Raw genomic sequence first — 119,857 nt, forward strand, 5'->3', positions numbered from 1 at the left:
AAAGGTTCGACATGATCAACAGAAAAAAAACAGCTGATTCTGGACATGTTAGATATTCCAGACTCTAGAGTGCCCAGAATCTCATCCAATCCAGAAAGACTGCATAAGTTGGCAATGGTGGACGGAGTCGACTGAAAAGCCAAAACTGCCTCCCTACATGCACGTACGCATGTACGCACGCATGCATGCACACGCGCACACACATGTATGTATGTATATCTATGTGTGTGTGTGTGTGTGTGTGTGTGTCTCTCTCTCTCTCTCTCTCTCTCTCTCTCTCTCTATTATTCGGATTATTCTTGCGAGGCATGCGGGACACCCAGTCAGGGTGCTGACCACAGAGGATATTGAGGAGATCCGCCAGTGTTCGATGCGGCACATATTATGAGATGGAGGTACCTCCATAGTGTACCTTCCAGTTCCAGTTTCATTTTCTAGGTGCCAGTAGTATCATCTTTATTTTTCATTTTCTGGGTTTTTTTATCCAGACATTGTATCAGATCCACCATGATGTAACTTTTGGTCTCATAGGTCATTATGGCCTTTTGAAGACGTTAATATAACATTTCATTTCATTTCTATATATATATATATATATATATATATATATATATATATATATATATATATATATATATATATATATATATGTATGTATGTATGTATACACATATTTACATGTTTGTATATATATATATATATATATGTTTTTTGGTCATCAATGTGTGTTGAGTATAATATTTACTCGAATTTTAAAAAAATATTTTGGAATTTTGAAACTTCAAAACCTATCTGTTTTTTAATTACTGGATGAAATGTTTCTAGGCAAAACTTAAAAAACCTCGAAACTGAAAAGACCTCAACGTTTTGTGTTTCTTGTGACTATGACTGCTTAATAGATTGTGCATTGAGAGAGTGTGTTGACGTTAAGGCTGCATCATTTTGTGTCAAAACTTAATCGGCATCCAGAAGCCATGAATAGTTTTTTTTAACAGTGTGTTGGAATGGCATGAGCTGATCTCTTTTCTTCGATAGTGATTGGTCAACGCAGCGAGGGTTGGCCATTTTGCTTAATAGATTGTGCATTGAGAGAGTGTGTTGACGATAAGGCTGCATCACTCTGTGCGTCTGAACTTCATTGGCATCCTGAAGCCATGAATAGTGCTTTTTTAACAGTGTGTTGGAATGGCATGAGCTGATCTCATCTTTGATAGTGACTGGTCACTACAGGGAGGGTTGGTCATTTCGTTTGTTGGGAACATGGAAGGTTTTATTGCCGTGATGAGTTTAGACTTGCCCCATATTGGAATACATTTTATGTACTATGAAAGTACAGAACCATGGCATTTAACGTTTTTTGTTTTTATATGCAGGTTGAGTATGAAGCTCTTCCTGGATGGCAAGTGGATATTTCAAAGGTGAGAAGCTACAAAGACCTTCCGGCAGCCGCCAAGACTTATATTGACAGAGTAGAAAGCCTAGTGGGGGTACCTGTTCGGTTTATTGGTGTGGGTCCTGGCAGGGATGCAATGATTGTTAAAGAGTAGCAGTAAGGTGCAGTTTTGAGCGGATTATGTTGTTGACAATTTTTGCAGACTTCTACACTATTCTGAGAATCTATCTTTTATGCCTATTTGTGGCAGTACAACTGAACCCCTCCCTCCCTCCCTTAAGGAAATGTTAACATCGGAAATTCCTTATGTATGTGACACATTTTGTAATGTTTTCCTTGAATAAATTTTATCACCTGCATGTACCTATGGTTAATGTTTTTGAGTGTTTTCGGAATGAGAATGCTGTATTTAAACTTCCTGTGTCTTTGGTCCTGTTTGAATAGTGGCACGTGGGAAGGCGAATGGTTATCCTTTCAATTCTTTTTGTAGGTTGGTTTGTTGTATCTTATATCATGTATACAGGAGTGCTGGAGATGGCATGCAGCATTTTACTAGATGTGCCTTCACACAAAATCAAGCGTGTTTTAGGGTCAGTAACCTAAGCCCACGTATGATTTAAAGGATGGTACCTCAGCTGCCATTTGCAGCAATGATTTCTATGACGCCACTCCCCAAAAAAAGTGCTCCGAGTACATTGGAAGGAGTTGCTTTGAATGAGTAAACATATATTATTTTGTATCTTTGGATTTTTTGTTTCAAAAAAGCAAAGCAGAGGTCGACACAACCTACAGTCCCCTTACTAAAATCAGATGTGCTGCAAGCAACTGGAACACAGTTCACGATCCCTTTTAGAAAGTCTGCTTTGGTGATGGAAAGACTTAAATGCAACTCGCTGAATTGTCACCAGCGTAGTAGTTGACTATGGCCAGTAGGTGAAAGCTGTTTGAGCAAACTAGTATGTGGACTCGCAACACCAATGAGATGCACGGGTAGAGGTAGAAGTGGAGTTTTTTTAATACGCTTCGAGTTGCAATTCAAACTTGCAAGTTATGGATAATATTTCATAATCATATAGTTTCAACATTTGCACTACTGTGCATGCTGTTTTCTCTTTTATGGACTCACATGGTGATTGAATGTGTCAGGTACACCAACCTTAAAGATACTCGTGTTGATCAGCCAGTATGTTCCAATTGTGTGCATTACACAAGGAGGCAGCCAATGGGAGTGTAATCAATAGAGTTCGAGCCCCCCCCTGCAAGATAATGAGTCTCATGCGTGAGACATAATTAGCCATTATGTTTCAATTGTGTGCATGACACAAGGAGGCAGCCAATGGAGTGTAATCAATGGAGTTCAAGCCCCCCTGCAAGATAACGAGTTTCATGCGTGAAGCATGAATCCGGTGCACCCTTGAGTGCCCTACTCCTACCAGGCATTATATGTGTAACAAAATGATGATGGTGGTACTCAATATCAGGGTAATGCAGAGTATATGTTGTGAAATGACAGGCACAATGTGCAATGATGTTGGGGTGTATACAAGGTGATTGATTGTGTGCCAGTGTGTGCTGTGGCTGTTCCAAGAAAACCTATGGAATGTTTTGATTGTGTTAGCAACCATAGATATGTTTGACAAGACCAATTCTCTCTCTCTCTCTCTCTCTCTCTCTCTCTCTCTCACAACACACACGCACACACACACACACACACACATGAAGCATTCGTACACATCTATATACATACTTTTCTCTTATTAATTGAGCTTAGCTAGGCCTCTCCTTAATCTAAGTTTTAGGCCAAGATTTGTAACATGAGACTATGTACTCACTCTCTCCCTTCAACTAGTCAATTTTAATTGATATTAAGTTTTTTTTTGGACATTCTGCACCACATTGTTATATGAGTTGCATGGTTTGATGTTAATGATCAAACCATGATGTATTATTCTTAGTTATGTTATTATTAATACATAGCTCGTATTTCATAGTACTTTTATATTAACAATACCAAACATAAGATATATAATGTTAGAATATTAATTATCATATTGTACTATGTTTACAATTGAGCATTATAAAAATTTTGGAGGCCATTAATTAATGGTAGAGGATCAAATTTATAGCAAGAAAGAGGGAAGATACAGGGAGGTGAAAGTAGTAGCCATAGTGGTAAGGCAGAGGGAAGGGGATGTCGTTAGACATGGATAGTTGAGAATAACCAGCCCACCACAACATGTGCATGCACCCTCTAAAGGGTTGATTGAGGAGGAGGGCACTAAAAGGATGGAGAAAAGCCTTGTTTTTTGTTCAGTTCTTTAATCTCACCCCTTATTGTTGTGTCCCTTATTGTTGTGTGTGTGTGTGTGTGTGTGTGTGCGCGCGCGCTTTAATTCTTTAATTTCACTCCTTATTGTTGTGTGTGTGTGTGAAGAGAGAGAGAGAGAGAGAGAGAGAGGGCAAGAGTGATGAGTTTATTTCTTTAAGTTTTTTTGGTGTTTTAGAACCCAAGAATGATGGAGAAAAGTTAGGAGGCAAGGGTAAGTGGAATGAAACCGAGGGATCAAGGCGCTATAGAGGCAAGCCACTAAAGCACATTAAACCGTCATGTGGTCGAGACTCGATATATCCACCTTGGCCACGTTTGTGCATTTGCATTTGGCATTGGTGAGAGGCCCTTTGTCAAATAAAGTTCTTCATCTTTGGAGGACAAGAGGCTTTCCAAACTTAAGTGGCAATATAATCTTGTCTAAGAACAACTGTTGACCTCTATGAAGAACTTAAATACCCTTGTTAGATGGGTAGAAACACATTTGGATAAGGAGATATAGATGCACTTAACCACGGGTTGCACCAGTTGATGAGATACACATGTGCCAACTTTGCAATCATGGTTACCTATACAGCTACCTAAGGAAACTTAAGTTCTTTATTATCAAACATAAGAAGGAGGTTGCACCCAATCATAATTCCTACTATTGCTAGATCAATTTGCCTTCAATAATCCTACTCCAAGTGAATCCATCAACTATAATCAAGAGGAGAAACAAGAGAAGGAACTTGCAGTCCAATCAAAAATTGTCAACGGAACATCAAGAAACCATTCATGTCTAGACCATTTTGCTTGCCGAACTAAATCCTTTACTAAACGGACATGATGTTGGGAATAATACTAGACCTATAAAGGATGAGGTTTAAGGTAGGGATAAGCCACACCAAAACTAGCTAGACCCCAAGTGCCACTTGCTCCTAGAGTATCGTGGGGAGGAGCTTGAGTAGTAGTACCTCAAATATTGCCAATAGGTCCTAATGCAACAAGCCTCGGAATTCTTATCCTAGAAAATCCAACATGTTGGAAATAATACTAGACCTATAAAGGACGAGGTTTAAGGTAGGTGTGGGACCACTGCATGTATCTCAAACCACTTGACATCAAATAAAAATGTTATAAACTCTCTTAAATTCACCTAAATGCCTCAATGATATCTTGTATTTATTCCCACAATAGTCTAATTGAGACATCAGAAAGATTAGGATCTCTAATGCTAGCTCTTAAATCTTATACAAAGAAGCCATGACTGCATAATCAAAAGTGTATTTGGGATTTTCTATATGCTCCACACAGAAGTGCCACTATTGTGGCCGCATTGTCACCCTTGTGACCACATTGAGGAGTACTAAAATGTGAATAAAACAAATAAATTATTGCTATTTATGCATGCTTATTGAGGATAACCCATACATATATAGGCACTTACATGGAAATCACAACCCCTTGAGTACTCTCACTCCCTTTTGATTATATCCTCTCTTGATGACTCTACATATGTGAGAGCATTCGCTAAGCATCCCAGTGTCATATCCTTTGGTAGAAGACAAAGATTGGTTTCTATGCCGTCTCTAGAAATCTCTACGAACTTCACCCCTTTCTACCTTTGCTTGCTCGTATCCACCAATCCATTTTTACATTTCACCTAAGTCGTGAAGATGATTTGAAAACATTTACTCTTTGTCACATGCATCTTTTTGTTGGAAAAGAATTTATTCAATGCTCCACCCTCATGATGTTTCTGTGGATGTGACAAATGTGCTCCATTATGTAATGCCCCTTTTATAAGGAGTAGCCATTGTGGTGAGCACCCGAGCACTCGATAGTTCCTAGTGTTGTGAGCGCTTAGGAACCTAATAGTTCTCAATTTAGACACTGGATGGTGGCCAAGTGTGGTTAGATGTTTAGGAGACAGGTTATATAGACTTTTCACTCTACCAAAATTAGAATGCATGCTTGTGCGGACTAAGTGACCGTATTACTACAATGAGAGTTGGACAAACTAATCCGGACACACTATTATCGAGTTGTGAGGCCCATTTGAGAGTCTAGACTCTCACATGGTTGTGGGAGCTACACTAGGTCCCTGTGAGACTTAATTATAGTCTAATATGGTCCTAGTCAAAGTCAAATGATATGGTCAGGTTGTCATTTTGGACCAAGTCATGGGTTGGCCGACGCAGCTGACCTACATCCATGACATTGTCGACCTTGGGTACTATATATAGTCTAGTTTGGTAGCCTTAGTTTATTGTGTTCAAGCACTCTTATAAGCAAGAAATCCTCAAAAGCCTTTTTAGATCGCCATTAAAGATCCTTACTTGAAGCAACACGTGTGTGGGGATGCCATCAATTTGTAATCAAGTTTTATAAGTAGTAATATTATTGACTCTCCAGTTCTTTCTATAATTTAGTGCTTGGTATTGTGTTAATCCTACTTCCACTATTGTGTATTATTACATGGTATTAGAGCCCTGTTTCATGGTCTCAAACCACTTCCCTCTTTGCTCTAGGTAGTGAGGATTGCAATATGGGAAAAGGGATGCCAAGTAATCCCACATGCAAAGGCAGTGTGGAGGGTGAAAGGATAAATAGTCCAAAGGGACCCCTCATATCTTCAACTCCCCCAAGCTTATATTTTGTGGAAGACTAGAGGGCTGGTTGTCAAAGTGGGTACTTGATTTAGCATGCCAAAGCCTCCGTAGGGGCCCATGTAGATGTGAATGCCTCTAGAGGTGCAAACGGCCCTCTCATAGAAGGGGCATGCTCAGCATATATGTTATCCAACCATCATCTATATTATTTGTGGTGTGGTATCATGAAACATCATGGGCGGCCTAGCAACTCTTGGTTTCAAAGATGGTATCAGGACATCCTGACATATGACCAATCAAAAGGGCTAATATTCCTCCCTCAAGGCTATATGGGGAAATCCATCCTGGTAACAATCCCGAACGATGCCAACCAATGCCCAAGCATGGGTTTAGGTACCATTCTTAGCAACCAATGCCCAGCCATGGGTTTAGGTACCATTCTTAGCAATGGTGATGCTAAGAAGTTGTTTGATATATGCCACATATAAAGAGGAATGTACTATTGTGTTTTATGACAACTCCGTGACTTGAAGGTTCTCTTTGATAAGGTTGGCACAATCATCACAGATCCTAGTGGGAATGTCGTTGGGAGAGGAATCTAGAGTACCAACTTATATGAGCTGTCATTTTTTACAACTTGAGCAGATACCGAGACAAGCAAGCTATGGCATGAGAGATTTGGACTGAGCGTTGTAGTCTTAAAAGAGATACAAAGGTTTGGATTATGGCACATTATGGCACATCTACCACCACAAGAATTGCGATAAAATGCCAAACACTACATTGGGTGGTTCTTTCTACTTCTTGTTATACTAATCAATAACTTTAGTAGGAAGATGTGGGTGTATCTTTCGGAAAGTTCAAAATATGGCATAACTTGGTAGAGAATGAGACAGGAAAGATGCTAAAGAAGTTTTGAACAAAATTCACATCAATTGAGTTTAATGCCTACAACAAGGAACATGGGATCAAGAGAGATTTGAAATTTTTTTCTCATACTCTACAACATAATGTTGTTGCAAAGTGTAAGAATTGTACAGCCATAGAGATGGCCTAGAATATGCTCAGGCAAAGGATAACATAAATCTTTTTGGGCCAAGGCAGTAACACTCTAGTGCATATCCTTAACATGAGTTACACAAAGAGCATAACACCTCAGGAACCTTATTCAAGTAAGAATTTATGTAAGAGACCCTCAATTTCATATTTCATGATATTTGGACTATTTTGTACATGTTCCAAAATCATCCACAACAAAGTGGGATTCGAAGAGTAGGAAGTGTATCTTCTTAGGTATAGTATGGAGTCAAAGGGTTACCGACTATACAGACCAGAGGAAAAGAAGATAATTATCAAGTAGTGATGTGATGCTCGAAGGATAGCCACATTAATTTGAGGAGAAGGCTCCATCCACACTATCCTTCAACAAAGAAGCAGCTCAGTGGACACAACTAGTGATAGTACTAGATCCACAAGAGGTGGATTCATCAGATGATGAAGAAGAGAAGCCTGCAAAACTATAGAAGGGGCCATATCCTAAATGGTTGAAGGAGCTTTTGGATGGGAAAGTTCCACCAACAATCGCAGAAGAGCCAACAATTGTTCGTAGATCCAAGTGAATAGAGGAGCAGAGTAGGGCCTCCACTCACATTGTCAATATGGCCTTGATGGTGCCTGAAATAATGAAAATACCAGATCCCACCAACTTGGAGGAAGCATTAGCAGGTCCAAATTAGAGGGGGGCCATGGAGTTAAATTTTGACTTAATTTTGAGAAACCATAGTTGGGATCTTATGGATCGTCTTACAAAATGGAAGGTTATTGGCAAGTGGGTTTAGAAGGCCAAGTACAAGTCTAATGGTACATTGGATAAGTAGAAGGTAAGGCTCATGTGGTGAAGGGTTTTGCACAAGTTGAAGGGTTTGGCTTTCAGAGATATTTACCCCCACAACTAGAGTAACCACTATTCATGCAATACTAGCCTTGGCAACTCATGGGAAGTGGCCAGTATTGGGATGTGAAGTCAGCATTTCTAAATGGCCATCTCAAGGATGATGTTTATGTGGCTTAGGTCCCTAGGTTTGAGATACCTAATTCAAAAACCAAAGTACGAGCTAAAATAGGCCCCTCGGCATGGTACCGATAAGTAAATAGATGATTTCTTTATAAGTATTGGTCTTTCTAAAATCTCGTCAAATACAAGTTTATATATTTTCTCCGAGTAGGGCAAGTACATGATTGTTGTCCTTTAGGTGGATTGCCTCAGACTAATACTTATAAAGAAAGTTTGATATGATAGACCTTGGGCTTATGTATTTTTGTTTGGTGATTGAGGTCTAGCAAGAGTCGGATGGAATATTCATTTCTATTTTGGTGATTGAGGTCTAGCAAGAGTCGGATGGAATATTCATTTCTATTTTGGTGATTGAGGTCTAGCAAGAGTTAAATGGAATCTTCATTTCTCAGAAAAATTATGTAGAAGAAATTCTAAAAAACATTTGGCATAGCTGAGTGCAAGTTTGTGTGGTTACACCCATGGAGGCTGATCCAAAGCTTTATGTGGAAGTTGTTTCTCCACTTGTGGATATAAAGGAGTATTGGAAGTCTATGGGGAGTTGGATCTTTTTGTGTAATACACGGCCTGATATTAGCTTTGCATTGGTGTCCTTATTAGCAGGTTCTCAAATAAGCCCCGAGAGAACCATTGGAAAGAAAGGATACGGGTGTTGAAATACATCAAAGGTACCATTGGGTATGGTATCACTTACAAATCAAGCATTTCCTTGATGAGATTTTGTGACTCAAATTGGACAGGAGATTATGATAGCAAGAAATCTATTTTTGCTTATTGGGTTTGGAATGATATCATAGGAAGAAACCTAGAGTGGCACTTTCTTCTATAGAGACTGAGTACAAGAAGATAACATGCTTTACTTCATGTGAAGCTATCTAGTTGAGAAGGGTCTTAGGAGACATGGGTGTTGCTCAAAAGGAAGTGACAATGTTATTGTGCAACAATTAGAGTTGCGTGGCAATTGATTGCCAAGAACCCAATGTTTCATGCTCACACAAAGTACATTAAGATACAGTATCATTATGTGTGTAAGCTTACAGATGGAGATGTGAAGCTTGTCTATTGCCTAGTGGTGATAGAGAATTTTGTAAATATTTTCACAAAGGCTTTAGGGAAAGATCACAGGAGCGCCATCTTCATGGACTCGATGTTAGATTGAAGAGGTAGTTCACCTACGAGTGGACATTGAGGAGGGGTGTTGGATTTTCTCAATGATATCTGCGCGGGTGATGGATGTGCTCTATTTTGTAAGACTTCCTTGATAAGCAGTCATGTGGTGCACTAGGGCACTCATCACAACAGCTCCCAGTTTAGACACTAGGTGGTGGCCAAGTGTCGCCATATGGTTAGGAGACAACTTATGTAGGCTTGGCACTCTCCCAAGTAGGATGCATGCTTGTGCATACTAAGTGACTTCATTAGTGAGTGTGGATAGTACACCAAAGTCACAGGTTATTGGACCTGTTTGAGGTCTAAACAGTCGCATATGTGGCCATAGGAGGTGTGCTACGGGTTTTAGTTGTATTCTAATCACATAATATGGTCAGTTGGGTCATTTTGGACCAAATCGTAGATTGGTCGATGTGGCTAACCTGCGTCCATATGCCAACCGTGGGCACCATATATAGACTAGTTTGGCAACCATAGTTAATCATCGAGTTCATTATGTTCAAGCACTCTTGTAAGCAAGACATCCTCTATCTAGAGTCTTTAGATTTCCATCAAATCCTCCTTACCCCCGAAGCACACGTGTGGGTGGATGCCATTAGTTTGTAATCAAGTTTTGCAAGCAGAGTAACATTGTTTACTCTCCACTTCTTTATATAATTTAATGCTTTGTATTGTGTTGATCTTGATTCATTCTGCTTCTGCTATGTTATATTCTTACACTTTTTACTTTGCATGGAGGAAGGTTTCCCATCAAACGTGTACTTCATAATGAAGGCATTGTGAAGGATCCATTTGAGAAAGAAAATCCAATATGTAGACCAATGACTACTGAAGTAACCAGTTGTAGCTATACTCTGTTGAGATATCGAGCTCAACTAGTGCTACTATGGCGGACATTGATGACCTGCCTAGGTGATAGCTTTCGCACTTATGCCACTAGCATGGTTAGTGAGATTAGATGACAGGTTGTGTGACAGCCACTTTGGAGTACTAGAGTTATGACATAGTTATAGCACCAGCTCATATAGTCGGGTTCACACTATAGACCGACCATTGTATGTTGTTGTAGTAGGAAAGTACTTTACCTTTATGTATGTACTCTTATCTTTTAGTTATATGGTTGTAGAGAAGAGAAGAAGATAGAAGAAAAATTCAACTATCCATCTCTCTTGTGTCTTGCACTCTCTTGTGTGTGTGTGTGTGTGTGTGTGTGCTTGCAAGGAACTTAAGCTCTCTCTCTCTCTCTCTCTCTCTCTCTCTCTCTCTCTCTCTCTCTCTCTCTCTCTCTCCCCCCACATTCTCTTTATGGTATCAAAGCTCCGATTCGTGTGAGAGCAAAGGAGGCAAGCAAGAGGAAGAACAAGTAAGCAAGGAAGCGGTACACAGGTAAGAGCATCGTCATCTCTTTCCCTTCTTGGTTAAGGTACAACACCCCTCGGTAGCTCCGAAAGCCACACATCTCCGATTGAGGAGCTATCTTCACAGGTTTGGAGGTGCGTATGTGCTATGTATTGATATTTTACGGCTAGAATCACGTTTCAGACGCGTTTCTATCTTCGTTCTGTCACTATAAGGTATTTTTGATAGTTTCAGCACGAAGTTTTGGTGGAGAACTACCTTTGGTTGAAATCTGGTTATTGCAGTGCAACATTGCATTTTGGGAGTGCAAAGTGTTTGCACATGTATTGTTGATATTGGGTGTATGTACATGTACTTGGGTTAGATCTGGTGGCCTACAGGTTGTGTTGAAGTATCGTTGCTGCATGAGTCACAAGGATATTGCTCTGTTTTACACGTGGCATACAGAAATTGTCTGTTTGTAGGTTTTTGATTGTTGTGCAAGAAAACATGTCTAATAAAATTAATTAAATTATCAGTGAGAAGTTAGATAAGAACAACTTCCATGCCTGGATGTTCAAAATGAATAATTCCCTTATGGGGTAAAGGATATTGAGACTATGTGGAAGGAGACAATGAGGAGCCTCTTGAGTTGTCTGAAGAGAATGCCACTCAAGCAAATATAAAGGCGTCTAAGGATTGGAACCAGGGTGCAAGGAAAGTCATGTATTAGCTTTCAATCTCAGTGTTATACATACGATGATAGGACACATACAAGATGATGTGGCAGAATCTGGTGCAGATGTTCCAAACTAATACAAAGGCAAGAAAACTGTAGCTAAGAGCTACATACTGTTAGAAACAAAAGCATGTCTATCAATGATTATGCTTTAAAGATCAAGGGCATTGTTGAATCCCTTGGGTATATCAATGTATCAGTGGAAGATGATGATTTGGTGAGTGTTTGTTTGAATGGGCTTGGCAAAGAGTACAAGCCATTCAAGACCTCCATTGTAGTCAGAGAGAATATTTCCAACTTTCGGGACTTGGTGTCTATGTTGATCATAGAAGCCATTCAAGACCTCCATTGTAGTCAGAGAGAATATTCCCAAGAGTACAAGCCATTCAAGACCTCCATTGTAGTGAGAGAGAATATTCCCAAGAGTACAAGCCATTCAAGACCTCCATTGTAGTCAGAGAGAATATTCCCAACTTTCGGGACTTGGTGTCTATGTTGATCATAGAAGAAAAGTCTCTAGGTGAAGACTCTTCTTCACAAAGAAAGAACACATCAGAACAAGCCTTCTACTCTAATTCAAGTAGAGGATGCAGAGGTAGAGGTCGTGGTCGGGGCCAAGGTGGTGGTCGAAAAGGAAATCAAAATTTTGGACAATAATAGTCCAATGATTCACAAAAATCATATACAGGTGGAAGAGGCCAGTGTAGAGGCAGGGGGAGCCAAAGAGGCCAAAGTGGTTGGCAAAGAAATCAGAATGCAAATAGCATAGAGTGCTATTGTTGTGGAAAACCAGCACACATAGTAAAGGACTGTTATAAAAAGTAGAATGACATTAAAAGTGGAAAGCTGCAGCAAGGCAACTATGCATCATTAGTAAACAGGGAGGTGATGATAAAAGTGAGCAGCTGTTTGTGAAGCACATGCTCACTTCCACAACAGAAGATGTGTAAAGATCTCAAGATACATGGTATGTGGATTCTATGCCTCTAACTACATGACTAGTCATGGTGAGTGGTTTAGAGACGTAGAAAATAGAAAAACCAGGTTATGTAGAAACAGGTGCTGATATTGCGCATCCCATTGCGCATGTTGGTAAAGTGCCATTGTCTATGCAAGATGGAAAAATGAAGTACTTGGCAGATGTACATGTTCCAAATATTAGAAAGAACTTAGAATCTCTTAGACAGATGGTTAAGCAAGGTCTGCAAGTGAGCACTTTCTTGGTGGCCAAGTTTACTAAATCAGCCCAATCCGACCTGTTGATTCCACCTTGTCAGCTTGACCATTGACTAAGGTTCTATTTCAGATGTAGTGGCATTCTGCTTATTGTTGACTCAGCTGAGCTTGCTTTGGCTCTGAATCAGCTTTCTGTTGTTGCTGACAATTAGTCAATTCAGTAACCCAACTTTCCCATATTGCTCTAATGCAATGGGTGATGCATTAATTGAAGAGAATGTAGTCATCGTGATTTCCTGTTGACAGAGCAGATGGACACGCGCTGCCTCTGGATATGCATCTCATTTTGTTGATACAGCCCTTATTGCTTTTGCATTACATAAGGAGACACTTTCTCCTTTTGATGCATTGCAGGATGATAATTGAGTTACATTCATGCGTTTGGAGTTGGCCTCCATTGAACAATGCATCAGCTCTGCAGATCTTCTCGTGACTTTCAACTTTCAGCATGCATTTGATGTTGCAGACATTGGACTTTTGCATCACTATGTGAGTAATCTTGATGTCTTAGAAAAGCTTTTGATGTTGCCACTTATCAGCAAGCTATCGGATGCCTTATATATCTATGTAGTACCCGTCTGGATATTCAGTATGCAGTGTCACAGTTGAGCAGATTTATGCACTGCCTCGGCACTAACCCTTGGCATGCAACGTGTCTTTCGTTACCTTCAAGGCACTCATGACTTTGCATTGTTTTATAGCAATGCGTCTTCTTTATACCTGTCCACCTACACTGATAGTGATTGGGTAGGATGTTATGACACTAGGGTGTCCACGAGTGGTAACTGTTTCCTTCTTGGCAGTTCATGTATTTCATGGCTCAGCAAGAAGCAACCAATAGTGGCCACTTCAAGTTGTGAAGCTAAGTACAGGGTAGCATTCACTATATATGGCTCCGTCGTCTATTGGCAGATCTTGGTGTTAGACAATCGTCTTCTACCACCATTCTCACTGACAGTCAGAGTGCATTAGTAGTCACGCGAAATCCAATTTTTCATGCGTGGACAAAGCACATTGAGGTGCCTTATCATTATGTCAGGGAAAGGCTCCATGTAGGAGAGATTGCCTTGACTTCGTCGGTGCCTCGTCTACCAGGGTAGTCTGCTACATCCTATACACATTCACACCATTCACTTCAAGGGGGTTTGTTATAGCCTTGGAAGTCCCTAGTGTGAACAACCCTCCACACGGGCACTTTTTACCCTGGTGTGAACAGCCCTACACACAAGCACTTTTTACCTTGTGCTGGTAAGGGTTTTTTCTCCATATGAACACACTCTCGTGTGCTAGCCACATCAGCCCCTGCGGGCTAGGGCCACTAGTACTCTTGTAATCCACTCATTTCATATCATTATTATCTAGTACTTCCAGCTATCACTTTTGGTCTCCTTCTCGCTCTCTGAGCTCGATATACGAGTGTGTATGTGTGTGTGCAGAGCATCTACACCCTCATCTAACATGTTTTTCTTCCATACTTTAACAAGGCTCTTCCAACCTTGCAGGTCTCTAAATCATAATCAACCATCTAACATTACCCTTCAACCATTATAGCCCGCCAATGCATCAACTCTACCGTTAACTCCACCACATGAGGCACAAGAACTCCCATTCTTGTTCTGATGGTTAAGCCCTTGTTCCTCCATAATCTTCCTTGCCACTTGCTTTATTAACCTTATGTCCCCCCGAATTCACTATCACTGCTTATTAACTCTTTCAAACACTAACATGAGCATCAGTTATTATTTGTTTCAAATATTCAAATATATAATTCTCATAAGCCTTAGAAAGTAAAAAAGCATCAGAAAAGACAAAAAAGAAACAAAGGAAAAGAAAAGCAAACAAACAAAATGAGAAGGGAAAAAGAAAAAGAAAAATAAATAGTATTCTCAAAAACATTGAGTGTATCTAGGAGGGCATAGAGGTACATAATTTTTTCAAATAATGCCTTCCTTCAAGTATATTAATATTGAGAAATCTCTCACATATGCTTTGCTAACCCCTTGTTGCAATTATTTCTTTCATCATGAACAGCCCCACTCCACCTTTTCCGGAGGGACAAGGACCAACTCCACCTTTTTTGGAGGACAAAGACCAATTGTGCCACAACTTATCTTGCTACAACAGCTTTAACAACATCATCACTAACTGCCATGTGCCATTATTTTTAAATGATCATGAGGACGTGATCAAGTTTAGGAAGGGGTATATTAGCCACCTTGAAGTTCTTCACTAAGAATGACGTGGATATATAATATTGTACAATCATACTGTCCAGCAAGATTCAACCAAAGGTGTCTTTATCATAATGTCCAGCTTGATTCAACCAAAGGTGTCTTTATCATGTCACCATTACATTGTAAAAAATCTTTGCCATGTTGTGTCTAAAGGATGTCTACACATCTTGGGAGTGCTTTATTCAATGAAATGGATGTATAATATGTACAAGCATAATGTCTAGCTTGATTCAACCAAAGGTGTCTTTATCATGTCACCATTACATTGTAAAAAAGCTTTGCCATGTTGTGTCTAAAGGATATCTACACATCTTAGGCGCTAAGCTTGTTTCATGAGGAAAGCAACAATTAGGGCCAAGCCTATGTAAAAGACATAGAACTAGCAATGTGCACCCCACAAGTCTAGTGAGAGTATTTAAGTCAATTTTCTCTTGTTGGTAAAGGACTTCCCAATTGTGCAATAGATTGGGTGTATTCTCTCTACTCTCCCTTGCAACTCTATGCTAGTATGTGTGTGGATATGTATTCTCTCTACTCTATTATGTATGTGTGGCTATGCTAGTTTGTGTGGATATGTATCAGATTGAGTGTATTCTCTATACTCTCTGCCTATGCTAGTATGTGTGTGGATATGTGAATGCTTAGAGTTTGGAAAGGCAATGCCATCCATTAGGTCACATTTTCTCTCTTCCCTTCTCTCATCTTCTTCTTTGTTCTCTCTTCTTGCTAGTCTAGGAAATGTAAGGGAGTGGATTAGAGCTTCGAGCTTCCACACAAGCTTTGGCTTCACCAATCGCAATATGTACAATAAGAACTCATTTACGATATAAGGAACCACCTTGGTGTAGCAACAACTGCAAGAAGATCACTTGAGGAGCAAGCTCTCGCCACACCAATATGAGGGCTGACCTATAATGGTAAGTTTCCAAACAACTCTTGCTAAACATAGCTCTTCTCTTCTCTTCTCAACCAATTCTTTTATTGTAGCTCCTCTATTCTCACAAAAGAGAAGCTCAAAATGTCCTTTCCAACTTCTTCGAACTTTGAACCCAAGCCTAAGCCAACACTCACTATTGGATGAGCTCATGGATTTGAGCAACCTAGCACTCTAAGCATTTCCTCAAGGCTTGGGAAATTGAGCATCAATTGCACAAGTTGGTTGACCAACATGGCAACAACCTTCACACTCATTGGGAGATCGATAACCTTATTTTTATTCCAAGTTTAAAAACATGTACATCTTGTCTCATAATCAAATATTGCATGATCAAGCGAAGAAAGTCTTGTATTGCATCTTGTGCATTATCTTGATCAAGGATGTAGCCGAGCTCGACGCTAAACTCTTCCTTGTTTAGCTCACATTTGCTCTCAATGGCATGGCCAATAGAAAAGCACCACATAGAGGCCATGGTTGTGGAGTTCTTTCAATCCACCCACGATACAATCAAACTTGATCTCCTTGTTATGGCTAGGGAAATGTGGCAGAAGGGTGCCATGCACATCAACTTCATAACGCTCCTCCCTAAGAAGGAATGCCCTTATAATATTTACCATTGAGGTCTAATATCCTTCTCATTTCAAGTAATGGTTTATCTACTAAATTTGTATATCACCCAAAACATCAATCCTTCTCATTTCAAGTAATGGTTTTGTATTATAATATGCTACCAATTTAGAATTCAATATGAACTTCACCTTGCAAGCACTTTTGATGAGATTCATTGTTTCAAAGAATCAAGACCAAGTTCAAATCCATTCAATAAAGACTCCTTTAGATTGCCCATCGGCTCCTTAATGCCTCTTTTTCCACAAGGTGACTCTACTCTGGCTGGCGGTCTCTAGTTTCGTCTGGTAGCCGAGAGCTCTATTGTGAGTTCAAATAGAGCTCCCCCCATGCTTGATTTTTTATGGGCACTCGTGCCCTTCAAAAGGGATGGGTTTGGTGAGATATAGCAAGTTTTTATGTATTTTAATGTAATATTTGATGGGCATTTAAAAATTTTGTAAGTATTTTATGGCCAAAATGCTTGGGCATTCTTTTCTACTTCTTGACTACATACTACATTTCCATAAGCTCGCTTTATTATAATTTCCACACCTACAAAATTCGATTCAGACAAGCTGTGTATTTCACACCATTTCTGTGGACTTGACAACGTGACACCCACACATATGCAATCAGTATGGCAACTCATTCATGTTGGCTAGTTCTTTAACCAAAGGATCTTCATGGCAACCTGCAGCTCACCTGAAGATGATTACTATATTTGGACATGCAACGCCTATCTTTAGACGAGCATGGGCATACAAGCAGGGATGCATAGTCCATACATAGAGGCAGTGATGGGCATGGGCATGCATGCAAGGATAGATAGTCCATACACAGTCTTGAACACATCATCTATACATTTTCAGCTCTACATCGTTTCTCAATTATAGAATTAGCTTACGAGAATCTACACATTCCACAACTTATATCCTTAGGCTAGTCTCTCAAGCTATGAGATTATCACCCAAGGAAAAACATGAGATTGCATAAAAGGACACCATCCAAGAAGGAATCCTTAAGAAGGGTTCCGGGCTTGCGCCTAGTTGATCCTAGTCCTCGCAACAACGCTGGCACTGGATATTACAACTCCATCTTGAACAGCAACATTCCCATTTCTTGATAAATTTTAATGTTGGGGCGTTCTCATGTCACCAAACCTTGTAAGTAGCCAGTTACCAGTAAGAAAGAGCTAGTCTTGTGTAATTATTACTCATTTAACGACGGCCAAAAGGAACCACACCAACTCTCCACATATGTATGTAACCTCACACTGTCGTACTGGTTTTATGAGAGCACTACATTCTTTACTTTATAGCTCGTATCAACTTATATTGATCTTTTACGTTAATTAATCATGTTTATTTTTTGTGCATTTATTATGTGAAACCTTAAGATGTTAATAACCAACCCTGGCTGCACTGAGTAGCCAGCTGGATTTTGTTCACGTGCCCTTTCTTTTATCCTCGAGTGAGTCCTTCTATGGTAGCAACTTGAGTGCTCACTCACAAAGGCAGCTGGTCTCCTGCCCGAAGATTATGGCCACAAGTAGTCCGGATGTCGCTGGGGAGCCTCAGGACCTGCGCCTTCCTGTCACAAACCCATACCACTAGGCTACACACCTATCGGCTTTTGTTCACGTGCTTTATTTTCTTGTACATTGGCTAAAAATCAGTTACCAGCAGCAGCCCGCACTTCACCATTTCACCTTCAGTTGTAAAATGCAGTCTTGCCCTGAACTACGACATAACCCTGAACTGAAACGATCCGGTCTCAAAAGCAACTGCTCACTGGTGCCCAAGTGCTGCCAGCTATTTTTTCGGCAAGTCTGGCAAGGTTTGGGTCTTTCCGGTTCAGGGGTCTGTATGAACAGGTTCGCTGTAGTGCACTGCCTTTTACCGGACTCAGCTATGAGCAGGAGCCTTTCACCTGCTCTGGTCAAAAGATAACCTGTGCTAAAAACTTCCAGGGCTTCTCCAACACTCACGAAAAGAACAATTCTTGTTCGACGTTAAACAAAACATGCCTGTGCCCAACGAATCCTCATTCATACTGTGCCAACAAGAAAAAGCCCATGCCAGGCAATTGTGCTCACACACTGCAGGCAAGACTGTTGAGAGTGAAAGGAGGGTGGTGTATCCCAGAGCTTTGACCTGGCTTAGATTTCACTCTTCCTCCAAATGTGAAAGATCTCAACAATGCATTGATTCAACACATGCTTGATTCATTGCAATCAGGCTTGATTCAACACATGCTTGATTCATTGCAATCAGGCTTGATTCAACACATGCTTGCAGAACCCTCCACTCTTAAATACCAAAACTTTAAAAACGATTGTCCACAAAACCAGGCTTTTAAGGACAGCTGTAACAAACAATAATTTACAGTATAGAAATCCTGAGACATGAGACCATAAGATACGCCTGATGAAGGGATAATTTATTAGAAAAAAGCAAAAATTCTCTCATATTTGGTCTCTGTTGAATCGGTCATCCCTAATTTGAGCTGCGCTCATAGAACACCATGTTATTAAGTGGTCTCCTCCAGCTCTTTATTTTCTAAAGAAGACACATTTTTGCATTGTGCTGAAGTAGTTAGCCTTTGTATATGCTCTTTGAACTCATTTGGTGAGAGTAGAACTCGAGAGCCTATCTTAAATGACATCCAAGCAACAACTCCCCAAGCCCCATAGATTTGGTTTTCAGGGATGAGGGTAGCTGCTAAATATATACAATTCATGCATCTGCATGGCAAGCTAAGTTTACAGTGGATGTGATGACGTTTACCAAGTCCAAATAATTCAGGCTCATTGTTGTAATGTGTGTCTGCTCGCATGAGTTCTGCTGCTTGCTTCTCCTGTAACCTGAAACAAACAGAGCTCAAAATCTTACTGTCATACATGAGATATGGAAAAAAGCAGCATACACAAGTGAAGGTGGGACCTGTCAAGCTTCTTGAGTCATGCCGACGAACAGCTGTGAAATGGCCTCTTTGAATTCAGCACCCTAACATAAAATATAATTTTAGTATGGAAAACATATAGTAAGAAAACATGCTTCTTGAAATAGGTACAATAAAGTCGTTTCTACACAAAACAAATCGAGAGAACAGGGAAGAACCTGGAAGGTAACTATCATGCAGAGTGACGCTTCCGCTGGAACAAGGCATACCCAACAAATGCAGACATAAAGAAAGTCCATAAAGCCTGTAAAAGCACAAAAGATGACACTCCAAATGAGATCACAATTGCAGAGCTGATCTCTATTCTCAGAACATTATGACAAAATCTAATCGTTTTTATTGCGGGAAGTTTTTCCTGTAACAAAGACGTACACTGTTCAAAATGTGCCATCTGTTCCATCTTTCAAGCTTTTTCACTCGTATCTGCAGCTCTTCAATTAAGAACTCCATTGGAACAGTTGGACTTGCTATGTCATCAGACCCAGAGCTTCCTGCCTTTACAAGAGAATGTGAGGTTTATTTAGCCTTCAGATAATCCGAAACATTTCAAGACACCAGGAATTAGTCACTTCTCAAAAGAGCAGAAATTTGTCAAAATACAAGGCCGCTGCAAGGTCATGCTTGATTGATCTACCTGAGAATGTACAAAATCGACCCATTTTCTCAGTTCAGCAGTCTCTGGATCATGCAGGCCCACAAAGCCTTCCACACGTGCATATTTATTGCCAAGGACAATTTCAATGTAAGGCTGGAAAAGTAGGGTGAGATGGAATTGTTAGAAGTTGTTGAGTAAACTTTCCCAAAATTTTTGGCTGGGCCTTGAATCCCCTTGGCTTCAAATCAACTTGAAGCTATCTACTACACATGCTTTGCACCGTAAACACTAAAAGACATACCATGGTTGTGTAAGTTCCTTCCAGATTAAGGGCCAACCCTGCAGCAGCAACAGCCTCCTTGTTTGACCCTTTTATCTGTATAAAGGGTGTATCCATGTTCTTAAGATAATCCACCTCAATGAGAAGCTGCAGTCCACAAGAGAAGATAAGTTTACTCCCAGTTAAAGACACTGTCGTTCCTTGTAGCATCACAGTTTCTTTACTCTGCTCAACGGAAAAACAAAGATAAAGGCATTTGGGGAGAACCTTCTCATCATGATAGATTGTTGCTGTAGCCTCAAGGTATGCCATGGCTTGATACCTGAAACCCATGAAAGACAATAATCTTTAAAAAAAAAAAGCACAGTCCTCCCTGCAAATCCAAGCAATGAAGAGAGCAGTCCCCTGAAAAAGTTAGCAAAAGTTATATTCATTGTTGAGTGCAGTGCCTGACAAAATTTGATTATTCACTTCCATTCACTAAAACACATGAAATAATCCACAAGCAGATAGATCAAAGAATTAAAAGCAAATGCAAATAGTGCAGATAGATGCTATACAAAGCAAACGTACAGATATGCAAGCATACTTAACACCACTGTGGACAAGAAGTATCTTTTATTCTCAGATTGCATCCATTATAGTAGATAGGGAATCTGCATGAATACCGAGTCAAATACCAAGTCACAGAGATCACAAATCGAACATATAAATTACCAACCATTGGATACATCAAGCCCACTTTCTTGCCATGCTATTAGTCACTAGCATCTCCTCTAACATCAGTAGTAGAATTCTAGAACGTAGTTGTGTTATGATGGTTCAATTGCAAATTGCTATCTCTAGGAGATTCACAATTTGGCTCTAGCACATGTAGCCTTTCTTGTCTCCAGCCACTTCACCTTGCTGTGGACACAGCATGAGAGTATTGGTAGCCTTGTTTAGATATCTGGGTAGGTCATTGATGGCACCCATACACATCACACCTAGTCCCTGTGCATCAGGTCTTACATTATCCACACTTAGTTCCTATCAGAATTAGAACACAACACAGATCCAGGTAAGATAAGCTCATTTTGTCTGCAGTTCTGAAATTAAGGGACCAGGACCATTCTCCCCATCTCATTCTCAACTTTCCATCAGATTCCTGGCTGGTTGCACCAGTAATAGGCTATACAGAGCCTCTAAGTAAATTATGGAAGTAGAATGTATCGTTCAGTAGTTTTCGGTTTTGTGGGCTTGCCACCATACATAATAGCAAGGCTCTTTCTTTGAAGGGAAAAATGTAATTAAAACTTTATCACTCAACCATAAAACTTAACATGACGCTGAATGCTCTGATTAAGACACTTGGATAGAGTAGCCAGTTATACATATGTAAAATGATTAGCGTTCAAGATCTTCAGGCACTGCAAAAATATAAATGCTTGCCTCCTCCCTGGCTGCACATAGGCTAACAGACTAAGGACAAGCACTCTTGTGATGCCTGCAGGGCACAAGCACATGCAGAAAGCAAAAAAGTCACCAAATCTGCCTTGAAAAGCATTGTAGAAAGATAGAATTAGAAAACACTGGTAGAGAATATATTCTAAATATCTACTTCAAAACACAAAATACGAGGCAGTGACCATGAAGCTGACCAGTCACTTAGATGGTCTTCCAACCTACACTCAGAAAGTAAATCTCACCCAAGATTTAGAAGACCAGCTACCGTCCTGACACTTATATCAAAATCCACCTTGGGCTGTATAATAAAATTTCCTTCCCTGATTGGCTGCACAAAACCAGAAAGGCGGTTGCACTTATCTTCGTGAGTGTGAAAACACAGTAATGTGCAGCATCATTTCCCCTTCTTTAATTGAATGGTCTGCAGATCTATTTACCTCCCGTATCAAAAGAGCAAAGCGTCCCTCGCAGTTTCGAACACGTATACAGTTACTTTCTGTAAACAACCCATTGGATGGAGAACCTGGCAAATGTAAATATATATCGGTGAAGTGCTGCACTGTAGTAGTTACTCTTCCTGGATCGAGAACTTTTGCAATGTCCTTGACAGTGACCTATTCAAAAAAAAAAAGCATAGATAGTCATTAGCAAAACTATCCTAATGTGAGTGAACTACATTCACATCTCTAAAGTGATGTATTCAGAGGCAAAGACAAGGACAGCAGAAGGAAACATAAGTTTGGTGTTCAAATGCAACAGACATTATGAAAATCATTATTAAAATGTCATGAACAAGTCAGATTTATGAATGTATCACTCTAAATTTGATTTGACTCATCAGTTAGCCGCTCCTTAACCTGTTCTCTGCTCCCTCCCTCGCTCTTAGAATTTCAAACCCTCTATTTAATTTCTCTTCCCCCCTCTCTGATACCATGTTGGTATTAGAGCTATTATCCTATTCGGTGTTCACACACACCGAGCCCCTACTTCCTAACACTTCCCACACTGTTATGAAGGCTGAAATTATGTAACAAGACCAAAGACCAGGATTCACTCTAACAATGGCTCTCTTTTCCTTTTCTCCACACAGCATATTCTCTCCCTTCTCCATCTATTCTCCCATATGGCCTTGGTGTGTGCAGAACCTTTTTTCCCCAGAAAATATATTCTATCATTAAGGAAAAAACCTTTCCTAACAAGCGGATTATATCCCTCCAGAGGAGTACACTAACAATGTAGAACCAGAAAGAAGGTATCATTTTGAGATCCCGGTGCACACGAACCTCCAAAAGTTGGGGGCCTGGACAGCCAGTCAAGGTCAAGGTCAGAGCCTAGGATTAGGAGTTGGGTTATGTGTGAACCCATTTACTCCAACAGAACTAGCAATAACCTTATAAAGAGGGGCGATGGACATGTAGGCCAGCCAAGAGTGTGAAATCCTATTAAAAGGTTCCATCTTAAACACCTAAATGTGGGAAAAGGCCAGGCTAAAGAGGGTACCAAGAGTTGCACGACTTTTCATCCACGATCAGTCCCAAGTCAAATAGAGGGCAATCTACTGCAGCATAGCAAAACGCACAGATCAGTCCACTTCGTAAAGTCTAACGCAAGCATCTACTCAGCCCTTCCTAGGGCAGCATTAGTCAAGTCAAAAGCAGGAATCTCTCCTTGAGATTAAGACACAGATCGGGTCAGTTGTTTAGGAGCCTGCTCTTCACTTTTGAGCCCGCACACCCCCCCCCCCAAAAAAAAAAAAAAAAAAAAACAGCAGGAGCATTGTACAAGGTCCACAGAGGGGCACATCTCAGGCCTCACCATCGGCTCCACCATTCCTGTGAACTCATTTACTCCCTTTGCCTCTCCAGCCATCCCAGTGTGGGTAGCTTCTTTCTCGATGCATGATGTTCCCTTGTAGTCTTTGATCTGCAGGGAGGGTCGCTCAAATGGCCTTTTCATTTGGGAGCCAGGGCGGCTCATACCTACCTGCTCCACCTTCGATAAGGATTATCCCTCCTCCCGGTGAGGGTTCTCGATGCATGATGTTCCCTTGGTAGCCTTTGATCTGCAGGGAGGGTCCCTCCAACGGCCTTTTCATTTGGGAGCCAGGGCGTCTCATACCTACCTGCTCCACCTTCGATAAGGATTATCCCTCCTCCCCACAACGGGTGAGGGCAGTAGACTTCTGCAAGCGCTGGTGGAATGTAGATCCCTCGCCTCTCAAAGTGATGAATAATCCCACATGCTGTCTTTGGCTTTGGGAGAACTGCCCCTTAGCCCAACTTCAGTGGGATGTCTGGGAGTGGTCATGTCACAACCCCTCTAGTAGACCGGAGGTGCCCGGCATCCCCCTTTTCCAGTACACTGCCACTTTGAGACATCACATGTAAAGCCTCAAATAATTGACGCAACAAGAAACCTGTCTTGAATGCAAATAAATAAAAGAGGCTTCAAGTGTGAAATTTGGTAATAAATAAAGTGTTTATTTCATCAATGCAAAGTGTGCACAAGAGGAACCGAATTCTAGCCAGCCAAACAGATCCAGAATCAGAGCCTGCATGTGAGCAAAAAAGGCAAAAACAAGGTAGCAGAGTGAATAGACTCTTATATGAGAGAAAAAGCCCAATTAATTTAGTAAGATACACGTGAATTTCCTTTTTAGTATGATTAAGCTCACATCCTTATGGCAAGTGAACTGGAAAGAGGACAGGTATTGAAGATTGCCAAATTCAACCAAGAGCTCATTTAAGGCAACAATGGAGATCGTGCATAGTTTATATCCTTTTGGGAGGTAAGTGTTGGAAACCCTCATAATTGCCACTGTGTGGGTGACAGGTTGCTCTATTTTGGAAGGTCCCCATGTATAAGGAGTGCCGTTGTGTTTAGTACCTGGGCGCGCTCATTATCCTTCCGAGGGCAGAATTTGATGTTGAAGTCGTATTCTTGTAGGATTTCAACCCATCTTGCCTGCCTCATATTGAGGTTAGGCTAGGTGAAGATCCACTTTTTAGACTCTTGTGGTCGGTTACAAGCTAAAACTTGCACCCCGGGAGATAATGTCTCCATAACTTGAGGCAGTGAAAAAATGCTAAGAGTTCCAAATCATCGGTGGCATAGTTTGTCATGGGACCCTTTTCTACTTCTTGAAGAATTAATTAAAAATATCACAAATTACATCATAATTGAAAATAAAGACTTTGATAATTAAATAACTTAGCATAACACAAGGCAAAATAATTAGAATAACATTACCATCAAAATCAAAGGATAGAGAATACCACACAGTAAACCAGATTGGGTGCAATCTCCCCCCTCAAGTGTGTAGCTCCACTTCCACGACTTGAGTATTTTGATTTTTTTTTTTTTCATAAAAATAGCCCAAGGAGCTAAGAATAGATGAGCGTACAAAATTGGTCCTGCTTTTTTCACTGCTCCCACTTTAGATATTAGATGTTGGCTAGGTGTGGCTAGATGGTTAGGACATGACTTATGTAGACTTAATCAGATATCACATGGATATCTTGCTCATTGTGAGCACCTTGCCAGTGCATGACACGCTCCGTCTAGAGCCTACCTAGATCTTCATCAAAACTCCTTACTGTACCACACACCAATTTGTAACTTTGGTTTGTAACAGTAATTCAATGTTATTCTCCATATTTTTTGCTTCAAGTTATGTCTTGTGATCAAGTTCCGCTTGGTGTATTTTCTTACAAGGTATAGTGCACATGCTCTAGACACGCTTGGGGGCAAGTGGTTCTTTGGGAGCAGATTTGGAGAAATGGCACAACCTGTAGCCGCAAGGAATCGACCGCCACCATTCATCGATGGGAAGTTGGATGGAGTCAACTAAACATTCTGGAAGTTCAAGTGAAGATCTCGCATGCAGGTGTGTCAGGATCTTGCCCCAGAAGTATGATAGCTTAGTCACCTCATTTAACACTCATTTAACTTTTGAAGAGCTTACTGCCATGCTCGTGGAGAAGGAGATGCATTAGAAGAGTAGAGATGGTGGTGATTCCGCTTTCTCTACTAGCACAAAGAAAGTTACGAGAAAGGCCTCGAAGGAGTCAAGTAACATTGCTGAAGTAGAACTCGAGTGTGGCAATTGAAGAAATCTGTGCAAAGGCGGAGCATTCTACAACACCCGACGGTTTGTGGATCATAGACAATGGAGCATCCTGTCACATGACCAGTCTCAATGGACCGGTATAGAATAACAAAAAGGCAAGCAAGTTTTACCTGACTACATTGAAAAGCAAGCCATTTCCTCTCTGCATAACTCAGGAGGGAGTGGACCCCGGGGAAGGAAGGGCCATGGGGGGAACTTGTGAGGGAGTTTCCACCCTCCTTTCGGCCTCTGGGGTTAAACAAGACCCGGATAAAGTCAAGTTAGAGAGACGTGTAATGGGCGACTACTTTGCACGGTATAGCTCCCTAGAACCAGTAGGGGAGTCCATCTTGGAATGATGCCAAATGTCCACCAAAAGGCACACGTACTATCTCTTTTGTGTCAAGTAATGGTGATACTAAGAAGTTGCCACATGTCCTCTATGTACCAGATATCAAGAGGAACCTGCTCACTATTGTGGCCATAACGGATCGTGACCTTAGGGTTCACTTTGATCGGGTTGGTGCAACCATCTTTGATGCCAGTGGTGGCCATGTCGTTGGGAGAGGAACAAGGTGCAAAAATCTACACGAGTTATCAATTTCTTTTGCCAGGGCTGATGTAGGCACTAACAAGCAAGGTGCAAAAATCTGTACAAGTAATCAGCTTTTTTTGCCAAGACTGATGTGGCACGAGAAGTTTCGAAACCTAAGCTAATGATCTTAAAAGAGATGCAAAAGTTTGGAATTGTGGTGCATCTACTAGCTTTTTCAGAGATGTTAGATGCATGTGAAGCTTGTATGATAGGGAACCATGCAGAGTGAGTATGACTCCATCATGAGGAACTGCACTTGGGATTTGGTAGATTTTGTCTGGAGAGATGCAAAGTCATTGGAACCAAGTGGGTTTGGAAGGCTAAGTACAGATCAGATGGTGCATTGGAAAAGTACAAGGCACGGCTAGTTTGCAAAGGTTGAGGGATTCGACTTTTAGGAGACATTCGCCCCACATCTAGATTGACCACCATTCGCATTGACGATACTAGCTTTGGCTGCTTGTGAGAAGTGGCGAGTAATGCACATCGATGTGAAGTCCGCCTTTTTGAATGGACATCTCAAGGAGTTGTATGCTGAGCAGCCCCTAGGATTTGTGATGCTCAGATTTGTACACTAAACTGGTATGGGGCTTTTGTTAGGATTCGAGGCTCAGTGTGTGTAATCACCCTCTTAAGTTGTGAACACCCTCTTATGACAGGATGGGATAAGTGTGCCATGTGTCATTAGTAGAGTGTGTGTGTGTGTGTGCACGCGCGTGGCCTGTGTGTGGTTGTGGCCTGTTGTCTTCTTTGCTAGTGACCTGCCTATTGTTTTCACTAGTTCCCTTCTGCCGTTCTTCGCAGTCATCTTGTCTATCTTGCGCTCACGCTCGCGCACATGTGTGCGTGCGCACCACTCAGGCGCTCGACCTCCTATCTTCATTTCTTACAGCCGTTTGCACTTCCGTTAGGTTTTTCTCCTCCACTACCTTCTGTCTTCTCTGCTATTCGTTTCTGTCCTATTTATAATCTCAATTCAAAGTCTCAATTCCTCTCTTCCTTCAGTCTACAAGCTGCAAAGCCCGTACGTGTGTGTATGTCTGGTTTGTGTCTGTGTTTTTCTTTTCCTTCCTTCATGGCGCACTCTCTAGCTGCTTATCATAGAAGGGATACGTCTGTTGAGCCCAATTGCAATATGACTTGCAACTTCTTCGTTGTGACAGTCCGAAGCTGCAACAGTTTTGCAACACTCTTGAGGAAGGATTTCCGGACATTCGACAAGCATGGGATGTGCCTGTGCCTGATTTTCATTCGAAAATCCCGGGCCATATTCTCTTTGATCCTATAACGAAACTGTCACAAAAGGCAGTAATCCTATTTTTCCCTAGTAAAATGCCTGCTGCATAGGAGTTGTTGGTCAATGGATAAAAGCCATGCTTGGGGGATGCTTCGTGGAAGGGGTTTACTCTGTAGCGCGAGGTTTTTATGAGATTATTCTCAATGAATCGAAGTACAAACAAATGCTATTGGAAAAGTCGCCTTTGTTCTTTGGACAGCAAATGGTGCATGTTTACCCTTGGTCTCCCACCAAAGATTATCGGAATTTTATCAAGCAAAGATAAGTGGCTGGACAACTTATAATGCGTTCGCATTTGGTTGGACCAAAATTAATGAAGTCCGGACAGCTTATGGCCATTTCCCATTTGGTTGGACCTAAACTTATACAAACAGGACAAATGGAGCACTATGGGCTGGACACCTACCTGACCTGCAAACCAATAAACTTAAGTAGTAAATGAAATAAGCTGTAAATTGAGTGTGGACGCACTTACCACCTGCAAAACCCATAAGCCCACAGTTTTAGGCCCAAGCAGGAGTGCACACACGCGTCCACAAGGTGCCCGGGCGTCCCCGGTTCCTCGGACTTCACAAGCCAAAATAACAAGCATTGTCCAGGCAACAAGACAATGTCACACAAAGTAAAATAAAGTTATGGCATGCATCATTTATGCATTGTGCACATGTAAACTTGGAGAACCACCTATCATCATTCTTGTACTTGAAAATATTCCGCTTGCCATCATAACACACCATGTGTGCTATCATCTGTGAATACCATGATCTCCTATCTCCACTCTTTGCGAGTTGCCTGGACGCCTCAAAAGCTCTATGTGAGAGTGATCTTTTGGCAGTGTTAACACATTCTGTATCCCATGTATCCTATGGGATGCAGATAAACAAACCCCTGACAAGGTAGCAATGGATGTTGAAATGCAAGGAATCCTGACACAACTTAAATGGCAAAGTTTTGTTGGATCTTGTTTTACGTGTAAGAAGTTTGGACATATGCAATCGGAATGTCCTCGCTTTTATTGTGCCTGCCTGTTGCGGCCATGCCCCCTCCTCAAGCTCCTCCTACCCCTAATGTGCAGACTCAAAAGGGGAAGAATGTAACTCCCTCACAACATGCAGGCCTGGATAAAGGGAACGCAAAAGTTGCCACAACAAGCTTTCATACGGTAAATGCAAAAGACAAAGATAGACTTGATTCTGATGCATGGTAGACTCCCGAAAAAACAAGGACTCCTTAGACAGAGGCCTATGGCCTCTCGCAATTGGAGAGAGGGAGCTTCTACATTGGATCGACTACTTAGGCGGGAAGTAATATTACAGGAGACTTCCTTGATTGGACTAGATTCTGGGCATCGTGGACCATCTACCATGGCTGCTCGGACCTCCTCGTTACCTTCCGTCTATGACCCAGATGGACCTAGGGGGCAAGACACACGACGGTGCAATTTGTAAAAAATATGAAAGCAAGAGCAAAACTAGAAATGAAACAAAAACAAATGAAAGACAAAGAGTTACCTTGAGATGAGTGTAGACAAGACACAAGATTGATGCTTTCATTGATGTGACACCCACAATATATAGGTGAGAAGTACAAGATTGAGTAGACTGACTTATGGGATAAATGTAGAGGTGCCACGTGGCACTAGACTCAAGACATAAAGACTCAACTGAAACTAGACTAGAGAAATAGTACACCTAGTGTGCACTTATTTCCAACACCCTCCTTAAGTGGACACTAGGAGGAAGACAAAAGGACAAGACTAGAAGACAGACATAAAGACTGATAGACTGAGAGACAAGACATGAGAGACAAAAGATCCTGAGACACCCCTCCTCAAGTGATATCCTCATATGGGTCCACAAGGATAGGGACAAGATAGATCTAAAGCAAGACACAGTCAGATTGATAGACAGATAGATAGACAACAGATAGACAGACAGACAAGACTAGATAGACAGAAGACTGACTGTAGACAATCAGATGGACCTTGAAGACATCCCCTCCTCAAGGGCAATCTCTGCCTCTTGGTAGGGACAAGAGAGAGGTCAAAAAGCATAATGAGTAAGACACTAGAACCCCTTGACCTACATCATCGGTGGTCAAAGTGGTAGACAAGAAAGATGAAGTAATCAGAAAGCCCATTCCTCATCGTGTGAGGAATGAACAGCAAGATCTGCTGATGTAGATGCTGCAGCAACATGGGCTGAGGTAGATGCAGGGGCTGATGTAGAGGTTTTAGAGTAGCAGTCCTTCTCCCGGTGATTATCACGGCCACAAATGGTGCATGGATGAGCCTTGAAGCAATCCTTCTCCATATGATTAGTTTTCCCACAATGGGTGCAAGGCTTTCTTACCTTAGATTCTAGAACCTCCTTTCTTTGCTAAAAAAGCAGTGTCAGTTACCTTTTGTTGTTTTGTTCTTTCCTCTTCTTGGAGAGCATTGATGATACCTTCAAGAGTAGGATTATTGTGATACTTGAAGGTAGTGACAAGAGTAGCATAGGTTTCAGGTAAGCTTTTGAGAAGCACAGCAATAGCAATATCTTCGGAGATGGGGGACTTCACTGAAGCAAGCTGAACCATAAGACTGCGAAAATAATTGACATGAGAGGCTATAGTAGCTCCCTCCTGCATATATAGATCAAAGAATGAGATCATAAGTGCAATCTTAGAGTTTTTAGAACGAGGTCCAAAAAGGGTATCCAAAGTGATCCATGCTCGAGAAGCAGACTGTATGTCGGAGATGTGATGAATGTAATCATCGCCAAGACCGAGCAAGATGATAGCATAGGCTTTGTCATTCTTGGCAGTGGGAGCATAAGTGATAACTTGCTCAATGTCTGAATCTTCGGGAGCAGCATGGTGAACAACGTCCCAAAGACCTTCTTTCATAAGATGGCACTTGATTTTGATTTGCCAAGTATGAAAGTTGGAGCCATTGAATTTGTCGATAGACATGAGAGAATGAGTAGAAGAGGCCATGTGGGAAGGTCTTACCTCTTGATAAAATGCAAGGGCAGTGTCTATTCCCTTACAAGATTGCAGAAATGAATAAAAAGAGATCCAAACTGTTTTTAGAAACCGGCTCTCTCACCACTTGTCAAGGCCATAGCATGTGACAGCCCATCGAAGCATGAGGAACTAGCAGTTTGCAGATATGAGGAAAGGACTGACGAGCAAACTGAAGGAGACAATGTAGCATGTACCTTGTAGATTCTTCAAGAGGAAGCGATGGCAGAACTGAACTGCCTTTAGATGATGTGTAGCCTGTAGATGAAGAAACACCGCCTCCAGCAGATAGACGTAGGCTGCTGCAGAGGTGTAATACAGCTCCTGTGAATAAGCAATACAAGTGCTGCTCATCCAGAGAGGGAGGCCGACAGTAGCTGCAGGTATGGAGTGATGCGCAGCCTGTAGAGGGTGAAGCGCAGGCAGCAGCAACTGTAAACAGGCCAACGCAGGCAGCAAAAACTGGCGCAAAAAATGGCGGGCAGATTCCTGAGTGGAATGGCGCAGATCTGGGGCAGGAAATAGGCGGCCAGAACTTGAGCACGATGGAGAGGATAACGAGCGACGAGGCAAGGTAGAAGCGAATCAAGGCAGCATCAAGCTGGAAATGAACTAGGAAAGGCTGACTCTGATACCATGTAAAAAATATGAAAGCAAGAGCAAAACTAGAAATGAAACAAAAACAAATGAAAGACAAAGAGTTACCTTGAGATGAGTGTAGACAAGACACAAGATTGATGCTTTCATTGATGTGACACCCACAATATATAGGTGAGAAGTACAAGATTGAGTAGACTGACTTATGGGATAAATGTAGAGGTGCCACGTGGCACTAGACTCAAGACATAAAGACTCAACTGAAACTAGACTAGAGAAATAGTACACCTAGTGTGCACTTATTTCCAACACAATTCTCGTCTCGCCTCGTCGGGCCTTACCTATGATTCGTCAATTTCCGTCCCTTCTCACTTGCACCCTTACTGGTTTCCAATCTCACTTTACCGTCTTGGAATTAGCTGCTCTTCTCTGGTGATACTATTCAGCTCTTTGCTTACTTCTGAAAAGCTCTTTCACAATCCCTCCGAGATTCTCATGAAATCGCAAGGCTTTCCTTCTAGCAACTAGAAGAGTTTTCCCACTGTTTTTGAACCGAGTAGTAGTTGACCCACTTTGGGTCATCTATGAATGTACATTGTTTTAATGAGACAATGATTTCATTATTAAAACAAAAGTGTGTGTGTGTGTGTGATTTCTATGGGTCAAAAGATAAGGCTATTAGCCTACAAAATCATGTACTTTTTTTTAGGGTTTGAACATCAATTAATAAACCATATGCACACACCATTAATCTCTTTGATCCCCCATAGTTTGCCATGTACATGTGCAAACCCTAGACCTACAATTGGTATTAGAGCCTCATCTATGAGCACTGCCACTTTCACGGCTACTATTTAACAACCAACACACTCACCTATTGTCGATGACTATCACCAGTTCGCGCCCCCTACAACATTTCACCTAGTGTTGCGGATAGCTCGTGCTATTGCGTGCTACCACATTGCCACCACCATTGCTCAGCTCGCCACCTCGCGTCGTTGCTGCTCTACCCGTGCACCGCCCATATCTGCCACTTTTCCATCTCCGTTCCCGTCGCTTTCATCGCCGTCGTTCAACTACCATTTAGTGTATCACCGACGGTTGCCCGGTGTCGTTGCCTTCCGATGCCGCCCAATCCACAATCGCTACTATTGCCAGTCCACAACCGACTATCACCTTCATCGATGACACCTCAGTTCTACCTGTAGGCTACCACGCCATGGTTTTTCAAAAATCAGGTGAAAACGTCAAATTAATTTCACCCAGGTTTCCCATTGCAATGGTAAACCTATCTCACTCCACAGGTGGACTTCTGCAGAAGCATGGGATCTACCACAACGGAGCGCCCATTGGGGTCCAAACAAACATATTGACCCTATAGAGTCATCTTATTGTGCGACATCAGTGTTGGGTTTTGAGAAACCCTAATGTTCAACAAAAATACACAGAAAACAAGTAGGGAGCAATAGAGAGCTTGGTAGTGTGGATATACTAGAATGAGTGATAAGATGTGTACAACCACAAGTACCCTCAGTACACACCCGAAATATAAATGTATAGGTGTCTGGACACACCAAATGTCCAGGGGGAAAAAACCTCTATAATGTGTAGAGGGAAAAAGTGCCTTGGTAAGTTCCCATTCACATGGTCACTACCACATATGTATAATCTACAAATACCCCCTGTAGTGATAGTGTGAACATGTACAAGGTCGCATATCACTCTTCAAATGGGAGTAAGCCTAAAGCTTTGCAGAAAGGTATATACATGAGGTGCCAAGGAAAAAGCAATTCCCACTTGTGGACACTCTGGTGTCATAATCACCTCCCCAATTTAATCATTGTAAGCAAGTAAATGACAATCACCCCCCTTTGGATAAAACAATCCAAGATCTTGGATAGCTGTGTAAGTACCGAAACACTCACTTCATAGCTTGCCAATGCTTTGACCCTCGCTATGCACAAACTTACTCAACTAAGACCATAGTTGCATGGATGTAATCCAAACGTTGCAAACATTTGGAACGTTCACTAACGTTTGGAAACGTAGTGAACGTGCACTTTTGATTTTATAGGTTAAAAAACGGACGCAAGTCAACGTCATTTTTTTTCGCTTTTCCTTACATGCGTGTTGCAGCCTTTGTGCGGCGTCTCTGTGCGGCGCTCAAGTCTTCTCCTGCGAGCGTCTCTATGCGGCGCTCAAGCCTCTCTCTCTCTCTCTCTTCGCCTCTCTCCCAACCGTCGCTTCACCTGCTCACAGCTCTCACATGACAGGATTATATACATAGCCTTATGTTACTTTCCTCCATCAGGATCCTCCTATGTCATTACAGAGGACATGCCACAGGAGGAGGAGACAGGAGCCTCGCCATACACTTGTCTGTCAGAGGAGATTATGCATTATTCTACACTAGGGGAAGTATTTCTTACGGGTGACTTCAATGCCCACACACAGAGCAGACAGTGTGAGGTGTATGACTATGATGACATGGAGATCCTCCACCCTGTGGATCCAGAGGAGACAGGGGCTAGTCGGGCATCAGAGGGGTCCCCATAATGTCCTCTGTCTGGTCCAATGTACTTACTAGAGTTGGGAGCCAGGCATCGTCTCGTTATTTATAACGGGATGCTACAGTGGCCGGGATCAGGAGGGCTGACATGCTTCCCATATGGGGGTCATACACGGACCGGAGGCACGGTGGTGGACTACATTATGGGATCTTTGGAGGCATCATAGCTTGTCACCTCATTCTCCATCCCACCTCGTCTTATTGGGGCAGATCATACATACTTGGCATTTTCACTAGCCGGATCACCAGTATCACCATCCCCCCACATACCGACGCCACACACTACCATCTACTTCACACATGACATGGCAGACATATACACTGGCAAAGTAGAGGATGGGCTCCTACTCATGGATCCCCTGGCACCTATGGATACTATTACAGCCCAGCTGGCATCACTCCTACACACGGCTGCATTACAGAGCTTCCCACATCGTGTCCACTCAGGAGAGCCTGCGAGATCTGGGACTATGCCCCAGAACAGATGGTATGATGACGAGTGCAGAGCCCTATACTCACGGCTCTGCATACAGCGAGCCTTGGGAGCCATCACAGAGCAGGAGTTGAGGAGAGAGATGAGGAGACTTACTCGCCGCAAAAGGTGGGCCTTCGCAGAGATACAGGAGCTAGAGATCTTTCATTTCTTCATGAGTAGAGATAGCCCTATCTCATGGCGGCACTTCAGAGAGCCTCGGACACCGACACCCATTGCAGACCCACAGACATGGCACACATATGTAGAGGGTCTATACCACGCCCCACAGCAGCCACCTATACCTCAGCTACAGGAGCCTCGACCTACCACATCTAGCTTCTTTACCCACTCAATGGTAAAGGAAGCTATCCGCCGCCTACAGCATGGACGGGCCGCCGACCATATGGGCCTACAGGGTGAGCATCTCATATATGCAGTAGATTCTTTGGCTCCTTTTCTTGCACACCTGTTTAACAGAGCACTAGCAGAGGGTTTGCCTGTGTGGACGATGCACACCATTGTGCCGATCCACAAAACAGGGGATATGCTCGATCCGAGCAACTACAGGACGGTTATGGTTGGCCACGTGTTGGCCAAACTCTATGGTGCAGTGTTGGAGCAAGAGCTTAGCTTATACGCTGAGCGAGCAGGTTTACGCTCATCAGGGCAGGCAGGCTTCAGGAGAGCTTTCTCTACCACTGACCATGTATTCACTTTGAGATGTATGATTGATCAGGCCAGAGTGAGGAAGAGAAAGCTCTATTGCTGCTTAGTGGATTTCCACAAGGCATTTGACACAGTACCACGAGAGAGGCTCTTTCAGCGCCTGCAGTCTCTTGGCATACCAGCAGATATGACATGGGGCATCTATGCATTATATGAGCAGGTTTTTGGGCGAGTCAAATGCCCATGAGGTATGTCCGAGACTATTGCTAGCACCATTGGTGTGAAGCAAGGATGCCCACTTTCCCCCACGCTATTTGGGTTATGCATTGATGAGGTGGCTGACTTCATTACACGGGGAGGCGGAGATGGAGTTACTCTAGCAGGTACCTCAGTACATATTATGCTTTATGCTGATGATATTGTATTAGTGTCTGAGTTTCCACGAGGTCTACAGCAGTATCTACATGCACTCGATGATTTCTGCACACAGAGGGGTCTTACTGTGAACCTTGGGAAAACCAAGGTTATGGTCTCTCATACATCGAGACAGGGCAGGAGTCAGCTAACATTCACTCTCGCACGACGCCAGGTGGAGGTGGTGACATCATACGTGTACCTAGGGGTTACCTTCTCTGCAGCAGCCACGCGCTTCACCATGGGTTCAGCAGCCAGAGCCAGATTGACACAGGGATATGCAGCATTGGCTATGCTAGAGAGACAGTGCCACCAGGCGCATTTTCAGGAACCCCGGACGAAAGGGTGGCTATTTGACACATTAGTCACACCGGCACTGATGTATGGAGCAGCGGTATGGGCGCCAGGACTTGCTACCCATTGGTGGACACAGATAGAGAGACCACAGGCCCTCATGATGGCACGCATGATACGCAGCAAACTGTCAGTACCTCATGACATTATCCGAGCAGAGATTGCTGCGCCTCCTATGATGGTAGAGGCCATATTCCAGACTATATGCCTGCTAGACAGATTCAGAGAGATGCCACATGACAGATGAAACGAGACCCAAGCAGGGGTCACCCCTTGCTGGACTCACTTCTCCAATTAGCACTTTAATATACACTCTTAAAAGACAATAGCACAAGACAAAATAGCAAAAGAAAGTAATTAACAACCCTGAGCATAGATAGATGACACCACACTGAGGCCGGAACGGCCGCCCCCCCCCCCCCAAGGAATGATATTATTACTTGGGAGAATTTGTTACAAGTACACGGGCCCAAGGCCAGATTTCCAATAAGCAATGCACAATGAAAAACAAAGTATCAGAGCCAAATATGTTTGTTGATGCCGAGTCTGCAGTCACCAAGGGCTGCCCCGTCCATAGCACCTTCCAGAGTCACACTCCGCGTGCAATCCACCCGTCCCTGGCACTACGGATCACGCCGTGCCAGTCCTAGCGATGGGGCACCCTCACGGAGTTGACTCGGTGAATGGAAGAGGAGTCCAGACATAGGAGAGCAAGAGAATTCCTCATTCTACGCGATGAAAATCTTCTGGAGCCACCGTACAGCCAGTAGGAAGAGTGAAACAACCTGGGCCACTTGTAGGAAATGCGTATGACCTAAATCCACGCGGATAACCCCACTGGTCTGACCTGAATCACATGTGGGAGTGAAGAGGGCTCCTGCTAGCTGTTTTGAGTACACACATGAGAGAAAAAGAGTGCTGTCCAGACCTGAATCCACGTGTGGAAGTGAATAGAGAGAAAGCTGTACCATTCAGTCCATGGGAAAAGGGTTCCAAGGATGCTGTACGGCCAGAATCAACAGGTAATGATGGTATTGTACCTGCTGTACCTGCTGTACGACCAGAATCAGCAAGAAAATGAGGATAATATACCTGCTGTGTGGTTCAGTCCTCAAACAATAGTTGGAATAGGAGCTGTACGACCTGTTTCATGAGAATAATGAGTGCTCCAGGTGCTGTACAGCCTGTTTTCTCTAAATCCCAGCAAGCAGTTGTGTTTTCTTCCTCCAAAATGCAAGGGAGAGGGCTGGAAGTGAGGCGCCTTCTTCCCATGCAAAGGATTGGGTGTGGTAGGTGGGGTAGGTGGCCAACCCCCACCCCACATGCTATAAAAGGGTGCCCAGGCCAAAAGAGGGTGCCCACACTTATAAAGTGTCCACCTACTTTTAATGAAGTATGAAACCTGTAAGTTATAAGGCTTATAACTTAAAACTCTTATTAAAATAAGGATTTCCCACCTGTTCACACGCCACAAAACCTGTCAGAAGACAAGGCATTCCACGGCTTACGGGAGGGCGTCCCCGACCCCTGAGCTAGACACACATGTCAGGCATGCAAACGAAACCAGTTCACGCGAAAACATTTCAAAGGCAGGCAAACATGAGTGCACAATGCAACATTGTTAAAGGATAATCTCCGTTCATGTACTTGCACAATACTTGACATTTCCGGGCACAAGCAGGCCCACCGGAAAGTCAATTCCAGGTACACACACACTGTACAATCCACCCGTCCCTGGCACTACGGATCACGCCGTGCCAGTCCTAGCGGTGGTAATCCAGAAGCATACACCGTGTGCAATCCACCCGTCCCTGGCACTACGAATCACGCCGTGCCAGTCCTAGCGATGGAGCACCACTACAGAGTATGCTCATCCAGAGCCCAAAGCTCACACAAGAAGATAAGAGGACCATTAGATAGCTCAATGGTGACAACAGATTGTCATACAGAGCTTTTGAGGCATCTAGACAGCTGGCTGAGGCAGGAGACAGAGGATCATGGTATGCACAAGTCACACATTGGTTCTCACAGCATGGCCTAGACATGGATCATCTACCACCATTCCAGTATGACAGGGATGCACCACATATCCGTCTCTCATAGTGAGAGGAACAGAGTATTGAGACAGGATCTATGGCAGCTCTATACACGAGAGACATGGATATCACCTACACAGCCTGTTCCACCGAAGATGCTATACTACAGAGGTCACTTCATGCGTATCACTGATGATGGATTTATAGAGGCCTAGATACATGGAGGGCTTTTTACCACACAGCTCCCGAGCAGCTATTGGTCAGCTTAGAGTCTCATCACATCGATTGGAGATCGAGACTGGCAGAGCAGCACGGATCCCCCGAGAGGAGAGGGTATGCAGATTGTGCAGAGAGGAGGTGGAGAGTGAGGAGCATTATGTATGCAGATGCAGAGCATATACAGCCATCAGAGAGATTTATTCAGAGAGCCACATTTCCTACGCCAGATCTTTGAGGCAGCAGACCAGCGCATACTAGGGAGATTCATTCGAGACATACAGCGTCACAGAGAGACATCATTACAGGCTCAGACAGCTCCAGAGGGGGGACGACAGACACAGATTACTACATTTTTTCAAAGATCCACCCCACTCCCAGCCCCTACACAGCAGGGAATTACTCTCCAGAGAGCAGAGACACTCAGAGCCCGGAGGAGACAGAGGACACTTGGCTTTCGGACACCACGCCTATACCAGAGAGAGATGACAAAGATCAGAGCTGAGTTTCATAGAGAGGGTGCGGAGCGACTGGCTCGCTTCAGAGCAGACACAGGCATGTTCTTCAGGGAGCTGTGGACACCCCCTTCATTGATGTATACCATTCTATATCCCCAGTATGGTACAGGATGGAGCTAGCTAGGTTGCATATCATGATTGTATACTCCATGCATATAGCTTTGCATTCTCCTAGTAGTAGAGCTCCATCACCTCCCCTACTCATTGTACTTATTGCACACCCAGATTCAGCTTTTTTAGTTCAGTACTTTTTCATTTTGTTGGGATGACAAAGGATACCCCACACAGGTACACTGATTTGTCTCATAGGCCGAGTTCGGTCTTTTGGAAGACGTTAATAAAATCTTTCTTTCTTTCTTTCTTTCTCTCTTTCTTTCTCTCTCTCTCTCTCTCTCTCTCTCTCTCTCTCTCACTCCCGCACACGATCAAGTCTCTCTCTCTCCCCCTCCCGCAAAATTGAAACTAAAGGTTGTATAGTATTAGTAAGTGCTTTAATGTTCATTGATGAATCTTCAAAGTTCATATTTCAAAATTTTATAAGTAAACTAAAAATTTTGTATGTATGTATATATATATATATATGTATATATATATATATATATATCGGGGGTAGCGCTTACTACGTTTGGAATCTTTTCAGCACATTTTCGGAACGTTTTCCAAATGTACTAAACGTATCATTCACTACATTTGGAACCACCTTGACGGAGACACCCCATATTGTATGTCTGGCCTTGTATTACACAAATATATGAGGCAGCCTAGAACTTGGCTGTAATATGTGCTATCAAAAGGCTCTCCTACATCATACATACTCAGGCTAAGTCCAAGTTCTACCGGAGTAGAAATAGGCTTGCAATCCTGAAATTTAAACCTTTCCAACAGCACCTTTATGTACATGGACTGTTAGTAGCACAATGTCCTCATCTATTTGCATAAACTATATGCCCAAATAAAAGTGCAATAGGCCAAGATCTGACATTTCAAATAAGGCCTCCAAATCAACCTTGAATGCTGTGTTTTTATCCTCATTTGTCCCAGCGAGTATCATGTCATCCACATAGAGGATGGCCACAATCAAATCCTCTTCGTCCACCTTGAAATAGAGGGAACTTTCAGTCAGATTGTTTTGATAGGCCTTGGTTGGTCAAATAAGCATGTATCTTCTCATACCAAGCTCGGGGAGCTTGTTTAAGGCCATACAATGCCTTTTTCAATCTACATCCAATGCTCATGTTCTTGAGCTTCTTCAAATGAGCTTGGCTCATCAACATCACACAAGCTACTCAACCAAGCAACATCTGCATGATGTGGTTCATTCCTAGAACCAGCCCGTGTCCTACTACTAAGAGGAGTTGAGAGTCTACTCTCTTGCAAAATTCGGACCAGCCATCTAGGGACTGATTTGGCCTCCTATGGAGCTGTCCGCTCTCCTCTCCCAACCTCTTCTACATCATCATATATAAGAGGCTGTTCATTTTTCTGAATTTCAGCATCCACATGATGTCTATTTTGCTGCAACACATGTTCCACTACCGGTTGTACTGTTGTACCATCATTTGCAAGTGGAAGTAGCCCTTCAAACATGTCTTGTTGACCCCCCTACAGCTATCTACCGAATTCAGCCATAGACTGATTCACGTTTTCCACATCTCTACTCTCAAAAATCCTCTGGCTGATTATAAAGACAGTAGTATTTGCTACGACTGTTGTACCCCACAAAAATACATTATGTTGCCTTGTCATCCAGCTTGCTTCTCATCTGTTGAGGCACATGGGCATATGCAAGACAACCAAAAACCTTGAAGTAATCAACTTTAAGCTTTTTTATCATACCATGCCTCATATGGAGTGATGGTTTTTAATGCTTTTGTAGGATGTCTCTTCAAAACATATGTAGCACACATGATTGCCTCCATCTAGAATTTATGAGGCAAACCCTTTTGCCCTTGACCATACATCTGGCCATCTCCATCAAGGACCTATTCTTCCTTTGTGCAACACCATTCTGTTGTGGTGTGTGTGGCATGGTGCTTAATGCCTTTTTCAACCAAGTATGCTTTGAAAGCATCAGACAATACTCCCCCCCTTGATCTGAACGGAGGGTTTGCACTTTGCAACCTATTTCATTTTCAGCCCTTGCAACCCAAGAAAATCTAGAGTAATCATCTATTAAAACCTCTCTGATTTTGCTTTCAAAGGGGATACCCAAGAAAATCTAGAGTAATCATCTATGAATGTTACAAGGTACATATGCTCAGTGTCCTCATAGGACCACATACATCACTATGTATGAGCTCTACGATGCATTTTGCCAAGTATGCATCCCTCACATGCGTCTGGGAGGTAGTTCAACATCTCACATGCCATGCACCATTTGTTGCTTTTGCAAGAGCATCCGACTGCCATAATTCACATGCCCAAACCACAACTCCGCCTTTTGCATGGCAGGAGTAGATGTAGTAACCACACAAGCATCATGTACTCTCTTTTCAAAACTATTAAGATGATAAGAGTCCATGGTACATTGTCCTGAAGTGTGACTATGACATATTCCTTCTCTCAATCTCTCACTATGCATCTGCCATCCTCGAAATTGACATCAAACCCTCTTTGAGCAAAAGAGAAGACTGACAACAAATTCTTCTTAATCCTAGGCACATAAAGTATATCTGGCAACAAGCATAAATTTGCACCATCAGCTGCTTCTGCTGTGAGTACAATCTCACCAATGCCTTTCACAGGATAAGAATGATTATTTGCACATGAGACCTTACCTTCTGGGGTAGCCCCTAGCTTTGTGAAAAAATCTCTCCAGGAGGTGATGTGTCTAGAGGCCCTGCTATCAAAATACAATACAACTTGTTTCTCATCCACATTGAGAGACATATGCTCTTGAGAAGCATTGTAACTGCATACAAGAAAAGCTCAATCATCTTGCACATAGTTTGTTGATGCATCATCTTTACCTGCAAGAGTAGTAGAAGAGTCACCAACGACCATACCAGATTCTTTCCTCTCCTCTTTGGCTATCCTCTTTTTGCATTCATCAATATAATGCCATGGCTTCTTGTAGTAATGACCATTGCCCTTTTTCTTGAGCTTGCCTGCATCATCCTTCTCCTTGTTTGATGGCTGCCCGGAATTAGCCCTTGGCTGATAGCCACCTATTTTGCCTTTGCCTTTGTTATGTGCCATAAATGCCTGATCATGGCCACGCATACCACAGACATGTTCTTCCTTGTCTGCTCTTCCTACTACAAAAGCCCCACCAATTCCTGGAATGTCATGGGTTAGGGTTTCTCCTCATAGGACGTGGAAGCTCAAGTATCACTCAGGCAAAGAGTTCAGTGTCGTAGACACTCGCTGGCTGTCCAAAATCGCTTCATCAATGTTTAACAATTGCTCACAAAGATCCTAGATTTTCATCAAGTGATCCGACATGCTGTCCCCCTCATTCATATGCATACCATCAAGCTGTGTTTTCAAATACATAACACTGGCCTCATTCTTGGCTTGGTGCATGGCCTCCAAAGTATCCAAAGCATGCTTTGATGTCCAACAAGACTAGATATGAGGTATAATTGACCTCTTGACTGACAAAGCAATTAAGGACATTGCTTGTGCATCTCTCGCAATCCCATTTTCTTTGCTCTTCAGAGGGCACAACATGTGCTCCAGGTTGGGCTTGGGCCTGCTAACCTCCTCACCCATCACCTCTTTGAGGCGTGCCGAGGGCAATGTCTGCAGCACGGGTATTATCCCCGCTCACAAAACCCCATAGACCCTTGGCCACAAGCAAGTTTTTGATCATAAAGCTCCACACGGAGTAATTACTCCTATTAAGCTTGTCTTCCTGTCCCAATACTCCAAATACATCTCCAGCATTTTGTGCCATTTTTAACTGCAAATGCACGGGTAGCAATACTTGAAATGCTTTTTGTCAACTTTCCCTTAGGAAATGCAGGACACTGCAAACTGCCTTCTAGCAATCAACTGCAAAAACGTCCTATAGGGAGAGAAATTGACAGCTCAATGCAGAATTGACGAGAGATACAAGAAATTTTGTTACTTTGAAGGTTAAATGTGCTGTAACTGCAGAAAGCCCCAAATTTTGAAATTTGGGGTGTTGCAAATACAAATGCGAGCAAATATTGATAGTACGAATAGTATGGATTGCAAGTACAACGACTGTACGGGCGTTGCATGAGGATATATGAACAGGTTCATGACAACAAAAGGAGGTACAATCGGGTATGGGCTCGTGAAGGCGTATGCACAGGTACAAGGTGGCACGAGGATGTACGTCAAGCACGGGTCCGCATATGCGCATAGGCAGGTATGAGGCAACACGATGATGTACAGTTGGGTACAAGCTGTATGGACGCCAAAAAAACTTGGAGAATCAACATGGAGCTCTGATGCCACTATTGGGTTCTAAGAAACCCTAATGTTCAGCAGAAATACACAAAAAACAACAAGAACACAAAGTAGGGAGCAATAGAGAGCTTGGTAGTGTGGATATACTAGAATGAAGTGGTAAGATGTGTACAACCACAAGTACCCTAAGTACAACCCCGAAATGTAAAAGTATAGGTGTCCGGGCACACCAAATGTCCCAGGGGAAAAAGACTCTATAATGTGTAGAGGGAAAAAGTGCCCCTGGTAAGCCCCCGTTCACACGTCACTACCACATATGTATAATCCTACAATTAGATACATCATGCTTTACGAGGCTTTTCACACTATGCATAAGTCAAATGCACTATATACAAGAGCTGTGCAATCACTTTATTTACAAGGTCCTAAGAGGAGTCCGCATCTCCCCCTCCTATATCATGTTGTCCAAGAAATGTATGAATTTGTCGGACCATCCATAGTTCTTTCCAAATGCATATGACATGGTGCCCTCCTCCGGATGTACTCCCAGCTGCATCCTTTTCTTTATCTATAAATTCTGGAGGATTCCCCCATGAGCCTTGAGAGAGGCTGTAGGCATAAGGGGCGCCCTGGGAGTTTCCTTCCATAAGGACATTTCATACTTACACAATTTAGAACCATTAATCTCTCTTTCTTGTAAATAAGACAGCATTTGTGCATCATAATGCATTCACACTTGCACACATGATGATCAGTGCACCGCATCTTCTCTGGAAAGAAATGATAAATTAAAGAATAAAACTGGATATAACTCTCAAATTTGTAGTCGTAAGAAAGATCTAAATTAATCCCAAATGCTGCTTCTTAGTTTCTTTGAAAGCATGGATTAACTACGGATGGGATCTATGTCCTTATTCCTCCCAAGACTATACTTGAAACCTATCAATTTCAGTCCTTGAATTGGCTGATTTACCTGCAAGTTTCTGAGCCTTTAAGCCCCTCAAACCCCAAAAGACGGAATTCAAATGGTACATGTGTATCAAGAGTTATGACCTTTATAAGTTGACCTAGAACTAGTGTCTAAACACTTCAAATTTTTCCCCTTATAAAACCTGATTTTCCAAGCTAGTAACCATCAAGCTTTGGACGTTTAATCCATCCCACATGGCCTCTATAACGGACTTGATTCACCCCAAAAGACAATGTCTAAAAAGGTTGCATAAATTGAAAGTTATAGCCTTCCAAAGTTTTTCTAGGATTCCCCTTCTTCACAAGTTCTCGGATCCAGTGAAAGTTTTAAAGCAAGGCTCACAAGCTGCCATGTGGTGGGGGGAAGAATGGAAACACTAATTTAATTGTCCCACAAAGCAATTTAATAAGAGAACTGAGCAGCCAGCCAGAGGAGAAGAGCATCCTCCCCTTTTATACATCTTGCCTCTCGTTTCCCATTTGGGGACGAATTTGTACTTAGCAGTAACTAATAAAGGATATTTTTCCCAGAAAATAAATGAATAAAAAAATAATTTAAAAAATCCTCTCGCTTTTCTAGCAGAGTCGATCTTATTACAACTAAGCCACATGGTATTGTGCCCATCTGATCTTCATATCCATTGCAGACTAATGTCCACGAGAATTGATTTTAGTACACTATCATAAGTTAGTACACAAGGAAGCGCAACTTTATTGATAAACTCAAACCAATTTTACATCCTCTCCCTCAACTCAATTTATTTCAAAGCAAGGTTTGTTTTCCAAGTTTAAAAAAAATATGCTTTAGGAAAGTCCTTTACCTCTTTACTACTTTTCAGCACAAACATAGAGCTATCAGGTGAATGCACTGGATCAAAATCATTCCGGATTTTCAACTGCAACAGATACAAAAGCTCATGAGACAACATGAAATACTTCAGAAAATATTTTTCTTTCTTAATGCAAAAGTATCCGCTTCTCTGGTTAATAGAACTCAAAAATTGTAAAAGCACCTCTAGAAAAGGATGCTAAGTCTTATTTAGAACATGAAAAGATTACTAAATGCACAGCTTGTCAGAAATCAAACTGGAAGTACACAAGCATATGGAAAAGAGTGTGCATAGCTAGATATGCAAAAAATATGAGAGAGGATTGTACATGTGCGTGGACTAGGTGTGGTTCAATATGCTGCTGAAACATTGGAAAAACGGTTCTCATGATATCTTGTGATGATAAAGGCCTCGAACTCCTCTCCAAGTCCCGTTGGACTCTAGCAATGAGGTGAGGATGGACACCACCAACCTGTCAGTCGGCCAGAAAAAGGTTCAAGTCACTGTGTATCAAAAGGGACCCGTCAACATCTTGGGATAAGAAGATAGCTACACTTACAACAGCAATCCAAAAATCTAAAGAACTGCAAATGTTTGGATGCAGGGCATACACTCCTTCTATAATGACCTGCAGCCACAATCATGTGATGAATAGCTGGTCAATTGTCTTGCAACATCCAAATAAATTACAAATTGATGAGTACTCCGTGACAACTGACAAACTCTCCAAAAATTGTATCAGTTGCAAAAGCCAAAAAAATGTCTCCTTGAAACAACTCTTCAACAAGAGCAGCATAATACTTGAATTCAAGAGCCTCATAATACCCAATCAAAACTCAGGATTATCACAACATTCTCAGAGTGTTTTGAAGAACTAGGACTGCAGCCTAATCATAAATAGTTCAAGTTTCCCAAAAACCAGCTGGGCACATCTGCCACACGTCTCATCATGTCTGTCCACAAAGGGCCCCTGTAAATAGCTTATACATGCTCATAGGGCTATTCAGCGTTGAGTAGCCCCCCACACCCACACCCCCACCCCCGCCCACCCCCACAAAAAAGATGTGCCTCATTTTTCCAGTATACATGCCATCCCATCCCTTGATTACGTGCATGCCACAAACACATTTTGATACATGCTCAACCGGGTTACTTCACACCGGGTAACAGTGATGACAAGCTAAAAATGAGAGAGAGAAAGAAAGATATATTAACGTCTACGAGAGGCCAAAGTCGGCCTATGAGACAAAACATAATACAACTGTGTTCTTCCGGTCATCGGAAGATAAGAAAAAGAAAGAAAAGGAAAAGAAAGAGAAGAAAAAGTGTGCATGTGTCTGGATACAACTCTGAATCATCATGGATCGGTGGAGCCCATATACAAACAATATAAAGGGGGGTGGGGATGTGGATGGAGTGCTAAGGCAAGATGCATCTCTATATGCTGAAGGGGTAGTACAAGCATGCTATGCAGATCTATGTCTAACTCCATCCAGTGCCATAAGAGGGATATAAGATATCATACATCGCCGATGCTGAGGCTATGAGTGGCGTGAACATGTACCCTGAGTCTGAATGAAAGCGAGCTAGCCTCTCCCTGTGTCTCTATCTAGTGTCTCATCCGGATAGCTGCTATCTCTCGGTGACGGAGTCGGGGTGCTCTGTGTCCAGTTTGTCTAGGTCTCCTCCTCGCTCTCAATTCCTCTGCTCTCTGTACGGTCACCCCACGTGGTACATCAGCTGGCACTGGCATAGCTCTTTGGAAGAAATCTGTGAGCTGGGACTCTCCCACCCCTAGTGGGAGCGGGTGTCTGGAGGAGTCTCTCTCGAGAACTATGAAGCTCTAGTAGTAGTCTGCCAAGCTGTTGCGCTGGTCCGAGGCCTCCATCAACTGATGTAGTGAAGAGTGCTCCTCAAACAATCCTGCATATCTATCTCTGACCCCCTGGTGGGCTCTACATCTACATACAAAGTGATCCTCAGTCTCCACCTCCTCACGGCACAATCTGCATATCCGCTCGGCTCTGGGAACTCGTGCCGCTCTCCCAGCCTCTATCTCTAGCTGATGTGATGAGACTCGTAGCTGTCCAATAGCAACGCGAGAGCTGTGTGGCATGTATACATCCATATACCGCGGTCGCTGTATAAACCCATCCCCTGAGATGCTCATAAAGTGGTCTCTGTTATACACCATCTTCGGTGGTAGTGGGCTCTCTGGTGCTGTCCATGTCTCCTGTATGTAGCGTTGCCATATGTCCTGTCTCATCACTCTGTTCCTCTCATTGAGAGAGAGGTAACCCCGTGGAGCAGACTGATTATATTGAAAAGGTGGCAACCGCTCAATGTCTATCCCATGATGTGAGAACCACTGTAGCATCTGTGCATACCAAGATCTAGTGTGTCCAGCCTCGGCCAGCTGTTTGGATGCCTCAAAAGCTCGGCGGGCATCTCCCTCATCCTGTATATAAAGGAGATCGTTTGGAACAATGCCTCAACTGCCATAGGTGGTGCAGCAAACTCAGCTCGAACAATGTCGTGCGAGACGGATGGTTTGCTGCGTATCATCCTCGAGAGCATCAAGATCTGTGGTCTCTCTCCAGCTGTACCCATGTGGAGGCTGCAAGCCCTGGTGCCCAAACCGCTGCTGCATACATCAAGGCTGGTGTCACTAATGTATCAAAGAGCCACCCCTTCGTGCGGGGTTCCTGAAAATGTGCCTGATGACACTGACGCTCAAGGCCAACAAGGTAGAGAGAGGTGGCATAGGTGTGCCAGGTGCTGGGTGAAGTAATCGGAATTGGAAGGCGATGATCCTGGAAGATCCTCCAGGCCTCCTTACAGTCCCTTCCAAGAAATAGCTGGTATAGCTCCTGCTCAAGCCTTGCTAGGTAGGCTCTCTTCTTTCTCCATGCGAGACGTCGAAAGATCACTCGTGCCTGTGGTGAGTGGTGGATCCTAGTGCCATCTCCCGATGTAGACGGGCTCGGGTATCACGACATTCCTCGTTGTACCAACTATTCTGTGGGATAGTCCCTCCTGGTGATGTAGGGGTGGCTCTGGAGTGTGGGAAGGCGGCTGCAGCGGATGTATGGAGGGTGGCTGAGAGGTGCGTAGTAAGCTCATCAAGTGGGATGTGGGGGTCGTGGTCGGAGAGGATGCGGTAGACGTGATCAGAGTAGATGGAAGAGGTCTCTCTGGTGAAGTGGTATCTCGGACGGTGATGGGGCAAAGCAGGTGGTTGCATGGTGTATCGGCACGTGAGTGAGAAGGCCAGGTATGCATGGTTGGTTGCAACACCGATGGGACGAGGAGAGATGGTAAAGTCCGAAATGAGTGGGATCAAAGAGAGGGATCCCATTGGGTAGTCCACTGTACTAGCTCCGTGTCCGAAGGGGTAGGAGGTGAAGGAGTTGGATCTAGGCCATCTAGCCAGGCCATTATAAATGGCTAGCCTATGAGCCCCGCCAAGCGCTAAGAGATACTCTCCATAGTCTGTGCGGGCTACTGTATCCTGTGATGTCCGCTCCAGATCTGTACCCATCGTGTCAATCTCCTGGTACATGGGATCATCTGTCTCAAAGACGGGTACCTGTGCACCTGCGGTGCGGGCATTGAAGTCTCCAGCCAGGAGGATGTCCCCTAGACTGGAAAACTTCATAATGTCACCATAAAGGGGCAGGTACGGGGACTCTCCATGGGTGGCATATTTAGACTTGGAGGGTGCAAAGTAACACACTGCAAGGTAGATGTCTCGGGCCCTCTCTGTCTGGATCCTCACCCACAAAAACCGTGCGGCCTCATCCCCTATATCACATGTTGAAGCTCCTCCCTGTATAATAAAGCCACCCCTCCCGACCCCCGGGTACCCCCTACTATGCGTGGGTTTGGGCGGTGAACAGACTCCCATCTGTATCCTCTCACCTTTGGAAGCCGACTCCCCTGGCACTGATGAGTCTCTGTGTATAAGACCAAGTCTCTCCCTCTAAATGTCTCCTCGAACAGACCTAAATCTGTCCTCAAGGCGCCATTGCAGTTCCAAACCGCAATCTCTAGCTTGGTCTCATAGGTCTCGCACCGTCATTGGGCATGTCGCTCGGTGATGATCACCCTCCCATCTCGGTACACTGCCCATTTCCCTGCCTTCCGTGCATCCAAGATGCGTGGCATGCATTCCCTCCTGTGTGCCACCTATGCTAGTGTGAGATTGTCTTCGAGGTAAGTCTTTTCTCCTTTTAGTGCCCGCCTTTTGGTAAGGAATGCTTGCCTCGCCTCCAACCCCGCAAATTTGAGGATGAGTGCGCATTCCTTGGTGGAGTCTTTGCCCACCCTCCATGCCTCGACGAAGGGGGTATCAACGATTTCCAGCTTTTTGCATAGTGCTATGGCGTCCTCTTTCGGCGAGGCTCCTTCCTTCCATCCCACCACTCTCACATTCAATGCCCTAATCTTCCTTCTTTTCTCCTCTTCAAGTGTGTCATTGATGATGTTTGGGGATGATGGTGGGTTCCGTTGCTTCTTGGCAACCTCAATCCAGCTACCTGCTTCTTCCACTTGTTTCTGTGTCTTCTTAATCACCTCGGCCCATGTGGTTGCCTCGTTTGCCTTCTTCTCCTCTTGTTCCTGGAGGGCCTTCAATTGCACTCTAAGTGTATTCAGCTCATCATTGAGGGATAGTTGAATCTCTCTTTCTTCGAATTGAGTACGTGCCCTCAAGGTCTCGTTTTCCACTCTAAGGGTGGCGACTTGGGCCTCCAGCTCCATGATTAGTGAGGTGTGGTGGCTGGTTTTTGCGTCCAACATTTGGACCATTTCCTCCTGCATCTTGCTTAGCTGAGTTGTCATGTATGCCTGCATGTCTGCCTTCCACCTATCCATCTCCTCTTGCATGGAGACACGCAACTCATGCCCAGGGTCATCACTATCCTTGTTCTCCCCGAGCTTCTTTTGTAGGTGCTCAATGTCAGTATCCTGCATTTTGCATACTTCTCTCATGGTGGTCAGGCATGTTTTGATATGGGGGTCGCCGATCTTCTGTGAGCGCGCCCAAATCGAGCTGAATTTCCTCTCCTTCTCACCTCTAGTCCTTGTTGCCGGAACTTCTTGTTCTGGATGGGGTTTGGTGTAAAGGCGAGAGAAAGATATGGGGCATGCGGTGCACGCATGCGTGCGGGTGCTCTGTGGGTGCTTGCGGGGAGAACCATGGGTGCACCCCATGAGGTATTATGCCATGTGTATGTACAAAGTGCTGCTCAAGGAGGCATAGGATTTGTGGACATCTCACCTATTTCTCAAAGTGTTCATGATGTGTGTCTTGGCTCGTGTAAGCTTAGAGTGTTCATGATGCGTGTAACGTCTTCCAAAAGACCGAACTCGGCCTATGAGACAAATCGGAGTACCTGTATGGGGTATCCTCTGTCATCCCAACAAAATGAAAAAGTACTGAACAAAAAAAAGCTGAATCTGGGTGTGCGGGGGATGGAGCTCTACTACTAGGAGAAAAATGCAAAGCTATATGCATGGAGTATACAATCATGATATGCAACCTAGCTAGCTCCATCCTGTACCATACTGGGGGTATAGAATGGTATACATCAGTGAAGGGGGTGTCCACAGCTCCCTGAAGAACATGCCTGGGTGTGCTCTGAAGCGAGCCAGTCGCTCTGCACCCTCTCTGTGAAACTGAGCTCTGATCTCTGTCATCTCTCTCTGGTATAGGCGTGGTGTCCGAAAGCCAGGTGCCCTCTGTCTCCTGCGGGCTCTAAGTGTCTCTGCTCTCTGGAGAGTAATTCCCTGCCGTGTAGGGGCTGGGAGGGGGATGGATCTCTGAAAAAATGCAGTAATCTGTGTCTGTCTCCCCCCCTCTGGAGCTGTCTGAGCCTGTAATAATGTCTCTCTGTGGCGCTGTATGTCTAGAATGTATCTCCCCAGTATGCGCTGGTCTGCTGCCTCAAAGATCTGGCGTAGGGAACGTGGCTCTCTGAATAGAATGGGATATCTCTCTCTGATAGCTGTATATGCTCTGCATCTGCATACATAATGCTCCTCACTCTCCACCTCCTCTCTGCACAATCTGCATACCCTCTCCTCTCGGGGGATCCGTGCTGCTCTGCCAGTCTCAATCTCCAATCGGTGTGATGAAACTCTGAGTTGACCAATAGCCACTCGGGAGCCGTGTGATAAAAAGCCCTCCATGTATCTAGGCCTCTCTATAAATCCATCATCAGTGATACTCATGAAGTGATCTCTGTAGTATAGCATCTTCGGTGGAAGAGGCTGTGTAGGCGATATCCATGTCTCTCGTGTATAGAGCTGCCATAGATCCTGTCTCAATACTCTGTTCCTCTCACTATGAGAGAGACGGATATGTGGTGCATCCCTATCATACTGGAATGGTGGTAGATGATCCATGTCTAGGCCATGCTGTGAGAACCAATGTGTGACCTGTGCATACCATGATCCTCTGTCTCCTGCCTCAGCCAGCTGTCTAGATGCCTCAAAAGCTCTGTATGACAATCTGTCCTGTGGCATCTCTCTGAATCTGTCTAGCAGGCATATAGTCTGAAATATGGCCTCTACCATCATAGGAGGCGCAGCAAACTCTGCTCGGATAATGTCATGAGGTACTGACGGTTTGCTGCGTATCATGCGTGCCATCATGAGGGCCTGTGGTCTCTCTATCTGTGTCCACCAATGGGTAGCAAGGCCTGGCGCCCATACCGCTGCTCCATACATCAATGCCGGTGTGACTAATGTGTCAAATAGCCACCCCTTCGTCCGGGGCTCCTGAAAATGCGCCTGGTGGCATTGTCTCTCTAGCATAGCCAATGCTGCATATCCCCGTGTCAATCTAGCTCTGGCTGCTGAACCCATGGTGAAGCGTGTGGCTGCTGCAGAGAAGGTAACCCCTAGGTACACATATGATGTCACCACCTCCACCTGGCATCCTGCGAGAGTAAATGTCAGCTGACTCCTGCCCTGTCTCGATGTATGAAAGACCATAACCTTGGTTTTCCCAAGGTTCACAGTAAGACCCCTCTGTGTGCAAAAATCATGGAGTGCATGTAAATGCTGCTGTAGACCACCTGGAGACTCAGACACTAATACAATATCATCAGCATAGAGCATAATATGTACTGAGGTACCTGCTAAATCAACTCCATCTCCGCCTCCCCGTGTAATGAAGTCAGCCACCTCATCAATGTATAACCCAAATAGCGTGGGGGAAAGTGGGCATCCCTGCTTCACACCAATGGTGCTAGCAATAGTCTCGGACATACCTCCTGGACATCTGACTCGCCCAAAAACCTGCTCATATAATGCATAGATGCCCCATGTCATATCTGCTGGTATGCCAAGAGACTGCAGGCGCTGAAAGAGCCTCTCTCGTGGTACTGTGTCAAATGCCTTGCGGAAATCCACGAAGCAGCAATAGAGCTTTCTCTTCCTCACTCTGGCCTGATCAATCATACATCTCAAAGTGAATACATGGTCGGTGGTAGAGAAAGCTCTCCTGAAGCCTGCCTGCCCTGATGAACGTAAACCTGCTCGCTCAGCATATAAGCTAAGCTCCTGCTCCAGCACTGCACCATACAGTTTGGCCAGCACGTGGCCAACCATAACCGTCCTGTAGTTGCTCGGATCGAGCATATCCCCTGTTTTGTGAATCGGCACAATGGTATGCATCGTCCACTCTGCAGGCAAACCCTCTGCTAGTGCCCTGTTAAACAGGTGTGCAAGAAAAGGAGCTAGCAGAAGAGCTACAACAAGGGGGGAGGAGAGGACGGGGGTGCACAGCGGGCTGTGGGGGGGGGGGGGAGAGAGAGAGAGAGAGAGAGAGAGAGAGAGAGAGAGAGAGAGAGAGAGAGAGAGAGAGTCTTGGGGGGGGGGGGGAGGCAGCAGCAGCACTATGAAGGGGGGGTGGGGGTGGGATGGAAGAGCTACGACAAGGGGGGAGGAGAGGGCGGGGGTGCACAGCAGGCTTGGGGGGGGGGGGGGGAAGGCGCAGGCGACGCGAGCGAGGAGGGGGAACTCGGAGCGTGCACACAACTCAATGCGAAGAGAGAGAGAGAAATGAAATGTTATATTAACTTCTTCAAAAGGCCAAAGTGACCTATGAGACCAAAGTTACAACCATATGACATCTGATACACTATCTGGAAAAGAAAAGAAAGCACTGAAGGTAAGTATCTAGCCCTACAATACATCAATAGGGAGCATCCGGAAGCAGCAACTAGGGAGAGTGGGAAGCTAATGCTACTAGTCAAAATGGGGTACATGAGTACATGGATACATGGATACATGAATATGGGGGAGTACAAAAGTGACAGTGAGTACAATAGTATATGGCTGGAGTGGTAATCATCCTAGGAGCTCTAGCATGGGTCTCTACCGGATGGCCTGGATATCTGCCATAGTGTGATGCCTGGTCGGACGAGCCCGATGCCTCGCAATGATGCTCTGAATCCTCCGGTGTAGGCACCGTCTCTGATGTAAGGATCCGCGAACCCTCGAGCGTCTGGATCTGCCCAACTGGATAGCTCTCTCAACTAGAGTCCCACGGGGTGCCCACTGTTGGGCTGTCGGCTGTGTGTCCTCCCGGGTAGTCCCTCTAAAGAAGTCAGTAATCTGTCTCTGTGTGGACTCCCAGGTAGTCCCTCTAAAGAAGTCAGTAATCTGTCTCTGTGTGGACTCCCTGCCAGTCGGGCTTCTGCTCCTCATAATGGACTCTCTGAGCCTGCGGATCTCCAGGAGATAAAAACCCAAGCATCGCTGATCACAATAGTCCATGACTCTAGCCAGTGGTCCAAATCCCTCTCTGAAAAGGCAATGGTAGCACCCTCAAATCTCATAATATGCTGTGCACCGACAAATGTAGTGCTCCTCCGTCTCTGGCTCTATCCAACAAATCTGACATATCCTGTCCCCTGGAGGTATGCCTCTAAATATGCCTGTCTCTATCTCTAACTGATGTGAAGACGTGCGGATCTGCCCAATGGCGTACCTCAATCCATGAGACAGATGGGTATCCATGTAGCTCAGTCTAAGTATAAAGCTATCCTCAATGGTGCGGAGAAGATGGTCTCTATAGAAAGCCATCTTCGTCCCTAACTCCTGTGAGGGCTCTAGCCATGTCCTCCTAGTGTCCAACTGAATGAGGTCCTGTCTGATGACTCTACTAATCTCAGAATGTGTCAAGGTGAGAGAGGGTGCCTCTAGAGAGTACTGGAAGGGTGGAAGTTTGTCTAAGCTGAACCCGTGGAGCTCAAACCAGGATGCTATCTGCGCATACCAACATGAAGTGTCTCCCTCCATGGCTATCTGATGAGAGGACTCTAAAGCAAGTCGTGCATACCGGTGCCGGGGAAGCTCCCAGGTGCTATGAATGAAGGACACTGATCTGGCAAGAGCCTCTACTACGATTGGTGGTGCTCCCATCTCGGCTCGGATAATCTCATGGGGTTCCGAGGCCTTAGCCCGAATCATCCTGGAGATCATGGACACAAGTGGTCTCTCCATCGATCTCCATCCATCGTATGTGCGTCTTGATCAACTGTGACGATCTAGGCTAGGCCCCCAGATCTGTACTCCATATAGCATAGCCGATGTGACCAGCGTGTCAAAAAGCCATAGCTTAGTGCGTGGCTCCTGAAACTGTACCTGTGAGCACATCCTCTCTAGACCTCCTAGTGCTGCATATCCTCTAGTCAATCTGGCCTCGGTGAACACCACTCCAAGATACGTGTATGAGTCAACATACTCCACTGTCTCCTGCCCAGAGAGAGAGAGAGAGAGAGAGAGAGAGAGAGAGAGAGTTGACATCTACAAAAGACCCCTGAAAAGTGTTACAATAATTCCATGAAATGACAAAGCTCAAACAAAGTAGCTACCTATACAAATGAGAAGCAGAAAACTTTTTGGCAACCATAGTGAATTAATAGATAGAGCGCCTTTGAAGGAACACAAAACATACCACTCCGCACTCCTTGGAGACTTCAATAGCCTTGAAAGCACTGCGAACATTCTTCTCAAAATCGAAGAGAGGAACCATGGCCACAGAAAGTGTTCTTAATTCTTGGATGTTCTGCCAATACAACAAATACAGATTCAACTTGGCCTAATAAAAGCAGCTGCGTTTGAAACACGTGTAAGAATGACCAAAATCACCCTAAATCACCCTTACCTTCAGCAAAAGAGGCAAGTCAAGTGAGGTAAAATCATCATACTTAAATTCTCTCACTTGCTCTGACTTATAATAGTTCTCCAAAGATATAACTTCACAGCCAACGATGTTTGCCATTTTGTATGCCAGACTCGTCTTTCCAGATCCACTTGGTCCCCCTTTTTAAGGCTAAATGTTAACAGTATACAAAAAATGTTGTCCAAAAGTTTTCCACTTAAGTACAAACATAAAAAACAAGTGTAAATCATTGCCATCAAACTTGAACGAGGGTGGCATAACTTTACCAATGCCTACAATGACAGGGGGGCCTTTGGCATTAAGCAGCGTCTGAAAGAGAGAAGGCAGAATATCAACTTCTAGGAGATTGCTTTGGCATTTCTACAACATAAAGCTTTTAATCATAGGCCTTTGATCTCCTGACCTGGACACCTTGCACCGCAAGCAACAGTCCTCTATCAAAATCAAAAGCTTCTGGTATGGGCAGAAGATGCATTCTTGCCCTCAATGGGTCATCTGTGGGATCACCCATATTCATAGGTGTTGTCCCTCCTGCAACTCCCACTTGCATATGGTTGGAAGAGGGTGTGTGGGAAACATAAAAAATCATACCAAAGAGGCAAGGCGTCAAACCTGCAGGGGCCTTCCCTGTTGCAATTTCTGTTGGAGGAGCAAAACGCCAAAAAGCTGTTGACGATTCCATTTCTGATTTTGTGGGAGACCTTGTCCATGGTTCTGGTGCATCAGGTGTCTTTGATTGAACAAGGGGTTTCAGGCGAAGTGGCCTGGGTGAAACAATTCCATTATCTGCAGCATTCAAAAACCTTGGAGAAATGGGACCTTGAAATGCGGACATTGGAAGAGGTGGAGAACCAAGCCGTGGCAGACCTGTTGAAACCAAAGTAGAAAGTTTATCCATATGAATTCTACAGTACAGCCAATGTGCCACCACATAAAATGATATACCTTTCCTTTCCAGCACCATTTCCAGATATGACTTTGTAATCCATGGCCCTTCCATCCCCAGAGATGAAGCTTCTGTCGCAACAACCTGCACAGAAAAGATAATGCAAGTAAGGTCCAGAGGAATTAGCTTAAATAAGAGCTGATGGATGAGGTAATACAATGAAAAGAATCAGTAAAAACATCAGATCTAACCTTTCGGTCTTTTCCTTTCACAAGAACAAAGGTTTTCTCCAGATCATCAACTGTTTCTATGCATACGCATATACTTCCATCATCAAAGATATCGCTTTCTCGCTTATAACTCACAGCAACTTGGTAACCTAGAGCCAACAAACCCCCCAGCGTTTCCTTTCCCACCTGCATGAGAGAACCTAACGTTAGCTTTCCATCTTCCTGCATCAGAATCGCACTCATTCGAAGTACCATCATCAAAGTACTATGCAGAAAAAAACATCCATAGCATTGCAGCAAAAGCAGTTGACCACTTGAGTCAATGTCAAGCATGTCCTCTCTCAGCATAGTTGCCAGGAAATGTGTTTCATACCTCTCCCCAGGTATGAAACGTTTCCTAAATATTTCCTACAAAGGAAATCTCAAACTGACGCAATTTTTTTAAAACGTGTTTTGGGCCCTTATCTTGAAAGCGACCCACATAGCCCCCCCAAAAAAAAGTCTGCACAGAAGACTAGCGCAGCTACATATCTATCATGCAATTGGTCATTGAAATGAGCATGCAGGCTGGAGTCTGCAGTGTGCACACAGGGCCAGCATCCAAGGCCCACAGCCCTAGGCCTCAATGCCCGAGCCCCAACCCCCATACAAACATAACTTGGTATCTATTCATGTTTTAAATGTAGTTAATAAACAATTTGAATGTTCTACATTTTCTCAAGTTCTCTAGCAGTAAAAATGCAAGTACAGGTTTTTTTTGGTGCTCATAACCCCCCTAGGTATGAAACGTTTAAGGAAATGTCTGGAGAAGGTAGGAAACATCTCAGAAATGCGTATGCAACGCTTTAGCAAACACGTTTTAGGAAACGCCTAGCAATTATGCTCCCTCTACAAAAAAGGATCTTGTAACCACATCAAATAACCGTTTATCAGCAACTCATAATTAATTAGCAGAAAAACTGAAGAATGAAAACTGACAACTCCCATCATAATGACCCATTGTTCCAGCACCCAAAAAAATGGTCGATTGTTAAATGAACATAAATCATGATTAGCAACGGGTTAAAGCTGTGTATATTTAGAAAAGAGCACCTAACTTGCCATATATGTTTAACTACCAAAATGTAAAAAGCAACCTGAAATCACCTGTATAATCCGATCTTCCCGTGCAAATTCATAAAGTCACACTACCAGTCGCTTTACATCCGTCTCTCCTTACTTTCGTCAGCTATTTATAATCGTTCCTAGATCTATGCTTTGATTTCTGGTCCATTTCATCTCTCATCACTCTTGATTTTCTGAATCCCTTTCTTTACCACATTTTTAATGAAAGTTTAAGGTGAAAGCCAAGAGAGATTTGTATTTTTCTGATTTGATTCGAGCCCTTCAGTGCAAAGTAGTCTCAATACGGCCACAAGCCCAGCTCTGAGGAACTCTCCTTCAAACTGACTCAATAACTCACTTATAGGCCACCCATAAGATTTTTATTTTTTAAGTGAGTACTGAATTTAGATGCCAGTAGGGTAGATTCTAACCCAATACCTCCTTAGGAGGCATGGGCCACCCATAATTCAGATGCCTGATCCCATCCCTTGGTTAACCTAACCCAAGGTTAGTCATGTTAAACCTGCCGGGCCTTGGGATGTAACAGAGGAAATCATGGGGAAGCTGCACTGCACGAATCCACTTTAATCTCATGATGTAAAGAGACTGGGGGATTGGAATTTTGAAATCTTTAGGGCTGCCTAAACATCTCTTAGTCACACTTCTGATTTGCGTGTCTATAGTCAAAAGGAGGAAAATAAAGTGCTCTTCTCCCAAATAAGATGGTATGATTAAACAAAACAGAACAAAGTCAAGGCACTTCTGGCACTCTGGTCATCTGCAAACTGTATGCAATAAAAAGACCCTTAGCGAGAAATACCATTTTCACGTATAAAGGCACTTTCTTACACTTTGATTCGACTCGCATAACAGTGTGTAACATTTACTACCATTAGTTGCTCAGGAATGTCTTCACCAAGCAAGAACACCATTTTAATGCATGGCCATAATGACACAAGTAGTTATTCCTACCTCACCTCAAATTCAACTTTTGGCTTGATGATAAAATGTTTGTCCACTATTCTCTGATCGCCCCAACCAGCATCATATCTAATTCCACGCTGACGCATTTTGATCCAGTCACTTGTCTGTCCTTGATCCGTGGCATATGGTGGCCTGAGGTAAATCTCAATGGATCTGTAAAGACCAAAATAAGCAGTAAGCCTGACCGGTCTGCAAGAATCATAAGCAGCAATGCCTTCTTAGGAAGTGGGAAGACAGTACAGTAAAAGGGAATACAAAACTAAGACTTAACCAAATTACCGCTCATAGCGCATCTGTGAGTCAAAGATAGCATCAATTGATTTCTTAAGAAACTGGATCCAAAAAAGAGCCAATTTATCAGCAGGGCATAAAACTCAGCCTTTCTCCTTGCTTTGAGAAATTATGGTGGGATCAATCACCTCTTTATCCATTTTCAGAATGTAATATGGTTCTCGTAAGGATGACTTGAAAGTGTTGCTGATACTAATCTGCCAAAAAAAGGAAAGATAACTTACAAAAAATCCAAAACCGTGCAACTTCTTGTCAAGAAAATCTACATGAGAATTTGTAAGGTCTTGGCATAATACTCAGAGATCCTAATGTATGCCATATTTTTTTGTCCACAAGTCCTGCTTGAAAGGCTAGTGTCACTACCCTGTGTTTTTCTCTGGACAGTATGGAGGTGTGCACGGGGACATGGTGGACAGTGTGAATGGCATCAGTTTTGAGTTTTTTTTTTTAAAGAAAACCCATGTGTGGACAACCCCATGTGGGGGGAGAGGGGACAAAAGGTTTTAAAAACCTTTAAAAACATTATAATACCCTTTATGAAAGTAAACGTGGCCCATATGCTATTATTGGGGCCACGTATGTGCTTTTTCTAAAGAGGGGCTGGCGGGCAGAAAAGAGGCGCCTCTCTTTTGATGAAAAGGTGCTTTTTCGGTTGGGAGGGCTGCTCGGCTGGGTACACAGGAGGGCACGCTGATCTCTCTCTCTCTCTCTCTCTCTCTCTCTCTCTCTCTCTCACGCTTCTGTGAAGGGCAGGAGACAGAGGCATACAGGCTGCTCGACTGGTTCTCTCTATAGGCACACAGTCAGGCTGCAGAATCAGCAAGGCTTTTCTCTTCGCAAGTGGCAGGCTGTAGGGTCCTTTTGTGCGCAGGCACATACAGAGCTGCAGGAGGCGGACAGAGCTGGTGCAGGCTGCAAGGTCCTTTCGTGCGCAGGTACACACAGGGCTGCAGGAGGCGGATAGAGCTGCTGCAAAGACTGACGGCTGCATGCTGAGGGCTGATACAGGCTTTTGGAAGAACTGTAGGTGGGCAGCACTGGATTCAGCCCTGGGAAAACAGCTGGAGGGAGATCTGCGCTGCTGGTCACAGGTTGCTTCTTGGAAGAGCTACAGTCGGGCTGTGCTGCAGAGTGCAGAGGCGCAACCTAGTACTTGTTTACACATGCTTTTAGGAGATTAAAGTCGGCTGCTGTGCTGCACTACAGGGCAAAGACACAAGCCTACTTCTCTCTCTCTTTCTTTGGCTGATGCAGGATTGGTTGGCTGCTGTGTGGCTGAGTATACAGGCGCCTACAGGACTTTTTATGGGCTGTTTTTGTTTGGCTGCAAATTCAGCTATGTGCTTGTGTTTCCGGCTGCAAGTACAGGTCACTTGAATGTGTTTCTTGGCATGGGAGTGATGCAAGCTCGCATGGGTGCGTGCTCATGGAGCAGATTGTTTTCTTCCTGCTTGAAAGGAACAGAGGGACCTACAGTTATGGGCATCTCTATGTTTCCATATGTTTCATGAGGGAACAGGTAACTAGATGTATGCCGTTGTTGGCACTGTTGTTGAATGGTACTGTGAATGGTTCTGTATGAAAACAGGACAAAAGTTTCAAAAGGGAAACATGCCTAAGGGTTCCATGTGGAAACAGGTCGTAGGTTTCTGGAGGAAACATGTATTTGGATTTCTCCACGAGATAGGTCACATGCAGGCAGATGGTACAGGAATGGACACATGTTTGGTACAGCCTTGCTACTGATTGGGCAGGGGACAGGGAATCCATGACAGAGATGGATAGTACCCTTGGAAGGTAGAGAGGGTTGGTACAGGTGTGTCGACTGTATGGTATGCTGTGCTGTGGTGCGAGTTCTCTTTTGAGAGACAGTTTGGGAGTCTGTGTTGTGATGCAGAAGCACTGGATGTGTCAAGGTGTGATGATGTTCATAGGGTGAGAGGCTATGGATGGTTGTGGCAGCCCTGATCATGGGAGAAAGCTTCTGCATGCAGATTCAATGTGTGAGTCTTTTGATGTAAACAATGGCTGGACTTGTTTGTGGATGCCGAGTGGATATGAAGCCATGATGCAGGGTATTTGCAAGCTTCAAGAGTTCTACTATGACGGCTGAGTTTCTAGCCTTATTATAATCAAAACTCTTATAATCAATTAAAGAAATACCGCAAGGGGCGCCACTGCGTTTTGGGACCAATCGGTGTCCGTGTACTGTTTGCAGGAGCACTCTAGCTCCCCCTGTTTGTTTTCCTTTTCTAGGTTCTCGATGGTGTTGAAGTGTTTTGTGTGCGAGTGTTTGTTTCACTGCCCATCAGATTTCTGAAGGCCGGTTTCAGCTAGAACAGCAGCATTGATTTGAAAACCAAAATGGAGGTTCCCTCCATCTACTTAAGTGATAGGAAAATGTGCTTGCTGTTTTGACACAACTGTGTAGGTTTCTTTGATATAACAGATTGAGCGCATTTTCATTCTCACATGGCCCTTGAGCAAATCTAATTAAACATACCTGCTTTTTTCCCACATCTCCTAATTACGATGTCTGCCCTTCTTGGTTCACCTTCACTTGCTCCTCTTCATGTTCTTGCTCCTTCAGAGTCATCACACTAATTCGGTCAAAGCGTTGACCAGGTTAACGGCATCCTCTTCATAGCTGACATCTAGTTCCTTGGATGTGGGTGAGTCACATGGTTGGAGGTACTCATGATGAGGCTAAAGCCGGTTTGAAAATATCTTTATTGTTGTTGTGCTTTTGTGGACCCATGTGCTCACAAGAATGGTTGATTTGAGACACTCTCCATCAGCTCAAGCTCTAGAACTTTCTATCAATTGCACTTTCAGTCTAGCAAACTGATATGTCTACTATGCATTTTTGGCATCTTCAGTCAAACAATCTTGATGAGGGGATACAGCTCGAAAAAAACTTGTCTTCAGGTTCATGACCTTCTTCCAATTGCAAGGGTATCCCCGTGTGTGAAGTCCTTCCCAAAATCTACACTAAACACAGCTGAAAACAAGGTTAGTACCAAACCAAATCATGACCCACATTGTATAATCAATTGTTATGGTTATGTATGTGGGATATGGCACTGATCAAAGGATGATAAATCTTGTGATTTCGGTACTAAATTCTGTATAGCCACGCCCCTATTTGACACGGCTAGCTCACCTCCCAACCGCGACCGGCATCCACCGATCTCCAAGGAGCCAAGGTTAGGGCTTCTTGCACAATCCCATAGCTTGTGTCTAACTCCAGCATGTCCCGTACCACCGAAGCCTGCCCATAGGCCTTCGACATGCCAAAACACAACTGAAGTCCCTCCCAAAATCAGCTCTAAACATAGCTGAAAACAATGGATGATGTCGAGCCAAATGCTCCTAATGGACTCCGTAAGCGAGTGTGGGTACCCTCGATGGCTTCGCTGCATCTAGCTCTCCATATGTGCCAGGCTGCAATGCTACTGCAAATCTCCCATCTCTGACATGAGCCTGGTCTCCAGTGGTTAGTAGATGGGGCTGTGACTGGTACTCTCGAAATGCGAAGGTGAGACCTAAAGGGCTAGCCCCCTACCATCCTCCTCATAAGCCCTGACAACCTCAGCCTCTGTGGCCCAAGCAAATGTAATGAGGTCATGTCCATCGTGAAGATGCGGAGAATCCGCTGCCTGACCTGCTGAGCCTTTGGGCAATCCCAAAGACATTGTTGCTGAGACTCTTGAGGGTGGCCGCACCTTGGGCAAGCTGTTGACCTCCAATAGCCAACCATGTGCCTCCCACCAAGCACTTGTGTGCCATCAGCCAAAGAAAGAAGGCGATCTTTCAAGGTCAAAAACTGTCCTAGAGCCTCTTCCAAAAATCCGAGAGAAAAAGCTGGGAGAGACCCTATGATTGCCGATGTGCTGTTACTGTTGGGGCGCCATCCATCTTTGGTCGACCTCCAATGGCCAACCACGTGCCAACCGCCAAGCTCATGTGTGTCATCAGCCAAAAAAAGAGGGTGATCTTTCGAGGCCAAAAACTATCCCTGAGCCTCTTCCAAAAATCCAAGAGAAAACACTAGGAGAGGCCCTATGACTACCAATGTACTGCTGTTGCCGGGGTGCCATCAATCTCTGGCATCTGAATCCTGCCGCCTAGCCGTGCGATGTATGCAAAAAAGAGGGGCATCCAAAGTCTCCTCACGATCAACAAGATCATGCCAAGTCCACTCTCCCAAGTCCCACTGGAGGCGCATGAAAGGTCGGCTCTCCCAAATGCATAGCTACTAGAGTCTCTCCCTGGCCACCTTGGCCAGCGGGGGGTCTATGTGCCACTCATCATTCATGTGCCTGGAATCCAATCACCCTCACCCTCTGTAAGGTGCAGCCACTGAAATCCTCCAAGGGGGGCTCAGATCTCTCTAATATGGCATGGGGACCAATAGAAAACGTGAGCAAACCACAGCCCTCATCCGCTCCATGGACTGCCAATAGAATATCATGCCTAGTAAACACGCCAAGCCACTGTGGGGAGGGGTCGGGTCTGGGATAGGTGTCAGTCACTCCTGAGGAATAGCACATTCAATGTCGAGGCTGAGCCTGTCTCTACCCCAGATCCTTGCCAGGCCTCTCTCCTAAACCCCCAGGGGCAGCTGCAGGTCTGCAAGCCAATCTCCAAGGGACCTCGCAAGTCTTATGCTCAACGCGCCCCATGATACATGAGGTCGGGTCCCCAACATATGGCAACTGGGCAAATGGATCAAGGGGTTCCAGATCGGTGGCTGCCGCATACGCTCCTCTAAGGCTACCGGAGCTAGCTGCCTAAGGGCCGGCCTGAGGTAATCCCAAGCTTGGAGTAAGTTGGCTGCATCTGTCCTCAAAAGCTCAGTTAAATCCACAGGCCCGCATCTCTATGCAGATCCATCTAGTACTCGGCGGCCAAAGACTCCCTAGGCTCGGGGTACGGGCTGAAATCCGGGCCAAGAGGAAGTCCTTCCATGGCTCGCCACTAGGAAGGAGTCCTCTAACAATCAGCTTGCCCAGCAAGGCGCGGCTCTGAATAGCGGGGTCAATAATGCCTAGGCCCCCTCTGCATCGTAACTGAATGATCACTCTCCATGCCACCTTGCCCTGAGCAGGCCTTCCGTCACTGCCGGCCCACAAAAAGTTCCGGATCAACCACTGTAGGAGAAGGCCCACAAGAAGTAATGTATGGTGGCAAGAAGGACCTGGTTTGCCACCACCACTTGACTAGCTAAGGAGAGTCTCACGAAACTCCAGTACAAAAGCTTCTTCCGAATGCTCAAAAGAAGACAGGCGAGCTACTGCTCCGAAGAGATGTCGATGCCCATCTGGCATCCAAGATAGCGGACTGGAGTGCCCCTCAGGATCCACTGGAAAACCTTGATTGGAGGCCAAGTCGGGGCGGGTGTACAGCCTACCCAAAAACCACACGACGTGCGACAAAAGATCTCGATCGCCTTGATTTCCAACATCTCCTAAAGGTAAGCTGCTACGTCATCTGCAAACTCTAAGTCCAGCAGCTGTTACCATTTGGTCCATCTCCATTTCTGGAGCCACTTCTATGCGACTGTCACTCCATAGAGCGGCCAGATTTGTGCCATGTTCACATGGGACCAGGCCAGTGTCCCATGTGAAAGGGCCAGTCTTATGGTGTCACATGGACGGGAGCCAGATCAGTGCCACCCGTGTGTGACTAGTGCTGCGTCACATGGACGGGAACCAGTGCCGTGCCACCCATGTGTGATCTGCTTCGTGTTGTATGGACAGGAGCTTGTTGGTGCCACCCGTGTATGGCCAGGATGGTGTTTACCTATGGGACTGTCACTCCATAGGAAGACTAGGACATATTTATTTATATCTGTCGCGCCAGTTTTGTGCCCAACAGGAACCTCTTGTCCAAGTTTCATGAAAGGGAGATTTCGTCCATTATTTGTGCACATGCATTATTTATGCATGCATGCATAAATTTGTTTTTGCATGACTTGTTTGCGTGTGTCTGCCTGTTATGTCGTGCCAGTACGCTGGACGGGGACGCCCCCAGTGTACCGTGGAGTGCTGATTGCTGACTTGGTGGTGTGGCGTGTGAACAGGTGGTAAGTATTTTCATTTTGGCTTTTTTTAATTGGTAAAATCCATAAACTACAGTGAACCTTAATATTTATAAGGTATTGTGTTCACACCCAATTTAAATAGGGGCTGGACATTTGCTTGAGAGGGGGGCCCAAAGTAATAATTTGAATTAAGGTTTTATAACCTTTAAAATTAAAGCCTTGCGGTGGATTTACTTGCCATCTTCATCGGCTGTTGTACCCGCCTCTCCACACCTGGCTGTACCTGCCCCTTCATGCCTCCTCCACGCCTGGTTGTACTCACCTATCTGCTGCCCCTGCTGTACCAGCTGCTGCACCCGCCTATCTGCCCTGCTGTACCGGTTGTTGTACCCGCCTCTTCACCGGCTTCTGTACCTGCCTTTTCCACGTGTACCTGTTGTACTTGCCAAGGAGCTGCTGTACCTGCAAATAGAGCTGACTGCCCTGCTGTATCTGCAAATTGTTGGCTGCCCACGTGTACCTGCTGTACCTGCTGTACCTACCCCGTGTACCGGCTGGTTGATCTGTTTACAGCAGCTGAATGCTTCCATTTGGAGTATAATACAAAGGGAAATGGTCTTCATTGCTGAGATATGAATTAAAATCCATGCCAGGTATTTATTTCAATATTTCATCTCAAATTCAAATAACAATTAAAGTTAATTGCTGTTATTTCAAGCTTTGTGTAGGCAAGTTTCTTCTCCAATTGCATACACTTTAGAAGATCATTGGAAAGTGGTTTCTCCCATGATTGCCCTGACCGCGCCCTCACCTATAGAGGAGCCAGTGAAGGCCAAGAGGGTATGAGGAAAAACCAAGTGGCAAGTACAAAGCTTAATTGGGAGAACCGGGATACGTTCCCACCGCGGTGTAACACTGTTGCCTGCGTTAGTACGAGCATGCCCGTTTGTGCACGGTCCCGGAAGACCAGTGAAAGACAAGTGTGCACCCAGTGAAGGTGGGAATGAGCCTGTGATTTGAGGCTACTTCGACCAACACTTTCTTCATCGACTTGAACCAGATCTATTTGGTTATTTTCACTCCCTAGTGGAGAAATATGGCCTTTCAGGCCCGTGACACTTGTACAAATATAAATACTCCAAGAAATACAATAGGTATTGAGGGGGAGGCGGCCCTTTCCGGCCCCAGTGCTGGTGTCATTTGTATTTTTTCAGTATTTCCAGTATTTGTGTTGCTTATGTTGTTCCATTGATTAATATCAGTTAGATTAAGTGTTACAGGACATGTTTGATGAGCTATTACCCATTGCAATTAGGGGGGATTCAAATCAGCCAGCCCCTACACAAGAAAATCCTCATGTAGAACATGTGGAACAGGCAGCCATTCAGCCCCCTTCTACGAAAGAAGTAGAAGATCTTGTCAGGGAAGAGCAAACAGCCATAGACACAGCTAAGTCGGTGCCAAGATGGTTGCTGAAAACTTTGCTAGAAAGCAAACTTGCAGCTCCACTCACACGTAGAACAAGGGCTAGTTCCAGCCATGCATTGAATATGCATCATGGGGAGTCTCCATTAGCCACGGGTGGTCTCTTTGATTCAGAAGAGCCTTCTTCTTATGAAGAAGCACATGATTGGGTGCAAGCTATCCAAGATGAAATCTCTTCTATCATGAAGAACAATACTTGGGATCTTGTGGACTTGCCGAAAGGCAAGCATGTCCGTGGAACAAAGTGGGTGTACAAAGTCAAAAGGAAGTCTGATGGTACTATTGACAGGTACAAAGCAAGACTTGTGGCTAAAGGCTACTCACAAAAAAAGGGTATAGATTATGAGGAGACTTTTGCTCCTACTTCGAGAATGACTACAATAAGATCAGTGATTGCATTGGCTGCACATAAAGGATGGAAAGTGCATCAATTGGACATCAATACTGCATTCTTAAATGGGGATTTATAGGTCAAAAAAAGGGTATAGATTATGAGGAGACTTTTGCTCCTATTTCGAGAATGACTACAATAAGATCAGTGATTACATTGGCTACACATAAAGAATGGAAAGTGCATCAATTGGACATCAAAACTGCGTTCTTAAATGGGGATTTACAGGTCAAAAAAAGGGTATACATTATGAGGAGACTTTTGCTCCTACTTCGAGAATGACTACAATAAGATCAGTGATTGCATTGGCTGCACATAAAGGATGGAAAGTGAATCAATTGGACATCAAAACTGCATTCTTAAATAGGGATTTACAGGAGGAAGTATATGTAAATCAGCCCATTGGTTTTGTAGTTCCTAGTGAGAAACATAAAGTATGCAGGTTACACAAAGCATTGTATGGGTTAAAGCAAGCTCCAAGAGCTTGGTATGATAAAATACATGCTCATCTAACCAGCCAAGGTTATGTGAATAGTCCAGATGAAAGCACATTGTATGTGATGAAAATCGGTGCCGATATTCTCTCAGTCATCTTGTATGTAGATGACATGCTCATTACAGGGACTAGCAAAGCATAAATTTCAGATTTGAAAGCTGATTTGAAAGCTGAATTTGATATGTCAGATTTGGGGCCTTTACCTACTATCTCGGCATACAGTTTATGCATACAAATGATGGCATTGTTATGCAACAAACTAAGTACATAAAAAGTTTGCTAAAAAGGTTTCACATGGATGAATGTAAGCCCATTTCTACTCCAGTAGAACCAGGTGTACGGCTTACTATGCATGATATTGGAGAGCCTTTTGAGGCCGGCATTTACAGCCAAGCAGTGGGATGCCTCATTTACTTGTGTAACACGAGGCCTAGCATATCTTTTGGGGTGTCTTTGTTGAGCAAACTCATGCACAGCCCAGGCACAAAGCATTGGCAAGCAGTCAAACGCATTTTTCGTTATCTTCAGGGTACCTTGGATCTTGGTTTGTTCTATCCCAGGGGGGGCAGCTTGCAACTTTATGCATACAGTGATTCAGATTGGGCTAGTGATTATGATGCCAGGCAATCCACCAGTGGGAATTGTTTTTTTCTTGGCAGTTCATGCGTATCTTGGTTGAGCAAAAAGCAACCCACTATTGCCACATCTACTTGCGAGGCTGAGTATAGGGCAGTCTTCATAGCTACAGTAGATTGTGTATGGTTGAGGAGATTATTGGCTGATCTTCGTGAGTGTCAGCAGACACCCACCACCATTCTCACTGATAGCCATAGTGCTATGGCCGTGGTACGAAATCACGTATTTCATGCACGTACCAAGCACATTGAGATTCATTATCACTATGTCAGACAGAGGTTACATGCAGGGAGATCAGTTTATCTTACTGCCCTACACAGGATAATGTTGCAGATCTATTCACAAAGGCTTTACCTCGAGAAAAGTTTGAAGCTTTCCGCAAACCTTTGGGCTTACTCTCATATAGAGAATGATCTGCTGCCTTGTACAGGTTCACACTTTCACTACAGGGGGGGATTTGTAGGCATATGCTCACTTATGGTAGTGCTATGTGTGAACAAGGCTTAACCAAGGGCACTTTTTCCCATGTGGTTTTTCCCCTTGGATATCAAGTGTGAAAGGACACTCTATCCATATAATATTTTGTACTTCTATATTATATGGATGCGACACACATGCAAGGGTTGACTTGCATTTTGTGGCTACCACACTTTTGGCTCTCTCTCTTTTTCTGTGTGAACTTCTTCTTCCTGCACCTAACCCTAGTTTACAGGATTATGTGTGTGTGAGTGTGTGAGTCCAACACCAACAAGGTATTCCTTCCTAAGACCTGGGAAGGAGACTGTCATTGGGAAGCCCGACACACCAGCCAGTGGGTTGGATACGAGATCGAAGCCGTGATGCCACCGTACAAAGAAGGCATGGGTCGTACGCAATACAACGGGGATCAGCTGCATGACTCGATCTGACGCCGCTGGCAAGTCGAACTCAACCTAGTAGTAGCCACGCCCCAGAGGATGAGGATGTATCTATATCTATCTGCTTATATATAGCAACGCTTTAAATCCTTGTGCACCCCTCCTCGTAAGCTATGATCTTTGGAGGCCCACTGATGAGGCTAGCCTGCAAAAGATCTATGAGTTATCTGCGTGCAAAGTGGCTACCAACAATCTTGCATACTATAGTGGAGGTCTCTAATGATGCAACCGTCATAGCGAGGTGCTAAAGGTCCACTTCAAAGAACGATAAGCAAGTAACGGCAGCCACAATCGGAGTTGACACAGTGGCTGCCATGGAGTCCTCCTGAGGTGAAGACCAGAAAAGGCCGAGACTTGCCGAATGGAGAATGCCCCCAGAACTTGGAAAGCTTCCGGTAGAAGACAGAGGGGGCAAAGAAGTCGGAGGAGAGGCTGCGGAGGAGGGAGAGAGAGACATGGGAGGGAGGCGGAAGGAGGGAGAAGAAAGAGAGCAGGGAGAACTGGAGGGAAACAGGGCACAGGGGCAAGGCAGGCTATGGGAAGCAGTTTTGCACTTGTTCTTCTTGACCTGTAAACGATACGAGTCGGGTAATCCTGCTACGAAGAAACCCAAAAGAGTAGTAAGATCCATCTTCGTAGCTTTCATCTTCAAGTCTCTAAATTTCTGGAGGTAGAGCTCATAAGTGAGATTCTGCGAGGTCATGGTCAAATTGGCAAATTGAGCAACTATGTCGTAGTCATCCTCCTTGAGGAATTCCTTTTTGAAGACTTCTTCAAACTATGCCTAGGTTGTTGGTTTAGGTTTAAGTTCTTTCCACCAGAGCAAAGCTTTTGCCCAAGAGGAAACCTACTGCCAACTGAATCTTCTTGTCATCGCCATATGGATGAAACTGGAAGTGGATCTGCCACTTATGTAGCCACATGTCCACAATCTCCTTGGTATGTTGCTTTTGCTCGCCCCCAAACTATTCTGGAGTAATGTTGGGGCCTAAACCCACAGGTCCAGGGATCAAAACAAGACCACAACCCAACCCGGGTAGCAACAATGTAAACCAAAAAAAAAAAACATATGCTGAATTCTGAAAAAAAACAACAGTATTACATGAAAAAACAACAGTCATCTCGAACTCGTACTTGTTTCTTGACCTCTTTCTTCTCTACCTACCAACTTGCATGCTCTTGGAGGCAGGCTCTGATACCACTGTCAAATCCCCAAGGATCTCCTCGTAGAGCAATCCTGAAACATGACTCAAAACCTGCAAAACAAAACCAAACAACGTGAAGGGGATGCAAGCCTGACTCACCACCCAACCATGACAGCCGTGGGCAAAACCCACAAGACTTGGCTGTCCCCACCGAGCCACAAGCTGAGCTAACTAGCAAGACGCACCGACCAATCTCTACTCCACGACGCCCCATACCGCCACGGAGCTACCCTCGCGGGCCTCAAGACTGCTGTCAGCCTCGGTTGCATGAAGTAGGTGCACGTCTGCACTAGATCCAGGCTCTTGACCGCAGAGCGCTCGCAAAGACTTGCAAGACTTTGACCAACTGACTAATCTTGGCCACCCTTTTATAGGCTCTTGGCCAGTCACCGGGCGTCCACACTTGGGTGCCCGCCCATCAGGGCATCCTCACTTGGGCGCCCGCCCGTCAGTCTAGCTCGCCAATCAGCCTACCTAGCTCCAAGCTACCCCAAGCCTCGAAGCTAGTCTTGTGTGCGTGCTGCACACGGTAGATACTCTCTCTGCACATGACAAGCAGCAGCACCATCGCCCCACATGTGCCGGCTACCCGTACACCTACAACTCCCTGTGGTGCCGCCCGCTATACAACCACTACCGCCCACCACTCGCTCCCTATTGCTAGCATTGTGCTGCCACTCTCCATCAATGCTTCCTGAGCCTGTCTCCTTCTAACGTAGCAGCCTACTCTTGCCGCCTCCACCATTTGCTGCTGCTGCGGTTGACATAACCTCAACAGTGCCAAACCAATGCACATCATCAGCTCAGCTTCCTATCCAAATCAGCAAATGTACCTACAAATGCCATGTCAACAATTAAATCAGGGTTTCTCACAAATCAGGTGAAAATCGCAAATTGATGCTTTTGCACCCACCATTTTTTTTTTTTTGGGGGGGGGGGGGGAGGAGGTAAGAAATCAGTATTTTGCATTAAATTAGAGTGCTTACAACATCAAAAAAATTTAGGGTTTAAGCCACCTCCATCAAATTGAAGGCCCACTCAATACCCGTCAACTGTAAGCATCCAATCATACAAAAACCGTTTCAGGATGGAGTTCTTCAATGGAAGCAACTTCTCGAATCGGCAAACAAAGATACGCCATCACCTAAATTGTTATGCAAACTTTAAGTTGCACTAGGAAACACATCCCACTTGTATATAAGTGAAATGTGAAATGATAAGGCAATGGCTCTCATCAAGCTCGCATTGTCCAACCATCTTGTTCATCATGTGGACTTCAACAAGAGCGCCAAGGAGGTATGGGACAAACTAGAAAAACTCCAAGGTATTTAAGAAGCAAAAATTGTTTGGCTTAAAAATGAGTGAAGAAGAAACCTTGGGTGAACACCTTAGCCATCTTGGGTCTATCCTACAATCAACTCTCGAGCTCGGGAGTAAATGTTGATGAAGATGATAAGAAGATTGTCCTTCTATCTAGCATAGAAGAAATATCCAAGTTTTCAGAGATCCTAACTTATCTGAGGGTGGCTCGAGAAGAAAGAAAGGAAACATCGGCTTAAGGATCAAGCTGAAAAAAGATTTGAGCTGACAAAGCTATGTCAACCAAATGGAGAGCAAAGAAAGGAAACAAAATGGTGAGATGCAACTTCTCCAAGAAGCTTAGTCACATAGAAGAGAGGTGCTTCAAGAGGCTGGCCAAAGAACAAGAGAAGGTGCACACAAATCTGGTGACAGAAACAAAAGAAGATGATTTGGAAGCAACCACGACAGCAGAAGACAAAACATTCGCAGCAATAGAAAATCTCTCTCAGTGAGGAAGACTCTAATTGGGGCTTCTAATTTATCCTACATGTGTGGGTCAAGGGTTCTATGCCCGGGTAGTCCCCCGAAAACTGAATCAAATAATCTTTGTGTGTCTTCCACTTTGTAATGCCTTAATGTTATAAAAGGCTTCATTTCCATTTCATATCCCTGCTTAGAGCAAGGGGGGTCGTTTCTTGGCTAAGCTGATGTAGGCTGTCATTTGACCAAGCTCTTATATCAAGCATGACATGAGAGTTCAGGTGTTGGTGACAATGTGTCTCCTTTGAGCACGTGGTGCAGTTTAGAGTCCACATCATGACTATTGAAGGTTTTCTCAAGAATCTCCACCTTTTCTCCAAAGGAGGGTTTGTTGGGATTTGGAGATATATGTGTGAACACTCCCTAGGAGTGTGTGCGTGTGTGTGTGTGTGAGAACCGACCCTTAGGTGTGGATAGGATAAGTGTGCCATGTGTCACTTGTCTAGTGTGTGTGTGTGTGATTTCTATGGGTCAAATGATAAGGCTACATGTCTATAAAATCAATGTACTTGGGTAAGGTTATTACATCAAACAATCAAACAATCGTTGATTTTTGCAATTACTCTCTCTACCGTTTGCTTCTCTCTCTCTCTCTCTCTCTCTCTCTCTCTCTCTCTCTCTCTCTGCCAGCTCTCTTGGCACCATGTCAACCTACAACAATGAGTAATAAGGCCAATGAAACCAGTGGGGATCATCATGTCTTTCTCAGCCCTCCTGGCACCATGTCAACCTACAACAATGAGTAGTAAGGCCAATGAAACCAGTTCATCCTCCTCTATGACACTGGGGCAGTGCCACTCTATGTTACTAGAGTACATCCCAGATCTAGAGTTAAGAAGAGGATGACCTGGATCTCAAGGAGTGGGGACTTCTCGCTCTTGATGCAACTGCACATAATTTCTAAAAACTCCATATGTGCGAGGAGCTCGCGGGTCTCAGCAGGTCTAGGGAACAACTGCCTAGCGAGCTCAGGTGTCCCATCAAAGGTCTTTCCATCCCATCGGATGTCACGTGGGTTGGGTATCCATCACAATCACTTTAGGGGCACCAACGAAGTCTGTGATGGATGTCTTGGTAGTATCCTTCTGGTTCTATCTCCCTATTGTAGCCTCAATAAGGCCTCTCACTAGTGATGCAGCCCAAGTAGAGGCCCACATATCTCTACTCTTTGTAGTGCATCACCCCTTTGTGAGAGGGCCAAATCCCTCCCTGAAGAGACAGTGAAATCTCCCCCATACCTCATAATACATAGGGCGTCTCAACAGGTAATGCTCCTCAGTCTCTCTCTCCCTGGTCCTGCATGATCTGCATATCCTGCATATGCTTGCCTCTCACAGGTATGCCCTCTGCTCTCCCAATCTCTATCCAAAGGCGGTGAGAGGACACCCTCATATCTCATAATACATAGGGCGTCTCAACAGGTAATGCTCCTCAGTCTCTCTCTCCCTGGTCCTGCATGATCTGCATATCCTGCATATGCTTGCCTCTCACAGTATGCCCTCTGCTCTCCCAATCTCTATCCAAAGGCGGTGAGAGGACACCCTCAACTGACCAATGTCAATCCTCATGGCATGGGACATTTGTCTACATAGGTATCCACGTTTCTCAATGAAACCATCCTCTGTGAGTCAAGAACTGCACTCTGTAAATCTGTAGCTTCCTGTAGATTCGTGAAAGAGAGAGAGAAAGAAAGAAAGAAAGAAAGCTGTATTAACGTCTACTTGGTACCTGGGGTATTGGCAAGAACGCTCGCTGAAGCTCCCGCCCACCTCTCCCTGCTCGCGTTGCACTGCGCCCTTCACCTTCCCTGCCTGCTCGCCCCCTCGCTTCCTCCTTCTCCACCTTCCCTGCTTTGCCCGCCGCCTGCATTGTCCCCCGCCTTCTCTGACCCCCGCCGCCTGTCGTTTAGCCCCCCCGTCTACACCCGCTGCTGCGCCCCCCCCTTCCGCCTGCCTTCGCTGCTGCCCATAGCTCTGCTCGCCGCCTTCCTCTCCCTTACGTCTCCCCCCCCTGTCTTCGCGCCCTCCTCCTCTCTGCAGCGGCTTATTCCCACCCCTCCGCCAGTTCGTTTTTTTTTTTTTTTTGGTTGTTTTTTTCCGCCCATCCCTCTTGCGCGCAGCCCCTGCCCTCCCCCCCCCCTTTTTTTCTTTTTTTTTTTTAAAGGTTTTATCTTTTTCGCCCTCTCCCCCCCCCCCTCCCTCCTTTTCTTGCTTCCGCCCCCTGGGGGTTTTGATTTCATTTTTCGCTCCGTATTCTGCCTCTCTGTGTGCAACTCGTTTCCAGCAGGTTCCCGCCTTCGCCTCGCCTTCGCCGCAGCTTCAGACTCTGATGGAGGCTCCTCCCGCCCCGCCTCAGAGGGACTCATCCGCAGCCCCCTCGCCCGCCCCTGAGGTCACCCCCATCTGGCTTTCTCTTTCGCCGGAAGAGGAAGCGAGCCTCACCGCAGAGGTGGAACGCCTCCAGGCTCATTCCACCATCTGCCGTATAGTCGGCACTCGCCCCAGCAGAGGGGAGATCAGGGATCTTCTTCAGGCCCGCCTTCTTGCAGATGTGGGCAAGATCCTGGATGTACAGCTTCTGGGCCGGGGACATTATCAGATCGAGTTCGAGGCCGCCCAGAGCGTTGCCATGAGTCCACTTGACATCAGGGGTGCTCGGGCTTTTTTCAGACCTTGGCAGCATGGATTTGACCCAGCAGCGGCGGAGCAGGGAGAGCGCCTCTTCCATGTTACAGTTTGTTTCCCTGGTCTCCGTCGGGAGTATCTTCCGCTCCTCTCCAGGCTCGGAGCATTGGTGGGCTCGGTACTAGAGATGGGCCCCTCAGCAGCTTCAGTGGTGGCCAGAGCAGCTGGGCTACCTTCGGTCAGAGTGTTGGTGTCTGACATCTCCTCCCTTCCTAAGGTCATTCAGTTACCTAGGATAGGGGGGGGGTGGATAGATCAGAGAGTGGAGTTCTCGGGGCCCCGGAACCAGTGCTTCATTTGCAGGCAGGTCGGTCATCTCGCCAAGGCCTGCCCTCGCAGGAGACCTCGACCCTCACCACAGCAGCAGGCTACTGATGGCCCGCCCACAGATTCGGCTCGGCAGGCTGCCTCCGGGACACCTGCTCAGGCCACAGAGACCTCGGAGTGGCAGCCTGGACAGGGGCGCCGCCGAGGGAGACAGCCACAGCAGCACGCCCAGAGACCGCTGCAGCAGCAGCCGCAGTCTCAGCCTCACTGGGTTCCCGTGAGGAACAGCTTTGCTCCCCTTCAGGAGGAGACCCCTACAGCGACCGAGGACCAGGAGATGCCAGCTCCCCCTCCTTCACCCCCCCCACCCCCGTCCCCTCCCACCGCCTCGCTTCCACCATCGCCTCCTCCCGCCCCCGCTCCGGTTTCGGCAGCGGCTCCCTCTCCACCTCCCTCGCCTCCCCCTCCTCCCCCTCCGCCCGCCTCACCTTCCCGGGAGGCCCTGGCAGTTCCCTGGCGCTCACCTGCAGTCCGGAGAGTGCTGAGCACTGACCTCGCTCGAGCATCACAGAGGACACCTATGCCGATTAGGGCCTCACGGATTTCATCTATCCGCAGTCGGCTGAGTCGCGTTGGCATTAGACAGCGCTCGGAGGCCTTTGATTATACCTTCACACGGCTTTTTGGAGCAGAGGGCCCCCATGAGCCAGCACCCATTCGAGTTCATGTAGTGATACCTCCGGCCCGCGGGGAGGAGGCACTAGACTCAGCGGTGGCCTTCTCGTTCCCTCTATGTGGACCTTGTGACCGGGAGTGGACTCTAGAGCTCGCTCTCAGCACTTTGAAGACTCAGGCAGTTGAGTTTTCTCACCACATGAGCGATCTGGAGGTGACAGATGCGATAGGCCGACTTTGGGAGTTGGCTCATTTTTTCTTGGATCCCGGGAGTGTGGATACCTCAGGGATTCGGCATTTGGTCGTGCGCATAGTGGCAGACTTGGCACGTGACCCTGGATATGTGAGTATACACGAGGTTTCTCTGTTAGAGCAGGAGGCAGTCGCCATGGGCCACAGCCACTGGCGCCTGATCCGGGATTCTTGCAGTACACCGGGTGGGCAGATTCGCAGCCGTTCGGATGGGGACTACTCTCCATCCAAGCCGCTTGCGAAGGCCCGCCGTACGGCTGAGACAGCATCCACCTCAGCAGGGCATCCATGAGGATCATCTCATGGAATGTACAGGGCCTTGGCGGAGCACACTTTATACGCTATCGAGGTTGCTTGAGGCAGGAGCTTCAGAGATGCCTGGTTGGTGGCAGCATTGACATTTTGATGATGCAGGAGCACCACTTGAGTGAGAGCAGGATCCGGAGATATGGTTCGGTGATGCCTGGTAGATGGGACACTTTTTGGTCTGCAGGGTTTGGTCCTTTGGGTGGACAGGGAGGAGTATGCATGGTTATTGCAGATGTATGGCGGCAGGCCATTGTGGATAGAGGGATCATTGTGCCTGGTAGAGCACAGTATGTCATTCTGAGGATGCATGATGAGCTATTGGGTGTGCTCAACATCTATGCGCCCAATCATGCTAGTGCCAGAGCAGAGTTCTGGACTCAGGTTACAGATGCATTGCCAGAGGCCGCACATTGGTGTGTTGGGGGAGACTTCAACATGCTTGAGGACCCGGCAGATAGGGTGGGAGGCAGTCATGTTACAGTGCACGGCACGGAGCTTGCAGCTTGGGACCGGTTTTGCATGTCACTGAGGATCACTGATGCATGGCAGCATGGGGCTTTCTCCCGGTCTCAGGACAGTCTTAGTTTCTCTCGGTCGGATCGCCGGCAGGGAGGGACTAATCTATCACGGATTGATCGCTTTTATGTGGGCAACTGGTTAGGGGAGCGAGGGGGCTCCGTCGGCATTCTCGCTGGCACCTCATTTTCAGATCATGCGCCAGTTATATTGACATTGGAGGAGGGGACACGGGAGCCCAGCTTGCAGTTGAGGATCCCAGAGAGGGTACTTGCAGATCCCAGTCTTGCTAAGGACATTGAGAGGATCTGGCATGATAGTCAGTGCTCTGACCAGGATGCAGCGGGCCAGTGTGCCCAGGGACTCATTGATCTTAGCTCTTTTCTACACGCTGCAGCTTTGACACGACTGGGAGAGATTCGCGAGCGGGAGCAACGGCTGAGACGCAGCCTTGCTTCGCTACAGCGCCTTCAGGAGCAGCAGCCTGCATGTGAGTGGGTGGCGTCCCAGCTGAGCCAGGCACGTCAGGAGGTTAGAGAGGTAGAGGAGCAGAGACATGAGTTTTACTATCGTCGTCAGGCCTCTCAGTGGACGCAGCTTGGTGATAGAGTGACTGGGGAGTTTTTTGAGATCACTGGACCCCGTCATGCGCGAGCAGGAGTCCGCCAGCTTAGTAGACCGGATGGATCGGTTGCTACTGAGCTCGGGGAGATCAGAGCCATTGCCACTGCATTTTATAGTGACCTGCTTTCAGCGGAGCCAGCCACTGAGGATCGAGATGTTTGCAGACAGACTGTGTGGGCCCATGTGCAGAGGAGTGTCACAGACCATATGCGTACAGTTCTAGGTGCGCCTCTGTCAGAGATTGAGCTTGCCGAGGCCTTGAGGGTCCTGCCGCGACATAGTTGCCCAGGGGAGGACGGACTGACGCCGGCCTTTTTTATGCGCTATTGGGACCTTTTGGGGCCAGGCCTCCGCAGGGGCTTTCAGCATGTTTTGGACACTGGGGTGATGCCGCAGAGCTTTTCAGAGGGCTTGATCTATCTTATCCCCAAGGGGGAGGGAGTATCAGATGACATTCGGCATTGGAGGCCTATTACGATCCTCAATACTGTCTACAAGGTCTTAGCAAAGGCCTTGAGTTTGAGGATCCAGCCCTTCCTGGGGGAGTTGATTCATGCTACTCAGACAGGATTTGTCAAGGAGCGCAGTATCCTTGACAAATCTTTACTTTCTGGGAGGCGACGGCCCGAGCTAGATTTCTTGGCGAGGACTTGGTCGTGATGCTTCTCGATTTTGAGAAGGCATACGATAGAGTTGATTGGGGATTCTTAGAGGGCACTATGCTTCGCCTGGGCTTTGAGCCAGGATGGATCAGAGGGGTGGCAGCTCTGTATTCCACAGCTCGCAGCCAGGTGCTGATTGCAGGAGGACGGGGGCCGAGTTTTGAGCTGACCAGATCAGTCCGTCAGGGGTGTCCTCTCGCCCCTTTCCTTTTTCTCTTCTTTGCGGAGGCTATGAGTATGTATTTGATGGCAGAGGAGGTTGGTTTGAGAGGACTTCAGCTCCCAGTCCGGGGGGAGGATTTGCTTGATGCTGATTTTGCAGACGACACGGGCTTATTTTTGCATGGCCAAGAGGCCAATCTTACTCGGGCTGAGCAGTCGCTCCAGGTTTTTAGTGCAGCTTCGGGAGCATTGATCAATTGGCGCAAGACAGTGGCCTTTTGGATCAATAGTGCTCCCACTCCGGCATGGAGCCCGGACCCCGGTTTTAGATGGATTCCTCCAGGCACAGCAGTGCGGTATTTGGGATGCCAGATTGGCCTCGATTTGTCACCTGAGCAGCAGATTGCCCCGCTTCTTCTGAGCATTCGGAAGAAGCTATTGTATTGGAGTACAGCTCGACTATCCTTGGCTGGGAGGGTGGTGGTGGCAAATCAGGTGCTGTTAGCGACCATGTGGTACATTACGTCTTGCTGGATTTTCTCGAGCTCTTGCATCAGCCAGGTACAGAGGCTGATCAGGAACTTTCTGTGGTCTGGGCGGGACGGTCAGCCAGCTCGGGCAAAGGTTGCATGGGCAGTTATTACACTTCCGTTGGCTCAGGGCGGTTTGGGCATTATAGATCCAGTCGATCAGAGCAGAGCCTTATTGGGGAAGCTTATTGTTCGGGGGTTGCTTCCAGGCGCTGAGCCGTGGAAAGAGCTCCTCTTGCAGCGACTGCAGGCTCAGGCGCCCCCTGCAGGGGGTACTTGGGCACCAAAGATTCGCTGGATCTTCATAGAGATGAGGAGGACAGGCCTCAGTAGAGGATGGGAGGACAGATTTGCTTTGAGTATCCTAAGAGCTTGGGAGCTGCTGAGACCGGGGCTCTCTCAGCGGCCTCCTTCTTGTGTTGAGGAGCGGGCCAGGCAGCCGCTCATCTGGAGCCCAGCGGTTCGCACGGAGCAGGGTCATATGCTGGGTTCTCGGCCTCGTCTAGCCTGGGGACCTTTAGCGGCAGGCCCAGCTCGTAGTTTTGGAGACTGGCAGGCTTTCTGCAGTCTACCAGAGGAGATCCAGGTTGAGAGGCTAAGTCACTTCAGAGAGGGGTTGATTATGAGGGATGATATACAGGAGGCTCTCACAGAGGAGTGGTTCACGCCTTTCGAGCCAGTGGCCCCACGGTGGATGGGAGCCTTTACACAGTTGGAGATCCTGATTGCTGTCAGAGCTAGCACTGAGGATGGCAGATGCCTCTACTATGAGATTCAGGATGAGGGTAGACTCCAGAGAGTGGAGGTGGAGTCGCCTTTGGTTGCAGAGTGCACCTTTCAGAGGATTCGGGTAGTGGCTGCCGCTTCTCGGAAGTGGCATATTGACCCCGACCCTGCTGATGTGCTCCCGGATTGGCGCATATGGGCATATGCAGCGCGCCCCTTGGCCCGGCTACAGTGGGACCCCGGGGAGTACGAGTGGCATGATCCTTATGCATCCCTTGAGGCCACAGAGATCACCTTTTTCCAGTATACTGTTCAGCTGGGACGGCATATTTTGACGGCGAGGAGGACGGTTTCTCCAGCGGCAGCGGGGCATTGGCGATTGCAGGGACTCTCACAGGAGTTCCTGGAGGACTTCTGGGCTCGGCTTTGGGCTAGTCGGCAGGCCCGCAGGATCTCGGCTTTTCAGTGGCTGGTCGCCCACAGGGGCTCAGCAGTTGGCACCTGGCTTGTTTACAGCGGTCTTCCGGCGGCCTGCGTTCGATGCGGCCACCCTATGGAGACACAGAGACATTGCCTTTGGGACTGCCCTCAGGCACAGCAGATTTGGCTGCGAATGCTGCGTATTCTGGCCCCCCTCTCTCCAGAGGGTTTACGTGGGGTGCCGCTGCTTGGTCGACTTCGTCAGGGCCTGCTATGGGCTATGAGATGGAGCAGGGCAGTCAAGCCATCAGATTTATTAGGGGCCAGCCTCGCCTGGTTCCGGCACCGGATTTCTCGTCCGCCAGCTGGACACAGGAGAGGGATTTACGATGGGAGCTCCTCAGCAGCCTCACCATCTGGTTCACCTGGAGGGCCCGGTGTTTCACGGCCTTTGAGGGGAGACTGGAGCCACCAGCAGAGACTGTACGGGGGATTTGGCAGGAGTTGATCCACACCCTGCGAGGACAGTATGACCGCATCCGGGGCGACTCGGACGAGGCGATCTTGCGGCGCCAGGCTTTTCACACCACCTGGCGCAGCGGCCCCTTCTACACCTTACACACGGGATCCCCCCGTTGGCATTACAGGCCACCTGTTTGGCTATTCCCCCCCCCTATTGTATGATTTAGCCCCTCAGTCCTTAGTACTGATGCTTGTATTTTGTAGCACCTAGGGAGAGTCTCCCGGGCTGCCTTGCTGTATTCACTGCTCTTTTTCTCTTATGAGCAGGAGAGATCTTTTGTAGCCCTACGGGCGTTTTTATATAACTAATGAAAGGATCTTTTCTCGGAAAAAAAAAAACGTCTACTAGAGGGCCGAACTCGACCTATGAGACAAATCAATGTACGACTGTCAATGTCTTCTGGATGTCCAGAGAAAAAAAAAAGGACAAAATGAAAGAGATATTAAGCATCTACTAAAGACCCAACGGGCCTATGATACCAAAGTGATACAATAAAGTCCATGGCAAATCTCATCATGGAACAAAAAAGGAGAGAGAGAGCTGGTGAACCATCTTAACCCCCCTCCCTCTATCCCCATGTAGGCATCTCTATACTATTCTGGCTCTCTCCCTCTTAAGTATGCATGCATGCCTGCAAGAGTAAGTTACACAACCCCTCCCCCTCCTCTCTTTGTGCGCATGTGTGTGAGATGCACCCATGTATGCATTAATGTGACCTTCTCACAACAAATTCAAAATTAAAAGTGAAAGCTATTTGAAGCTTACCTGGGCATGATGAAGATCTGGTTCGATATGCTCTCTAAATGATGGAAAAATGCTGTCAATCAGTTGGTCAATAGATAATGACTCCCCAATGTCCCGGAGAACTTTTGAGAGAAGATTGAAATGAACTCCACCCACCTATTCACAATGCTCGTTTTAAAAAACGGCCCTTCCAGTTTAACCTTTGATACATGCACTGTTATTTGTCAATGTAAAAAGCTTACCACAGCCACTCTAAGATCCAAATATGAACGCAGCTTTGAATTCAGGGCATACGTACCTTCCACTATAACCTGCTTGCACAGAACTAGATTATCTAAACCTTACAACAAACGCTGTAAGATAATACAGATCATCATCTATATGAATATAGATAATTTGCATAGCAGATTGGAAAAAACTTTGAAAGACTCTGCATTTGATACGCTATGTATCTTTTTTTCCTGATAAGGCTTCGTCCCCTTTATTCTGGTTTTTTGAATTTCATACAAATCATGGCAACATTAACCAAAACTTTAAGTCTTTACTTAGAACATGAATGCATACATAACGCAGCTGTAAGTAACCAGATTACGCATGATTAATCAAAACTTTCAGTCTTTAGCTCGAACATGCATGCATACATAATGCAGCTATGAAGTAACCAGATTACCCTAACATTGGCATAGCCCTCATGTACCTTTTGCATGAATGCCCTGATCAGCAAGTCTATGCTGCTCTCCATGCACACAATCCAGTTAATTCAAGGCTTGATGAGATCTAGGCTATTAGAGTCCTCTTGCAGGTCTCAAACAGCTGACATGCAAAATGGCTCCACCAATCACATTGCTTTGATTCCAAGGGTTTAAACTGGCAGATCAACTGCAGGAAATTGTATGTCCCTGTTATCACACCGTCAGTCTTCTTTAACATGTACACTTCGCTCAGTTAGAAGAGGTGAGCCTTGCATGACAGCTGAAAACAACAAGCTGCCACCAGATGCGTAATGGGCTGGGCTACCAGCTCGCCTATGCCATCTGGGAATAACGGAATAAGGGCCGGATGCTGTTCCCTGCTTCTTCTACAGTAAATCCTCGCAAGGATGGCTTCCCAAGCACCCTCCTTTTACCATACAGGCTTCAGTGAGGCTTCTCCCTCAGAAAGCCCAGAAAGGGCTCCCTCACCAAACCCTTCCACACTCCTCCTTGTGCATCCCCCTTATTCTTCACTACTATAGCATCTCCCCTAATCTTGACACCACAATTCTTCACGTGGCGTAGGTTTCAAGTAATAAAGCACCAAAATAAAAGTTAAAGACTTTGGCTTAAATGATCTTTACAGGGGTTTGAAGATTTCCAAAATAAATAACATTGTATGGAGATTATTGTTAAAATATGTCCAAGTCTGAGGCTAAACCCTTCTATCGCCATTTGTGACTGCATCGGATCCCTCACAACTATGGATGTCATCGGTTGTGACATAATTTTCACATCTAACGATTCGAAGATAGAAGTTAGCTCCTCCGAGAACGATGAGCGAGCCACACCCCCCCCCTTGCCTTGCCCTGCATACGTCCCCCTCCCACATTGCTCTGCGACCTCTCCCCGTCTCCACACCCTGCTTCCCCCTCTCGCATGCCCTGTAGCCTCCGCTCCTTGCCCGACTCACCCTTCCTCCTGGCACGCTCCTCCCCCTTCCTGCCTGCTTATCCCTTCAACCTTGGCCAACCCGCCCTTCCTCGATGCGAAGGGCTGCAGCCCTCGCCATCCCTCCCTTCTCTTTTCCCCCTTCTCCCTCCCTCTCCTTCCAATAGGTTCCCATGCTTCGGTCTGTGTTTTTTGCTGCTGTCAGGCTGCACCTGGACCTTTCCCTTTGGAAGATTCCATGGCAGCCACTCCACCACACTCGTTCAAGACCGTTCCTAGCTGCTTTTTCTCTAAAGCGGACCTCCAACTCCTAGCCTCATCAGTTTCTTCCCTAGAAGCAACCACCCTTGCCTGCAAATTCTACAGCAGCATGCCAGGGTGCGGCCAGATCAGGGACCTCCTTCAGGCAGCCCTTGTTGGGGGCCACGGGTGCTACATCACTAAGTCCCTAGCAGGGTTAACAGGTCTAACATCACATTAGGTTAACCAAAGATTGTGGTACTTCTATTAAGTATGAAAAAGTTTACAAGAAGGAACATTTCAGACCAAGCAATGGGGAAATCTCAACAAATCTCGTGCCTTGTGTTGCCAGCAAGGTCCCATATGAGAGATAGTGAAAAAGATGCCATGATCCCATTCTCTCATGAATTGGCCACGTTTTCTCTCTGCAGCCCTTGAAGATCCCTGAATCTTGGCCAAAGTGGTCATGCACGTGTGGATAATATCCTGTGCTCATGAGCATTAAAGAAACTTCAACATTGGAGTAGGAGGAAGCTTGATTTGGCCTTTAGAGCCTTGGTAGCTAACCAAGTGTTGCTTGGTTTGTCACGTTGTGCTGGTTTTTTCTTAAGGGATGCATTGGTCAACTTCGTCGGCTTATTCAGAACTTCCTTTGGTCAGGAGTAGATAGCACTGTACACACCAGGGCGAGCAGACTTGGGATATGATAATTATGCCTAAGCATGAGGGAGGATTGAACATCATTGACCGGGAGGTGCAGTGTAAGGCTTTACTTTGTAAGCTGGTTGCCAGAGGATTTCTTCCTTGCACTGAGCCTTGGAAGGACTTTCTTCCGTAGTACAGATTATGAGGTGTACTCCGATTAGGGGAGGTGATTGGATTTATAGCCCATGTTTTATCTTCTCAAATGCAGAGCACCGACCACCTTCTTTGCCCTTGGTGAGATCTCTTTTGTGAGCCTGGGATTGCGTGAGGAGCTTCTTGGTTCATATTCCACCGCAGTCAATTGGGGAGGCTAACAAGCAGCCCATTGTGTGGAATGATTTGATTTTGGATGAATACGGTAGACCTCTTGGGGCAGCCACGCATATTCAGTGGGCTGCCTGCGTCTCTTCTCTCCTCAGTGTTGGGTTGGAAGAGGCTCACGAGTCTCATGGAGGATGAGAGAATGCTTTGCACCCACCACTTGAGAGGCACTAGTTGAGGATTATGTAGATGAATGCATCCATACCCCACCACTTGAGAGGCACTAGTTGAGGATTATGTAGATGAATGCATCCATACCCAACCACTGGATCACAGGGAACTTCATGGAAGGGCCTCATCACTTTGGTTTGGGGTATTTTCAGGGACATGGTTACCTCTTCAGGTCATGTTCTTCCCACTTCAGGTGAGGATGATGTACCGATTTTTTACTCCATTCAGGATAGATGGCTTTTGGAGAGAAGTCTTGGGCAGGATATATCATTGAGGGTCCAGCGGTCCGGCAAGTGACAGCGGTGGGCAGGGTGGGGAAGCACATCTATATTGATCCCCCTGAAGGGATGATTAGGGACGCTTGGAGCCTTTGGTTATATGATGGGTGTCGTATTAGATACCTGCACGGGGACCTGATGAGTGGAAGTGAAGGGATGCTTTTAACCCCATGAAAAGCATGCCCTTCTTTAGTTACAGTCTGGCCAGTGAGTGGAAGTGGAAGTGAAGTGATGCTTAGCGGAACACCAGACACCCGGTTCTAGGAAAAATCCAGAGAGCCCTCACTTTTAGACCTCATTGGGAGGCTTATGGGATCACTCTTGACATTAAGAGAGCTTTTTGGCGGACGTTGTGGCACTTAGACAGGGAAACAAAGATTTCCTCTTTTATTCGGCTTTCTCTACATGGTGGCCTTGCCACCAACCAGTGGAGACCAGTCATCGGTTCTAGCCGAGCTTGTCCAAGATGTACAGGACCTTTAGAGACAATCTACCAGTGCTTATGGGAGTGTAGGGAGGCACAGAGGATTTGGATTGCAATAGCACACCTTTTTGGAAGGACGAGGAGGGATGCCTACATTTGTTTTGGTGCTATTGTTTGGTTGACATAGTCAGGCCTGCAATTTAGGTTTGAAGGGAACGATAGAGATATGGTCATGCAGGTTACCCAGGTAGTGGATCGGCGGTGGGTCAGGCTACATACCACTACCATAGAGATTGGACACTGCATGGGAGAACATTGCTAGCATCACAACTTGCGAGATATCAATGCCAACATGATAACCAAGGTATCTCGCAGTGCATCCTCTCTCAATCCAAGTAAAGTCCACATCCAAACCCCAATCTGTATGCGGAGAGTCACTAATCTAGAATCCCGTTGTTCAACTTTTGTAGCCAATTTCCCCTCTCATGGTCTTCACTTGTGATATATAATGCTGGTATCTCAAGAAAAATGAGACTAAGTACTTATCATTGAAAACCTAGTGTTCCTCAACCAATGCATTGTGATAAAATCATTTAAGAAAATAGTGTTCCTCAACCAATGCAGTGTAATAAAAATCATTAAGAAAAATCACAAAATAGCCTTCAAGCAATACTTACCACACCGGATTTGGGAGCATTGACAAGCTTGTAGCCCAATCTCTTCTTTTGTTGAAAATCAAACTGAGGCATTGTTATGCCATTCCCATGCAACAAACCCTGTGAATGTGAAGTACTCATATCTCATAAACCTAAAATCTCATATAAAGTAAAGGACCCTAGAATAATAAACCTCATTTTAAAAATGGAAACAAACTTGAGCAGATGCCTCTGCGCACCTCTAGGTCTTTAATCAAGAGGGGGAAATCTATAGTGTCCAGATCATTGCTGTCATCGGCTGCAATTGAAGGATCTTGATAGTGTTCCATTGCAATGACAGCACCACCAAACACAGAAGCAATTTTCCCCGCCAAACTAGTGCACAAGCAGGCCTTATATTAAGATTTATCATATCCTTGTTCCGTAGTCCTTGAACTTCAGAGAAGACATACCTAGATTTTCCAGACCCACATGGTCCACCGATGCCTACTGAAACTGAGCCTTTCTTCTTATCCCGAAGCTCTTGAATAGCACGCACAGTTAAGTAGTATCCATGATCAAAAGACTGCAGAAATGCAAGAAAAATGTTGATTCTCTGGAGATTGCACACACAATCCTCATGACGGATCCCTATATGAGAAAGATTCAAACAATATCAGGACACACCATCTCTCCATCAAGAAAACTCAATCTAAAAATTCCCAATCTTCATACGAGCAAGGTTCATACAAAACAAGACCAGCCTTCAAGAAAAACTCAAGAGTCTCAAAAAATAAAGCATATATGGAGGACTTCGTCTCAGAAGCTATGTTAGGGTTTTCTGGATGCAATTTGCCAGACAGAAAATTTGTTAAAAGCACAAAAAAATGTAAATTCTGCACACAATTCACCATGGCAACCTTATGGGGGCAAGACTCTCCGTCAAGAAATGTCAAGGCATCAAGAAACGCCAAGCTTTATCAAAGGACAAGGCCTCCGTAGAGGCAGCTTGTCGCAGAAGCTATGTTAAGTGACGAACGAAATTTTGAAAGCAGCCAGAAACAGAGAAAGGAGTCTAAACCTCAGATAGCATAGCAGTTCCAGCTGCCATGGTGAAGCTTTAGGTCACAATCTTGCAGACTTCAAAAGCACGGAAATGCAAGAAAATTTTGAGCAGGAGGAGGAGGAGATGAACGAGACGTTACCGTACGCATGGGGAGAGATTGAAGCACAGAAGGGGAGCCGTTGTCGGAGAGCTGTTGCCGGAGAGCCTTCATATCGTGCTGTTGGACGATTTGCTGGAGGCTGGCGTCGTCCATGGCGGGCAGGTAACAGAAAAAGCATGAAAGGGAAAACCTAGCACTTCTTCGTCGTCGTCTTCTCTGCTAAATTTGCACCAGAAAAACGCAGGTTTTGCTGCACTCGTAAGGATTCCCGATTGTGAGAATTTTTCCTATGTGGCTCAAATCATCTGTTGCCATGTCAGCTCTCTTTGTACTAGGGGCCGTTTTGCGCCCACGTCAGCCTAGCAAATTGCTGTAGGGCACGCGTGTGCTGTGTCTGTGCATGTGTGCGTGTGCGTGTGCGTGTGCGTGTGCGAGTGCATGTCCATGTAAACATAAGGGAAGATAGTTCGAGTGCATGTCCATGTAAACATAAGGGAAGATAGTTCTTTTGTTTTTTTAAAGAGGAACAGACACTCTTTCTTTTTCACTCCATTGTGGAGTGAGGGGGGTCACGTGGGCGAGAATCGAACCCGTCTCTAAGAGCAGAAAGGAATTGTTATTTAAAGTTTTTGTGTAATATGTTGGATTCGATACTTTAAGTATTATATTAGTGTAGGATCTATATAACTATGTTATTTATTTAAACTAATATATAATGTAGAGTATATATTCGTCAGATTGAGTTAATTATTGTATCTCATTGCTATTTAGATTATCTATTCAGTTTTTTAATATTATTTTATAATTTGTTCTCTTTAAATTTAGCTACCCCAAAATTAATGCTCAATATGTTGATTTTAATCATCATGCAAATTTTAATTTGCATTACTAGTGTGTGTTATGGCTCACCCTAACCCTCCTTGAAACACATCCAAAAGAGATTACCTGGTGAACCCTAACCCTCCTTGAAACACATCCAAAAGAGATTACCTGGTGAACCACAACTGTCTCATGAGAATGTTTCCAATGGCCAAGCTTGTCTCCAAGCTCTACAACTCCTTGAGAAGCAATTCCACCGCGTCTCCCGCGAGCATTGTCACACCACCGCATTGCACTATAGGTCCTCGTCCCTCCTCTCATCTCACTTCACTCACAGACACTCACTAGCATGCATTAGGGGAGAGAGATTAGCAAGAGGATTAGCAAGAGCAATACTCAATTGCACAATGGGAGAGTATGTTGTATTATGAGAGAAATTCACTTATATACATGGCCATAAGTGTTCACACTCACTTAAACTGTGGCCGATCAGGCACTTTAGGCTCATAAGAAGCCTAATGCTATTACAATGACTACTCTCATAATATATCCATGAAGTACATCACTTAGGACTTCATCCTATCTTGCTACCACTCGCTCTTAAGGCGAGAATCACCATAAATACTCCGTCACACCATTACAGGCGCCCGTCCAAGTTGTAGCTTGCTTCATATCTTGAATGTATGACCCTTTGGTGTATCTACGTGACTCCTTGATGTAAGATAATGGCGGTAGCTCTTGTTAATCCTAGAATTGGATTAACAGTGTACTACTTACTACACTATATCCTACTATGGTTACTACCTTAACACTTACATCCTTACCCTACGAACCAATAACCTCCCTATCAATGAATATTCGTTGTAACCTTAAACCTAAGCCATATTCTTACCCATTGCATCATACTCCTCCTACTTCCTTGATGAATCTTCATACACTCTTTCTACTACTATGTACTTCCTTAACCCTTACGTTGAACCATTATCTCTAGCCTATAAACCTATAATATACTTACAAACTATTAAACCTACAAATTATGCTTTACACTAAAATTCTTTCAATTGTTATTGCTATCTCACATCATGCATCACTCCCACATAGCTTACAAAATCCATGCCATTTAAACAAGAAATTATGTAGCCCATGAGCCAATGGAATGGAAACGTGGGAGGCTATGCTTCTCCACATGGTTTTTTTTAATCTTTCCATACATTAGTTTCAAACCTTAACAAGCTAGATATCTTTAAAGTGCATTTTTGGTAAAGATAGGTGTAAACGGGAGAAGTTGCCTTGATTCCCTCTCCCTCACTTCCGTTAGCCTTCTGCCTCCAAGAAGTTCATGTGTGAATAGAGCTAATCACAGGCACTTTTTACCCTATACTGGTAGGGGTTTTTTCCCCTGAGAACACCCTTAGTGTGTTATCAGCCACGTCAGCCCTCTAAGGGCTACTAGTACATTGTACTCCACACATTCATATACAATCGGTTGTCTGGCTTATGTGCATATACCACCACATCACAGACATAAGCTTGAAGCAAAGGCTTTGAAATATATTTTTGTGGGGTATAGCAGTGAAAGAAAAGGATATCAGCTGTATGTTCTGTCCAGTCAAAAGCTGATTGTATCCAAAGATGTCGTCTTTGATGAATTTACATCTCAACCCATGCTTTTGTGTCGGCTACCGCTCTATCAATTAATGCTCCGGATGTATTTGATACATTAAAGCCTTTGTTTGGTACTGGTGCTAACTCTTTTGAGCCCACCTTAGCTCTGACTCAGCCACCTACTGCTATAGCTCATCAGCAGATTCAGCAATTCAACAATATCTCTATTGCTCTGAATCAGCAACCCTTTAATTTGGATGCCTTGGGTGATGTATTAATTAAAGAGGATGCAACTATTTGTGATTCTCATTGGATTCCGTGCGCTAGCTCCGGGCTACTTTGCGTGACGGCAAGCTGCCTAAACCTTTGCCAGAAGGAAGGACACGAGCTGCCTCTAAACATGCATCTCATTTTGTCGGCATAGCCCTTGTCGCTATATTGCACTGAATGAGGAACCGATTTCTCACTTTGATGCTTTGGAGGATGAAAATTGGGTTTCAGCCATGCATTCAAAATTGGATTCCATTGCTAGATAGAACTCATACATGGGAGTTATATGATCTACTTGCTCTGTTGGCAAACGTGCTATAGACACCAAGTGGGTGTTTAAGCCAAAGCGGAAGCCTTACGGCTCAGTTGATCAATATAAGGCTCGATTAGTTACCAAGGGCTATGCCCAGAGGGAAGGCATTGACTATGATGAGACTTTTGCACCTACATCATGTATGACAACCATTCGGACTCTAGTTGCATTGGCTACGCATCAAAACTGCATTTCTAAATAGTGATCTTGACTTTGTTCAACAGGGTGCAAGGCATCGGATATGTCACCAAACCTGTCACACAACCTCTTGACTTTGTTCAACAAGGTGCAAAGCATCGACGAGTATGCAAATTGTGCAAGTTTATGTCACCCAACCTCTTGACTTTGTTCAACAGGGTGCAAAGCATTGAGTATGCAAATTGTGCAAAGTATTGAGTATGCAAATTGTGCAAAGCACTATGTGGCCTTAAGCAGGCTCCTCGTGCTTGGTATCAGAAGATACGTGCATACTTACTCTCTTGCATGTTTACTACCAATGGATATTGTTTCCTTCTTGGTAGCTCATGCATCTTATGGCTTAGCAAGAAGCAATCGACAGTAGCTACATCCAATTGTGAAGGTGAATACAGGGCAGCATTCACAACTACTGTGTAATGTGTCTGGCTTTGCCATCTTTTGGCTGATCTTGGTATCAGATATAGCAGTCTCCTACCACCCTTTACATTGACATTCAAAGTGCATTAGCATTTGTGTGGAATCCAGTATTCCATGCACGGACAAAGCACATTAAGGTGCATTATCACTATGTTAGAGAATAGCTCCATGTTGGAGAGATAGCCTAAGCCTTGACCTACGTGCCAACACAAGCCAATGTGGCATATGGTTTTACCAAGTCCCTTTCTAGGGAGAAGTTTGAAGCTTTCCGACAAGCTCTAAACTTATTACCTATAGAGTTGATCACGAGCACTTTTTAGCCTGTACTATGGTAGGGGTTTTTTCCCCATGAGAACACACCCTTAGTGTGTTATCAACAACCAGCCCTCTAAGGGCTACTTGTACGTTGTACTACACACACTCATATATAATTTGAGTACATTCCAGCTATCACTATCACCTCTATTGCTCTTTGAGCTTCTGTGTGTGTTTTGTCTGTGAGTCTATGCAGGGCATCTCCTTTCACACCCAAAAATTTCCCCTCCCTCCTCATGACCTTTGAACTAATCCTTCTTCCTCTCTCTTGCTTCCAACCTTTGTTTCCTAGCAACTTCAACTATCCTTTCTTAGGCCACCTTTTTGGCCTATACAATAAACATGCTAAACTCGTTTCTTTCCCACCTAATCACAATGTACCGCCTTCCCCTCTTCCCTCCAAGAGAAGGAGCCTTGTTTCAAGAACCACACAAGGATAAAAATCCCTTAGTTTTTTTAAAATGAAAATTATTTCTTATAACATGCTTGCATGCATGAATCATAATTTACATCTTTAATTAGAAGTGTTAAGGGTTCAAAATTTTCTTATAAGAAGAAAGCAAGCCACTACCTTTGTATATTTTACAAAATGTGTGTTTGCAAGAGATTCTTGACTTGGTAATTGAATGAACCCTTCAAAGATCCTTAAAATAAGAAGCAAGAAGGCCTTTGAAGACCCTCTACTTCTTTGGTGTAATTTTACAATTAGACAAAAGGAAGAGCTAAAGCCATGGTGAGCTTATTTTCAAAGCTAACAAAGGGTCATTTCGATCATTTGGGAAAATTAATGGGCCTCAAATAGTACTATAAGATAATGATTCTGCATCACTCCATGTTAATGTTATTAACTACCATAATCAGTTAAAGATAAAAAAGATCTAAGAATTTGAAATAGAACAATATATTCATGCATTACAACTCAAGATAGGGTTACTGAGTCAAGGTGGTGTAAAAAGTAAAGATGTCCAATGCAACTAAAGGGTCTAAGAGATAGTTCCTAAATGCACCATTAATTATGCATGCATATATGGTCATGGGTCATCACTTGGGAAATGAAGATTAATGAAATGTAAGAAGCATAGGGGAAGGTATTTCAAACTTGGAAATATGTCAAGAAGGGAAAAATGGGGCTAACCAACCCTTAATTCTCCCTTCACCTCAACAAAAGTATTGCTGCAAACAGGGCTAACCAACTCTTAGTGTTGCTTCCACCTCAACAAAAAAGTATCGCTTCCTCCTCCTTTTAATGCATCCTTTCAAACTTAACAAAAGTATTACAAAAAAGAAAGTTATCATAATACTCCAATAAAAGTTGTAAAGGGTAACAAAAATGGCAAGATGTTTGTATATGGGACATGTGCCATTACAGATATTGACATGTGGCACAAGCACATTCGTCATATGAATATACATCAAATGAAGTTTATGTAAGCCCAAAATATTGTTGCAGTTTGCCAAAGTGTAAGGTTGATAGTATACACAAAGTAGACGAAGCATTGCAGCTTGGTAAGCAGACTAAACATGCTTTCCCACATGAAAAGCACGTCAAAGGCCAATGGATGTATACATTTCTGATGTATGAGAACCAAGACTGTAAAAATTGTAGATTGCTAGGAAAGTGTGGTTTACTTAATGAAGGAGAAAAGTGAGTTGTTTGCTCACTTTCATAGATTTAAAGCTAAGAAAAAGGTATGTAGATCAAATGCCTAAGATTAGATGGTGGGGGATAATATTTATCATGAGTTTAGTGATTTCTTGAGGAAGTAGGGAATCAAGAAGTAATTCATATATAGGCATACTCCACAACAGAATGGTGTTGTATAAAAGGGAAATCATGCACATTATAGAAGTTGGTCATGCCTTAATGTCTAAAAAGAATACACCAAATTATTTTTAGGTTGAAGCAACAACAACTGTTATATTTACATTATGAACAAGACCCTCACTATAGCAATTCATGGTATGACACCTGAACAAAATTTTATAAGCATAAAACTAAATGTGTCTCACTTGAAAGTGTTTTGATGTATTGTATATATACATGTTCCTAATGAAGTGAGAACCAAGTTGGACCTAAAGGTAGAGAAATGTATCTTCATGGTTATGCTTTGGAGTAGAAAGGTTATAGATGCTATGACCCTACCACTTGTGAGATGCAAGTAGCCAAAGACATTATCTTTAATGAGATGAGTAGTTAGTATACACTAATAAAGGCAACTAAAGATGTATATGTAAGGAGTAATGATACTATCCCACATATATAGTAGAAAACCAAGGCTATTTTAAGGACACTCAATATAGTGATCCAAGTGTACACAAGTCTACTAGGGTTAGATACCCCATTGACAGCTTGAGATATGATGGATATATACCCCATCACTATGCTTACATGATGGATATACAACCCATCACTATGCTTATATGGTTAAAGAAATATAGGAGATAAAGCCCACTTATTTTGAGCAGGCACTTGGAAATCAGAAATGGGAAGATGCTATGGATGAGGAGATTGCAATATTAGATATAAATGTGACACAGGAATTAGTGTCTTTGCCTAAAGATAAGGAGGCAATTGGATGTAAGTGGGTGTATAAGAGGTTAAGCATAACTTAGATGGATCTGTTAGGCAAGACTAGTTGCCAAGGGTTATATGCAAACCTATGGCATTGACTACGAGGAGACATTCAACGTGGTTACCAAAATGACAATCGTGAGAGCTATCATTGCTATGGCTACAGCAAACGGTTGGTCTTTACATCATAAAGATATAAAGAATATGTTGAGATATTGAGTTAAACTAGTGCTATAAACATTAATGACCTGCTTGGGTAATAGCTTATGCACTTATGCCAATAGCATAGTTGGTGAGATTATGGTGGATGATATACCGCCAATAGTTTATAGGCTATGTGATAGCCGCTTTAGTGTACTAGAGTTATAGAATAGTTATAGCACTAGCTCATGTAGTCAAGCTCACACTATGGATCAACTTTTATATGTTAAGAGAGTACTTTCCCTTATAGTTGTTGCCATATATATAGGCAGTGATTTGTGTGAACACACTTAGGACCGCCGGGGCACCTTTTCCCTCTTTAGGAGGTTTTTCCCCCCGGCTTGTATATACGCCTATCATTCTAGGGCTAACTTATCTTTGTACGTTGACACAATCTAATACACATTGTGTTGTGTGCATTTTTGCTTCTTCTTCTCCAAGCTTTGTGTGCTTTCCTGCAACCCTAATTCCAACAATTGCTATCAGAGCAGGCATCGGCTCCAGGGCTATGCCGCCAGCACCCTCCGACTCACGTTCTCCGAGATTGAGGCGAGTTTTCACGAGCACTTGCAGGTCCCTATACTCTGCAAATAGACCTGTCGGGCTTCGCGTTCTCAAAAATTGCATCTGAGGTCGTTTCGGGCTCCGTTTTTGCATTGCAAGTTCTGCACAGGTGTTTTCGTCATTTTCTACAGAAATTTCGACAGTGCAATTTTCTGCAAAACAGGCATATGTACTCTATTGTGGACTGTGCTACATAGCACGAGTTGTTTTCTGTTCAGTATTTGCTTCATTACAGGTAGCTTTTACATCAGTTTCAGTCAATGGCCATGACTGATAACAGCAATGATGTATTTCGCATGTTGTCTGCTGAATGACAAATTGGATGGAGACAGCAACTACCCACTTTGGACATACATGATGCAGCATGTTTTGGTTGCAAAAGGAGTGTGGAACATTGTGCAGGGTATGGGTGTACGTCTAGGTTCTGTGGATGTAGGATCTGTAGAGGATGTTGCAGGTTCTAGCAGCTCTACTGTTGCTGCTGTTTTACCCACTGCTGAACAAGCTCGTTGGGATGGTAAAGATGCGCAGGCTCATGCCTTGATTGCACTTTCTGTCAAATGTAACATCACCCCACATATTCGTTTAGCTAAAACAGCAAAACAGGCTTGGGATATTCTAGCTAGTTTGTATGCAGGTCGTAACGAGGCAAAAATCTCTTACCTACGTAAAGAGCTAGAATCGAAGATTATGCAGGAAGATGATGACATGAATGTTTTTCTTGCTGAGATTAAAGATCTCAAGGAACATTTGATTTCTACAGGTGAGATTATTCCATATCATTCTTTTGTGCAGACTGTTCTTGATGCTTTACCTAAGTCATATCAGACTTTTGCTTCCACGTGGAGACTTGTTACTGAGAACAGACCTGATGTTGTCAAGTATGATACTTTAGTCAACAAGCTCTTGCAAGAAGCGCAGTCCAGGCAAAACAGGACTAGGCAGCGTGCAGTTGATCAAGCATTTGTTGCTGCCCAGCACAGCAGAGAAGAAGTGGTAAGGCAGTCCCTTCCATTGTTTCTTCTCCTATTAGTAGGTCTGCAACTTCTTCTCCTTCCACAGGTAGCAACAATAGGTCTGAGAAGGCTCTTAATAAAGGCAAGAAAAAAATGAGGTGCAACTATTGTAAGGCAACTGATCATGTCATTAAGATTTGCCCTAAGCTAAAGGCTAAAGAGGCAAAGAAGAAAGAGTCAAATTGCAGCCACAATAGCGGATGCTTCTACAAATGCAGATTTTGCAAATGTTGTGCAGGATACAGAATGGGCGTTTAGCGTGTATTGCCAGTATGACCCATCTGTACATGATGCATATTTGGTAGTTTCTGTTGACTCTCATGTATGGTATTTTGACAGTGGTGCTACAAAGCACATTACCTCGCATCGTGATCTGTTCACTTGTCTTGAGACTGTCCCTAATGGGAATACTGTCACATGTGCCAATAATGCTTCTTACCTAGTGAAGGGCATTGGTAAAATTATGCTTACTATTGTAAATGGCAGCGCTTTCACACTTTCAGATGTTTTGTATGTGCCAGGGAGATAAAGAAGAATCTATTGTCTGTCTCTGCGCTTGCTAGACTTGGACTTGTAATCAAATTTGTGGATGACAGATGTACTGTTCATGATTTGACTTTTGGTGATACTATTATTGTATCTGGCACCTTGTTTCGTGGGCTGTATAGGCTCAATTCTTATGACAACAAGTGTGTGGAAGATTCAGCAAATGCAGTTTCTGATGAAAAGGCAGTTTCAGATGCAAAACTATGGCATGCTTGTTTTGGTCATTTGAACTTTGCTAGTTTGTTGCGTTTGCAGAAATTTGATATGGTTGCTTCATTGCCCCCTCTTGAGGCACCATTGAAACATGTTTGCGAAGGCTGTATTCTGGGCAAAATGCAGCGTTTTGCGTTTCTAAAGGATGGTTCTGTGCGAGCCACTCGCAAAATGCAACTTGTACATAGTGATGTATGTGGGCCTATGCAAACTCCATCATTTGGTAAACACTTGTACTTTGTGACTTTCATTGATGATTACTCAAGGCATGCATGGGTATATCCCCATTGAAGGCAAAGTCTGAAGTGTTTTTGTGCTTCAAACAGTTTTTACTTATGGTTGAAAATGTATCCAATTGTACTGTGGACACCCTCCGTTCTGATCGAGGGGGGGAGTACATGTCTAAAGAGTTTGATGAATTTTTGGCGAGTCGTGGGATAAAACACCAATGTACAGTGCCGTACACCCCTCAGAAAAATGGTGTTGTTGCTGACAGGAAAAACAGGTCACTTATGAAGATGGCACGATGTATGGTCAAGAGCCAAGCTTTGCCACATGCGTTTTGGCTTGAGGCTGTCATGTGTGCTGCATATGTACTCAACAGGTGTCCCACTAAGGCCTTGCAGTCTATTACTCCATACGAAGCTTGGCATGGCAGGAAGCCTTCTATTGGTCACTTGCGTGTCTTTGGTTGCTTGGCCTATGCTTTAGTGCCTGTGCAACAACGTAGAAAATTGGATGATAAGGCTGTCAAATGCATTTTTGTTGGTTATAGTGCTGAGAGCAAGGGTTACAGATTGTATCATCTGCAGTCAAAGCGTATCTTGATTAGTCGAGATGTTGTTTTTGTGGAAGATGTGCAGCCTTTGTTATCATGTAACAAAGAGACAGGTGTGAACTCATGGGATGTATTTGATACATTGTTGCCTCTGTTTATAGGTGGGAATTCAAATGTAAGTCCTAATGAGGCAAATATTCAGCCTATGCAGATTTTTAACGACATCATAGATCAGCCTATTTCTGATGCAGATTTACAGGATGTAATCTTTGAGGATAGGGCTGAAAATGAGCAGGCTAGAAGTATGCCTAAATGGCTGGTGCAAACCTTGCGTGATAGTAAAATTGATGCACCTATGTCTAGTCGTGCTCGTTCAGGTTTTCGGCATGCCTCTTATGCATCAGATTGTTATGCTTTGGCTGTGTCTAGTATGTGTGAAGAGGAAGAACCTCTTTCATTTGATGAGGCACAAAAATCAAAAAATTGGTTGGCTGCAATGCAAAGTGAATATGATGCTATAATGAAGAACAGTACATGGTCTTTGTGTGATTTGCCTATTGGTAAAAAGACCATTGGTGGATATAAGTGGGTTTTTAAGTTGAAACGGAAGCCAGATGGCAGTGTTGATCGCTATAAGGCTAGGGTTATGCTCAAGAAAAGGGCATTGATTTTGATGAGACCTTTGCTCCCACTTGTCGTATGACTACCATTCGTAGCATTTGTGCATTGGCAGCTTATAATGGTTGGAATGTACATCAGTTGGACATAAAGACTGCGTTCTTGAATGGAGATTTGCATGAGGAGGTGTATGTATCGCAGCCTCGTGGTTTTGTTCAAAGAGGGCAGGAAAACAAAGTGTGCAGGTTGAAAAAGGCTTTATATGGTTTAAAGCAAGCTCCACGAGCTTGGTATGAAAAGATACATGCATATTTGACTGCACGAGGTTTTCAGAATAGTCCAACAGAAAGCACCTTGGTGGATGTTAAACGTGTGGATGATGTACAGCTAATCATTGCTCTCTATGTTGATGACATGCTGCTCACAGGACCAAATGAGAGTCGTATTGCTGATTTTAAGGCTGATTTGAATGCCTCTTTTGAGATGTCAGATTTGGGGCATTTGCATCATTATTTGGGGATACAATTTAAGCAGTGTGATGGAGGTATTGCTTTGTGTCAGATAAAGTATATTGAGACATTGTTGCGGAGATTTGGCCTTAAAGACTGCAAGCCTATTGCTACTCCAATGGAGACAGGTTTGAAGTTGAGTCTTCATGATGCTAGAGATCATTTTGATGTCACACTCTATCAGACAGCTGTTGGTTGCCTCATTTATGTATGCATTACGAGGCCGGACATTCAGTTTGCAGTCTCACAGGTGAGCAGGTTTATGCATAGCCCAGGGTCTCAGCATTGGAATGCATAGCCCAGGGTCTCAGCATTGGAAGGCAGTTAAATGCATCTTTCGCTACTTGAGTGGCACCATACATCTTGGGTTGTTTTATCCCAACGGGGGATCATTACCCGCCAGATTTTTGCTTGCCAAGAGCTCAAAGTTATCCTCTCTCTCACATTCTTCTCAAGATGCACTACTATTAGGTGAGGGACATGGAGGAGCCATGTAGATTGGAACCTTGAGTGGATACCCCCACTACCTTCCATATCATGTTAATGAACTAATGTGCCACAAATGGAAATCATGGCTTTCAAGAGTTTATTAGATAATAGTATGGAGCCTCCCTTGAGTTATTCAAAGGTTTATTATCCTTATTTTTTGAAGGTTCAAGAAGATACACTTATAAGTATAAGAATTCATAAGGTCTTTTGCCTATTTGGCATAAGAGGTTATAAGGTCTTGTTCATCTTATGATAATATAACCGGAAACATGTCCCAATGCATATGGAAAGTTGAATTTCTTTTTATTCAAATAATAGAAGGTTTAAAATGCTGGTAGTTAAAGTGTGTGTGGTAGATTGCCTTTGCCTCTCTTGGTACAAAGGAGAATATAATGGATGGCATTGACTTTCAAATCTTAAGTATTATTAAAAAGAAATTTCAATGTCTTGATTTTTTGATGGAATATAGATTAAATTATCCATGTTTTTTTATTTATTTCTAAATTGACCTTTGGCAGCTAACGGCAAATTGTGTTATTAAGGTATATATATAGTTAACTACAAAGTAGTTCACCTTCATTAAAAGCCTCTAGTCTTTGAAATTATCCATAAATTAACCACTTTGCATATTGACCCACCCGTCCTATCATTGAGAAAGTGCTTCGCCATCTTACCCATATGTAGGTGGAAGGCTATCTCTTATAAAACAATGCTTACCTTTATGAAGCAACCTTACCTTGAGCTTAATATCAAATAGGGACATGACAAACTTCGTGTACATACTTGCTTAAGATTAGCTCTAGTGGCCATGGACTACTTTTCTTTTATCTGACCTAGTGTGAAAACTGGTCATTTGTATATAGGTCAATTGTGGCATTAAGTAATGAAAATTCATTCATCCTTGTGGGCTCTCCCTCTTCTCTACTTTCTTACTTGCTTGTGTTCAATTGGATTCTTGCATGCTTGATGGTTTACTTGCTTAAATAGGTTTTAGTGTAGGCTTGTCCCTCTCATGAGGAAAATAGAGCTCCTCCTTCACCCCTATAGCCATGGAGGAATTTTGGTGTGAGGACGCGATCCACAAGCTAGTATGGCCATATCAAAAAATTGCATTTATGGATGAAGACCAAATAACACTTATTTTGGCATAGGCTAATATAATCTCTTATCTTGAACGTGGCACTGCCCAAGAAAACTAGCCAGTAGGGACTAGTTAACTCTATTTTTATGTCCATTTCAAGCTATTGGGATTACCCACAATATTGGCTCATGTTGATTAGAGGGTCATACTTTGAAAAAAATATGGCTTTCGATCTTTAGATATGTTAGATTTGTTGCTTTTTATTTTGTTTTGAAGCTTTTTTTCATTAGGTCATTCTATTTGCATATTTTTAAAAGTGCCAAACCCTTATTTCCTTGGTGATTTACATATTTATGAAGTGGCAAGCTCTTTTTCCTTGGTGATTCACATGATTTTAAAGCTTCAAAGGCTTTGATTTAGTTGTATTAGTAAAGAAATAGCTTAGCATTGGTGATTTAATTAATTTTTGAAGTGACAAACCCTTATTTCCTAAGTGTGATTTGCATGATTTTTGAAGATCAAAAGTCTTTGATTTAGTTGCATTAAGACAAGAAATTACTTAGCATTGGTGATTAGAAGTGTAATCCACTCCAAAAACATAAGATAAAAGCTCCATTTGGTATGGATAAAAGTGAGAAACTTATGATTTTTGTTCATTCTTGTCATAATTTATACTCATGCATTATCAAAATTGGTAGCTTAGAGCAAGTAAAATAAACTAAAATGAAAAAAAAATACTTTATCAGTTGTATAAACACCATTAATTAGGACAAGGAACCTTAATCACCTCTATCACCATTAATAAGATTAATCACTCCTAATCAAGTCTAAGAAACCATAAAAATTTTTGAGAACCAGGCCAAACCCCACCTCTCAAGATTGGGAGGAGATGTGAGCCAAAAATCCATTATGACTTTACACAGGGACATGATGTGAGCCTATAGATGTGATTTTTGAGCTTGTAGACATGAGTTGGAACCTACAAAAGTGAGACGTGAGCCTACAAAGATCTGATGTGAGCCTTTAGAGAGGTAGTTGATACCAGCTAATTAAAATTACCTTTAATATCCTCTAAAGATTTTCCTAGTATACAATCTATACTAGCAATAAATTCCAAGGAAAATTCTTAACCTTTTGCAATTATTAGAGGATTAAGTACTATTATTTTCTAATAATTGCTCAACCAAACATGTAATAGACCTCAAACCCCATACACCACTTGGAATCCATGCCCAAGTAGACCTATTTCGTAAATGTCAAAGTCCATGAGCATATTTCATAAAAACATATGTGAGCCTAAACCATGAGTAAACAAGCACTGATCTTTAATATTTGGTAAAGCACAATATGCTTTAAACCCAAGCCTCAATTTATGGGCACTCTATTTTTGAAGATAAAAGAGTGTCGTGCAAGAAAAGCACCCTTTTTGTATTTTTGGAGGCTATGACTTAAATTGGAATAAAGTATCTCGTAAATACTCGTGTGGGGGGAAAATAGGCCATACACACATGAGGGGGGATGATTGCACCCAATCTTGGAGTCGAATCTTTGTGAGCTAAGTATTTTATTTGTTTTTAAATATTTTGGTCATGATCATGTGATTTTTGATGAATTGTTTGAATTTCAATTCTTGTAATTTATTTGATTTCTATCTCCTTAGAAATTTAGATCCGTGAGACAGTGGTATGAGAGCTAGACCTAGGAAGGGAGAAGGGGATAAGAATTGAGTGGTGAAAAGCTAAATTCAAAGGTTTTTGAAGGATGCTAAATTCAAAGGTTTTTGAAGGATTGCTTCTATTAACCAAAGGGCAAAAACCAAAGGTCAAGAGGAGGGTGGTAAACCACTTTCACAAAACCATGAAACCACTTTATATTTGAAAAGCGGTTTTGCTAGATTCTTAACCTCATTCTAATCTGTGTGTATGGATGAAACCTAAAATTGAGAACAAATCTAGCTTAGCTTTTGGATTGCTAAACCGCTAGTGGAGGGAGAAATCTATAATGGACAGTGTGTGTATCTCCAACTAGATGGTTATTACCTCAAAGGAATTTTTTTTAAAATAAGGCCGTTAAGTGGCGCTACATGTATTCAAGGAGAAGGCGGGGTGATAATCTACGCCGATTACTCAACTAAAAGCTTTGTTAAGCTTTTAATAATAAAGCTTTGATAAGCTTTATATATATATATATATATATATATATATATATATATATATATATATATATATATAGAATCCCATCTACCTCTCTCTCTTTTTAGCACATCCTTGTGGCCAAAATTCAAGGAGAGAAACTTCATAGTTTCTCTTAAAGCAAGTTTTTACAAATTAAACTTACTAATAGGCTTTAAAATTTTATAAAGCCTATTCTCATCAAAACATTTCAAGAGAACTCATCACTTCCCACAAAAGGCAACAATTCAGAAAAATTTAGGAAATCTCAAATCTTTTAGAGGACAAAGTTGAACCCATCATTTCGTGATTGATTCATAAGCTAAACTCTCCGTCTCTTAATTTAGTTGTAATGGCTGCTTTGCCCATTCCGCCCATGGTATAAGAACAAATCTTGACGCTTTAAGAACAAATTGCTAGTGAATGAGAACTTCGATGCAAATTAGAGCGTCAAGTCAAGCGTACCAAAACTCAAACATGATGCTTCTAACTCTTTCAACTCAGATGAGGAGGAAAGTGATCATGTTAGATGCACTGTTAAAGCTACTTTGCATGCTCAAAATTCTAAGAAAGACTCACGAATCAGTCAAAAGGCATTCACTTTCCAAAATTATGATGGCCAAGAAGGATGCACGAGTTCTCATTGCTTGGATTAGCCAACTAGATGACTATTTCTCTGGCGAGAAGTTCTTCGAAAAAGATAAAATTAAATGTGCTTGTAATCATTTGATTGAAAGTGCGACTTTATGGTGAAACGTGATTAAGCAAGGTAAAATCGACCTTTAACATGGAAAGAGTTTCAGAAACTCTTAAAGAAACGTTTTCTACAATCGCAGTACAAAGCTAAAGCACATCAACGATGGGACACTCTACGCCAGATTGATAAAGAGAATGTCCAAGCTTATATCGACAAATTTTGGGATATTCTTTTACAAGTTCAAGTAATTGAAAAAGTCAAGGAAAAAGAGCAACGTAGAAAATTTATTGCAAGACTTAAGTTTACCATTAGGGTGGATGTTAACATGTTTCATCCATATGACCTTAGCACTGCTATGGACCTTGCTCTAAATTCAGAATGTAAAACAACTATATCTAGAGATTTCAAGATGCAGGATAAATCTTTTACAAAATCTACTAAATCTTCTTTCTCTTCTAGTACCTTTGATAAATCTAGGATGCAAAAGGCTAAAAATATGGCTAAAGGAGGTATTTAGAAGGACAACAACAACAAACCTTCAAATGGACAACCAAAGAATCGAATCTTCACATGCTACAATTGTCATAAGGAAGGACACCTCGCACACAAGATTTCCCTAACAAAAAGAAGAACATCGATGGCTCAACTCAACGTTATTGAAGAAGATGACGAAGATTCTTTCAAGCAAGAGGGTAACTCTAATCTCGACTATTCAGATCAAGGTAAGTTTTCAATTCATACTTTATTGAAAATTCTAGGGAAAATAAAAGGAAAATCAATTTCTATATTGCATGATGATGGTAGTTCGCATGATTTTATTTCTGAGAAAGCATTGAAAGCACTTAACCTAGATGCATCATACTCTAGTTACAAAGTAAAAGCTTCATTTCAAGATACTAAATACAAATGCACCAAGGAGGTTAAAGATTTAGAATTACAAATGGCTTCACTAAAAGAAAAGAGAACATTCCTAGTGGCACCTTTACAAGGTGTGGATGTCATCTTAGGTATGCCATGGAGACATGAGCATAAAATAACCCCCATATTGACTATGACACCCATACCATACGGTTAATAAAAGATGACCAAGAAATTTGTCTTCAATGCCAAAATAAAAAGGTGAATTAGGCCCATTTTTCACTCATACTCAAGTAAAAAGAGCTGTACAGAAAAAGGAGAAGACATTTTTTTTTTCAACCAACTTACTGCCCAGGATAACTCAAAATCAAATATGCCTCATGACTCTAAATTCTCTAATTGCTTCATAGACAACTTACCACTTGGCTTACCAAGACCTCGTCCAGAAGACCATAAAATTAAAATAATTCTTGGTAGCTCACCGCCATGTAAAGCTCCTTATAGAGTTAACATGCTTGAGCAAAAGGAGATTCAAAGACAAGTCAAGGAACTATTAGATAAGGAATTGATTCAACCCAGTAGTTCTCCATTTGGTGCTCCAGTCCTTCTCGTTAAAAAGAAGAATAGTACATATTGATTGTGTATCGATTATTGTGCACCAAACAAAATTACTGTTAAGAATCGATATCCAATACCTCAAGTGGATGACTTGCTAGATAAACTTAAAGGAGCTCGAGTCTTTAGCAAGATCGACCTAAAGTCTGGTTATCATCAGATTCGAATGGATGAAGGAGATATCTACAAAACTGCCTTGAGGACCCAAACTGGCCATTACGAATTTTTAGTTATGCCATTCGGTTGACTAATGCTCCAACTACTTTTAACATAATGATGAATAGGATATTCTTGAAATATCAAAACTTTGTTGTAGTGTTTTTCGATGATATCTTATTTTTCAATAAGAATCGTCAAAAACATGAACAACATTTAGAAAAAGCATTCTCACTTCTTCAAGAAAATCAACTCTATGTCGATCCTGAAAAGAGCTAATTCTTCCAAGAAGAAATTGAATATCTAGGACACATTGTCTCTGCTGAAGGTATTAGAGTAGATCCTAAAAAGATTGAAAGCATTACTAATTAGCCTAGACCACGTGATATTCATGAACTCCGATCTTTTCTTGGATTATGTAGCTACTATAGGAAGTTCGTTAGAAATTTTGCATATGTTGCACATCCTTTGACTGAACTTCTTAAGAAAGCTAGACATTTTGATTGGACTAGTCGACATTTTGATTGGACTAGTCGACATAATTATTCTTTTGTTGAACTTAAGAAAGCATTGACCTATGCACCAGTTCTTACATTACCAGATTTTCGAGACGATTCTTCGTTATAGTTACTAATGCTAGTGGACAAGGCTTTGGTGCTGTTTTTATGCAAGACGTCATAAGCTTAAACTAGCAGAAAGAAATTATAGTACATATGATAAAGAATTAGCTGCAATTGTCGATGCTTTAAGACTTTGGAAACATTATTTAATCTGATCTGAATTCTTAATTAAGATAAACCAACAAAGCATTCGTCATTTGTTAACTCAACCATTGATCTCTGATCGACATATCAATTGGGCTTCATTTATCCAAAGATTTTAACCCATGATTCAATATCAACTAGGCAAAGAAAATGTTGTGGCCGATGCTTTAAGTAGACGTCCTAATATTCACAACATTTATGTTATTCAAAGAAAATGTTGTGGCCGATGCTTTAAGTAGACGTCCTAATATTCACAACATTTATGTTATTCAAAGTTAACCATTAAGCCCTATGAGAGAATCCTACGATACAAACCCAAATTTTTTTGAAATTTGGACTAAGCTTAAAGACAACAATTGGAACCCTATTGGTGACTACTCATGCCATGACGGTTATCTTCTCTTCCAAAAAAGATTGTGTATTACACAACCTTTCAAACAATTCATACTGGAGGAAATGCTTCAACCACCATACATGGGTCATCGAGGAGTTTCAACTACCTTACAATTAGTATCGAGAGAATTCTTTTGGCCTCATCTCAAACAAGACATAGCAAAATTCGTGGTGGCTGAATGTTCTATTTATCAGAAGATTAAAAGCTACAAAGGTAAAACCCAAGGGCTTCTTACCCCCCTACCAATGCCTACTAATGATACTTGGGAACAAATATCCATGGATTTCATCACAAGTTTGCCTACTACATCGAGTCATAACGATATGATTTGGACAATAATTGACCATTTGAGTAAGAAAGCATACTTCTTACCTTGTAAGAAAACTTTAACTTCTCAACAAGCCGCAAATATCTTTATCAAACAAATCTTTGTACATCACAGCTTGCCAAAAGTCATTGTTTCTGACACAGATTCAAGATTTTTGGATCACATTATTCTCCAGCTTAGGCACTAAAGTAGATTTCTCAACAGCTTTCCATCCAGAAACAAATGGACAAACTAAGGTTACTAACAACACTATCTTTGTTGCCATATATATATAGGCAGTGATGTGTGTGAACACACTTAGGACCGTCGGGGCACTTTTTTCCTCTAAATAGGAGGTTTTTTCCCCCGGCTTGTATATACGCCCATCCTTCTAGAGCTAACTAATCTTTTGTACATTGACACAATCTAATACATTGTGTGTTGTGTGCATTCTTGCTTCTTCTTCTCCAAGCTTTATGTGCTTTCTTGCAACCCTAATTCCAACAATTGCTATCAGAGCAGGCATCGGCTCCCAGGGCTATGCCGCCGGCACCCTCTGACTCACGTTCTCCAATTGAGGTGAGCTTTCAGGAGCGCTTGCAGGTCCCTATACTCTACAAATAAGCTCGTAGGGCCTGGCGTTCTCAGAAATCGCATCTGAGGTCGTTTCGGGCTCCGTTTTTGCATTGCAAGTTCTGCACAGGTGTTTTCGTCATTTTTTGTAGAAATTTCGACAGTGCAATTTTCTGCAAAACAGGCATACGTATTCTATTGTGGACCATGCTACATAGCACGACTTGTTTTTTGTTCAGTCTTTGCTTCATTACAGGTAGCTTTTGCATCAGTTTCAGTCAGTGGCCATGGCTGATAACAGCAATGATGTATTTCGCATGTTGTTTGCTGAAGACAAACTAGATGGAGATAGCAACTACCCACTTTGGGCATACATGATGCAGCATGTTTTGGTTGCAAAAGGAGTGTGGAACATTGTGCAGGGTATGGATGTACGTCCAGGTTCTGTGGATGTAGGATCTGTTGAGGATGTTGCAGGTACTGTTGCTGCTGTTTTACCCACTACTGAACAAGCTCGTCTTTGGGATGGTAAAGATTCGCAGGCTCATGCCTTGATTGCACTTTCTGTCAAATGTAACATTACCCCACATATTCGTTCAGCTAAAACAGCAAAATAGGCTTGGGATATTCTAGCTGGTTTGTATGCAGGTCGTAACGAGGCAAAAATCTCTTACCTGCGTAAAGAGCTAGAATTGAAGATTATGCAAGAAGATGATGACATGAATGTTTTTCTTGCTGAGATTAAAGATCTCAAGGAATAGTTGATTTCTGTAGGTGAGATTATTCCTGATCATTCTCTTGTGCAGACTGTTCTTGATACTTTACCTGAGACATATCAGACTTTTGCTTCCACGTGGAGACTTCTTGCTGAGGACAGACCTGATGCTGTCAAGTATGATACTTTAGTCAACAAGCTCTTGCAAGAAGCGCAGTCCAGGCAAAACAGGGCCAGACAGCTTGCAGTTGATCAAGCATTTATTGCTGCCCGCAGCAAAGAAGAAGTGGTAAGGTAGCCCCTTCCACTGTTTCTTCTCCTATTAGTAGGTCTGCAACTTCTTCTCCTTCCACATGTAGCAACAATAAGTCTGAGAAGGCTCTTGATAAAGGCAAGAAAAAGACCAGGTGCAACTATTGTAAGGCAAATGATCATGTCATTAAGAATTGCCCTAAGCTAAAGGCTAAAGAGGCAAAGAAGAAAGAGTCAAATGCAGCCACAATGGCGGATGCTTCTACAAATGTAGATTCTGAACATGTTGTGCAGGATACAGAATGGGCGTTTAGCGTGTATTGTCAGTATGACCCATCTGTACATGATGCATGTTTTGGTAGTTTCTGTTGACTCTCATGTATGGTATTTTGACAGTGGTTCTACAAAGCACATTACCTCGCATCGTGATATGTTCACTTCTCTTGAGGCTGTCCCTAATGGGAATACTGTCACATGTGCCAATAATGCTTCTTACCCAGTGAAGGGCATTGGTAAAATTATGCTTACTGCTGCAAATGGCAGCGCTTTCACACTTTTAGATGCTTTGTATGTGCCAGGGATAAAGAAGAATCTATTGTCTGTCTCTGCGCTTGCTAGACTTGGACTTGTAGTCAAATTTATGGATGACAGATGTACTGTTCATGATTTGACTTCTGGTGATACGATTATTGTATTTGGCACCTTGTTTCGTGGGCTGTATAGGCTCAATTCTTATGACAAGTGTGTGGAAGATTCAGCAAATGCAGTTTCTGATGAAAAGACAGTTTCAGATGCAAAACTATGGCATGCTCGTTTTGGTCATCTAAACTTTGCTAGTTTGCTGTGTTTGCAGAAATTTGATATGGTTGCTTCATTGCCCCCTCTTGAGGCACCATTGAAACATGTTTGTGAAGGCTATACTTTGGGCAAAATGCAGCATTCTGCATTTCCAAAGGATGGTTCTGTGCGGGCTACTCGCGAATTGCAGCTTGTACATAGTGATGTATGTTGGCCTATGCAAACTCCGTCATTTGGTAAACACTTGTACTTTGTGACTTTCATTGATGATTACTCAAGGCATGCATGGGTATATCCACTGAAGGCAAAGTCCGAAGTGTTTTTGTGCTTCAAACAGTTTATGCTTATGGTTGAAAATGTATCCAATTGTACTGTGGGCACCCTCCGTTCTGATCGAGGGAGGGGAGTACATGTCTAAAGAGTTTGATGCATTTCTGGCTAGTCGTGGGATAAAACACCAATGTACAGTGCCGTATACCCCTCAGCAAAATGGTGTTGCTGAGAGAAAGAACAGGTCACTTATGGAGATGACACGATGTATGGTCAAGAGCCAAGCTTTGCCACATGCGTTTTGGCTTGAGGCTGTCATGTGTGCTGCATATGTACTCAACAGGTGTCCCACTAAGGCCTTGTAGTCTATTACTCCATACGAAGCTTGGCATGGCAGGAAGCCTTCTATTGGTCACTTGCGTGTCTTTGGTTGCTTGGCCTATGCTTTAGTGTCTGTGCAATAACGTAGAAAATTGGATGATAAGGCTGTCAAATGCATTTTTGTTGGTTATAGTGCTGAGAGCAAGGGTTACAGATTGTATCATCCGTAGTCAAAGCGTATCTTGATTAGTCGAGATGTTGTTTTTGTGGAAGATGCTGTGCAGCCTTTGTTATCGTGTACCAAAGAGACAGGTGTGAGCTCACGGGATGTATTTGATACGTTATTGCCTCTATTTACAGGTGGGAATTCAAATGTAAGTCCTAATGAGGCAAATACTCATCCTATGCAGATTTCAAACGACATCATAGATCAGCCTATTTCTGATGCAGATTTACAGGATGTAATCTTTGAGGATAGGGCTGAAAATGAGTAGGCTAGAAGTATGCCTAAATGGCTAGTGCAAACCTTGCGTGATAGTAAAATTGATGCACCTATGTCTAGTCGTACTCATTCAGGTTTTCAGCATGCCTCTTATGCATCAGATTGTTATGCTTTGGCTGTGTCTAGTATGTGTGAAGAAGAGGAAGAACCTCTTTCATTTGATGAGGCACAAAAATTTGCTTAGTGCATACCTCATAGTAGCTAGCAGGGTTAAGCGATGGTCTGCATCATAAGCACTTCAACAAGTGCTGGGCGCTCAAGCAAATCGAGAGAGAGAGAGAGAGAGAGAGAGAGAGAGAGAGAGAGAGAGAGAGAGAGAGAGAGAGCTCAGTTACGGCTGTAGGAGAGAAGAATTGCAGGTGTAGCGTAGTGGCCGCCATGAGCGAGAAGGAGAAAGAGATGATTGAAAAAAACACTACCGTTATAAACAAAGTAAGGAACCTTTAGTTTTTTTTAGGGTTTATTAGGCCTTTCACACTTACATACCCCAGCCCATTACACCTTCATTTCACACTTTTCCTCATTTACCTTATTTTTCTTGGGAGCAAGGGGCAGTTCACACGTAGAGTGGTCCACATGGATTTGGGTTATCACATGCGATGATTGAGTTTGTTCACATGCTTTTGCGTATTATGAGACTTGTTCACACATGATTACATTTGTGTGAGGTGTTTGCATGCATTGAACTTTCATTGTTTTGACCTTTGTTCACATGCTTCAAGCTTCGTGGAAGTGGTTTGTGTGTCGTGTTGTCGATATTGGTGCATGTTGGGTGTTTACGCGCACACTTTTGGCCATTTGGTGTATTTTGGGCGTTCGCACATGCATTTTTGGCCATTTGAACATATTCGTGTTTTTTTTCCACACACGGTGTGGCATTCTTGAGCACATTTGGGGAGGTGTTTTCTAACTCTCAGGCATTGGCGCGGACAACATGGGGATCCATTACTACCACTACCCTACCTACGATCGTCATGCTACCCACCATCATCATTGTCGATATCACTATGATTCCATCCCAGACGCTGATAGTGCGGCACCTGCTTGTATCCTATCACTGTGGCTCCATGCCCGTCATCGTGATTTACCATTTCAGGTATGGAGATGCATATCATTTGCTGAGTTCATATATACATTTGGCACATCACGGCTTTGACCTCTAGATCCTTCTTCACCGACATCATGTTATGATGACACATCATATTCCATGTCACATATGGATGTTTGAGCTTTAGATGTTGTTGCCTAGCCAGTTTAGTTGATGAGGAGGATGTATCATGATGACATGCATTTAGTAGGTGATGACGTCGTGGATAGTGATGATGATCATCATGTTGATGATGATATTGATATTGACACATGTACATATGGTGATGATCATACACACACATGTGATGATAGTGATGTATCGCACACGCATACACATGATGATAGTGATACACGTGCACATGATGCCACTGACACATATGCACATGATGATGATGCATGTGATAGTGATAGTGAGGGTGATGTATGTGAGTTAGATTATGTGGGCATGATCTCGAGGGCAGAGATGGCAGCAAGCATACCGAGCATCGACACTTCTATGCCTATCATCTGTCCTACGGATCATGAGGATAGTGTGCATTTGATTAGTGATGTATCCATTAGCACACTTGAGGATAGTGATACTCTTCATACGAGTCATGGAGACACCTATAAGCATAGGCCTAAGTTACTAGTGTTAGATGCATCATGCTATTCTCTTAGGATTTCTGTTTGTAGAGATATCGTTGATAGGACTACTACTCCTAGTATTCACAACATTCCTAGCACTATTCGTGTGGATAGAACTCATATATTTGAGCAGTCAAGGATAGTGCATGAGAGTAGTGATGATTTCATTGATGTGAGACATCGTAGTAGTAGGATTATGCATATTGACCATTTTCATAGTAGATCATATGGCATAGATCTTGAGATATTTGCATTTGATCTAGACATCTCCTTAGACCCTATATTATTGGAGATAGATTTATCATGGGATTTAGGTCACATAGGGACATCATTGATCAATTTGTAAATTTTAAAGCACTTTCCTAACTTTAATCTGATTGTCCTTGGTACGTGAACTAGATCCGATATTTCACCACCATGAAACTGCATAAAGTAGATCATGTTGTGAAGTAGTAAGCAATGGTTGGTTGGTCTCAATTTGTAAATTTTAAAGCACTTTCCTAACTTTAACCTGATTGTCCTTGGTTTGTGAACTAGATCCGATGGTTCACACCGTGAAACCGCAGAAAGCAGATCACGTCTCGTGAAGCAATGGTTCACGCCATGAAACAGGGGGTGTTTCACGTCGTGAAGTATTTAATAATGGTTCACGCCATGAAAAGGTATACAATTCACGTCGTGAGACTGGAAATGGTTCACGCCATAAAACAGGGGGTGTTTCATGTCGTGAAGTATTTTCTGCTAGTTCACGGGACAAGATTTTATAGGACTCGTTGTGTCAGAGGTATCAGGATAAGGCACCCTATATTTTACAAGGTAATCCCATAATTTACAGCGCTGATTGCGGAAGCAGCTCACACCGTGAGATAGCAGATAATGGTTCACGTCATGAACCATTTTCCTACACTTTCATGTGTTAACTCGCACATTCGACATAGTGAAAACTGGGTGTAAATTACCTATCCAGTGCTCTAGAATGGTTGTGCTAGTAATAAGGAGTGTAATTTAATTTCAAAGCATAGCCAATGGCTCCTTAGTTTTGTGAGTTTTTGAAAAAACAAAACAGAGTACCACCCTGCTCGTACTCGCCAACAAGTTTGGTGATACAATCATCAAAATTTAAAAGAAAAAACGGTGTAGTTTTCCTCTAGGGTCACCCAAGTACTCACCCACTCAATAAAAACAAACAATTTCTCAAAAATCTTTACTTCCACTCAAACCTCATCCATTCGTTTAACATAATGCGCTATGTGAAAGCAAGGGCAATGATGAAACATGTATAGTGGGAGCTTAAACTCAAGGAGGACGGAAGAAACAATGGTGTTTCCCTAGTAGCAACGCTAACAATGTTATGGGCTACCACACCTCCCAAGAAGGAACTCTAAACATTCACCATTGGAAGGAGCAATAGATCACAACCGTCGTAAGGTACTTTACAATGCTTCAAGCTCGTGTCCCTTGAGGTCTCCAAGCTCACTTTGAGATGCTCCAATCCTCCAAGCTCCACCTCCACGTTGTCATCGTAAAGTCGTTCGCACCACCACACAAGGCAATCTCTCTCTCTCTCTCACTCCCCTACACAAGCATACAAGCATAGAGAAGGCACATGCACTAGAGTACACTCTCACTCTCTCTCTCTCAAGACAATGCAAGAGCTCTCATAGCATAAAGGGGGACTGTGTCCACTCATTATGAGAAAACACCTTATACCCTTATTCACACTTGGGCGCCAAAAACTTACTAACTAAGGCCTTGGGTGGCCAATATCTCATAATATACAACTTTTATAGTGCCTTTACATGACACTTATTAATGTGCTCAAATGGAGGAGCATATTTGTTAATCCAACATGGGATTAACAACGGCCCATGAGGAGGACAAGGAGTGTTACTATCTCAAGGGACTTCGCCTTATGCAACAACTTAAGCAAGGTGCCACCCTGCTTAATCCCTTCACTGAAGACTACATGGTGACCCCAACCAGTAGTGCTTCAACTTCTGCCCAGGCCCGTAACCACCAACCAAACCCAACACCCTTCTTGAACCCTCAATCAGCTGGAGTAGCTACCCTCTAATCCCAAGCTTATATTAACCCTCTCACCATTGTCCCTTCCTACTTAGCTACCCCACATACCCTTCCCTCCCCCATGGGTACTTTTGTACAAACCCCTCCACCGCCCCAGGCCACATCATCTCAGCAACAGCAGCAAGGAGCTCAAGTAGCCATGGTAGCATACACCAATACCTCTCATCCCGGAGCAATCGTAGCATACAACCCCCTGCCTATGCAAATCCCATAACAAGGAGGCACTCTCCCAACCTATCAACCATACCTCCCATCCGTGCGGCCGATCCCACAAAAACCCCAAGTCTATCAAAACCCACCCCCCGGTGGTCTATACGACAGCACCTCTAGTACCTCCAACTTCTAACAACACGTATGGGGCCAGGCCTAACCAAAGGTTTGCCAATCGCCGTCCTCCCAACAACCCCACCAACCCCTCATATGCTACCATTGTGGGGGAAGAGGCCACATGCAAGCTCAATGCACTGTACTAGAGGCTCTCCCCCATGCCTCCACTATATGGAGAGCTGAGAGCACTACACCCGGGATTGTCCTAGAACCCCATTGGTTAACATGGTGGAAGCAGTGGTGCCATCTCCCAAGGTTGACACTCCAATAGTGGTAGTGGTGCCACCTCCCAATATTGGCACTCCAATAGTGGCAGCCATCACCCGGTCCCAAGGAGCCCCAAAAACACTAACTCCTCCTCTTGATGGTGCAGTTTACCCATCCATTGTGGAACAAGCTTATAAGGAGGCTATGGAGGAATTCATTCAAACACCACCCATGGAGAATGAAGCGGTGCCTACCTTGGTCATTCCCCCAACCACCACACTTGCAAAGGCGAATGAGGAGTCTACCCAACCCAAGGTTAATAATTTAAGTTGGGAGGAAGTGTTGGCAAAAGCAAAGGTGGAAATCACCCTTCCTCAATTACGTGGTTTGAGCCAGGAAATAGGAGAGCAACTACTAGGCTTGGTCTCGCATTGGATGGATTCGAAGGAAACTAGGGGTGAAGCCACATCTAGTAGTAGTGGTGGGCAACGGCCCAGGCAGCAAGCAAGGGTATGCCTCATTGCCCCAGAGTGGCCGATCACACCGAAGCCCAAGGGTGACAATCTCCGTGGGAGGAACTCAATTGCAGGGGCCATTGGGCATGGTGATTCTGGTGTTAACATCATGCGTGAAGCTACTAGGCAAGTCTTGGGTCTCCGAATTACCAAGCCATCTCCCTTCACCGTCCGAGTGCCAGACCAGAGAGAACTGATGCCCTTGGGACTAGTCAGGCAAGTTTCGATCACTTTTGAGGGATTAGTATTTGAAATTAATTTTTTAGTGTTAGATCTCCCACCAGCTAGAGGGGCCTACAGCTTGCTTATCGAAAGGACTTGGTTGAGGGCAACTCAAGTGATCCATGATTAGGGCCGAGACAACTTCCATATCCCTAACCCGAGGGGGATGGTGACCTTGCCTTGGAAAAAGGCCCCGATGATGAGAGTGTAAGCGGCACTACCCTACATGACATGATTCCCATTTGGGAGGAGGTAAACCAGTGTGACAAGGAAGAGCAGCAGGAATGGCAAGGATCCTAGTGGATAAGGCCTGGGATCCATTCGGCTCAGAAGGAGAGGCAGCATAACTTGTATGGAATTGGCTAAATTCCTATGAGGGGTTCCAATGCAATATGGTGGACATAGTGGAGTTGGACCCAGGCCCCATTCAAGAGGTGTCCCAAAGAAGAAGAGCTCTCAAAAGAAGCAATAGTACAGGATTGGACATAATCTTTGCTCACTCTCGCTTCCTCCTCTACACTAGTGTCTCAAACAACAAGAAGAGATAGAGTTCATAGGTCTAGGGGAACCAGAGTTTTCTCGACAACCTAAAAAGAAGGTTTCTCAAGAGGAGTCCTCTAAGGCACCTATAATGCCTCCCAGATGCACTCGCAAGGCGGGCAGAGCACCTCAAGACTAGGGAGGAAGCCTTGCCAGTAGAATACATACCTGTCGCTAGAGCTAGACAGAGGAACGTATTGGTGACTTCCCTCTGGTCCATCAAGCAACACTCGACACCGCTCCTCTTCCACCCACCACTTACCACACCCCATCTTGGTGGTAGCTTGGGTCTAAGAGGACCCTTCCACCCTTCAGAGAATCACCAAGTTTTTCAAAGAGCACCAAGATGTGATTGCATGGACCTACAAGGATCTCCCAAGGATAGACCCAGTCATTTGCACTCACAGAATTCCACTAACCAAAGGCAGTCAGCCAGTCAAGAAGGGCATCCACCGCGTGCATCCAAAATATTCCAAAGTGGTGAAGACAAAGCTAGATAAGAAGGAAGAGGCAGGTATCATCATTCCCATTGAGCACTCCGAGTGGTTGTCACCTATAGTGGTGATTCCAAAAAATAAGCCCAACAAGATCAGGATTTGTGTAGACTTCAAAGCCCCCAATCAGTGCACAATTTTCCTTGCCTTTCATAGAGTGGGTTTTTGAAGATGTGACTAGCCAAGGGTGGTGGTTTGAATGGAACACCTGTCTCAACTCACTCTAGTATTTGTGAAGTGCCAGGTATCGAGGGTCTTTGCCTTTCAAAAAAATAATTTCCCCCTCTAAGTTATTTTTTTCCATTACACATTTTTTTAAACAAAAAAAAGTTTCTTTCTCACTCCTCACTGTCACCTCCTCTCTCTCTCTCTCTCTCTCTCTCTCTCTCTCTCTCTCTCTCTCTCTCTCTCTCTCTCTCTCTCTCCTGCTCTTTCGCACACATGACCCCTCCCTTGTTCTCACTTCCCACCCCTTTGTACCGCCCAACCCCCCTTCTCACCAGTCAACCAAAAAATAAATTTAAAAATCCCCCTCTTAGTTTTTTTCCCAAAATCCCAAAAAAAAACAAAAACAAAAAAAAAATCCCTCCTTAGTATTTTTTTGCAAATACCAACCAAAGAAAAGAAGAAGAAGAAAAAAAAACACAAAACTCCTCTCTCTCTCTCTCTTTCCCCCCTTATCTTTGCCCCTCACCAACCACTCACCCCCCCTTATCTCTCTCCCCCACCGGCCAACCTCTCCCCCTCACTCTCTCTCTCTCTCTCTCTCTCTTGTGACTCTCTCTCTCCTCTCCCTCTCCCTCACCTCACACCTCTCTCTCTCTCTCTCTCTCTCTCTCTCCCCCCTCTCACCGACCACCCCTCACCCCACCGATCACCCCCTCGTCTCTCTCTCTCTCTCTCTCTCTCTCTCTCCCTCCCTCACCCCACTAACCAACCAACCCCCTCGTCTCTCTCTCTCTCTCTCTCTCTCTCTCTCTCTCTCACCCCACTAACCAACCCAACCCCCTCATCTTTCTCTCTCCCTCACCCCACCGACCAAGCCAACCCTCACCCCTCCCCCCCTTATCTATCGCTCACCACCAACCCCCCTCTCCTTCTTTCTCGTGTGCCCTCCCACCAACCTGACCCCTCTCTCTCACTCGCACACCCCCTCACTCCCCTCACTCCCCTCACTCCCCACTCCCCACCCTCTTGGCCCCCCTCACCGACCCCCCCACCGACCACTCCCCTCGGACCCTCATCAACCACCCTCTCTAGCGCTCACCAACCCAACCCCCCTCACCCGCCCCTTCGCCCTTACGACCCCACCACCCCCTCGCCACCATAGCGCAAACTCACCCTCCCCCTTCTCCCTTGCAACCCCACTACCTCCCCCCCGCCTTTGGTCGCTCACCCTTCCCCTCACCCGTCACTCTTCTCTCTCCTTCTCTCTCGTCTGCCGCACCCCTCCCTCTCACCCGTGCACAACACCCCCTGTCCCCCTCACTCTCTCGTGCACCAAGACCAGCCCCTCCCCTCTCTCTGTCTCTATCTCGTGCGCAACACCCCCTGTCCCTAGCACCCCTCCTAGCTTATATGTTTAATAAGACCCTCTTAGAGGGCCTTCCCCCCACCATCACACATTATTGCACCTATCCATAAGGCAAGAGACCCCATGGATCCTAATAACTATCAAACCATCATGATCATCTCCATCACACACCAAGCCCCCTATGGATTTATACTCAAGTGTGAACTAACACACTAGCATAAAGTGAGGCATACATGGCACTAGGGTAAGAAAGATTGAGGAGGATCACATATTCATACTTCGAGCTATCATCAAGCAAGCTAAGGAAAATGGCATTGACTATAACATTGATTTGTGGACTTCCACAAAGATTTTGATACAGTGCCTAAGGCCTATCTCCTATAGCACTTATAGCATCTTGAAGTCCCATTTGACATGATATAACCTATCATTGCCTTGTATGAGTCCATTATTGGTAGGGTAAAATATTTGCCAAACAAGGACTCTTTGAGGAGGCCTTTAGCACCATCGGAATAAAACAAGGATGCCCACTATCTCCAACCCTCTTTGGGCTCTACATAGATTAGATCTCAAACTTCATTGATAGAGTCGGATGTGGATGAGCTTCTCTAGGAGGTCTTCTTGTTTCCATCATTTTATATGCTATGATATTGTACCCACACATGATTTTTGCACACAGAGAGGAGGCTCTTAATCAACCTTAGGGAAACCAAGGTTATGGTATTCAACACCTCTTGATTAGTTGTAGGTTATACAGAGATCACTTACATGGGTATCAAGGTTAAGGTGGTGCACTCATATGTCTATCTTGGAGCTACCTTCACTAGTCCTATTAGAGAGATAGTGTTTCTACGCACATTTTCAAGACCTGGGGACAAATGGTTAGCTTTTTGACACCCAAGTCACCCCATCACTTTTGTATGCAGCTCCCTTTTAGCATTGGATTTATCTTTGATATATTGGTAGTGCATAGAGTGTCCTCATATCATGATGTTATCATGGATGATCCCTAGCAAACCACAGTCCTCATATCATGATGTTATCACAAATGATACCTAGACCCACATCAAAACATCAAAGTAAAGTTTGTTGTAGCTCCTATGTTAATGGAGACCATGTTCTAGATAGCCACTTATATAAAAAGGTTGAGGGATATGGATCTCCCTTGACTTGCACTATGACTTGCACTATAGTCATCACATTAGGTAGAAGCCAGAGGAGAGCATTCATCCTAGTATGGCATAATACTTATATATCTATTTCTCTCCATCTCTGCATGGCTATGGATACACATTCGGCTTTAGCGCTTCATTCACCTAGTCTATTTCGTCAAAACTTCCTTTGTAGTACAAACCAACACTAGGGGGAAGGTCTGACCCCTCCCGTCTATATCAATGACATGGTTCACCTCATGAGGTTCACTTGGTTGTAGGCACATGGCTTGACTCTCTTGATTTCAATAAAGCTTCTCATGATAGACAAAACACATATGCCGATCTGAAGCAAACTACCAGATAATTTGATGAAAAGGTAATATGGCTTTTCTTCATGTATGATCCAAGAGAAGTTCACTCTCCTTGGAAAAATACAAGAAGTTATCACCTGGATAATGTGGATGGTATGTGACTAAGAGGAGAGTTAGAGATCAAGCTTTAACTCCCTCTCTACTTCAAGATCCACAATGTTTTTCATATAAGCTTATTGAAGAATATGTTCCAGATCCAAGTCATATATTAGATTAGGAGTAGGATGATTTTTTGCTCAAGGTTAAGTGGAACCGGAACCAAAAGCATTTTTAGATGTCTCAGAAAGCCTCTCACGAAGGATACAATTTTTAAGGAATATCTTATCACTCACAAGTGAAAGTTGAGGAAGTTACTTAGGAGAAAGAGAAAGACTTAAAGAAAAGATCATCCCTAATTTACGAGATGAGGACATCTCAGATCTTCAAGTGGGAGAGAATGTAAGATCCTTCTTCCCTTATGCTGATGTAGATTCCAATGTACATTTCTAGTAAAAGAAAACGTGATTTTTCATAAGATGAGCATTTTTAATAAAAATTCAAAGATAAAAATTTAAAACTAAAAAAATATTTTTTAACAATATTAATCAAGCTGTCATGTGTAAAAATTAAGCTAGGGATTTCTATGTGCAGATGTACACATGTGTTCCCCCTTGCAAATTGGAGTGAAAATAGACAAAGAAAATAATAAAAAATATATTAGTAAAAAATTAAAGAAAATAAAAGAGTTTCTTTCAAAGGAATAAATCAATGAAAATTGGCCTGGGGCTACTAGGGAAGCATGCAAGACCTCGTGGTCCTAGAGCTACAAGGTGGGTGGTTTGGCTTAGTAGTATGGGATGCTAGATTAGGATCATCGTTACCAAGCATGCTCACATTAATTAGACATCATGCCCAAGGGTGGTTTGCGGTATTGAACCTATGGTTGGGTGGTGATTCCCTAGCCATAATCCATCGTGGCCATGCCATGCATACAATCTCGGGTCTATGAAACCTCATTAGGGTTTCAATTCTAGGTTAGATAATACTTGGGCATGGTATGTGGTGAACTTCCACTGGTATTAGAGCCTGGATCAGAGACAAGTGCTAGAACTCGAGGCACGAAAGATATACAAGATAGTACCCACAGTTTCTTTGCATGGATGTATGGGATAGCGAGAAGGAAGAAATCCCTCATGTAGATGCACAAGGATGTGAGGAAAGGTGAAAAAGAATAGTGTGTGCAAGCTCAACAACCAAGCACACAAAAAATCCCAACAACCAAGCGTACAAAAAAGCCACATTTTTTACCCAATATGTTCCCATACAATGGCTTGGAAGCTCGTGTATAGCCATAGAGGGTGTGTTTCATGGCTAAAAGACATCTTAGCGCATGAGTTGATTTAGCAGAACCATGGGCTGTGTGTGTGTGTGTGTGTGTGTGTGTGTGTGTGTGTGTGTGTGTGTGTGTGGGTGGGTGGGTGTCTATGTGTGCTGATAAGCAAGGCCATGTGAAAAGGATAATTGGATGGTGGAGGCATGGTCTTATATGCATGAAGCAATTAGAACATGAGGGCAGCTAGCCGTACAAGTAAGGGCAAGGCATGTCAAAGATGGGGGGACTGTGGAAGAAGGGAACTACATAGAGGCGTGGAACTACATAGAGGCATAGAATTTTAAAAAGGAAACCATGGAGTAATATAAAAAGTTAGGCATGCTTTTTGTGCTAAAGCAAGAGGAGTTTTATTTTAAACCCTATCTTTCAATAAACATAAAACTAAAACAAGTAAGCTTTTTTAATATCATTTCTCGTATAAATTCACCATCCCTAACTATGAGGAGCAATGCTAGTCTGTGAATAACAACAAGATAAGGGGCCTTCTTGGTTGTTTGAGCATAATAATGTCCCTTGTAGGAGGGTGACAAGTTTTATGACTAATCATACACTCTCTTGTGATGCATGAGCCAGCCTCAGAATCATACATGAGAAAGATGAGAAATTTGAAACTTCTCGATGGCACACTGAATCTCCATACTAGTTTAACAGTTTGACCATTTGATACACTAACTTCTATATATGTGGTTAAAGCCCATAATGTTAAGAGATACTCCAAGTGGGTGTAGTTCCACAGGGTTATTCTGATTCCAAAACTTTGGAGTCATATGGAATTCCACACATTCAATAGGGTGTGACCCATGAGCATGCTAATGGTGGAATATATTATAAACCATTTTCTTCAGGATCTCTATTAATGGGATTGTGTGGAATTCTAGTAACCTTTAGTTCATTCCAATTTGGTGGGCTGAAAAGTAGGCCGTGTTTTCTTTAGGTAGTTCTAGGACATGGAACATACGCAGAAAGGAGTTTTTTCTTGCCCTAAAGTAGACGTAAGTATCTACTAAATATGTATGAAAACATAATTTCTATTTAGTCTATGAGGATTGG

At 44.0% G+C, this 119,857-nt stretch overlaps 2 protein-coding genes across 11 annotated transcripts in view; one reads left to right on the forward strand and one right to left on the reverse strand.

Annotated features, from left to right (window-relative positions):
* ADSS (adenylosuccinate synthase) overlaps positions 1–1,753 on the forward strand; it is an 18,499-nt gene extending 16,746 nt beyond the window's left edge. Inside the window, exon 4 of the mRNA XM_086793124.1 lies at positions 1,374–1,753. Within this exon, the coding sequence (XP_086649250.1) occupies positions 1,374–1,547 (174 nt within the window). The 3' untranslated portion in view covers positions 1,548–1,753. The remainder of the gene's footprint in view (positions 1–1,373) is intronic.
* Positions 1,754–19,071: 17,318 nt separating this feature from the next.
* LOC147605589 (P-loop containing nucleoside triphosphate hydrolases superfamily protein) lies at positions 19,072–86,805 on the reverse strand. 10 transcript variants are annotated; one of them, XM_086793463.1, is made up of 28 exons: positions 86,393–86,805; positions 85,661–85,838; positions 85,448–85,583; positions 85,230–85,328; positions 81,013–81,081; positions 80,792–80,926; positions 58,787–58,855; positions 58,647–58,699; positions 58,361–58,520; positions 56,301–56,465; positions 56,109–56,193; positions 55,776–56,030; positions 55,567–55,694; positions 55,430–55,472; positions 55,146–55,303; positions 54,936–55,046; positions 45,525–45,593; positions 45,294–45,437; positions 44,957–45,031; positions 22,373–22,549; positions 22,178–22,263; positions 20,757–20,811; positions 20,511–20,636; positions 20,249–20,362; positions 19,987–20,105; positions 19,773–19,858; positions 19,596–19,658; positions 19,072–19,509 (listed from the first exon to the last, which is right to left on the reverse strand). In XM_086793463.1, the coding sequence occupies exons 1-25, from the start codon at positions 86,529–86,531 to the stop codon at positions 20,082–20,084; spliced, it is 2,853 nt and encodes a 950-aa protein (XP_086649589.1). In that variant the 5' UTR covers positions 86,532–86,805; the 3' UTR covers positions 19,072–19,509; positions 19,596–19,658; positions 19,773–19,858; positions 19,987–20,081. The 10 variants fall into 10 exon arrangements, with proteins under 10 accessions (XP_086649589.1, XP_086649587.1, XP_086649584.1 ...); XM_086793461.1 differs by having other exon boundaries at positions 19,072–19,516; XM_086793458.1 differs by having other exon boundaries at positions 19,987–20,109.
* Positions 86,806–119,857: the final 33,052 nt, after the last annotated feature.

Source organism: Cibotium barometz, chromosome 59, assembly GCF_041138505.1.
Source record: "Cibotium barometz isolate CiBa-2024 chromosome 59, ASM4113850v1, whole genome shotgun sequence".
Classification (NCBI taxonomy): domain Eukaryota; kingdom Viridiplantae; phylum Streptophyta; class Polypodiopsida; order Cyatheales; family Cibotiaceae; genus Cibotium; species Cibotium barometz.

Bases quoted from the DNA above. Each gene is read 5' to 3' on its own strand.
- LOC147605589 (XM_086793458.1), bottom strand. From the start codon at position 86,531: ATGCTTTTTCTGTTACCTGCCCGCCATGGACGACGCCAGCCTCCAGCA. The intron at 85,329-85,447 runs GTGCGCAGAGGC...TCACATTCACAG, and splicing joins TCTTGATTAAAGACCTAGAG to GGTTTGTTGCATGGGAATGG. The intron at 22,550-44,956 runs GTAAAGGACTTT...TTTTTTGAATAG, and splicing joins TGCTGAAAAGTAGTAAAGAG to GTCACTGTCAAGGACATTGC.